Source organism: Macrotis lagotis, chromosome 1 (assembly GCF_037893015.1).
Source record: "Macrotis lagotis isolate mMagLag1 chromosome 1, bilby.v1.9.chrom.fasta, whole genome shotgun sequence".
Lineage (NCBI taxonomy): Eukaryota > Metazoa > Chordata > Mammalia > Peramelemorphia > Peramelidae > Macrotis > Macrotis lagotis.
In genome coordinates, this window is record NC_133658.1 from 139,482,128 (window position 1) to 139,626,306 (window position 144,179).

Consider the following 144,179-nt stretch of genomic DNA (forward strand, 5'->3'; position numbering starts at 1 on the left):
CGATGTCTGGTAGCTCTTTAGTCCCAGGAAACATCTTTGTCCCTTCTGAGATGCAAACTCTAGTCAACTAGAAGCATTATAGGAAATTTTAAGTCTATTTTTCGAACTGCCTTTCTTCTAGCTGACCTTTATCCTTAGCTCATTTGGGGTTAAATAATATCTTTTAACTCCTGTCATAGTCTTGTTGTTTATATACATCTCTTCAAAACATTCTTGGGACTCCACTTAGCAAAATTGTAATAGAACTGTGTGAAACAAAGTTTGTTTGTTTTTGTAAATCCCACAATGCTCCTGGTATTCATGCAAATCAATTTGGGGCAAGACCTAAAGGTCTAAGTAGAGCTGGTTACCTCTTCCTTAGTTCCTGTATTCCATATGCTTACTTTTGCCAACATATTTGTGTCAGCAGCATCAATTATCTTTTCAAATGTTATAAAAAATAAAAGCCTGGAGAGGAAAGAGGTCTTAGTGTATTACAAAGTCAATATGAGTCAATTTATGAAATACTGGCATTGTACATAAATTCTTCCTTTAATTGCTAATGCCTTCTCCCCTTTAATTGCCTATATTTACTTTGTATAATTAGTATTTACTTATAAATGTATTATTTTCTCCCTTCATAAGAATGTAAATTCTTTGAGGATAGATGATTCTTTTTGTCTTGGTATCTCCAGTGCCTAACAACTCCTACCCATAACTGGTGCCTAATAAATGCTTATTAAATGAATTGAATGAATGAATAGGATTTGACTATTAAAAACTAATTAAGCAAGAGATTACTAGTAAAAAAAAAAGCAATATTACAGGCTCTAATGCAGGAAAGCCAATGTAGTAATGTTACCATTGGACTGAATTCATGAATAAAAAGGAAAACAATTGCAGGAAGGATTAGAAAACAAAAGTCAAAAATTTGCTGCTTAAATGAAACATCTTGGGACAGCTAGGTGGTGCAGTGGATAGAGTGCCAGCCCTGGAGTCAGGAGGACCTGAGTTCAAAATCATCCTCAGTCACTTAATTACCTAGCTGTGTGGCTTTGGGCAAACCACTTAACCCCATTGCCTTGAAAAAAACTAAAAAAAAGTAAAAAGAAAGAAACATATCTCTTGCATACAGCAGGTGTTGTTTATTTTTTTTGGTCCTGAATCCCATTGACAATTCTATGGAATCTAGCTATTCTTCCTCAGAATGCTCCCACATTCATAACTGAAGGCAATTCCAAATTTCAGTTAGAAGTTAATGAAGATAGATATGAAATTTTTGTCATCCAAGTTCATTAACTCCACCACAGTTTAATAGACCCTGACATAGAAGATTGACATGCAGATCTAAAGTGAAAGACTGAAATAAAAATCTGCTGTATGTTGAAATTATGACTTTTCATAAGATAATAACAAGCAAAAATACTGTTAAGAAAGACACACAGAAAGCTATATTATTATTTTTTTTTTCTTTAGGTTTTTGCTAGGCAATGGGGTTAAGTAGCTTGCCCAAGGCCACACAGCTAGGTAATTATTAAGTGTCTGAGACCGGAATTGAACCCAGGTACTCCTGACTCCAGGGCCAGTGCTTTATCTACTGCACCACCTAGCCGCCCCAACCTATATTATTATTAAGGCACCATATATAATGAAAAACACTATTATTAAATATACATGCAAATGATACAGCAACCACGTTCATAAAGGAAAAGTTACCTGAAATGAAAAAAGACAGGTAATATGACACAAATTTAGATGGCTAGCATTATTCTGAAAGGACTTGGGAAAATCCAATAGGAAAGTAAACAAGATGGAAATCATAAATGAAAAATACTGGAAAACCTGAATTTGGTAGACTTTTGATATCTTCTGAAAGAGAGTGTTAGAGAATATGCATGTTGTTAGATTTCCATGAGCCCATCATAAAAAATGTATAAATACACAAATAATTCATAAACAAATGGAGAAAAAAGAATAAATTAAACATATCTTTTACAGGTCACAATATAATAAAAATTATATTCAGTAAATGAAAGTTTAAGATAAAATACAAAATTGAATAAAGATTAGCACAAAATTTTAAATAATGAATGGCACAGTATGAATTACATAATTATGATAATAAGACATGCCTAAATACATAAATGGATCTGTAACCCCATTAATTCTGGCACTCACTATAAAAAAAATCAATGTCTGCCCATCTGCGTATCACTTTTTCCCATCAGTCACAAAAGATATACCCAATGTGATTGAAATCCCTAGGTACCTTAACATATGTTGATTTAATTTAGAGATTCTGATTGAATTTTTCATTTAATTTTTCTTCTTCCTTACCTATTGTGAAAGATGTTGATTCATAAGTTGCAATTATTTTCAAGGAGTTCTCGAAAATTTTTATCTGAGCATTATAAACAGAAGGTGATCAAATATAGCATAAAATGATGTTTCCTGTATCCTTTGGATGCATAATTAAACAGACTTCTCTTTTATTCTCACTTCAAAGAAAACCTATGGGTCACCCTTCTATTTAATAGTAACTTTCTAAAGTCTTCTGATTTAATTTATAGAGATTCAAGATTAATATGATTCAATTCTTTCAGGGGTATGTTCATTTATTGATCATTAGAAAAGGAACTCACAATCAGAGAATCAGCAGTGAAGTTAATGATTATATATAAGATTTGTGTGTATGTTCTCTCTAAATAACATATATATATATATATATATATATATATATATATATATATATGTCATGGACATATATATAATAAAAAACCTGGTCTACCTTTGCAGAAAGTCACAACAGGGCCATTCCACTACTGCTAGCACCGCAAAAAAGGAAGGGCAAGCAGCATTCAGAATCATGGGAGGCTGGAAAATCTCTCCTACTGGAATAGTCATAATGAACTTAAAATTAAATGTCTGTCATCTCTCAGATATTTATAATCTAGGAGAACAATCTTTAGAGGTTCAGAAATAAAAGCGTTTCTTTACTCCTAAGAAGTACATTAGATATTAGCTTATATTTGACAGGTCATCCATGCCCTTACCACTAAAAATTAGTTACACAAAAGACCACCATGGATAGCAATAATGAGTAAACCCATTTATTCAAACAAAATAACAAACACAAATTGGAGAAGTTCTTCAGATTAAATATATTAAAGAAAACACACGAGTAAATGAACTCTTTAGATGGGAGCAAGATAAAATCTTAGCTTAAACCAGGAGAAGGAATGAGCTTACCCAAGGGAGGTCCAGTCTTAACAATCTCTAGAATTACAAGTCCTGAAAGATAAGAAGTATGATACAACCAGATCCCACACATGTCTATGGCTCCAAAGTTTGCCATTCAAAAATTCTGTCTGTCTGTTTCTCTCTCTGTCATACCATTTGAGAACCCAGGATCACTTCTACTCCAAAATCAGATATTGAAGCAGCAATTCATTGGGGAATAACAAAACATATAAAAACTTATGAAATGTAGCTAAAACATTCCCAAATGGAAAATTTGTGTTTCTGAGTTCTCATATTAGCAAAAGAGAAGACTGATAATTTGATCATGCAAATTAAAATATAGAAAAATAAGCAAATTAGTCTGACAATAAGTACAAAAGATGTTTTGAAAATTAAATATGAGCTAGACATAATTGAATTTTTAAAAATTGCACATATAAACAAAGATTTGAGTTTTTATATTAGCTTATTTTATTAAAAGTAAACACAAAATTAAATTAAGAATAGGAAAAAAAACTAAAAGGGGAAGATAATTAAAAGCATCAGAACTCCATACTAGTAGAGTTGTAGAGAAACCAATACACATTAATTGCTGGTGAAATTAAAAACTTGCAGAATCTTTTTAAAGAGAAATCTCCAAGACAATAAACAGTAAGAGTTATAAAAAGAATCTTAAGCTCAAAGAATTTTGGGGAATTTTGGGGAATATACCCCTAAGATGTCAAAACAACAACAACAATGACAATGGAACAATCTATAAGAAATCATTCAGTATAATGGAAAAAGAACTGAATTTGGACTCAGAATTTGACCTTGGGCAAATCATAACTTCTTTGGGGCCTCAGTTTTTAGCTGGATAGTGAGAAGACTAGACCTTCAAATGTCCTTTCTAACTCTAAATCTTTATGATCATTGATTCTATGACCTGTTCAAAGAGTTCCAGGGCAGCATGATGTATTATTGGAGCTAAAAAAAAGTCAAAGTAACCTAAATACCCAACAAAAGGGAAATTAAAAAATGATAATGGTACATTAATGTTATTGGGATGCCATGATACCATTAAGACCAACAGCTACTGGGCAGCTAGGTGGCACAGTAGATAGAGCACTGGCCCTGGAGTCAAGAGGACTTGAATTCAAATCCAACCTCAGTCACTTAATAATTATCTAGCTGTGTGACTTTGAGCAAGTCACTTAACCCCACTGCCTTGATAAAAAAAAACAAATCCAACAGATATCAGGAAAACAATGGCACCTATAAAGATAGTAATGTAACAATGCAAACAAAGAAGGGAAATGTGGAGGGAGGGGAAGGGGAAGAGGGTAATGTAGAATGAAGCAGTACTTTCCTAATAAACTATGGCCATAGGAAAGGAAATGTGAGTAAAAATGAAAAGAAATAAAGAAGATTAGTGAGGACTTAGAGTAACTGAAAAATTGTTATACTTTTGAATTGAAATTTATTAATTTACATATAAAACAATTGCTAGGAAAATTTAGTTGCTTGTATTCTTTGCACTATTGTTTTGTTTTTAGGTTTTTTTGCAAGGCAGATGGAGTTAAGCGGCTTGCCCAAGGCCACACAGCTAGGTTATTATTAAGTGTCTGAGGCCGAATTTGAACCCAGGTACTCCTGACTCCAGGGCCAGTGCTTAATCCATTTCACCACCTAGCCACCCCTGCACTATTGTTTTTAATAAAATGTTAAAATAAAAATTTTAAAAGAGAGCTAAAAAAATTTAAAAAAATAAAAAGTATCATTCACAACAAATGGAGAAGAAATCAAATGATTAGAAACAATCCAAATGATTTGGCAACAAAAATGAAAATGCAAACTGAAAAAATCTACAAAAACCTAAAATGCCAGAATTAACAAAATAGGAAATAGATAACATAATTTTGTCTCAGAAAAAAAAAAGAAACAAACTTTTAATACTACAAAATATCTCCAGAGGTAAATCTAGTGTTCTTTTCTCTTCATTATGCCTTCTCCACATAATAACAGTATATAAAAAAATTATTTGTGTCAATTCCTTATAATAATAGCTAACATTTATGTAGCTCTTTAACATTTAAAAAGAATCTTGCATGCATTTTATCATTAATTCTCACAATAATTATGGGGTGGGTACTATAGGTATTATCCTCATTCTACTGATGAGGAAACTGAGGCTTAGATAAAAAAATAAGAAGGTATTAATGTGATGATGAAATGCCAAGACAATTTGTGAAAAAGTTTGCTGATGAAATTAAAATGCTAGATAGATATTGTTTGAGCAGGGTGATCACCACCTGTATGACCCTTAAAAGATAAGTCTCCCAGTCTTAAACCAATATTTCAAAGCTGTTTGAAAATTCCAGGCATTTGAATCAGGAAACAACTTATGATAAATGGCTCCTGTCCTGGGATGTGCTGGTTAATGTTTAATAATTGACTTTTTTCCTCCATGAAAAAAATGTACATATGATAAATTTTTAACTTTAGTCTTCATTATTTTTCCATCATTTCCTTAAGTCTAGAAAATGAATAAATTAATAACTCACACCCTGACTTGCAGCATTTGCCAATTTCTGCTCTATATATGCTCACTTTCAAAAATTTGACAATTGTCTCTTGAAAGTGGCTTGAATTTTCTTCAGCATATCCTTGCCCTACCCCTTCACCAGAGAGTAGCAGGGGGGGAATAGGCAATTTTCTCTTCCTCTCTCATTGGCCATGGTGTCAGAAGAATTCACTCCATAGGAGATATAGCATCCAGCAGGAAAGAGTTCAAAGAAATGAACACTTTAAGATAAGTGGCAGAGACAAATACTCTGCAAAAAGACATTGACACAAAGGGTCAGCATTCAAAAAAAGAAGAAATGTCAATGAGTAAGACCTCTGGCAGAAGAGAAGAGAGCTAACTAGGATTCCAGTGAGTACAAGCTCTGGGAGTCAAGAGTAAAGTCATGGAGAGAAGCCCAAATAAATAACTTACCCAGAAGAGATGATGAAATTTGGATGGGGGTTGGGAGTCAGAAATAGCATGAGGACATCACAAGAAGGAAAAGAACATTAAGGTCCTACTGTACCAAAGAAGCAAATTGCTTTCACTTTATATATGTGCCTCACTTATCATTATTCTATAAATTGGTGCTTACTCTTCCCACAACCAATCTGGGTATTTATAGGAAACTATACCTCATATTTATGTTTGTAATTACTGTTCTTATGCCATCTTAGAAAATACCTTTACTCTGATCTAATTGTGTCAATCTATTGACTGACTATTAAAGGTAAGCCCATTGGTAGGGACACTTGATTTTAGTCATAAACTATGCAGTTTAAGGAATCCATGCAGTTCCTTTATACTTGAGTCTCACCCTCTTGGGGCCTTCCCTGTAGGCTACTTGTAATTGCAGGTTGAGTCTCCCTGGGTGATGAATCCCTGGGTCCTCTACTCACCCTCTGTTATACTGTTCTAGCTACACTTAGGTTGACTTCAGTGCAGCAAAACAACCAAACTAATTCATTACTAGTAGAGCTGTGAATTGGTCTAACCATTTTGGAAAACCAATTTTGAATTATGCAAGAAAAGTTACAACATTTTTCATACACTCTGACACAGTGATCCTTCTGCTGGACATATAGCTCATGGAGGTATTTAGAAATAAAAGACTTAACTGAGTGGAATATATTCAGAGCAGTACCATTTGTAATAACAAAAGGATAAAAACAAACCAAGCCTAAATAAATTATTTTTAATGTAATGTAATATTACTATTCAATTATAAGAAAAATTAATCTGAAGAATTCAAAGAAGCAGAAGACCTGGATGAAATGATACAGGATAAATAAAATAGGATGTAGGATCAAATGTATACAAATGATTGCAGCTACTAATATAGCCACATAAATGCAGATAACTTTAATAAAAATTTTCAAATAAATATTTGTACAATATTCTATTATTAGTCAAATTATTGTTTTATACTGTATTACTTAAGTGTTAATACACTGAGGGTTTTCCATTGTGAGTATGACATGTCAAACCAAAACAAATTAATTTAAAAAAGAGAGAAAGGAATACAGTAACTAACCAACATAACCCAGTAAGCCAGGGAAGACAAAGGTGGGAGCCATTAAGTGATGAATTATTTTAATATGAAAAACCATGAAGCAAAGAAAACTTTTTAGATGATTCTCAGTCCATCTGCTTTACAGTGGTGGGTGATAGCAAAAAAGATCAGAGAGGGCGAAGAATCATATTGCTGCCCACTAAATTTTAATTTAACTGTTAGTACTCTAAATATGAGATCATTATCCAGTAACCAATGAATTGACATACTATTGGAAACCATGAGCTGAACCACATCAAAATTTCCATTCCTCCTATAAATCAATCAAGAAAACAAAAGGAAATTCAAATTATATTGAAGTCAAGCCTAGGTTCTCCTGGGAGAGACAAACAAAGGAATGGGGAAGGGGAGGATTGACTTCATTGTGTACCCAAAGGCAAGAAAAAGTATTATTCCTTGGAACGTTTGGTTAACTCATCTTGCAGGGCTCATGATGAACATAAGCAAAAGACCACCATGAAGATATTACCACTGATTTCCAAAAATCTGTTTCAGAGGATGAAGGGATAGAAAAATTCTATGAAGATCTTGACAAGATTTTCTAAACTACACCCAGTATACATTTGGACATGTGACAATACCAATGAATGAAAAGGTGAGTGTAGAAGAGGATAACAAAAAGTTTGCTAGAAAATATGTCCCACTCATCCTGCCATAGTTTTAGTTCAGAGCATGAGACTTTAGAGTTGACCATGAACTTCTTTGACAGCCTGGTGATATTTGTCCTTCATGTTTCAAAAAAGACCATGACAACAGGGAGGTGATGCCATGACAAGAATGTGAATTGGATTTGAGTGAGGGGGTTCTGTGCTAGGTCACCAGCCTCACTTTCTTCTCCAGAGCCATCTGGAGTAACCATTGACCAGATACCTATCAGGACAGCTGGAGATGGTCCTGGAAGTGAGACAATCAGGGTTAAGAGACTTGCTGAAGGTCAGTAAGTAAGTCTGAAGTCAGAATTGAATTCAGGTTCTTCTGACTTCAAGGCTATTCTTTGAACCACCTAGCTGTCCTTTAGTCTGGTAAACTCTTCTTAGGATAGACTTTGAGCTCCTTGACAGCAGATTCTTTTTTGTTTTCCTCTGTATTCCCAGTGCTTAGTATGGTGGTATACATACTAAGGACTTAATAAGTGCTTATTTACCGACTTTGCTTCCCCAGAACTAAGCACAGTGCTAAGCCAACATGAAAAGAACTGGGAGTCTCTATTATGTCTCTATCCACAGCTTGATACAGTAGAGACTTCAGAGAATTTCCCCTTTGTGTGAGATCTGGGCCCCTCTCTCTTGGTCAAGCTAAGTTACCTTGCTTCCAATAAGGGAGCTACTTCACTCTGTATTGTCTGGTATGTAGTCTCCTATGTGTTCTTTCCCTAATTTCTGTTTTACTATAGATTTGGTTAAGAGTTTCTTTGCTATTAGCTATATGTATACCCGTCATGTTGAACTGGTATTTGGTGAAAACAGGGCAAACCTTGGATATAAAACATTCCCTGTTAAAAAATAGAGATCAGGAGTTAAACCTGAACTGAAAAGTTTTGGATACAATATTAATAATATTTAAGAGAGCAGACAGATATTATTCTAGCTTTGTACCTTCTCTCTCTAAGACGAGCAAAGGGACCAGGTTCTGAGCTCCACTTCCTGCTTCTCCTCCTGTCAGGAATCAAAGTCTTCCTTGGAGAAGGGTGGGAGATGCTGGAGATGTCTATTCTTGACTCCCTGTGAAATATGCTGTGCATATATAAGTAAATTTGTATATTTATAAATCTATACACACACACACACACACACACACACACACAGACAAATATGTATGCGTGTGTACTACATTCAAAGTGAAGGGGAGGGGGTGGCTAGGTGGCGTAGTGAATAAAGCCCTGGAGTCAGGAGTACCTGGGTTCAAATCCGGTCTCAGACACTTAATAATTACCTAGCTGTGTGGCCTTGGGCAAGCCACTTAACCCCATTTGCCTTGCAAAAACCTAAAAAAAAACAAAAAAAGTGAAGGGGAGATTTGGAAGAGTTGCAGCTGAGAAATGCTGAGTTTTGGAGGAAGCTAGGGATTCTAAGAGACTGAGGCAACAGCATAAAGCAGGCTTGAAGGAAACCTGTGCAAAGACAGAGAGATGAGAGATGAATCGTTGCACATACACAAGTCAACAAACATTACTCTGTGTTAACATGGCAGATACAAAGAAAGACAAAATTTATCTGGAACTATTAATATATAAAAGGGAAAATGCATAATAAATCTGGAAGACTGCTTGGACCTGGGAGGCCTTTAATTATAAAAGGGAAGAATCTGTATTTTACCCTAGAACCTCATGAGCTGGAGATGACAGAGTCAGACCCAGGGTTGAATTTAATGATCTAAGAACTCTCTTTCAACTCAAATCCTGAGATTCTGGTAGGGATATAATACACTGGGATCATAAAGTCACAAAAACAGCAAACAATGCACATTGATTCTCATAGAGGGAAAGAAGTTAGTGCTTATCAGTCATTCACACAATAGTATGAATTTGAGTTCCTTTTCAATCCTTCAGAAAGTGAATATGTTCATGCATGCATGGATGAGGTTAGCTTCAAAGCTCAGAATGAAAGTTAGGCCTAGAGGAAGGCATAGAATTAAAGAAGGGGGAATAAAGAAGAAAAGGGGCCTGGAGTTTTTGGCCAAGAAGAAGCTGGTTGTCATCATCCCCAGTTTCAGTTTGGGCAATATCTACCTTATCAGAGGGGAAGTGGAACCTTTTCATACTGATTAATCTGTGGCAATGCCCCTTGGATAAGAACAGAGACAGAAGCATTGAGTGATACCTGTAAGTTGCAGAAAAATTAGAGGAGATATGGCATCAAGGGCAAAAGGAAGAAACATTACTCCTGATGCTCAGCTCTCACAACTTGGAACTTACCAAAATGTTGTTAAATCATGCCTCAGATAACCTGAGACATAGAATATTCAGACTCTGATTAAGGACACATAAGGTACTCTAATAGCTAAGACAGAGATAGTTTCATCAAATAGCAGGAAACACGTGACAAGCTGGGTAACCTGCTTTTAATAGAAATCAATACCACTGGAGCATTCCTTACACAAGTTCTAAATTATTTGTGCCAACTCTATACAAATCCCTTCAAGAGAGCTCAACATTATGATTTTTAGAGGAAAATATTATGGTTAAAAGAGACCCTACACTTTTTGCAAAGGTGAGTGTATACTCCAAAAAGGAGAAGAGTTGGCACCTTGCCTGGTTTTTAAGAATGAACTACTCCTACTTCCATAGTTCTCAGAGCATAAGAAAATCTATGAAAATAACATGAGGCAAGTAGAGAGTCCTTTTCGTTTCAGTAAAAGAAGCAATGGTTTTGGTACTGATAGTAATCATTAAATCTCCATCAATTTCAGAGAAAGATGTTCTGCCCCATATCTTCCTCAAGCAATCTCTGTTGCAAAGCAAATTATTCTATGCATCAGATTTCTCTGATTTCCTGAACAGAACTTAACATGCTGAGAAGAATGACATTGTAGGAGTTAGAAGATATTTGTTAGAGTTTTTGGATTTATTCCTTACCAACAAAACATTACTTTTTCCCTAAATGTATGAGATTTCATAGGATACCAATAGCATAATAATAAAGGTATAGAATTTTTTACAATAGTGTAATGGGACCTTTCTTCACTACCACAATCATGTACATGTAGCTACAGAGTGCATGTAGTTATTTTCCACCTGCTTCTGGAACATTGGGGAAGCTCAGAGAGAGAGGGGTGGAGGGTGGGACTAACTTCATTATTACTGGGAATCTCTTGATTTGTTGACAAGCTGGAAGACAATGATTGTGGATTCCACACCGGATAAATTGACAGAATGTTTCCATCTCTCTTCTATGCAGCCTTCCAGGGGAAAAGATGTGATCTAAGCAAAGGATGGAGGACAACTTTACTCTACCTCCAACATAATAGGAACAGGAGTTGCTACCTGACTTGTACTCCTAGGTTCCTGGACAGTTTTTGCCTCTTCTGTTTGTTCTTTCCTTTAGCAATTAACCTTGTGAACACTGAATGATCTGGAGAAATTGTATCTTCTTCCACTGGCAAAATGGTTTTAGGGGTATTCCCCAGAGTAGCAGTGACTGATTCCCAGGGAAAGTCGCAGCATCACATAATTTGATCATTGCCAGGAAAGAGGCCACTGGAAAGAAAATTGGTCAGAGACGCAATGTGAAATGAATAATTAGTGGAATCGCCAAACTATGCTAGAGCTTGATGAAGCTTATATATGTACAGTTTTCCAAAAGACTGCAAGAGTAGTTACAAGTAACAAAACTACAAGATAGAGAAGTGACAATTCACTTGTCTGGGTCAGAGTTCTAGGAGAAACAGTCTAAGTTCTGAGATAGCAGTTGCTTATTTTGAATGTTATATTGTTATAAGCTATAGAAAAACTGATCAAATGGAGAATACAGTAAGCTTCGGTGATATGAATATGAGATGAAAAAAATTTAGATTAATCTCTAGGGAAATAGAGGGACCAGAACTATTCAGTGATTATTACCTGGTTATAGGGAAAAAAGGTAATAATCTGACTACTAACAAAAGAGGTAAGAACGGAATGGAGTAGGAAAGGACAGATTTCATAACTACATCAGTCAAGTTTGAAGCTAGGATACTATGTGAAAAGTGAGGAACAAACCAGGTAAGCTGAGGAATAGCTTGGAAACAGGAAAATTATCAGAGAAGTCATCTAGTAGGCAAGATATCATATCTAGAGAGGATTAAGTCGAGCACATCATGATCAACTCAGTCTAGCAGCAGCAGCAGCAGCAGCAGCATCTTTGAACATAGAAACTAGGTGCATTAAGGAACTTTTATTAAAAGTCCCTGATAGAGGAAAAAGTACAAAGAAGTTTACAAACCCAGAATTGGGAACTATTGAAAGACATGGGTTTTCCTCACGTACATGTTTCAATGTCAGATTTCTGCGTGCACCCATTCTCTCATCCAAATACCAAGGATATTGATGGGAGAGTATGACTCACGTTTATGTGTATGTTTTGAAATATTTTGTGTTCCTCCATTTGCTAGTATACAAGTATCCTAATATCATTCTTATTTCTATTTCCTTGCCTTATTGATAAATAAAATTGTTATATTTGGATTTTAAACGTGTCATCATTTAAAGTGATTGAAATGGGTTGGAGTAAGCAAGTCAGTTCAGAGTATGAGTAGGTGTCTTCATGACCCTTTGTGAGGTGTAGTACAGTGTGAGGGGTTTCCTCTTCCATGCAGTATGTAAGTAGGTTGCTAAATTCTGTTCTAATAGTTAATAGTAAATAAATGCTTATGTAATAAATAGCAATGTTTTTATCCTTCATTTTCAAAGAGGATCACAACTTCAGAGAGAGAAATATCCATGACAAGCATGTAAATTGGATTTGAGTGTGTGTGGGAGGATGCTGTGCTAAGTCACCAGCCTCACTTTCTCCCCTAGAGCTATCTGGGTCCAGTGGCCATGAATCAGGCTGACTGGAGATGACCCTAAAAGCGAAGTAATCAGGGTTAAGTGACTTGCCCAAGGTCACACAGCTAGTATGAATACAGAGTTTGAGGACAGATTGGAACTCCTCTCTTCCTGACTCCAAGGTCAATCATCTGTCCTCCACACCACCTAGCTGCCCGCATTTAAATTTTTTAAAATTTATTATGTACTTATTACATGTCAGAAGTTATGCTAAACACAATCTAACTAGGCCCTCAATCTTACAGTTTAACAAGAACCTCAGGTCTTTCCTCTAATCCATCCTCTACATAGCTGCCAATGGGATTTTCCTAAAGCCAAGATCTGATGATGTCATTTCCCTCCTGTTGGATGGCACAGTGGGTAAAGTCAAGAAGACCTCAGGTCAAGTCCAGTCTCAGACATTTACTAGCTATGTGACCCTGGGTAAATGATTTAACTTCTGTCTACCTCAGTTTCCTCAACTTTAAATGGTGATAATAATAATAATACCACTAAATCTGAGGACAGTTGTGAGGATCAAATCAGATATTATTTATAAAGTACTTAACACATAATAAACATCTTAAAAATGATTGTTTGCTTCCTTCCTTCCTAGTAAATTCCAGTAATTCTCTATTGATTCTAAGATCAAATATTAACTTTATCTTGTCTTTTTAAAAAAATTATAGTTTTATAAATCCTATAATGCATATAATCATTATATAGAAATACATATGTAGTTTATAAGTAAATATATATACATTTATAGAGAGTGTATGCTCAGGGTTTGGTATTTTGTGTGTTTCTTTTTTTAACTGATGGTATTCATGATCCAAAAAAATTTAATTGCTTTAAATAATAAACACATTCCTAGAAAGAGTTCTATGTCAATTAAATTTTTATAAATGGGATCTTGTTTTCAATTTGTTACACTGGTAAAACTAGGCATTTGAAGTAAACTGCTAGTGAGTTCTCTTGTAAATTAAATAATCACACCCCACCCTCTACCATCTACTGTCCCTCCATTTTGATTACAGGACAATAGAGGTCAGCTAGTCCAACCTCTTGATCTTACAGAGCAGGAAACTGAGACATAAAGAATTACTTGAGGTTACACTGATAGTAAATGAGAGAGGTGGGATCCATACTCTTCTATCCAGGGACTTTAGCCTCCTGGCCTTTACAAGAACAAACCACTTTATTTTCTCTGACCATCTTCCATGCCTGGAGTATGCTCTCCTTCTTCTGCTCTGTTTTCTGTCTTCCCTGGCTTCCTTTTAAACCCAATTAAAATACCACCTTCTATAGGAAATCTTCCCCAATCCCTTTTAATTCCAAGTCTTCCCTCTGTTAATATTTCCTATTTATTCTGTAGACAGCTTCCTTTGTATATATTTATTTGCATGCTGTCTCCCCCATTAGACTGTAAGTTCCTTAAGGGCAGCGTCTATCTATCCTTTGCCATTTTGGGGTCTGGAGTGCTTAGCACAGTATCTGACCCATAATACTTACTTATTAAGTTTTTATTGAATGAATGAATGAATGAATGAACTCAGATGCTCTCATTTTAAACCCATTGTTTTTTCTACTGTATCATTTGTTTTTAGACTTGGATTTTTAAAAACAGATTTCCTTAAAGTAAGACAGGTTCTTGTAGACCAGTCATAAAGGCAAAAAGACCAGCTCTGCGGATGATTTCAGATGTAAGGCCCCTGGGCCTAGAACATACTTACCAGTTTACAGCTGACACTTGCCAATCCTTTAACAAAGGACAAAGCCTTTCAATAGGCAATTAGAGACATGGCTTAAAAGACCTGCCTTGAGGAGGTGAAGTTGGGACTCAGTACTATCTTAGAATTCCATTGCCTTAAAGTTTGTGAAGTGATTTTCATCATTATTATTATAATTATTATTAACACTGTGAAGCAGGTAATGCTCACCATTTTCCAGATAGGGAAATTGAGGTTCAGATCAATGAAGTAATTTAGCCAATGTCACAAAACTAATATATGGTAAAACTGAATTTCAAACCCAGGACCACCGCCCTTCCACACCTCCAGCAGGCTCTCTTTCTACTTTACCCTAGTCATCCAACAATCAATTGGCAAGCACTTACTGTATACCAGGCTAAACCTACAAAGTCACATGTGAAGCATTCCCTGCCCTCGAGGAACTTAAATTCTCATGGGAGGGAGAACATGAAGACTTATCAGTATGTAAAAAGTTTAGATACAGAAAGCTGGAAGGGAGGGCCGATGGAATGAGGCAACAGAAAATTAAGGACTTTAGGGATGCATATTTCACAATTTTGCCTGGAGCTTGTCTTTTTTAAAATCATAGGGGTATGTTAACCAACTCACTCCCCCTTTCAGCAAGTCAGGGTTTCCCAACCCCTTTTGTAAACTGGGATCATTTATCCCAGCTGGCCTTAGGAAGAGAGCAGAAATCCCATCAGGAAATCTCTGTTTGGAGGGAATCTGTAACAACACTAGTTAAGGTATCAAGAATTACAAATTCCATTAACCCTAGAGAACACATAATGCAGGAATTATCACCTCCATTTTACAGGTGAGGATACTGATTTTTCAGGGTAGTTAGGAGGCACAACGGATAGAGTTCTTGGTCTGGAGACAGGAAGGTTCATCTTTCTGAGTTCAAAATCAGCCTCAGACATTTACTAACTGAGTGACCTTGGACAAGTCATTTTAACCCTGTTTGCCTCAGCTTCCTCATCTGTAAACTGAGTTGAGAAATGGCAAACTACTCAGTACCTTTGCCAAGAAAAATCTCAAATGGGGTTACGAAGAGGTGGACATGACTGAAATGACACAACAACAAAATTACTAAATCTTAAAGAAGTGAAAGGATTGCTCGATCACATGCTATATCTGCTATCAGAGATCTGACTCAATCAGGACTTCCTGAGTTTAGTATGGAATGCTGCAAGTTTGCCGCTCCTTCTCAAACACCTCAAGGAACTTTTCCTGCTGTAACCTCCTACCTCCAGAGAGCCAGTCATTGTCCACAAAAGCTAGGGCATCTAATCCCTTGCCCTGTTACAAGTGAGGGAATCCCTGAAGACTTTTTTCTGAAAAAAATCTATTTCTCCTGGCAACCTTAGTCTTCATTAGCCTGAGGAAGAAGGCTCCTGCAGGGATTGGGAGTCAATCCCTCTTCTCTATTCCTCCATTTGCAGTTGGTATTTATTTATTTTAAGAAACTCAATGAGCCTGTGCCTGCCATGACAACAGTCTTCTGGAGGCAGGGAAAGAGAAAATAAGGAAGAAACCTTTAGCGAAGGAGAGGACTCTGAGCTTGCAGTGAGTCAAGAGAAGACAAGGAGGGGGGGGGCACCCCCCAGGAGGAGCCAATGTGTGTCTTACTATAAAGTCAGTAAAAGAGGATAATGGAGAACAGGCAAGCTTGCCCCCCAGCAGTGCTATGCAAAGAGTAGGAGGTTTTCCAGAATATAGTTCGCGCTTTTTTGTATCAGACCAGAGAATTAGATTTTGAAGTTGGAGGGAATTGGGAGGAAGAGAAGGAAAGGAGACTAATCCAGATAGCACTTCTTTTCTCTCTTCTCCCTATGATTCCCACTTCAGAACGGAAAAGCACCCCATACTAAAAGGGAACCCAAACTATTTTAAAGGTTCTCCACCCACATACATATACACTAAAAGAGTCTCTAGTGTTTCCTAGTGAATTCTTGGGAGTGAGATTGGTGATAGGATAGTAGTAATCTTGGGGGCTTGCATACTTCAGTTATATGCATAGTGACCACATGTGGGCATATGGGCAGAGTGCCAGGGCCCAGCCAGGTATTACTGTGGCTATTCCTGATTGGCTGAGAATGTGCTGTGGATTTTTAAACAAACCAATAGCCAAGGCCAGAGAGGCCAGAAGCTGAGCAGGGCCAAGCTTGAGGCACTAGGATCTGGGAAGGAAAAACAAGATTCTGGAGAGGAAGCAAGAATATACTAGATGGAGTCTGTGAAAATGTGGTCAGTATTTGTGAGATGGTCTGTAACAAAATAGGATATCATTGTGAACTTTTGCAATGGAATTAGGGATCTGGGTGATGTATTATTTAACTTTATTCCTTCAACAGTTCAATGGATCCAGCATCCTTCAATGTGAGTATACTCCCTACTCACCATTATAATCTGTCTCTTTCTGAAAAATTCTCCAAAGAAAATGAGCTAGAGGCCCTTTCTAGATCATTAACAATGTCAGTACTGTATAAATGAGTAATTACCTGGGTATGGATGAGAAGATATCAGATACCTTACTTATTCCTACCTGACTAAAGAGAAGGTCTGAGCAAAGATTTATCAATCTATCAGAAAGCTAACCCTAGGGCTCAGGAAGTTGAGAAGCCTAAGACCAGTCAGGGAAGAGGTCAGGGAAGGAGATTAGCCAATTGCTGGTCTGGGACCAGGAAAAATTAGGCTCCTGGTTCTAGTTAAGAAATACCTGAGACCTAAGGCCAAGAGAACAGCTTTAGAAAACTGGTTGAACTAAGGTTTGTTTGTAGTTTTCCAGTTATGATTGAGGTACATTATTTTTTTTCTTTGCCATGATTTTCTTAAACCCTGTCTTGTTTATGTGTTCTACAGGAGATAACTCCCTCTCAATGTGGAAAAATCATCCTAGGTTTATGGCACTATATGCATCCATTATCTACTCAGAACCATAACTCACAAGCTGTCAGTGATTTATTAACTTTTACTACTTACCTAGAAGACACAATTAGTTCAAAGCAAAGACAATTTAATGAATAGTAAAAGCATAGTAAGAAAAATATAATATATATTCACTGGATATATATATATATATATATATATATATATATATATATAACATTGGATAAATCTGGGGCATATATAAAGGACATATGTCACCAATGCACACACATAAGAAATATGTAAACCACACATGTGGCAGGTTCTAAAGATTTCTTCTGTTAATATCATTATACGGTTCTCTCAAGGTTTGTTCCCAGATAGATCTTGTTCTTTTCCAAGTTCATACTTGGCTATGATATTGTACCCCTGCTTACACCCAGTCCTCCCTGCCCTGTCTGCTGTCTCAATGTCTCTCTTTCTGTCTGTCTCTATCTTCTTGACTTCTCTGTTCTCCATCAGGCACCTCATTCTATTGGATTCCTAGTCACAACTAAGTGTTCTCTGCTACAAAATTCTAGATTTCTTTTTTCCCAGGTGTACCTGCAAGCCATTTAAGCTCTAGAATGCTAAGGAACAAGGGACTAAAAAGCCTCTCTCTCTCTCTAAATATAAGATGACAGCTCTTAAGTGACAAAGCCACCATAACTAGGCACCAGAAGGAAGAATGACTCTGAGTTAAGTTGGTTTGGATTTTTTTTTAGGTCCCCTTGCTTGGAACTAACAGTCCTTGAGTCAGAAAACTTTCTGATTTAGGGTTAGACATTCCTAAACTCCACTCAAACCTGTCATAAAAAAATGACTTTATGCAATGGAGAATACCATCTGTATCCAAAGAAAGCATTGTCAAGTTTGAGCAAAGACCAAAGACTATTTAATTTTTTTTTAAAAAAACTGCTGTCTTATGATGTAATTTTGCTATCTTTACTTTTTCGTTAAGGATATTATTTCTTGCTCAATTCAGATCAATGGAAACAATGCAAAGATTATCAGATTGCCTTCTGTGGGGAGTGGGGGGAGGGAATTGAGATTAGGAAAAATTCTGTAAAATTCGAAAATAAATAAAAATGACTTTAAATCAGAACAAAAACTTAGTGAAGGAATAAAGGTTGCTTCACACTGACCCTGAAGTTAGATCTCAGACACTTGGGCAAGTCACTTAACCTTACCGCACCCCCCCCCCCCCCATAAAGGCATCAAGGCTATATTACTCTTCACTTTCTTGGCCTTGTTCTTGTCTTTATTACATACCTCTCTATCGATTACTAAGTGCCTCCACTTTTGGCTGTGCACTTGGGACAACTAGAAACCCCCCACAATTCTCTTATGTCCTAACTTATTCTTGTCTTTATAAATAGATTGCCTTGTATTGAACTCCGAGTGGCTCTGGGAGAGAAGGAGATGGTTGGTGAAAACAATCAGGTGGCGCTGGCTCTTGGGGAAGAGGGTCCAGGGTCAGAAGCAGGGAGGAAAGACAGACACCTACGTCCGAGCCGGTCGGAAGGCAGCCCTGCGCTCCCAGTTCGCTTGCACCGAGTACTGCGCTCCGTGCCCGAAGCCTTTCTGGTGGACCTTCAGGACACCTGGCCCGGGATGTCGGAAAGGACATCGCCTCCCCAGGTCCCAGCTGAGCCGGGTGCATTTCTGGGGATTCTTCTCTGCCATCTAGGGAGCTGGAGAGCCGGAGCCGTCCGGTCCGTCCAGTCTGTCTGCGCTGCTCTGGGGAAATCTCCACAAGGTCGAAGCTGGGGGGACGTGGAGGGAAGGGAGACCCAGGAAGGCCTCCCGAAGCCCCCGAGAGGGGTCGGCCGGGGCAGGGGGCCGCGGGAGGGCGGCGCCAGGGGTATCCGGGAGGCGCTAGGGCCTCGCGGACGGGTCGGCCGGGGCAGGGGAGGGAGCGAGCGAGGGAGGAAGGAGGGGGCTGGGGCTGGGGCAGGCGGCGGCGGCGGCGGCGGTGGGAGAGGCGCCGGGGCTGCCTCCATCCATGGCACGGGGCGGCGGCGGCGGCGGCGGCGGCGGCAGGAGCCCAGCCCTATCCGCTAGGTCCCGGGGGAGCGCGCAGCGGCCGAGCGCGGCCCAGGGCAGCCGCCCGGCGGGGAGAGCGGGGCGCGGCGGCCGCTCCGACAGCCGCGTCCGCCCCTGCGGGGCGCGCCGCCCGGGGCCCCGAGCTCGCCGGACATGCCCCGTGGGCGCCGCGGCGGGGACCCCCGCGCTCTCCTGCACCTAGGGCTCCCCGCCCGGCCCGCGGGCGCCCCCGGCCCCAGCTAAGCCCGCCGCCCCGAGCCTGGGTCCGCCCCCGCCTCTGCCCGTCCCCCGTGCCGGCGCGGTCCGTCCCCGCGAGGGACGATGGGCTGATGGGCGCCGGGGCCCGCAGGATGCCAGGGGCGGCCGCGGAGCTGCTGCTGCTGCTGCTGCCGCCGCTGCTGCTGGCCCTGGAGCCCGGGGGCGCCCGCGGCTGCCCCGTGCCGATCCGCAGCTGCAAGTGCGCGGGAGAGCGGCCCAAAGGGCTGAGCGGCGGCGCCCCCAGCCCGGCCCGGAGGAGAGTGGTGTGCAGCGGCGGGGACCTCCCGGAGCCGCCGGAGCCCGGCCTCCTGCCCAACGGCACCGTCATCCTGTGAGTACCGCCGCTTCGGCTTCCCCCGGCCCGGCCCGTCCCGTCGCGCCCCGGCCCGGCCCGTCCCATCCCGTCCCATCCCGACCAGTCCCGTCGCGTCCCGTCCGGTCCCACCGCGTCCCATCTCGTCCCGTCGGGTCCCGCCTCGTCCCGGCCAGTCCCTGCGCGGTTCTGACGGGGCGGACTGGCAGACTGAGAAGGACCGCATCGTGCCCGGGAGGGAGGTTGCTGAAGGTCCTGTTCTCCGGCGCCTGGGGGAGGGATTGGGAAGGAGAAAGGTGTTCCCTGGAACCGGGGACTTAGACGGAGAGCGGTAAGAGAGGTGCTGGGTGTGGGAGAGGGGGCCCAGGGACTTTGCCAGAACCACGATGAAAGTCTTGGGATGGGAGAGACGTGGTAGCTCACTACATCAGATAAAGTGCAAACATCCCCCGTCTCCTTTTTCTCTGTATCAGCATGGCAACTATGGACTGGGAAAGGGAGCATGGAGGAAGAGAGATTATGACCGATTTGGTTGATAATTCTATCCCTACACACATCCCAGAGACTCCTTCCCCCCCCCCCCCGCCCCCCAAGGGAGCTTTGGACCCGACTGACCAGAAGTTTGGATTCCCTACCTGGGTCATCCACTCTCTACTCCCAGCCTGCTGCTTCATCCTGGAAAAGGATTCTACCTGGTTTCAGCGAAATGGGGATGAAGAGAAAGAGGGTCAGAAAAAAAAATAGGGGGGGGAAAGCCCACCTCCCTTAAGCTTCATCTTTCCCTTCAAAGATCTGAATGTTCTTAGTTCAAATAAGTGTTTGAGTTTTCCCTATTTCCTCTTACCTCCCCCCAGACAATAAATCAACTTATACAGAACCTAAATACACACATACCCATCCAGACATCATTCATCCCACATTAAAGTCCTTAACTACACTTTTCTCCCATCCTCTTCTCTCCTCTGGGCATAGTAGCTTTGAGTATTTCTTTAGTAACTTCTGCATAGAAGATTGTGGGGAAAATCTTTCTTCTTTGAGTGGAACTCTAGTCTCCTTTTCAGAAGGCTGACTGATGGTTTTACAAAAAAGGATATGATAAAGTCCCTTAGTTGCTACCGACCTAACTCCCACTCCAATCACCTCAATTCCTTAAACATCATTCACTGAAAGTCCTTGAGCAAGAACCACAGAGATGTGGGTTCAGTGCTCCCAGAGACTTAACACAAAATCAACCTAGCCCTTTCCCTTCTCTTGTCTCCCCCAACAATCATCTACTCTCCCATCTTCCCTTTCCCAGAGTTGGGGGTTGCTTGTAACTGGCTCAGATTGTATTCAGAACAATACAGTAATATCTCTCTGGTTGGGTGAGTTTAGGGGATGGTTTGCCTCCTGACAGGACATAACTGGTGAGCCTGTGACAGTGTGTGTGTGTGTGTGTGTGTGTGTGTGTGTGTGTGTGTGTGTGTGTGTGGAGGATGGGGGGGTGCTGCTTTGCTCTGCCCTACTTCCTTACAGTTCAACAGCTAGTGGAGACTAGTAGTGGCCCTACTGTGGGCCCACTGTTCACAGTTACTAGTGACTCTGGATACCAGAGATTTGAGGTTTAAGACAGGCCAGGGTATTTCCTAGCCTGCTTATTTCTGGAGAAGAAAAATGCCTACCATCTGTGAGTATTCGGCCAGGATGCTCTTGAAGATGTATTTTGCCTCCTTTGAGGGGGAGAGGCAGGGCCTGGCATCCCTCTGTGCTGACTTATGTACCCCTATTATAAATGGATACATTTGAGTATGTTCCTCTGTGTGTCTTTATCTGAAGTGGTATACATGTGTCATACATATATTAGCTATCTTCCCATCTATGAGTCCCTGTTTGTGTGTGTTTGTTGCGGGGAATCCTAACAGACACAAGCCCTGGGGAAGTGGAGGGAAGAAATAACATGGGAAAGTCATTCCACTGTACATCCTAAAGTGATTTGGCTTCTAATGCTTTCCATCCATAGCTAATTCTCATTGACTCCATTTTGAGGGGAAAGGTGGGGAGGTGAGATAGTCCCTAGGGAAAATACTTATGGAATGACAGGGTGGAAATTTGCCTCTAACCTCACTTTCTCCACCCCAAACCTGGAATTGGTGAGTTTGACAACTAGTTGGGGGTTTTTTTTTGGGGGGGGTAGCAGGTGGTTTTTTGTTTTGTTTTGTGTTCCCTTCCCCCTCTTCATGGGTCCATAGCCCTTAGAGTTTCAGAGTCTTTCCAGATGGAGAAGAAATTACAGCAGCAGTAGCAGCACTGAGAAAGGACTGATCATTTCAGCAGAGGTGTCCATATAGGAGGTGAACTGTGGGAGTTTTTACCCACTCAACCTGAAATAGAGTACTATCCCCACCTCCTCAGGTAAAATATGATTCCTAGCTTCTTTTCCTCAGACCCAGAAGAAACAACACAAAAAGAACTGTGAACCAGCTGAACTTGAGCAGACTTCTATTACCAGGCAAAGAGGACCCCAGGTTCCCCTTCAGTTAATGTTAGGCACCCATTCTGTTCAGTGCTTCATCTCCTGTTTAGGCTCTTAATTTCTATATATCCTCAAACTCTGACATTTCATTCTAAGCCTGATGGGGAAGAAAATTATCTGATTTGAGATTCTGCTCCCTGCCCCCTTTCATTAAAGCTATCCTATTCCCTAAAATTTAACAAAGCTGCCATTTTAACGTGGTAGCAAAGCAAGAGAAGGGTTATTGAATTGTGTTCTCATAAATTTCCACCAAAGATTCCTTTAACACATTAAATCCTTCTCATCTTCACTTCTGGATCACTCAATCAGCTTGGTTTGAATTTTTTACCCCCTTAACATAAGTCTTCTTTTTTCTTTCTGCCTACCAGATGACTTTGTGGATTGTAGGCAGCATTCTATATTGAAGAGGCCTGGTTCTGCTTATGTGTCCACTCTTACAAAGGATGCTTTCCTGACCCTCCTCCCCCCCTCCCAACACACACAGAAGTTGTTTTTTCCCCTCTTCCAATTATTGTTTGTATACTGTACACTTACACCTTGTATCCCCTGGTAGGGTGTAAATTGCTTGAGGGAAGGAAATACTTGTCTTTAAGCCTATATCATCATAGTACCTTGCATATAGTAGGCATTTAACAAATGTTTGTTAGATTCAATGTCCTTAGATGGTATTCTCTGTCTCTCTCACTTAATTTTTTCTTAAAAATTTTTTTATTACTATCTTTTATTTTTATATCTCCTGACATCTCCCTGGATCTCACCCTCTCCCCTTCTCAGAGAGCCATCCCTTACAACCAAGATTTTTTAAAAAGAAAGAAAAGATTTAGTAAAACTAATGAATAAATTTTTAGAACTCTGCTATTGTGTGCAATATAGCATATTCATGCTTGTTGAGATCTGCAAAAAAAGGAAGAAAGAGTCATCTTGATTTTCTTCTGTGGGACCAAATTTGGTCTTTATGATTTTTACAACTTCATTTTAAATGTCTTGTTCTCTCCATTTCTATTATTGTAGTTGTGTCTATGGATTTCCTGGCTCTGCTCCTTCACTTTGCATCAGTTCATATAGGTCTTTCCACATTTCTCTGTATTCATAATGATCATTGCTCCTTATAGCATAGTAATATTCTATTATATTCATATACCAATTTTTTTAAATTAAAGATTTTATTTATTTTGAGTTTTATAATTTTCCCCCGATCTTACTTCCTTCCCCCTACCCCCCCACAGAAAGTAATTTGTCAGTCTCTACATTGTTTCCATGCTGCATATTGATCCAAATTGAGTGTGATGAGAGAGAAATCATATCCTTAAGGAAGAAACATAAAGTATAAAAGATAACAAGATCAGACAATAAGATATCAGTTTTTTTTTTCTAAATTAAAGGAAATAGTCCTTGAACTTTGTTCAAACTCCATGGTTCTTTATCTGGATACAGATGGTATTCTCCATTGCAGATAGCCCAAATTGTCCCTGATTGTTACACTGATGGAGTGATCAAGTCCATCAAGGTTGATGATCACCCCCATGTTGCTGTTAGGGTGTACAGTGTTCTTCTGGTTCTGCTCATCTCCCTCAGCATCAGTTCATGCAAATCCCTCCAGGCTTCTCTGAATTTCCATCCCTTCTGGTTTCTAATAGAACAATAGTGTTCCATGACAAACATATACCACAGTTTGCCAAGCCATTACCCATTTGAAGGACATTTACTTGATTTCCAATTCTTTGCCACCACAAACAGGGCTACTATGAATATTTTTGTACAAGTGATTTTTCATCATCTCTTCAGGGTATAGACCCAGTGGTGGTATTGCTGAATCAAAGGGCAGGCACATCTTTGTTGCCCTTCCGTTGAAGTTTCAAATAGCTCTCCAGGAGGGTTGGATAAGTTCACAGCTCCACCAACAATGTAATAGTGTCCCAGATTTCCCACAACCCTTCCAACAATGATCATTATCCTTTCTGGTCATATTGGCTAGTCTGAGAGGTGTGAGGTAGTACCTCAGAGAAGCTTTAATTTGCATTTCTCTAATACGTAATCATTTAGAGCAATTTTTCATATGATTATGGATTGCTTTGATCTCATCTGTAAATTGCCTTTGCATATCCTTTGACCATTTGTGAACTGGGCAATGACTTTTTTTTTTAAATATGACTCAGTTCTCTGTATATTGTAGAAATGAGTCCTTTGTCAGAAACATTAGTTGTAAAGATTGTTTCCCAGTTTGCTACATTTCTTTTAATCTTGGTTACAGTCATTTTATCTGTGCAAAAGCTTTTTAATTTAATGTAATCGAAATCATCTAGTTTGTTTTTAGTGATGTTCTACATCTCTTCCTTAGTCATAAACTGCTTCCCTTTCCATAGATCTGACAGTATACCAAAAAATTTAAACTATATTTCTATTATTGGGCATCTAATTTGTTTCAAGTTCTTTGTACTTCCCAGATTTCTAACATACTTCAAAGTTGTTCCTGGAAATTAATATGATCCTTGAGTTTCCTCTTCTCCAGGCTCAGACTCTGAGAGTAGACAACTTGTCTCTATTCCATTCCTCAAAGTCATTTATTGTGTAGGACTAATTGTTTAGGATATTGAACTAGCAGCATGAAATTCCTCCCCTGGAGGAATTTACAGTGGAATTAATACTGAATTCTGACATTATTGAAAAACTGCTCTGTACCACCAGGAAATGAACATCTTTTCCACTTTCATAAGACCTATGAAACCAATCTTGAAGAAAATTGCTTTTTTTTTAACACACCAAGTTGATGAATCAGAAAATACTAGAGTCAGCAATGGCCATAGTCCTCTTATTCAGTCTTCTGCACCCCACATCCCAAGAGATCAGAGCAGGAAATTTGCCCATCCTCCTTCCTTAGTAACTTCCACTAAATTTAATGAAAATAGGAACATCCCTCATAATATAATGGTCATCCAATCTATGCTCAAACAATTCTAGTGACAGGAAGCTCATTCATTACCTTGTAAAGGCAACCTATTCCTTATTGTACAGTTTTAACTATTAGAATGTTTTTTCTTTATTTGAGCCCTTGAAGTTTTCCTCTCTGTAATCCCTATCCACCAGACCTAGCTCTGACTTCTGGGACTAATCATTCATTCATTTCTTCATCAAGCATCTCCTAGGTTCTAGGAACTGCACTACAAAAGTAAAAAACCAAACTATCTCTACTCTCAGAGAGCTTGTATTTTTTTTTGTTAGCAGTAGAACAACAAAAACATAGAGAAGAAATAAATATGAAGTAATTTTGGCAAGTAGGGGAGGCAACAGCAGCTGGGGGGGGCGCTGCAGGGGAGGACAGGGATCACAACTGTCCTGGTGCAAGTCCTGGTGGGACCTTTATATATTTGTAGTCTCATGTGCTCCGCATTTTCCTCTTCTCTATATCTCAGGCTCTCAAAGAAGATAATTAGTTTCTATTCCATTCATCAAAGTCATATATTGTGTAGGACTAATTGTTTAGGACAGGGTTGTCCAACCTTAGGTTATTAGGGCTACATTAAAATAAAATATATTTAGTGGCTATATGCAGAATAAAAAATACAGCCCACTTTCAGCAGATGTAGCACTACTTGAGAGCTCTGGGGCCAAGGGTCTTAAATATAAAAGGTTGCCTCATAACTTTCTAGAAAGTGGGAGAATGTCTGTCATCAATATGACAGACCAAGGTGGAAAGCTCAAAAGCAAACAGAAAACAACAAAGTGACAGCACAACAATATAAAGGTAGGTGAATACTGATTAGTCTGCATAGTAAAGACAGAATGCATCCCACAGATGGATTGAAAATTTCATTCGATATGTTCTGTAATACCACTTAAAAACACCAAGAAAATTAATATCAATGAGATCATTTATTCATTCTGGAATTAAAAAATCTAATATGTACTCCATGCAAATTATTACTTTATTTTTTCCCTTGTGAAAACTAAAACCCAGAGAGGGACTGTATAAAATCGCACTGTGGACCACATGGCCCTTGGATCATATTTTGGATAGCCCTGGTTTAGGACATTGAACTAGTAACCTGAAGTCCCTCCCATGGAGGAACTGACAGTGGGATTAATACTGAATTCCAACCTTATTGAAAAGCTGCTCTGAATATAAAGTTCCTATTTGTTATTTTACTGAAATGGCACTCATCTTCCCCCTACTTAGCTCTGTAGTTTCAGCTTATCCTTTTCTTTATATACATGTTTCCTCTGTCTTCCTCCCTTCCTCATCTACTTCATTCCCAACCCCCTCCAATGTCATTTCGGATGATGGAGGCTAGAATGTCATGAGGTCAAAAAGATGGTGGGGTGTGGAAGGGAAAGTGTAGGGGCCAGATGAACCAGGAAGGAAACCCTGTATTTTGCTGTTCAGCACTAACACAATGACACCATAGTGAATAAGGATACTCTTATTCAAAGTTACAGAATTCTAGGCTTCTTCCCACAGAGAATGACCATTAAACACTGCAATAGAAAGACCTTGAGAATAGAAGGGAAGACCAGACAGATATCAAGGAAGCCCCTGCTTCTCTCATTTCTTTGGTTCCTACAAATATTGTCACAATCTTCTAATTTCCTTCTTTCCACATCAGGAGAACTCTTTTGGAAAGGGATTAAGCAACCCTAGAAGAAAAATGATTAGGCCCAAGTTGGGGTAGATGGGAAACTTCTACTTCTAGGATTTTTCCAAATAGAAGAAGAATTAACCACCCCACCCCTACCTCTTCACTCCTGCTGGTGGAACAGTATCCTTTCTCCCAAGGAAAAGCCTCATGGTGTAGTAGCCTATGGGTCAGTAGATCTGGGTTTGAGTGTGACATTAGGCAAGTTATTTCAATTGACTCTTTATAAAATGAATTAAACCTGAACCATGTGATTTCTAAGGTCTCTCCTGTCTTGAAATCCTTGCTGGACCTGGAAAAGTCCAAGACCTTGCCTTGCATACTGTAAATATTAGAGAACGGGGTGGCTAGGTGGTGCAGTAGGGGCAGCTAGGTGGCACAGTGGATAAAGCACTGGCCTTGGAGTCAGGAGTACCTGGGTTCAAATCTGGTCTCAGACACTTAATAATTACCTAGCTGTGTGGCCTTGGGCAAGCCACTTAACCCCATCTGCCTTGCAAAAACCTAAAAAAATAAAAATAAATAAATAAATATTAGGGAAGAGGAGGGGGAAAGAAAGATTTGATTAATAAAAATTCTATTCAATAAACATTTTAAATTAGATTTTTATTGATGTCCTTTGTCTTAACATTTTCCAGATTTTCCTATGTACCTCTCCTTCTCCCCTTCCCTCTTTTAAAACAAAGAATTTTTTAAAAAGGAGATTAGAGAATAAAATGAAATAGAACTAATCAACAATGCACTGAAAAACCATATAGACATCCCACGCCTATGTACCCCAACTTCTACCAAGGGGTGACAGGGAGGTTACAAATACTAAAGTATTTACTAAGCTAGTAATTCTTGTCCATATTTTCTCATATATCCTCCACAGAGGAAGCTCCCAATTCATTGACCTCAACATTTATTAAGTGGCTGCTGTGAGCTCGCAGACCCTTCCCAGATGCCAGAGGCCAATGGTGCTTCATTAGCATCCCAGAGGGTAACAGAACTGTATGATTGGGGCTGTCCCTCGTTTCTAAGACCTACTCCATGACCAACCAACCTCTTATTCTGGGCGTGCATGTTGTTGGACGTGACTTTTTTTTTTTTAACTGGGGTACTCCTTCTCAATCAGAAACCATTCCTGGTAACAGGCTGTTTTCTCATCTTCTCCTTGACCTCTGGGTTGTTGTTAATATCAGTTGTACAGAGAGCATAGTGCTCCATTATTTGTAAGCATCATAGCATCCCGGGAAACAAAGAAGTGGGAGGAGAAAAGTCTGTTATTATTGTTGAAGGCATTGTACCCCCCACACACTTTGTCTCTCTCATGTGCACATCCATTCATATACATGCGTCAGAGTAACTTTATCTCCTTATTGGCAAGACTTAATGTCTCTTTGACTAAAGAAAGTTCTCCATATATAATACATGGATGCTATTCATATACATGCATATTAGTAACCATATCTCCTTATTGGCAGGACTTAATGTCCTTCTGACTGAGGAACATTTCCCATGTATAATATATGCATGTAATTCATATACATACTTGTGAGTGTGTGTGTGTGTGTATGTATGTGTGTGTTAGAAACACTATTTCTTTTTTCACAAGACAATATTCTTCTGCACAAGACTTAATATTCTTTGGGATCCAAGAGACCTACCCTGGATTTCCTTAGGAAAGAAAGACTCTGATTGCTCCCAGCCACCATCTTTTGGGGATATTTATTCAGCTTACCAACTGATATTTGGTGAAGCCCATGGATCAGTTAGATGTGGGGTATAAGGAAACTAGGGGAGGAGTTCTATTGCACCTTACCCAAGGGGTTTGGGGTAGGGGGGGTTTTGTGAGTGATACAAGGCAAATTGTGGAATGGTACCAGTTCACTACATCACTACTCCTCTGGCCTTTGGGAAGTTGACCTCAGCCCACAGACCTTCCTCCTGCTTCTGAACCTTTGTCCTGGGAACAGGGCCCTGTATCAGTGGGGATAGTCTAGAACCCCTGATGTTAGAATCCAATAAAAAGACTTGGGGAAGGGTATGCCAGTATCTCACTTTCCGCAGCCTTGTCGGTCTAAAAGGATGAAGACTGGAGGGGTGGGGCTACGTGCTTACTTCCCCCACCCCCCCTTCCCTTCCACCCTCTTTTTCCCATATGGTTCTCATAACGTCTGGGCTCAGAGACAGCAGCCAGAGGAAGTGGCTGTGTACAGAGAGCTTTTGTGAGAGAGGGGGGGAGGGGAAGGAGGTGGAAGAGAGACAGAGACAGAGACTAAGAGACAGAAGGAAGGGAAGGAGAGAGACAGAGAGAGACAAGGAGGCGGGGGAGAGAGAGAGAGAGAGAGAGAGAGAGAGAGAGAGAGAGAGAGAGAGAGAGAGCGAGCCAAGGCTTTCCAATCCACTCCTATCCCCCAGCTATTCCCAGATACTTGAGTCCCATCATGTAACTTCCCTTCAAAGCCCCTAAAAGCTCCAGGTATAGGATAAGTGGTTAGTGATGGGGGAGAGAGAGAAAATTAAACTCCTCCCTATCTGGACCTGGATGTCCAAGATAGGAGCAGTCATCTCAGGTTTTAATCCTTAGGAGCTAAATTTATTCTTTGGAAGTTTAGGAAAACCTTTTCCCCTAGGATGCCCCTTATGAGTAGAGTGGGGCGGTGGGGGGGGGGGATTGGAATGGAAACAAGCAGTCTTTTGTGTATCCATATTCACAAGGCGAGGACAAGTCTGAGAACCAGATTCCTGGGTTCACTCACAGGAAGTAGAATGGAGATCAGAAAATTCTTCAATTAATGAGATCTATAAAGATGATAATAATAATAGCTAGCATTTATGTAGTGCTTTGAGGTTTACAAAACACTGCAGATTTTGTCTTATTTGATCCTCATAAGTCCTGTGAAAGAGGTGCTCCATTTTATAGATAGGGAAACTGAGAAGTTAAGTGACTTGTCCCCAGCTAGTAAATATCTGAGAAAAGATTTAAACACAAATCTTCCTGATTCCATGTCTATCCACTCCTCCAACACTTTGACTTAATATATAGGAGTCAGGGAATACCAGATTCCAAAATCTTGCACTGATAAATTCTAACTATATAACCATGGACAAGTCATTCATTTTCATGTTATCGCAGGCAAGAGAAAAGGATAAATCTTTATTGGTAGAAAAAATTCTCTACTAGACCTCTCTATACCATTGAAATTACAAGGAAAGGGGCAGCTAGGTGGCACAGTAGATAGAGCACCGGCCCTAGAGTCAGGAATACCTGAGTTCAAATCCGACCTCAGACATTTAATAATTACCTAGCTGTGTGACCTTGGGCAAGTCACTTAACCCCACTGCCTTAGATAAAAAAAATTTTAAAAAATTACAAGGAAAGAGAAGGAAAGGGGAAGAAGGGAAAGGAAAAGAAAAGAAAGGAAAGAGGAGGGAAGAAGAGGGGAGGGGAGGAAAGAGGAGGGAAGAGAACAGGAGGGGAAGGAAAGGAAAAATTCTACACCACCACCCCCAAAGAATTAATTTGGTTTAAATTATATAGACTGTCTACATGTCTATATAGACTCTACATGGATAGGATTATCTGGATAAATTATCAAATAATAATAAACCCTCCTACAATTCTTACCAACTTTTGATTCTTACAGAAATTTTGGTTCCTTGACTTTTGAGGTAGGTAGGGCAGGGTTCAATTAGCTTTATTTTGAAGAAGAAACCTAAAGTCCCAAAGTCATCTAGATAATTGGTGACCAAGGAAAGATGGAAAAAAACAAGTTTTCTGAAAGCTCATTCAGCCTCCTCCACTATACCTCATGACTTTTCTCTATTTCTTGTGGTTCTGTGTAGACACACCTACTGATGGATCTTAAGCCAGTGCTTTCTTTTCTTGTTTTTTTCCCCTTCATTTCTCAGGAATTATTGGGGAAAGATATGAAAAGGTATGGGGGACAGTGTTCTCTCAAAGGTATGTGTTATATCCAATTATTCCAAGAACTTTGATACCATCATTTTATATCCCATTTTGGGAGGGTAAATGTCTTAGTTTATTTCCTGTGGATGTCATTGTGGGTCAGAGGTAGAGAGGGTGTCTTCAGGATTCCCCCCCCAACACTTTTTAAGAGGAAAGCAAGCAATCATCTTGAGATTTATATATTCAATACTTCCATGAAACATAGACCAAAAATTCTTTTCCTTGAGGTCAGTTGAGACACAAAGAAGGGAGAGGAGTTTCCTGAGGTTACATAACCTGAGATCAGAATTCTCCTGTCCCCTAAAGGGAAGGATCTTAATTGAATTTCACTTGGGCTGTCCAACAGTGACAGAGGGGAGAAAGGAAGAGAGGACTGGCCAGAGAAAGGTGTAGGAAGGGATAGAAGTGGCACAGGGGGGCCTCAGAATAGGAGAACAGGAGAGAAGATCTAGCAAACTGTTCAGAGTGGGCTGCACAGTGAAGCTGTTTATTTTCATTCTCCAAGACTAGCTGCCTAGTTCTATTTCCAGCTCTGACACTGAGGGGCCAATCAATGACCCCCCTCTTCCTTTCCTTCACTTCCCTCCTCTCCCCTCCCCTTCCTTCCCTCCTGCCCCCCACCCCTGCAAAGATTCAAAAATATTCTTATACTCTCAGGATTTGGTGGGGGGTGGGGAATATATTAGAATCCCCCATGCCTCGTAGCTACTGACTTGCCAGGACCAGCTGTTTCCCTCAGCTCTTTTCCTCCGTTTCTATCATGGGGGTGAAACTTCCAGACTCCTTCCTCCCCCTGTGGAGGGGTGGGGAGTCAAAGGAGATGGATAGGGGCAGGTGAGGGAGAGAAGGGGGATGGAGGGAGTAATGGTGAGAGCCACAAAGGGTTTTCTTGCCTGAATTGAAGAGGCTAGCAGTCTGGCAGCTGGGAAATGGAGCCTGATGTACAAATCTGCCCATGGATCAGAGAGAGGCCTTTACAATCAATAGTGGTGATCATATGAGTAGACTTTCCAGGACTGTCCTGATTTCAGGAAGTACTTTTAAGAGATTCTTTGAAAAGAATACCCATAGTCAGCTTTTTTTTTTTTTTGGTTTCTTCTGAAAATGTGATCAGCATTATTAGATCCCAGAGCCCAATAAAGGATGCCACACGCATGTAAAAATTGGGAAGAAAATGAAATATTGTTTTGAATGCCTTCCTCCCTCCAATTTGGACTTGTCCCTCCTAAAGTTGTCACATGATTCCAATCCTGGCTCATCTACTATGTGACCCTGAGCAAGTCACTTTTTTGGTCTTAGTGCTTTCATCTATAATAAAATAATAACAATCTAATTCATATTCTGGGAATTAGGGTTTACATCCTGATGAGGATAGTGTCTTTCTTATCTCAGTTCACTTATGTATTGATCTGTAATACTTGGATTACCTACCTTATGGAGTAGTTGCAAGGAAAATACTCTTTAAAAGGAATTATTATTTTCTCATTTTTACAGATGAGGCAATCTAGTGTATGTAGAGCATAGAACTTAGCATCATGAGGATCTGAATTGAAATCCTTCTGGAACTTCAGAGCTGGGTGTCTCTGAGCACTTCACTAATTTTTCAGCCTCAGTTTTGTTATTTGCAAAGTAGGGATAAGAATACCATCACTAGACCATACCTCCTAGGATTATTGGAAAACTCAAATGAGATAATAAATGTAAAGCCATTTTCCAATTTTAAAGAACAAAAAAAAAGTCAAATGAAGTCACTGAAATTGAAATTCTACCTGAAATTCTCACCATTACGGTAACTTTTCTGGGTTTTTCAACAAAGGGGAAAAGGAAGGAGTTCAGCCCTTATATATGAGGAAATTGTGACCTGGAGAGGGGAAGTAATTTGCTCTAGAGCACACAGATTAAAGAATCAATCTTTTTTATTCTCAATGTAGTTATCTTCTGTTATGCTACTGAATTGCTAAGAAAAGGTCTTGATAGGGAATTGAAAGAGTGTAAATACTATAGACTTGAGTTAGAAGATGGGAATGTAATGTTTAGTTAAAGGAACAAATTAAATCCAGCCTATTTTGTTAGTATAGTTCTAATGGAGGTCTTCTAGGCAGAAGGATTCCTTTCACCACTGCTCCACTTTAGAGTGTAACTCAGTGGAGTAGCTCTAATAATAGTCTATTATATTAATTTTGTTAACTGGAAGATTATCATCTATTCAGGTTCCTTGAGGGGTATATATTTTTATCTCTTTGTAGAGGCAGTAGGAAGCATGTAGTAAGGGCTAAACAAATACCTGTGAAATTGAATCAGCATTGAAAGAGTTCTTTCCAATCAACTCATTCAGTAGTTACCAACAATTTTGAGTGTGAAGACCTTTTTAAGACAACCAAAAAAGTGTTGAAGGCTCACATTTCTAAATATTGGGGGGCAAGGTAAGGTAGAGTAGAGTGATTTCCACAGAAAAGGTCAAAGAACATACTGGGACCACATGTCCTTTATTGAGGCCACAACTCATGTCCAGCTTCATAGGAAAAGATCCAATTTACCAACTCTTCTCTATACGACCCTTTTCAAATATGCTTTGTGTTTCTCTTTCTGCTCCAGCCTTGAGCTAGGGGCAGTGATCTTTCTGGTGAATAAAATCTGAAAAACAGATTACTTCTGCAGAGACCAGGTGCTGGTAAGCCTCCATCTCATGGCAAAGGAAGCCGATGTCCAGTCCTGGGTCTTGGTCCTCTCTGACTAGACATCGGCTTCCCAGGATACCACCACTCCAAAGGATCATGATTACTTTCAACTCCATGGGGGTGTTTTCATCTTGTACTCCTAAGTTCCCCGATACCTGAATCCCTGACCAAAGCACTGAGGCTCCCAGGCTTTACTGGTCTATGAAATCAGCTTAGCTTCTTGAGTTTAGTGGTCTACCACACCAGATTCCCTAAATACCCATTCCATTCCTGTGCTGCTGCTTCACTCATCTCCAGGAAACCATTCCCAGCATCTATTTCCCTATTTTTCCTCACATTCAGTACCACCAGAGTTTGTTTTCTCATCTTTATTTGCAAGGGAAAAGCATATATATATATATAATATATAGATATAGATATAGATGATATAGATATAGATATAGATATAGATATATATTCAGAATTAGTATACCAGAATGAAGTAATTAGAAGCCTGGTAATTGACTGTATATCTGTTGTCCCAGCTTAGTCAGCTTAGCCAAATTTGAAGAGGTCCATTACTAGGTTGACAGCAGGCAGATACATTTCTCAGACTTAAGGCTATCTACTAAGTCACAGAAGGGAGCAACCTCCATTGTTAGAGAATCTTATTTACACAGATGGAATCCAACTGTAAAAGTATATACAAAATCTACTAGGTAGTCTACATTAAATGGTCCTAAAGTACTTTAAATATCCTAGAATTAAAATTCCTTACAATTGAGGAGGCAGCTAGGTGGTTCAGCATAGTCAGTAGAATACAGGCTCACTGGACCTGGAGTCAAATCCAAGCTTGGACACTTATTAACTGTGTGATCTTGGGTAAGTCACTTAACTCTGTTTGCCTCTGTTCTCTCATCTGTAAAATGAATTGGAGAAGGAAATGGAAAATGACTTCAGATCTTTCCCAACCCCAAATGGGATCAAATAGAATTGGACTTGACTGAACAAATAAACAGCAACACCCCTGAGGAGGGTAGGATGTCCATCTTCATTTCCCTTCTGCTACAAATAGTTTCACATTCAAGCTTTGACCCCAGAAGAGAATGGCATCTTCTCTTCAAAACATACCCAAATCCAGACTGAAATGTACCTCTCTGGCTGTCTGGACTGAGCTAATTGGTCTGTTCTTCCTAACACAGACTTCCTGTCATTCAGTCAGAAAGCTTCCTGACTATTTGGTAGATGATTGGTCCTCATTTTGAATTGTGAATTTATTAGTTGTTGAGATAACCTCATCTCCCATCACCAACAGGAGAAACATATAAATATAAATAGGCAAATGAGACAGTTCCCATCACCCCCAATGACCGGGTAATTCAACCTGAAATACCAGTTATTCTCAAAGTTCAAAAAAAAAAAAAAGACACTTCTATTGTTTATAGACAGTATAAGGGGGAAAAGGTGAGGGGATCAGGGGAAAGATGAAGGATACTGAAAGGCCACAGCTGGAGACATTACCACTGAAGGAGGGAACAGGCTAAATCTGGGCCTGAGCTGAAGTCACCTGGAGTACAGCCAATAGAGAAGAAAATGCACCATCTGGTATCTTCCTGTTTTAACTGGTTATTCTTATTAATAAGGCACTAAGTTCAATTGTTTCTGTCTGCTGAAGTAGGAAAATATTATCAGTACCCTTTAAATTTTGGTACCCCAGAGCAATGTCCTAGTCAACCCTCCTTAGTTATGGCTCTGGGTCCTTGACACCAATTCATCCCCTTCTTTTTCCCAACCTTCCCCATCCACCCCACTCTCAAATATACATATTTTTCTTAGTGGAGAAAATAAAGCAGAGTCCTCTCTTCAGGGAAAGAGGAAGGCAAAAAAGGAGGGGGGGGTGACACACAGGAGGTGCTTAATGACTGCTTGTAGAATTGAAAAATAAAAGTTGAAATTCCACAAAAAACCCAAAGATTATTAGATTTAGAGGTAGAAGCATAGGGTTATTTTTCTGGTTTCATTGATTATTGCCTTGTGATTTTAGGCACATTATCTCTCTCTCTGAGCTACAATTTCCTCATCTGAACTCTGGGGAATAAAGGTATTATAAAGTGAGAGAGAGAATGGATCTCAGACCAAGGAAGGCCTGTGTTTCTAATCTATTTCTAATACATACTGATTCTAAGTAAGTCATTTAACCTCACAAATGTTCTGGGAAACTCTCTAAGAGTAAATTGCAGAGAAGGTGGCAACTCTCAATGGTAGGTAGAGTGAGTATACTCATCTGCGAGTTCTACATACCAATGAAACTAAAGATTTATCTCTCTATCCCTAAGATGAGGGAATTATTTTATACAATTTATCTACCTTCCACAGTTGCTATGAGGACTCCCCTTGCCAAGGTCTTACCCACTCACCATGCCCTTTCTCAAGAGAAGACTTCAAGAGATGGTCAATATCTCTCCTCACCCCGCCATTTTTAGCTTCATGGCTTATCCTCCCTGTGGGAGAGAACAGCTAGAGGGGACCACTTTTGCTGCCAGGCAGTGAAGCTTACTAGGGAAAGATGTTCTTTCCTAGAAGTCAGAACAATCCTTTCACTAATGGAGATAGTGGTGGGGAGTGATGGGGAAATAACTCCTTTGTGATTGGTAAGAACCATCACCAACAAAGGAGTTAGGCTTTGCCTTCCAACTTCCCTTTTCTTGACTCTGCCACACTCCTGCCCCTTCTCTCTGGAACCCAATCCTGCCTAGCCACCCATTCATTGAATTCATAATTATTTGTTGATCTACCACTTTGTTCAATAGTGTAGCTCTAGGTGCTGTGGGAAATACAAGCCACATGATTCAGATTCTGACCCTCTGAGAGTTTTACTGTTTAGTTGGGGGGGGGGGAGAACTACATGTCTCAAAATTTAATTCCATGCAATAAATAATGCAATGAAATAACTCATATTATTTGATCATTTGGAGTTTGGCAAAGAATTTTCCCCATAGCTCTATGAGAAGGTAGGGTAATCATTATTATTTCCATCAGTAGCTCAGTGGATAGAGGGCTGGTTCTGGAGTCAGGAAGATTCTTCAGACTCATACTAGCTATTTGATCCTAGGCAAGTCACTTAACTCTATTTGCCTTGATTTCCTTCTTGGTAAATGAGCTGGAGAAGGAAATGACAAACCACTCTAATATCTTTGCCAAAAAAAAAACCAAAACCCAGTTGGGGTCATGAAGAACTGGATATGACCAAAACAGATGAACAACAATAACAACAGACCAGAAAACCAATTTAGGGAAGTTAAGTGATTTTCTTTGGGTCACCCAAGTAGTAAGTAGATTAGGTTGGAGCCCAGGTCTCCTCATTTCAAATGCATCTTTCCTGCCTCCAACATGCTATCTTTGAAAGGTGTCAATGTGTCTGGCCTCTCATGATAGGCTTGCCTCCCTGCCCACTAACAATCTCATACCCATACTTAGGCATTCCCATTATTTCATCTCTGGTAGCTCCTCTCTCCACTCACATAGATTGTAAGAATAATAATAGTAATAATAAACACTGCCAGGTGCTTGCATTTTATAATTATTATCTTGTATCCTCACAATAACCCTATGGATATCACTATCCACATTTTACAGATGTCCAGGGTCTCACAACTAGTTAGTATCTGCGATCACATTTAAACTCAAGTCTTCTTGATTACCAGGCCCCATACTCTATCCATAGTACAATTTAGCTGCTCTTGAGATGGTCTTAATGAATTATGGCCAAATATTTTCATCAGATGGAGATCAACCCTGTGGTGATAAACTTCTTCTACCTTAGCTAGGCTGACTGTCTGACACAGAAATATAATCCATTGTCAGGTCTATACTTGAAGCCTTCTGACCTCCATAGAGCTGGTAGTCAGTTGATACAACCTTTGAGAACCCAGGATCCATTGTCAGGTCTATACTTGAAGCCCTTCTGACCTCCATAGAGCTGGTAATCAGTTGATATAACCTTTAAGAACCCAGGATCATCAAGAGGAGCTGATGATGTTTGTCCTTCATCCTCAAAGAAGGCCATGGCATCAGGGAGGTGATGCCATGACAAGTACATGAATTAGATTTGAATGAAGGGGTGCTATGCTAATTCACCAGTCTCATTTTCTTCTCTAGAGCCATCTGGATCCAGTGGCCAGATATGAATTAGAAAGACCAGAGATGGCCCTGGATGAAAGGCAGTCAGGGTTAAGTGACTTGCCCAAGGTCATACAGCTAGTGCATATCAAGTGTCTGAGGCTGGATTCAAACTCTCAGTGCTCTATCCACTGTACCATCTAGCTACCCTAAGAGATTACCATAGTACAGGAGAATGTCTATGAAGATATTAAATTAAACATATTATTTATCATCTCTTTTTTTAAAATTATCATCTCTTATCACCTTTCTCTCATGTAAATCTTTTCAGAGATTAGTAGAAGACAGCAGAGTCTGACCCTGGAACCCATATTCTTAAAATAGATATGATCTTCTTATGGCTAGGGAAATAAAGTACCTAAACCTGGACAGGTCCATTTGAAGAGGGAAGGGAAGCTGTTAATGGGAAATATAGAAAAAGGTGCTGGTTGTATTCAGGTGGTCAATAATTATATGTATTCATGCACATAGAGAGGTATGCTAAGTTGATGAAAATCCAATCTTATCAGCCTGGGCCCTCCTGCATCTATTCAGATCAAAAAATCCATTATACTTTTTCATCCTGAGCCTATGTATCCATAAATTCTCCATGGAAGATGGGCTTCATGTTCAAAAATGGGTCACATTTTTGTTAATTGTAGATCCAAGGATTTAGAACAAGAAGGAACCTGAGGGACTAAATCTACTTTAAATCAAAAATAAAAACATTGTTTAGGGTTGGCCATCTGTTACTTTTCATTTTCATTACACGACTATCCTACTCATTTTTGGTTATTTATATTTTTTAAAAGTTACATAAATATTGGTTTAAAAGAGATGAGCTTTTGTAATAGTGGGAAATTTGGTATTATTGAAAGTATTGTGTAATTTTCCGACTGTAATCTATCCTCAATCTAAATCAAAACACTCCTCCAATTCAGCTCATTCCCTCTTAGCAGCATTTATACAATCTTCTTGCCAGAGAGAAATGATGACAAGGAGTAATCCCACTTTTGGAGTCTCAGATACACACCACAGAGGGGGATTCTAGAAGTCTCTAAGCAGTATCACTACACAAAACAGCAAAAAAAGTTAAGGGAAAAATAAGTTTATGGAGCACTTGGCATGAGGTCTAGACAAATCCAAGAAATTGTGTAAATGAAATGGGAAAGAGGACAACAGATGGGGGATAACAAAACAGCTTTCAGCTAAGTACTACAGTGACTAGAGTGCTGGATCTGGAGTCAGGAACAGCTGAGTTCAAATCCTGCCTCTGACCCTTAGAATCTGTGTGACCCTGAGCAAGTCATTTAACTTAATTCCTGTTTTTCTTTCTGTTCTTTGTTGGTGCCTGTGTTGGCTTCGTGGGGAGAGGGCGGGAGCTGAGTTGTGGCTGTAACTCTGTTACTAAACAAGGTTTGCCTCAGTTACTCCATTTTAAAAGGAGAAATAATAATAGCAATTACCTCCCAGAATTGGTGTGAGGATAAAATGAGATAATTATTTATAATATGCTTTGCAAACATCAAAACATAATTTAAATGCTAGTTTATTTATTATTATTATTATCATTAATACAATATTGAACTCTGCCTACCTCTATACTTTACCATTATGCAGAGATGAAGTAATGAACTATAGGATGAATTTTTGAGTAAGTGAATCTAACCAAAAACAGGCAGAACACATAACCCCTGAATGAAGAGTAATGCTCTGTTACCCCAAAACTCCCCTCTTACCCATCTTTACCCTTCAACACTCCCACAACAAAACTCCCATTCTCAATATGTCCTGGTATCAGACAGGAATCAAGAATGAAAGTATCTAAGCAAAGTCATTACATAAAAGTGCGAATGAAGTCACCTTCCCTGATGGATTTGTATCTTAAAAGAGGATACTAGTTAACTACTCTGCCAGAGGTAAAATTCAAGCACTGTGTCTGGCGGATAGAGTTACTTTTGAGTGATTTATCCTCTCCGTCCTCAGGAATGGACATAAACACAGAGAGCAAAAACACAATCTCAACAGGGGATGGACTGAGAGACATCATTTATAATGGGAAAAACTCTGATATGGAAGCTAAAGACCTGGATGCAAGTCCTAAGTGGTTTTGCAATTTCAAGTGAAGACTTCTCAAAGCAATTGCTGCTTTTGAATCTCATGAGAAAGCACCCTTTCTTATCTCCCCTTTGCTTCAACTAGTTCAAAATCTATCATGTGCAGCTGCAGAATATAGTGCTAGAAACCCTTTTCTGCCAGATCCCTTATTACTTACTCTACAAGTAGCTCCCACTGCCACTGAGGTTGGAATTGCCCACAGGTTCATTGGTGACTGTTGAACCCCAAATACCAACATTTCCATTCCTCAACCCCTGTATCCTATCCATCTAGATACACTGAGTTGTTCATTTCTCTTAAGTAGGTAAGGTCTTGGTTTCTGGATCTCACACAAAAAGCCTATGATCCGAGACTTGGTACTGAAGACAAAGCTTTAGAGTTTCTTGTTGTTTAGTTGTTTCAGTCATGTATGACTCTCTATGTCCCTATGACCACATTTTGGAGGGTTTTGAGAAAAGACACTAAAGTGGTTTGCCCTTTTGTTCTCCAATTTATTTTACAGATGAGGAACTGAGGTAAACAGGAGGAAGTGACTTGCCCAGGGTCACAAGTTAGTGTGTGAAACTAGATTTGAACTCAGGTCTTCCTGACTCTAGAGCTGGCACTCTATCCACTGTGCTACCTAGTTGTCCTTCAGAGTCCCATAAATTCTGATACTGAAGAGAACCCAAGAAAACAGGGAAGGGCTAAGAAGGACATAGATGATACTAATCTTGTAGCACTGGTTCATCTCTGCCAAACCTATTTGATATTAAAATCTTAGGCAGCTCATCACATATCTACCTAGGGAGAGAGGGAGGAGGAGGTGAGTATGGGAAGAAGAGAAAGAAACAGACGTTGATTAAGTATCTACCATATTCCAGCCACTGTCCTGACCCTTTTTATGGATATTATCACATTAAATTTGATCATCTGAGCCTTCAGCAGCAACACATCTAATGTAGAGGTACATATATACAAAATACTGAGGGGGATACAAGTCACTTAACCCTGTCTTTCATCCAGGGCCATTTCTAGTCTTTCTAATTCATATCTGGCCACTGGATCCAGATGGCTCTAGAGAAGAAAATGAGACTGGTGACTTAGCACACAAATAGGAAAGTATGACAATCCTTGCTCGCAGGGAGAGTTCACATTCTCTTTTCTTTTTTGGAGACAACTGGAGTTAAGAGATTTGTCCAGGGTGGTCACACAGCTAGTTAAGTGCCTAAGGCAGGATTTGAACTCAGGTTCTCCTCATTTCAGGGCCAGTGCTCTATCCACTGCACTACCTAGTTTTGGAGAGGGATTCTACCAAGTTTCTCTTCTGGTTAAAAAAAAACAGCAACAAACCTCCAGTCCCTTGATGCTTAGATCTCTAATCTCATTAGTGTTAACTAAGTTTATTCCCTCTTCCCCTTTAATTGAAGCAAAAAGCTAGACCAGGACTCCAGCCTTTTGTGATGGATTCTGCCCACATGCTCTCCCCTTGATTCTTGGATTCAGTGCTCAGGACTCCAATACTTGGCTTCCCTCTAGCTGGGAAGGATTTGGGTTTGGTATGGTAGGAGGTGTGGGGGTGAAGAAGGGGTTTGGTGGAAGAGAACTCTTAAAATGTTTGTTCTGGAAAAGCCAGGACACTTGCAGAGAAGAACCAAAGTGGTTGGGAAGGGAAACCCACCTGGCCCCTTGAGTCCTTGGTGCGGTTGGAAAAGCCTGTTTTGCCAGGCTGAGGTGGTGTCTAGAGGGATGTGAGACCTGGGCAAAGGCTGGCTCAGTGTTTAGGAAGAGTGAAATAAGGTCTGGGCTCATGGCTCCTTCCCTCCCTCTTACTCTGTTGACTTTATGCATTTGCTACTCTCTGCCCCCCCCAGCCCCATGAGGCATCCCTGTAGACAAAAGCATTCATTTGATTTTCCTGTCATAGAAAAAGCAATGAAATACGTAGCCCTTTTTCTTGTCCAAACTTTAGTTTCCTCCTTTATAAAATGAAGAGGGGACCTAAGGTCCCTTCTGGCCCTAATATTCTATGAGTCTTTGAGACAATCATGTGCATCAGTACTGGTTTAAGTATAAGTAGGTTTCCTACCCATTCCAATAATAGCAATCTCTGTAAAGAAAGAATCTCTCAGGGCAGCTAGGTGGTTCAGTGGATAGAGCACTGCCTGTGGAGTCAGGAGGATCTGAATCCAAATGTGACCTCAGACACTTAATACTTGCTTAGCTGTGTGACCTTGGGCAAATCACTTAACCCCATTGCCTTAAATAATTTTTTAAAAAATGAATCTCTCATCCATCAGCTGCTTGGAACTAACTCTGAGTGCTAAGTGTCTGAGCTCACATTTGAACTCAGGTCCTTCTGACTCCAGGGCCAGTGCTCTACTGTGCCACCTAGCTACCCCTACATATGACAATCTGTTCACAAAACCAGGGAATTGAAACTAACTTTCATGGGCTTTTAGGAGAAAACCCAGCTTCTTGGAAATATCCAGGTCACTAAAGCAAAGATGGTGGATCCCAGGGTTTGAATCATGTAAATAGAGAAGGCTTTGTGGCACAACAGAATGATTAGTTGACTTCAGATACCAGCTTGGACATTTTGTAGACTTGGGGAAATCACTTAACATCCCTGGATCTCAATTTCCTTCTTTAGAAAATGAGGAAGTTGACCAAGGATGCTCTAAATCTATATTTACTTAAATTCTATTTTTATAGATAGAATCAGGGGCTGGCCAGAATTTTTTCAATGTAAAAGTCTTTGTAACTTAGAAATCAGGGAATGCTACTAGTCAGGGTTGCTTTTATTATTTTCTTGATTTCTAGACTTATGAAAGAGATGGAAAAAAATGTTAAAAATGCAGATTAAACATTATTTTTTTCTCATGGAGAGTCAGTTGTTAAATGTTTTCCAGCATACCCCTAGATAGAGCCTTACTGACATACATGTATTGGTAATGTAAATGAGTAGAGAATAATAATCTCTACCCATTGATGAGGCAGCTAGGTGGTACAGTAGATAAAGTAGCAGCCCTGGAGCCCTGAATTCAAAATAGGCCTCAATAGGCCAAAAATAGACCCTGGGCAAGTCCCTTAACCCCAGCTGTCTCCAAAAAATAAGAGATAATAACATACTCATTGACAGTAATGGTAGAGGGTAAAGAGAAAGTCATTTGTCACCTTTGACCTTTGCTTTGGAGAATAAGCTAGGATAATTCTTTTTTTTGCAGATATAAAAAACATATTCTGGCTGGGAACTTTACTTTTCCAATCTTTCAAGGGTTCCAGGTGGGTTAAGAAAACTAGAAATGTGGTCAGCAGCTGACTTGTCCACACAGAGGGCTATCCTACAGAGATCAGTCAGTTTTGTTAGGGATGGAGCAGCAAGGACAAATCCCCCTTTCTGAATTGGGTGGTCCATTACTCCCAATTCCAGTAGACTATATTTGATTTAGTCACGCATCCCTTTCCACCCTTAATTCTCACTATCACAGATTCATAACTGCTCCAGATTTTAAGAACTCACAATTTCCACACCCCCCCATAGATAGAGAATTGAGGAAAAAAGAAATAGGATGAATCTAGCATAAAATGGGACCTCCTAGCAGGCCTACTTGGGGTCCTCCTGCCCAAAGTATGCAGTGTAGATTCCTAGAATTCTAGATGCTAAGATGAATATAAATAGAATCCAGCTGCTAAACTAGAAAGGAGTTCAGAAACTATCTAGCCTGCTCTTTTCATTTAATAAAGGAGGAAACTGAGGTCCAAAGAAATGACTTGCTCAGGGTCATATGCCCAATAAGTGATTGTCTCCTGATTTGAAATCTGAGGCTCTGGTCACCTCCCTACAATTCCCTCCAAGGATAGGAATGCAATGTGCTAGGCTCCACCAGGTCCTCTATTGCTCCCTCTCTCCAACCTCCTGACCCTATTGATTTGCTTTACTCTATTAACCACAGTATTGTGGCAAATGAAATGACTGGGAGGATCCTTTTGAAATGAACACATACACACTCACCCTGTTAGGATATTAGCATTTCTTATTCCCTTTGACATCAGAAAAGGGGGTAAAGGGACAGGTAGTTATCTCTTCTCCCTAATAATCCAGTTCTCCCTCTTTATGTCTCAAATTTAGCTGCCCAGTGCTGACAGTTGGCTGAGATGGATAGTAGTTTTTATACCTGTTATCTTCCACTTCCTAACAGAGCCCAGTTCCAGTGAATTGATAGAAAACTAGGATTATTCTGCTAGAAGAGATCTTAAAATAGGGGTTATTATAAGAACTTATTTTTAAAAAGTATTTTGGTAGAATTGACTTCCTTTGTGAATTGGCCAGTCACACACTAATAAGTATTTGAGACAAAATTTGAATTCAGGTTCTAATTCTATGGGTAGGTGCTCTACCTACTGAGTTGCCGAGCTGCCTTATGCATTTTATCACAGTGCAATTAAAAACATTCTTCTCGAAAGGAATCCATAGGCTTCACCAGATAGCCAAAGGGATATATGTTACAGTATATGTCTTAAGAACTCCTAGCTTAAAAGATTATACCATCTAATTCCCTTCATTTTACAAATAGACAAAATGAGGCCCAGGAAGGTTTAAAATGTAATGGAGTCAGGGCAGCTAGATTGTGCAGTGGCCAGAGCACTGGCTCTGGAGTCAGGAGGACCTAGTTCAAATCTGGCCACAGGCACTTAATAATTACCTAGCTGTGTGATCTTGGCAAATCATTTAACCCCATTGCCTTGCAAAAACTAAAAAAAAAAAAATTAATGGAGTCATGAATAAATCACTTATTTTTTTTTTGCAAGGCAAATGGGGTTAAGTGGCTTGCCCAAGGCCACACAGCTAGGTAATTATTAAGTGTCTGAGACTGGATTTGAACCCAGATACTCCTGACTCCAGGGCTGGTGCTTTATCTACTGCACCACCTAGCCACCCCTGATAAATCACTTATAACCTGTGTAATGTTGGTCAAGCCACATAACATTTCCTGGCCTCAATTTCCCCATCTGTAAAACATCTGGGTTTTACTAAATAATCTATGAGGTCCCTTCTAGATTTAAATTTATGATCTCTGAGGTCAAAATTTTATCCAGGTCTATCCTATCCCAATCTGTTCCTATAAGGCAATCCCTTGGGAGACTCAGGCTCCCAACCTTTCCCTCCTCTGACCTATCTCTCCTCAGGTCACAGGAAAGGATAACTGCCCAGGGTTTAGGATAGATACCAAGAGGTTCATTAAAGATCTTTAATGAGCAATTAGATGGGAGTGACTGAACTTCTTGACTGGATCCCTGACTGTGCTTCTCATGAACCTATTGCCTTTCCACTTGAACCTTTTGAGGGTCTGGTTGAAAAGGGGCAGTGGAAAGGATGAGAAAGGGAGTACCATCTAAATAAGAGTTCCCTCCTCCTTGACTGAGGAAAAAAGCAAACCAAAGAAATATGGGAAAGATTCAACTTAGACTAGAGCTGTTCCTAAAGCCTTCAGTTTATTAGCTGACCCCTTGGAGACCAATTTTTACCCTTAACTGAAGTTGTCTTGGGCTGGGGTGAAGGGTAGGTACAAATACAAAGCTAAAACTTCCACATCTTTTGAGTAAGGAAGCCAAACTATGGCAGAGGATAGCTTGGTGGGAACAGTTTTGGGATGGCCCTGAACAACCAACCCTTCCCCTTCCATTCCACAGGGCCAGAGTCCAAAGGAACCCAGTCCCCACTCTCAATACCTTGCTTCCTTCTCTCAGTGTGGAAGGCGCTTTAGGAAGTCTTCACTAAAGAGGATCTATTAGCAGATCCTTACCCACTGGGATCTATGGGAGGGACCTTCACTTGGATTTTACTATTGATTCCCTCCACCAAGTACACTAGGAAATTGTGTATCCAGGTGTTCGGAGGTTTGTCCGGTTTTGCTTTAGGTAACAGCAATTTTCTTCCCATTTTTTTTTTAACCCATCACAGGCTTCTAAGCAATAACAAGCTCACTGGACTCCAGAACGGCTCTTTCTCTGGACTTCACATGCTGGAGAAACTGTAAGTATCTGAGACAAACTCAGTTTCATCTCCCTTCAGATCTCCATTCAAGTAGGGGTTAGTGACCCAGTGGCCATAATGTGGATTATAGAGGAAGGGTGGCTGACTCTTTGAAATATTAAGATATGATATAAGATATGAGATTCATTTAAGTTACAACTAAAGTCTTACCTTCTAAACTTCAAGAAAACCTTCCACAGTTCCTCTTAATTCTAATACCTTTCCTCTGTTAATTTCTATTTCTCCCATATAATTGCTTTTATATACTTGTTTGCATGTTGTCTTTCCCATTAGATTATAAACTCCTTGAGGATAGGGATTGTCTTTTGCCTCTTGTATTCCAGTGCTTAGCCCAATGGCTAACTCATAGAAGGCATTTAATAAATCTTTATTGATTGATTAATTCTTAATTGCTGGCCATTAGCCAACCTGGAGTATCTTCTGGGCATTCTTTGGAGCCCAGAATCAGATCCCACTTGGGGCCCCTTGTGCAGTGATCTGATATTGCGATATCCACAGCTGCAAGTAGGATATTTTCATTTGGGACAAAAAAAAAAAACCAGCCTGTGATGGTGGAAGGCCTGTGGCACTGCAGAGGACTAGTCAACTTCTGGTGCAATTATGGTGGGAGAAGGGATAGCCCATCTGTTATCCCTACAAGGGTCGGTGAGGTTCATCAACTGAGGGACCTTTGGGAGAGGTGCCACAGTGACAGGACCCTGGAAAGTGGTCAGAGTGGACTGTGAGATCTAACTCAGTTACTCCCATGATTACAGGAAGAAAATCTGCTTCTTCCATGAAAGTGCCCGAAGGCAAAACCCTATTAATATCATCCCTTCTGTCCTTATCATCATGTGATGGTGACCCTAGGTTATTGAGGGCTGTTCCAGGAAAGTGCAGACTTATGCAGGGCTTGCCAAGCTGTGCAGGTTTTATACAATATAGTCTCTTTCTTCTGAGGATCCGTGAAGTACAGAAGAGGTTCATCTCCCTGGCTATCTAGAAATTTGTCAATCAAGCTACAATGTTATTTATTAAGCACCTACAAGGTTCCTGGAGATTCAAACAAAAAAGAGTGAAATAATCTCTACTTTCTAGAAACTTACACTCTATTGGGGGAGACAAAAAGCATATACATAAATAAATATGATCAATATAATAATAATAAAAAATACAAAGTAGCTAAAGACAAGAGCAGCTAGATGGCAAAGAGGATAGAACATCAGGGCTGGAGTTAGGAAGACTCATCTTTCTGAGTTCAAATCCAGCCTTACTAGCTGTGTGACCCTGGGCAAGTCATTTAACCCTCTTTGCCTCAGTTTTCTCACTTGTAAAATGAACTGGAGAAGGAAATGGTAAACCATGTCAATATCTTCTCCAAGAAAACCCTAAATGAGGTTTAGTTGAATACGCCTGAAAACAACTGAACAAAGGTGAAAGACAAGGTAGCTAAGGAGGCATGGCACTATCATTTGGGGGAATTGGGAAAGGCTTGCTGTAGAAGGTAGTGTTTAAGTTGTCCTTTTTTAAGGCAATGGGGTTAAATGACTTGCCCAAGGCCACATAGCTAGGCAATTTATTAAGTATGAGAGGTCCAATTTGAACTCAGGTCCTCCTGACTCCAGGGCCAGTGCTCTATCCACTGTGCCACCCAGCTGCCCCCTAAGTTGAGTCTTGAAGGAAGAGAAGTTTTCTAAAGGATATTTTTTGCCCAGTACTTCCTACAAAGGACTAAATAGAGTTGTCATTTTCATGTAGAAGGAGAACGATCCCACAGGAATGAAAATCATAATTCCTTAAAAGTATTAAAGACATTTCTTAAGTCAAATGGTCTAAAGGGTGTAGGGCAGGAAGATAGGAAAAGATTTATTTATTGCTGGAAACTTATTAAGGAAAAAGCCAAGAGAATAAAGCCTAGGCCCTCTCTTTATGCTTTCATATACAACCTGACTGCCACTTACCTTTTCGGTCTTATTTCAAATTCTTCCCCTCTAAGAATTATCTGTTCCAACCTACTTGGACTTCCAGCTGTTCCCTGATCTCAGCATTCCATCTCTTGCCTTTGTACATTTGCACAAGCTGTCCCGACCCTCTAACCCCCAGTCCTATGCTTGGAATTCATACTCCCTTTTCATTTCCACCTATCAGAAACTTCAAGTTTCATCTTAGGTACCACCCTCATCTCCCACCAAGTTCCCCAATTAATGTTGTCTTCTGTCTCAAATAGCCCTTGTAATACTTTATTTCATATCCTTTTTAAAATATCATTTTCTGGGCGGCTAGGTGGCGTAGTGGATAAAGCACCGGCCTTGGAGTCGGGAGTACCTGGGTTCAAATCTGGTCTCAGACAGTTAATAATTACCTAGCTGTGTGGTACATGTGGTACATGACACACCCTGGTAAGAAGGTAAGTTCCTTGAGAATAGGACATTTTAGTCTTCATAACCCCCCGTCACTTAGACAGAAAACAGAAGGCACTCAATAAGTAGATGTTTATGGAGTTGAATTAATGCTTTTATGAAAGCATCTAGAATGTTATAGAGAGAGTAAAGGAGTCAGGAGGACCTGAGTTCAAATCAAGCCTCAAACATTTAATAATTACCTAGTTGTGTGACTTTGGGCAAGTCACTTAACCCCATTGCCTTGCCAAAAAAACCAAAACAACAATAACAGAAAAAGACTTGACTTCAAGAAACCTAGTCATGTAACCCAGATCCTTCACCTCCCTGGGCCTTAGCTTTTCAACTGAAAAATGAAGGTTTGGGAATAAAATAAATTCATCAGATATTTACTGAGATGTAAAACTGATCTTAAGGTAGGTAGGTGGTGCAGTGGGCTTAAAATCAGGAAGACATATTCATGAGTTCAAATCTGGATTCATATGCTTACTAATGACCTTGGGCATGTCCTCTAACCTTGTTTGACTCAATTTCTTCATCTATAAGATGGACCAAATAAAAGAATGACAAACCATTCCAGAATATTTACCAAGAAAACCCCATATGGGGTCATGAAAAGACAGACACAGCCGAGATATGACTGGCCAAGAACAAAATAAGATAATCTTTAAGGTCTTTATGGGAGTAGCTTCTAATTGAGATGCCTTAACTTTATTGAAACAAACACCAGGCAATAACAATCTCTTTCAGCTCAAAATTTCTCATTTCCCTTCATTTTTCAAAACCCCATCACTCCCCCACAGAACATCAAATGGATCCTTCCCCAAAATGTGCCTTTTGGGTCCTGGTAGGTTGAGGGGAAACTGATCAGATCCTGTTGGGATATTTGAAATCTGGGATATGAGGATTGTTGCATAAGGGAGAGAGAGAGGAAGGGACTGGGAAATAAAAAATGTCTGAAATCTGATTGGGCACCATTAGGGAAAGGCCATGTTTTCAGATCGGAAGATAATGAGAATATGTGCATGTCTGAATATGTATGTGAGTCACCAAACAGTGATTGTGTTTATGTGTGGATTATAGGAGGGGGAATGTATACAGTTAGCATCTATTCATTGTATCTCTGTAGTACAAATGTGTGTAGATAGTATGTGTGCATGAACTCGTACATGGTCTGCGACTTGCACTATGATAAACCTAAAATAATTTGACAGAGAAAATGAGAAGATACAAAAGTAGAGATTTTTAAAACTAACTCTGTTTGCCAAAAGCTGACCAAGTGGCTTTAATCTCTCTACGCAAGCAGTTAGGAATCTAGGTCGCTGCTGCCTAACTTCGGAAGAGCCTTGATGCTTGAAACCTGGACTCTTCTTCTCAGATTGCTGCTTTATTAATGACCTAGTAGCTCATTAATGAGTTCATTAATTGTTACATTAATGAGCTATTCACCCTAGGAGAGATCTTAGAGATGAACACTAGTCCAATCTCCTCATTTTACAGATGAGGAAACTGAGGCTCAGAGTAACTTGATTGAGGACACAAAGCTAGAAAGTGTCAAAGCTAGTGATAGTCCCACTGTAGTATGCTACTCCTCACTGATATCTTCCTCTGTCCATCCATCTACCACAGGTCAAATTCTAGTTCTTTATTCTGATTTTTTATTCTGCTACCTCTACCCCTGAACTCCCTTAATTAGCCTATTTGTTGTACAAGTCCTGGTCTGTGCAGGAAAGGGAGGATAACACATCTGTAAGAGTGTGGGAGACAAGGTGAATGTGTGAAGGCAAAAGAAATGTCTGGGATGATCTCCAGAGGTCTGTGCTCTGAAAGTAGAGGAGAAAATACCCCCATGGTCTTAAGAATACTTCTTTTACAGGGCTTTGTTAGCCAAAGCTTTGATTTTGGATGGGAACTACAGAGCCTGGAAAAATATGAAAAGGGGAGGGGCGTTTAGTTGATTCCTGGCCAGGAAGTCTCATCTGGGGAGCCCTGGGTCAGAGCTCAAACATTCAAGAGGAGGAGCTATTCAGATCCAGCCTCCAGCACCCACCACCCAGAAGAGTTCAGCCTGATTATGAGCAAAAAAGACTGCTCCCTCCTCTCTTTTCCTGGAATGTGTGACCTATTTGCATCCACCTACCCAGTCTAGTCTCCCCTAGTCTAGTCTCAGGCAGTTTTCACATGAAATTAAAACTGTTGTTAGATGGAAAATTCTTTTTTCTGTTCCTTTATATCCACCCACACACTAGCCCTAATGGTGATTCTTCTTACCAGAAGTATAGAGGAGAATAATAAGAGCATACGTAGCAAGAAAGGACCTTAGAGCATCTGCTCCAACCCTTTCATTTTACAGAGAATAAAACTGAGACTTAGCGATGGGAAATAAAATATCCAATGTGACACAAGTAATAAAATAGAAAAACCAGGGGCAAATTTCAAGTGCTTAGGCTCCAAATCCAGGATTATTTTCACTACATCATGCTCCGAGGATTAGATGATTTATATAGCTTGCTGAACTTGGAGTTAGGAAGACCTGGGTTCAAAATTCTGCCTCTGATACCAACTATATCACTTTGAGTCAGTCTTTTCTCTCTGGGCTTCAGTGTTGGATCTGGAAAATGAAAAAGTTGAATAAAATGTTTTCTAAGGTCCCTTCCAGCTCTAACTCTATGGACATTGAATGAAGTCAACTCAGAAATCTTTCCCTATCCATTGAGGGGTTCCAAGGACCTCAGCTAGGAGAAGCTACTTCTTAGGGTAGAAGTTAGGGAAGGAAAGAAGGGTAATGCTTAGGAGCACACATAGACACGTGTGTCTGGCCTGGAGGAAAAGGGCTTGGGGAAGGTAACTCTGTGGGCCCCATAATGATTTGTAGCTGCCTAATGAGATTAATGAGCCCTGAGGGCTGGTATGCGGCTGGTGCTGGGGCACTCATTAGAAACAGAATCAGGACTGAAGGAAGTAGGAGAGAGAGTGTGTGCCTTACAGCCCAGGTGGTTTCTATTAGCCCATGGGTGGGGGCAGGGATATGAGGATGCTTCTGCTGCATTTCCCGCCCCTCTCCTTCCTCCACCCCCATATTAACTAGGGAGGAATTTGGGAGAGAAACTGCCACCAAACCTCTTGTGAAGAAACTAAAGGGGCCACTTTTTTGATCAGAAGGGAAAGCTGAGGCAGTTGAGAAAAGGCAAGATATCTTCTAAGATTATAAGGACTGGAGAGGGCCTCTGGCCATGAAGAGGAGCTAGGACACTAAGTTTTCACGGCTGCCAGCTAGAGATTCCCTCCCCTTCTCGATTTGTTCCCAGACACACATAACGTGGGTGCCTAAGGGGGTGTTCTTTCAAGTTGTCAGCCAGGCTCTACGTTCTAATTAACCCTGGAAGTCCTGTGGAGCCCCAAGGGAAGCTGTTCTGTGGCCTCAGACCCTGTAATTTGGTTTCCAAACTCACAGGCAGGGAGGTCTGTGGGGGCTCCAGAGAGCCAGCTCTGGGCCACTCCACCCAGCCCCTTCATAAGCTTCTGAGCTGACAAGCAGAGGATAGAATGTCAGAGAGATGGTTCCTGGGACACCCCCTTCCTCTGTGGCTTAAAGCTGCCTTTGTAAAGGTACATGATGTGTGGTGTCACAGTTTGTAAGTGAGGGTGTCTGTACCTCTTAAGACTCCCTAAGACTTTGATTGACACATTCCACTTCTCTAGGCCACAGAAAAGGCTGTGTGTGTGTGTGTGTGTGTGTGTGTGTGTGTGTGTGTGTAAAGGGGGAGGGGATGAGGGAAGGAGTAGAGGAAAAGAGGACTAGTGTGTAAAGGGGGAGGGGATGAGGGAAGGAGTAGAGGAAAAGAGGACTATCTAAAAAGAGAGTAGGGATGGGGAGAGCTTGGGGCAGAAAATCAAGAGACTTGGGTTCTAGGCCTGATTATACCATTAAATATTTATAAGACTTCCACTCCACAGACCTCAGTTTCCTCATCTATAAGTTGAGGGGATTAGTCTAGATGAGGAGTTCTTTTTTTTGGTGCCAAGGACCTGTTTGGTGAAATCTATGGACTTTGCAGAATAATGTTTTTAAATGCATAAAATGAAAGACATAAGATGACAAAAGAAAACAGTCCATAGAATGAAAGACATAAAATGATGAAGGAAAGCAACCATATTAAAATAAAGATGTAATTTTTTCTCATGGAAGTTCAGACATCCTGAACTTTATCCATGGGTCTCTGGTTCAGAATCCCTTGATTAGATCATCTCTGACAGAGTCTGTTACAACTGACATTTTATGAGTCTATGAGAGAGATTATCTCTGCTCATTAGAGAAGTAGTAGTAAAATGTCCTTTACCTAAATGGGGAGAGTCCAGATGATCACTAAGCTGTGTCCAGGTGGGATCTAGACAATTATCTAGTAGTAAAATGTCCTTTACCTAAATGGGGAGAGTCCAGATGATCACTAAGCTGTGTCCAGGTGAGATCTAGACAATTATCTGGGTGCTAGCAGCAACTCTGCCAAGGACCACAGGTTCAGCCTATTTCCAACCCCCCACTTCCCCTGCCTTAACTCCCTGACTTCGACTTGTCAGATGTCAGAAAGAGGCTGTCCCTACTGCCACTCCCTGGGACCTGAGGCTTCCCAGCCCAGGCCCCTGGGCTCCAAGAGGCCCCAAAATGTCTAAAGGCTGCCTGCAGGAAACCAAAGGCAGGAAGAGGCACTGGGGACTGAGGAGAGGGGCAGCCCAGGCGCAACTCAGGCCCCCATCTGCAAAGCATCAGTTGGGCAGGCAGGGTGGGGGCTGGGGGAGGAAATGGGAATAAACACTGGCTAGCTGAGAGGGAAGGGGTGGGGGTGGAGGGGGAAGGGGCTGCGGCCTCAGCCCCAGCCCCTTGGCAGCCCATGAAGGGAAGTGACACAATGAGGAATGTGTTTCCCTCTGCCAGTCCTCTCCCCCACCCCCCTACAGAGGGGTGGGAGGCCAGGCCCTTCCAAAGTCTGAGACTGTACAACTGGCCCAAGGGGCAAAGCCTGGGCCCCAGGGAATGCTGAAGTGGAGGAGGGTGGGAGATAGACCAGGGTGCTCTTTGGGAAGAAAGATGGTGACTTTGACTCCAAGGGTAGTGTTTGAGCAAGGACAGATCCTGGGCAAGTCTGTATGTGAGTGATCTGGCCCAGCACTGAGTGGACATCCCCAGGCCTGTCCCTTCTTCTGAGAGCTTCTTCCCTTGACTCCTTCCCTTTTGGGGACAGTGGGAATTGGATCTGGCTTCTTCCTATCCTCACCCTCCCTCCCATCTGCTTCAGGGTTAGTGATGAGGTTAGAGGGAAAGGGCTGGGTCCCCCAGGAGGAGGAGGGGCACGGGGTGGTGGTCGGAGATGTGAGTGCCCTGCTGATGGGAAGGGCTGGGTGGGGTATTTTATTGCTCTCTCCAGCTATTTCTGTTCAGTGACTGTGCAACTCTGCAAAACAAGCCTCTGATAGGAACAGGGCCTCCCCCCTACTGACCCCAGCTTCCTCCCCATTTCCCCCCCCCCCCCCACAATAGGAGAGAGTGGATTTCATTAACCCCTGCTTGGATATGAGATTCCCTGGAGACTTTGAAAGGGCAGTACCCAGAACCCACTTGGAGTGTGACAGAAGGTGATTAGGTAGGCAGTTTTCATTGTGACTGTTGTGCCTCATGCAGTGGCAACCTGGACACACACCAGCCCTGTGTCTGACTCCCAGTTAGCAGGATGCTGTGTATCTACCTTCCTCTCTTGTTGCACTGACAAAGATAGCCAAAGCAACAAGCATGTATTAAACGCTATGTGTCAGTCATTGGTGATACAAAGAAAAACAGACAGGGGCCTTACCCTGGGGGAGTTCACTGTCATAGTAGAGAGACAACATCCAAACAATGTTCAAACAAGATATATTTAAAATGAATTGGGGATAATTTCATTAAAGAGGATCAGGAAAGATTTCTTGCTGATGGTGGAATTTTGTCTGAGGTCTGAAGAAAACCATGAGGCAGAGATGATGTGGGAGAGAGTTATAGATATGGGGGGACAAGTAGTGAAAAGGCCCACAGTTAGAAGTTGGAAGGTCTTGTGAGAACAGCAAGGAGGCCAGTGGAGCTGATTTATAGAGTAGATAAAGTATAAGAAGATTGGAAAGGTAGGAAGAGGCAGGTTATAAAGTCTTTAAAAGCCAAATAGAAGATTTTTTTTTTATATTAGTAATAGGGAAACACTGAAATTTACTGAAAGGGAGAGAGAGAGAGAGAGAGAGAGAGAGAGAGAGAGAGAGAGAGATTTTTGTGTGTGTGTGTGTGTGTGTGTGTGTGTGTGATAATCAGACCTGTCCTTTAAGATCAATTTGACAGCTGAGAGGAAGGTGAACTCTGGTCTAGGGAGCAATTTGAAACAGGGAAACCTACCAGTAGAGTATATAGTCCTGGCATGAGGTGATGAGGACCTGCCCTAGGGCAATAGCAAAGTCAGAGGAGAGAAGGAGGTATATAAAAGAGATGTCACTAAGACAGAAGCAACCAGGTATAAAATCTCATACTTGGCTTCAAAAAATCAAGGCCACTAGTACCAAATGGAGCAGTTGTACAAGATAGCAATTTGTCTTTAAAGATTTTAAAATTAGCATTTAGCTGGTCTGCTTTGTTTCAGCTCCACAAAAAATAAAAATAAAAAAAACATCATGCCCCTGCAGAGGTACCCTCTGGCACACACTTTTCAACTTCCTTTGATGTGTGTGGTCTTCCCCCTTTAGGTTGTAAACTCCTTTAGGGAAAGGATTTTTTTATTATTATTTTTATCCCCAACACATAGTGCAGTGCCTGAAATGTCCTTAATAAATATTTACTGACTAATGACTATTGGATTGTGACACAAAATAAGTTAAGAAAAATCTTGGCATGCCCTTTGTCTGAAAACTCATTGGCTCCCATGGATGTAATGATCATATCTACAGAGATCACTCACAGATCTATATTTCTAACTAGTCTACCTCTGAACCTGCAGTCCTGATTACTTATTGGACCTTTCAAACTGGATGCCTCACAGATATCTCAAACTCAGCATGTCCAGAACTGAACCCATTATCTTTGCTCCCAGACTCCCCTATTTCAAGCTTCCCCATTTCTATCAAAGGTACCACCATTATTCTAGTCTTCAGGATTCATAACTTTAGCATGCATTATCCTTAAATCTTCCTAACCCCACAAACCAAACAATTGCCAAATTCTGTCATTTCTATCTCACATCAGACTCATTCTTTCTTTTCTTTTTTTTTTTAAGGTTTTTGCAAGGCAAATGGGGTTAAGTGGTTTGCCCAAGGCCACACAGCTAGGTAATTATTAAATGTCTGAGACCTGATTTGAACCCAGGTACTCCTGACTCCAGGGCCGGTGCTTAATCCACTGCAACACCTAGCCACCCCCCAGACTCATTCTTTCTTCTCACATTGTTAAAACTTTAGTCCCTCACCACTTTTCTAGGTGAACAGGAACAATCGATTATAGTCTCTTAATTAGTTTCTCTGCCTCCTCTCTCAACACTCCTTTATCTCATTGTCTTGTGCAAATCTTGTTATCTTAAGAGATTGAATCAGCCTTGATATTTCCATCTCTTCAGTCTCCTCTGCCCCTGTTTGACTGGAAGGCAGAGCCAAAGACCTCCAAAACCTCCTTCTAAGGAAAGATCACAGTTGTCTTCTCCCTATTTCCCTCCCTATTCAGATTTCTTTGAGCCTTTGCATCAAATCCCTGTATGAAGATAGGAACTATTGTCTCTTCTATTTTCATCCCCTATACTTAGCATAGTGCATGATGTTTAATAGGAGTTTAATGTTTGCTGATATCTGACACCAATGCTAAAGTGGTTTTCCTTAAACACAGATCTGATCATGTTGCCTCCCTACTCAAAGAACTTCAATGGTTTCTTATTCTCTCTAGATTATTTAACTTTGAAAGATCTTCATAATTTGACCCTAGATTCTTTACTGATTAATTTGAATTTTACCTCCCCTCCCACACATACCATTCAGCCAAACTGACCTTCCCCCTCCCTGAAATACTCTCTTCACTTCCATCTCAAAGAATCCCTCTCTTTCTGCAATATGCATCTCAAACACCACATGCTACATGAAACCTTTGCAGATCTCTCAAAATGCTAGTGTCCTCTGATCCAAACCACCTTGTAACTAGCATTTTTATACTTATTTTCTTCATATTTATTCTCCTTGTATTTGTCTTCCCAGTTGAATGCAAGTTTCTTGTGAGTAGGGATTACCATACAGTGTCTGGAGCATAGTAAGTGTTTAATAAATATTTGTTAATTGATATATTGTGGAGGGGATATCTTGTTCAGATACAATTGGGACTAATTGTTCTCTCTGGTCCCTTCCAATTTGGAAATGCTGCCATTTTGTGTGTGTTGATACATTCATGTTGTTTGGTTGGTGTTTGTTGTCCTTCATTCTCAGAGGACCAAAACAACATCACTATGTTGGAGACTCTTACCATGTGTCTGACTGTGACTAATCAGACCAATACAAGTTTGGAATGCTCTACCATGGTTGAGGCACAAATATTCTATGTAAGGCTTTGTTCACAACAACCCTTTGAGTCAGAGAGTTCTATCATCCTGTCTTTACAGGTAAGGAAACTGAGCCTCAAAAAACTTAAATGACCAGCCCAAGATAAGCCACCGGGATGGTCAAACGTGAACTTGAACCTTGATCTCCTGATTGTTGGAGTGGAGTTTATCCTACCATAATACATGATCTTTAGGTGCTTAATAAATGTTTGTTGGCTTGTAGTTGATACGACTGTCCTCCTAGTCTTTAAGTTTTGTGAAACGTGGAGTTGTGATGCTGGGCAAATCACTTAACCTCTCAGAGAAGAGCCTTAATTTTCTCATCTATATAGTAGGGGAAATCATACTTATATCACCTACTTTGAAAGATTGTATTCAGAAAGCATTTTATAAATGATAAAGAACCAAATAGTTGTGAATTGTCTTTATTCTTCACAGTGCCTAGCAATGTTTCCTCTGAATGTAGTAAGTTATCAACAAATACTTAACAAATGAATGAATTATTTTTTCTAGGGGAAGGAAGGGAGGGCATAGGGAGGAAAAGGGAAGAGTGATGGAGAAAATAGAAATAAAACCAACTGGGTGATAAAAGGAGAGTAGGGACACTGATCTTGTCTCCAAAGAGGATATGAATAGTGCCTGAAGTAGCAGTCGCCGGCAACAGGTGGAGTAAGGAGGATATGTAGCAGAGTGAGCTCAGAACAGCTGGTATCTCTTACCCCCACCCCCTCCTCCCTTTCCTCCCTCCAGAATGTGCCAGGATGGGGGGAGGGGGAGAGGGAGGAAAGGAGGGGGAAAGGGAGGGGAAACTGGAGAATGCACAGTCACATCTGCCCATCCCTCTTGCCAGGATAGTGGTTGTGTACTGCTTTCTACTCTGAAAGAGAAAAGTTTTTTGGCCCTGATAGTGCCAGACAGGTTCTTGCAGGTGAGGGAGCTGTCCTTTCAGCACTGTGCCCATACTTAGTTGCACGGGTCTCTATCTGCCTCCTGGAAAGAGGAAGAGGCTTACAGAAAAAGGAGGCTTATTCACAGTGGAGTTGTTTGACAGTTCTGGTCACCATGCCCAAGAGCCAGGATCTGGATGCCCCCAAGGTGCCATTCTCTTTCCTTCCATGACTCATTTTTAGTGTTCCTAGAGGCTGAGAACTTTAAGACTGAATGAGACTTCTGTCCCTGGTGCCTCATATAAGCTCAGAAAATCTCTTAGCAGATGCTAGATCCAATTCTCTGCCTTGGTCTGTGACATTTCTGAGTAAGTTCCCTGGACTGAATACAACCTGGAGGTTGCAAAATAATTTGTTCTTTTCTCTCACCCAATATTTATATTTATGTAACCTGTGATTTTTAAAAGGAAAACAAGAATGCTGAAAGTTCTTGGATATGTCAGGAATAAACTAGAAAGAGCAAACTTTGTGAGCCTAGGCAGAGCTCTGAATCCTCTCATCTGTAAAAATGAAAGGATTAGACTTCTCAATCCCTTTCAACTCTGATAATCTTTATTTCTACTTAATTTAAAATTGCATTAAGTGACCTCTGAAGTCTTGACTAGAAGAGACTGTCATGAAGAGAATATGAGAATTAAAGTCAGGCAGGCAGTAAATATTCGATAAGCACCTACTATATCCCAGAGCATTGTGCTCTGTGGGATAAAAAGAAAGGTAGTCTTTGTTCTGAAAGAGCTTACAATGGAGAGCCTAAGGTCACAGTCAAAGTCAGAAGACCTAGGTTTGAAACCAGGTTCTGCCACAAACTAGTTCTATTATCACGAACCAATCACTCACCTTTCTATTCTTCTTATATCTTAAACTTCACTCAGCTCTCACTCCATGTACTTTTAACCTCCTTTCTCTTCTTTGAACAAAACATTCCATCAATGACTCTAGACATTTCCATTGAGGCTTTTCTCATACTTGGTTTTCTTAGATTATTAAGTGATGTGTTATTCCAAGATCTCAAGGATAGGCTGAAACCTTTCAGTGTTTCTAGAGTGGTCAGATTCAGAACAAAATCTGTTTGCCACCGAACTACTCCTCCACCCTCAATTTGAGGTTTGCATGTTCCTGACCTGGGTTTGGGTCAACAATTTGCAAGAGCAAAATCACTTCTGGACTCCACACCTATCAACAACAGGAAAACTCTGTTAGTCAGAGTAACAGAATTGTAGGTTCCTCTTTAGTGGGAGATCCCTGCCTGGTTCATCCTCTTCAGCCTGGGCTAGATACTAGAAGTGAGATCCTGAGCTGAGGTTGAGGTCTGAGCCACACTGCTGCAACTACTGCCTTTTGAGCTTTCTCCTTTCTCTGTAAGCTGCCCAAGACCTCCCTACCCAGGAACACTGAGAAGGTTCTCTTCTCACTCTAACTTGAATCTGTGACCAAATATTAGGTATTGTTAACAAAGCTGCCAGATCTCATTTGACCCAGTCCATGGCCTGGTGATACCCTGAAATCTGGAGTCTCCTCTTTCCCTAATGCACAGCCTCTCCCCAAGAATCAAAATTTTTCACATGCCATATGCTCCCAATCTGATCTTTACTCCTTGAGTCCAAGGAATTCCTGTAAATCTTCTAATGCTGTGTTGGGTTGGACAAATGTATTATTGTAATTTTTTCTAGATTTCCCCAACAGAATTCTCTCTAGTGCATTTTCTAGATTTATTTGGAGGAACTTGTGGGAGAGAGTTCACCACACTGCTTCCTAATGCTTCTCCATCTTGCTTCCACCTCCCTGTCTACTATTCCTAGAATGCTGTTTATCCTCATCTTTGCCTACTGGCTTTCCGGGCTTCCTTCAAGTTCCAACTAAAATCTCACCTTCTACAGGAAGACTTTCTTAATCCCTTAATTCTAGTAACTTCTCTCTGTTGATTAATTATGACTTATTCTGTACATATTTTATTTATACTCAATTATTTACTTATTATCTCCCCCATTAGACTGTGAACACCTTGAAAGCAGGAACTGTCTTTTACCTTTCTCTTAACACACTTAACACAGAACCTTGCACATGACAGATGCTTAATAAATATTTGACTAACTAATCTTACCTCTTTTCCTCATCTGTAAAATGAGGTGGTTTTAACTAGTCCCTGAGGCCCCTTCTCTGCCCCCACTAATTGGCTTTGTGTCCAAGAGCCAGGTGCCTCTTAGTGCCTCTTTTTCCTTATCTGTCAAAGGAGGATAATAAATCAAGACATTTAACATCCCAGGGCTCTCAATTTCTCCCTTCAATGGAGAAGAATCTCATTAGCTGACTAACAACTCACTATGTAAAAGACCTGTCCCTGACCGTATTCACTTTTTGGCTTCTCCTCTCCAAAATTATGTTTTGTAGCTTTTTTATTTACTATCAAAGGAAGCAAAGGGAGACTGCCATGTGGGGGAATGGAAAGAAGGTTTGGGACTGGAAAGGGGCAGCAAGGAAAAAGAAGTGCACATAATGCACAAGGGAGTCTGACATTTTTAGGGGAAGAGGGTATAATATCCTACCTTGGGGAGGCCTGTTAGTAAGCAGTAAGGTTATAATGCCTCCTCCCTCCACCTGCTTCTTCCAGGGACCTGAAGAACAATCTCATCAGTACAGTACATCCTGGTGCCTTCCTAGGATTGGGAGAATTGAAGCGCTTGTAAGTACCAATGACTTTTTTTCCTTCACGTCCCTGACCTCCTCATTCCAAACATTCAATACTCTTAACGATTACAAAGTACATAAAAGGATCTCAAGCCCAGATCTAGCACTCAGTCTCTATCTTTAGCCCTTTTTTACTTAGCCCTCTCTTTGCTTCTGGACAGCACTCTGGACTTTGAGTCAAGTGGTTCTGAGTTCAAATACTGCCTTTGACACTTATCAACTATGGACAAGGCACTAACTTGACCCTCGGTTTTCCCATCCATACAAAAGGATAATACTACTTACCTCAGAAGGTATCTGTGACACTCAAAAAAGATACCACATATAAAGTAATTTGTAAGAGCTTAAAGCATCATATTTTTTGGAATTATTACTTTCCTTTGCCCCCTCCCAACCCACCTACAAGTTAACAAAAATCTTCCTAAGGCTGTGTCAATTTCTCTAGAGATCTCTCCAATAACCGAATTGGCTGTCTTTCTTCTGGAGCTTTTCAGGGCCTTTCCAACCTCCTCCGACTGTGAGTATGAAAAGGCTAGAGAAGTGAGGGGGTGTGGGGGAGAGAAGAACTGAGGGCAAAATGGATGACAACAATAGAAAAGACCCAATGCAAGATATTGTGGGGGCTTCGAAAAAGCAAGAGTTGAATCTCTTGGTTCTAGACCCCTTCTAAATTCCTAACTTGAAGGCAAAAGTTCTTTAACCTGAGGTTACTGAAAGTTTTTTTTAATAATGTGATAACTGTGTTTCAGTGTTTCCTTTTAATCCTATGCATTTTATTTTATACATGTAAAAACATTCCAAAAAGTCCAAAACTTTCACCAGATTGTCAAAGGGGTCCATGGCATAAAAAAGTATAAGAACTCCTTGACCTATCAAGGTGTCACAATCCATTCTTGCTATTCTCCCCTCATAGAAACATGTCTGGGAACATCTTCTCTAGCCTACCAGCTGGGGTGTTTGATGAGCTTCCAGCCTTGAAAGTTGTGTGAGTATCTTCTCCCAGTTCACTTAATTTCCAAGAGAAATTCCTCCTTCCCTACTTTATCCACAAAGTGAGGATATGTCGACTTTACTAAACTAGCACAAAAGTGAGCATTGGGACCATCCAAGTCAGTAGATAGGGTAGACAGGCACCTTTGTGGGATGACTTAGGGAGCATTGATCAGGCTTATTCCCAAAGTATCCCCATCTCTGCTTGCCATGCTGTCTAAAACATGTTATCATTAGTGATTTATTTCTTCAAGTCTCAAAGGATTCCTTATTAAACTGCAAATTCCTCTGAGATAGTGATGGTACCTGAAACCATTATCATCCCACACCATAAGGAATTAATTAAGAAGTAACTGAAAGCAAAGACTCTTTGAAATGGCCAAGACTGGGGTGGCTAGGTGGTGCAGTGAATAAAGCACCAGCCCTGGAGTCAGGAGTACCTGGGTTCAAATCTGATCTCAGACACTTAATAATCACCTAGCTGTATGGCCTTGGGCAAGCTACTTAACCCCATTTGCCTTGCAAAAACCTAAAAAAAATGGTCAAGACAATGTTTTTGCAGTGAGTTTGGCAAGTAATTTTCCAGAGCAAGAAATATGAACTAAAAGGAATGTTGAGAATACCCCACTGATATGCTCTCCCTATGCATAGAGAATGAATTAATGATTTCATTGATGTAGTAAGTTCTTCATTAAAGAAACTTTCTTTCCCAATGCATATATTTACCTCCTCTGCAATTTGTACTCCTATAGAGATTAAGCAATTTGCTCAAATGTTACACAGCTAGTATAATTCTGAGGTAGGGTTTGAACCCTAAGTCTTCCTGACTCCAAGATCACTTACTATATACTATACTAAGATGCCTCTCAGAAATTCTACTTACTTTGCAGTTTTCTTGTGTTGACCCTGATGATCACATAAATCTTTCCTATAGATTTTGATTCTTGGTCTTTTCCAGCTCTATATCATTTGGGGGAGGTGCTCAGATATGCATCATTCCTCCTTTTCCTGATAGCCAGAGGTCTTCCTACCCACCTATCCCCATGAACCCATGACTTGTTGGGTCATCATTGACCATAGTCTCAAATTTCCTTTTCCCTACCCTTCTACCATGATTTCCCTCTTCATTCCTTACCAATTTTAGGGACTTTGGCACAGAATTCCTGACCTGTGACTGCCATCTACACTGGGTATTGCCTTGGGCTCGTAATCACTCTGTGCAACTATCTGAGCGGACATTTTGTGCCTATCCTAGCTCCCTCCATGCCCAGGCCCTTCGAGGTCTCCAGGATAATCAGCTCCACTGTGGTAAGAAACTTCAAGCTTTTCTGAATTGCCAGAGAAATCTGCCCTCCAGTCTTGCTCCAAACTCCTAAGATACCTGAGGTTCAATTTCATAAAACTCCTTAAAAATAGAAGAATTTCTTCCCCCTCCTATGATACTCATGGGTCATCCAACCTAGAATGGAAATTTCAAGGGGAAGGACAGCCCCTAAACAATCCCACTTTTTCATTAATAACCCATTATGGATCAGTCATTATTAATTTATTTATGTCTCTTTTAAAGTTTTTTGGAGAAAACTCATTATCTGAGTGATAATCAAGTATAGATAGGACTACTTCTTTACATTAATCACAAAACCACCTTTTCTGAAATTCCCTTATTTCAAAAATTGCGGACTTTGGTGACCATGTTTCTAGTCCACCCACTCTGTACATTTTATATTTTTATAGACATATATCATAATCTTTCTTGATCCTTTCCTAGACTGAAAAATCTTTTATCCAACTTAAAACACCAAGCACTCCCTTTACTGAATATCAGAGATAGACCTAAGATCTGGTGTAGAGCTAGAGATGGAAGGGATCTCATTAGTCCAAGCCACTCATTTTACAATTGAGAAAACTGAGGCCCAGGGAGATTAATTGATTTCCCCAAGGTCACACATAGTAAATGTCAGAGGTAGAATTTGAACTTTGATCCTTGACTTTAGAATCAGTGCTCTTTCCACCATGCTATACTTTGCTCTGAATGTCTTTGGCTGGCTCCCTACTCCTACTTTCCCCAAGCCCTGTCCCCGCTTTTACAAATATTTTTATATCGAAGTCAGGAAGACTAGAATTCAGACCCAACTTTAGACATTTACTAGCTGTATGACCCTGAGCAAGTTTCTTAGCCTCTCTTTTCCTGCCTCTGTTTCCTCCACTGTAAAATAAAAATGGTAATAGTATCAATGTCTCAGACTTGTTATCAGAAGCAAATGAGGGGGCAGCTAGGTGGCGCAGTAGATAAAGCACGGGCCCTGGAGTCAGGAGTACCTGGGTTCAAATCCGGTCTCAGACACTTAATAATTACCTAGCTGTGTGGCCTTGGGCAAGCCACTTAACCCCATTTGCCTTGCAAAAAACCTAAAAAAAAAAAAGCAAATGAGACAATATTTGCAAGGTGTTCAGCATTGATCTGGAAGATTATAAGTGTGATCATCATTATCATTATTTTGTCTCCCAAATTAGAATGTAAGCTCCTTAAGGGCAGGATGCAGTTTTTTCTTTTTTTATATCTGTAGCACTTTGCATAGTGCCTGCTTGCAGACTGCCCAGCACTCTTCATGAGTCTTTTTCCACAACTGGTGGCATTATTTTTTTTTAACCTCATTTTGGCTCCCCTTCCCTGCTCAGTAGGTTATGGGACACAGGTAGAAGGAGTTCAGCCCATGTCTCTACCGACTCCTTTTTGCCCTCCAGTCCCATCCTCTGTCCATAGGCTCACTGTGATTCTGCTCCCCCACAACAGCGGGTGCTCTGGAGCTGCACACTCACCACCTGATCCCCTCGCTGCGCCAGGTGGTGTTCCAAGGTGATCGGCTTCCCTTCCAGTGTACCGCCAGTTACTTGGGCAGCAGTACCCGCATCCACTGGTACCATAACCGAGTACCCGTGGAGGGTGATGAGGAAGCAGGTGTCATCCTAGAGGAGAGCCTGATCCATGACTGCACCTTCATCACCAGGTACAAACATTGCCTCCCTTCCCAGGGTGAGCTTGTGAAAGGGCAAGTGCTCACCTGAAGAGGTCAGAGTGTGGGAAGTCGGGGGTGGGGGGAAGGACCATGCCAAGAAGACCAGATGGGTCTTAGGCCCCTAGATAGGGAAGGTTCTGGGAGGGTACATGATTTGGGGAATGAGGTCATGTCAAGTCATGAAGTTGTAAATGAAGAAGAGCCATGGAATATTTCTTCTCACTGGAAAGCATGACCATAGATTCTTGTGCCCCCTCAGCGAGCTAATTCTCTCCCACATTCATGTGTGGGCATCGGGTGAATGGGAGTGCTCTGTCTCTACTGCCCAAGGCAATGCCAGCAAGAAGGTGGAGATTGTAGTGCTGGAGACCTCAGCCTCCTACTGTCCAGCCGAGAGAGTCGCCAACAACCGGGGAGACTTCAGGTTTGAGGGCTGGGCTGAAGGGGGTTACCCCCCAAATATGCAATACCTCCAGTATGTTCAGCATGGTCCTTTCTTCCTCATTTTCTATCAGATACTCCAAGAGGGAATTTGAGTATGGTATCTTACCTCCAAACTACCTCTACTTTGTTTCTATCTTCCCCCTGGTATTCTTCTGGAGAAATGTCTTCCTTTTCATCAGTCCCACGATCAGTGTTTACTCAGCACTCTGTTTGTATCATGTATCCATGTTACAATGGATAAAGTATTAGGTTTTAACTCAAAGAACCATAGTTTGAATCCTGACTTTAATTGCTATCAGTTACATAATACTGGGTTAGTGACTTCTCCCTGGGTCTTAGTTTTCTTCCCTATAAAATTAAGGGGTAAGGATAGGTGAATTCTAAGTTTTCTTTTAGCTCAAGATCCTATGATTTTGAAGGAAAAACTAGAAGATTGTTCTCGGCCTATGTACAAATGAAATTCAAAATGTAATCTCATACTAAAGAACTCAAATAATCATACTGACAGGTTTGGAAGACCCTTAGGGTCATGAAATCTAACCCATGCCTGAAAACATCCCCAATACAGCATACCCATCAAGAACCAGTGTTTTCAGGAAGATCTACATCCCAACCCCTTCCCCAATGGGCAGTCTATTCTACTTTTAACTAACTCAATTTTTAAGGAAGTTTTTCTTTGAATAAAACTTAGAATTTTCACTTCATAACTTCTACCAACTGTTCCCAATACTACTTTTTGAAGACAAACAGAACACACTTAATCCCTCTTGCACATGACATACTTTCAGATCCTTGAAAACATCTAGCATGTCTTCCTTTAGTGTTCTGTTCTCCATGCCAAACACTCCCCTTTGACCATTCCTCATATGGAATGACCTTTACCATCTGGTTGCCTTCTGCCATACACAGTTAATGTCTAGGGATACCAAAAAAAAAAAAAAGCAAAAGACAGTCTGTCCCCTCAGAAGCTTACTTACATTGGCTTATGAGGATCAAATTAATTTTTCTTTTGGCCACCATCTCACATGGTGAGCTCATATTGAAACTGTAGTCCCCTAAAACTTCCAGCTCTTTTGTTACTTAAGCAAGTCTTAGTTATTTTGTATCTGAGAAGTCAGTTATTTGAACCCAAGTGTGAGAATATATTTGCCCCTATTACATTCTATTTTCATTTAATAACAATCTGGTCAAAATATGCTTGGATTTTTTTTTCTGTACATATGGTCAGGTCAAACTTTTGAGTGGTTATGGATCACATGGGGAGTCAGGAGGGGACTGATGCAATCAAAATAATGTCATATAAAAATAGAGGTATCTGAAGGGTCTCAGCATTTATTGAACATTCCCTCCTTCAAATTTGACTCTGCAGTAGATCTCCAAAATAGTTTCAAACACCTTTGGCATGCAGGCATCCCCTTGTTTTATGATTTTAATAATCAGGAACTGTTGACTCAGTGGTGCAATGGAAAGAGCACTGGCCTTGGACTCAGAGGACAGGAGTTCAAATTTAGCCTGACACTTGCCACTTATTAGCTCTGTGATCTTGGGCAAATCACTTAACCCTGATTGCCCCATATTCAGGGCCATCTCCAATCATCCTGATTTATTTCTGGCCACTGGACCCAGATGACTCTGGAGGAGAATGTGAGGCTGGTGACTTAGCCCAGCAGCACCTCACTCAAATCCAATTCATGTGCTCATCATAGCATCACCTCCATGATGTCTCTGTCTTCTTCGAAAATGAAAGACAAACATTAACCTGTTAAATCTTTCAAGGAATCTTGGATAGAAAACCCATGAAGCTTGTCCAGTGGTGCATTTATATTATGTCTTTGTATCTATCTCTGGGGCAACTAGACAGTGCAATGGATTAAGTACTGGATCTGGAGTCAAGAAGATTCAGCTTCCTGTATTCAAATCTATGCATATTAGCTGTGTGACCCTGGACAAATCACTTTATCCTATTAACCTCAGTTTCCTCACCTGTAAAATGAGTTGGAGAAGGCATTAGCAAACCACCCCAGTATCTTTGCCAAGAAACTCCCAACTGGGTCACAAAGAGTCAGACACAACTGAAAATAACTGAACAACATTATCTACCTATGCATCTATTTGTCATCTCTCCATCTTTCATCTCTCATTCACCTATCTATTAGACAAACACTGCAAATGGAAAATTATCTGGGCCCTGAATGAACAAAAGGAGAAGAGGCTGATTTATCTTTATGGAATTTTAATGACCTCAAGTTTCTCCCTAAAACAAAGACCCATCTTTTCAATCCTAATATTCTTCCCATGCTAGAGCAATACAGTGTTGTATAGTGGATGAAGGGCTGATCTTTACCAGTCCTGAAGTCAAGGACCTTAGTTCAAATCAAGCCTCATATACTTATTAGCTGTTTGACCCTGGATAAGTCATTTAACCTCAATTATCTCTTTAAAATAATTTTTTTTAAAAAAGTTGATCTTAGAGTCAGGAAGAACTATATTCAAGTCTTACCTCTCACATACTGTTGTATCATCCTGACCAAGTCACTTCACCTTTTAGTTTCAGTTTTCTCATCTGGCCAGTGCAAGAATTAGGTTTCCTTGTTTACATATTTGTTACAAGGGTTTTATTTTTCATTCTTTTTAGAGAGTGGGGAGAGGGAAAGGAAAAAATATATAGTTTTATTCATTGGAAAAATAATTATAAAACTATATATATATATATATATATATATATATATATATATATATATAAAGTTCTTTGTAAACCTTAAAGCATGGCACAAAATGCTATTATTACGATATTCACATGACCTTAGTCAGTGCTCTAAAATGATCAGTTGTAGAATAGTTTTGATCTGCATTGAAAGGGGAGGAGTTTCTTTCCATTTCCAATGAAATCATAGGACAAAACAAAGCACAACAAAAGCAAACTTCTTCCTATGATGTCATATAGCTCTGAGGCATAGAATGTTGAAGTCTCCAAAAAACTGAAATTGAGATTCAATTAGTGAAAAATGGAAAGGTATATGATGGGCATAAGCAAACTTTAACATATCATGAACAAGGAATTAGGAAGGAAAAAACCATCAAGATGAAAAAACAACGAAGAAATATACAAGATTAAAAAAAAATATGAGCCAGTTCTTGTGGTAAGATTGAGAGAGAATGATCTAGACTGCTAAATGCATCATTGAAAACCTTGAAGGAAGGATACAGACATCCAGTAAGTACCTTCTATTTGTCAGGCAAATTATCTCATTTGATCCTACAACAACATTGGGAAATAGGTAGCCACTGCTTATATCCTCATTTTACAGCTAAGAAAATTAAGGCAGGAAGAGGTTAAGTGACTTGCCCAGGGTAACATAGTTGAGTCTAAAGCTGCATTTAAACTCAGGTCTTTTTGACTCCAAGACCAACACTAACTATGGCACCATCTACCTGCTTTTGAAATGTGAAGGAAGGCCCCTGGTACATTGTATGGACTATGAAAGCACATAGACAAGATGGGCGGGAATGGTTGAGACTGGCTTGTTGTAAGGAATACCCCCAATGATAAGACCACAGTTCTCTGGAGTCTTAGCAGATTCTGTCCATGGTTCTAGCATGTCAACATCTTTTTCAATTCTCACTATCATCCATTGTGTTAATCATCACTGTTACCCTCTGTGTCATTGCAAATCTGATAAGGATGCCCATTTATGTCTTTAAGTCATTTTCTTTTTGGTCTAGAATCTGTGGTTCCATTAATATTAGAAATTCCTAAGAAGGCAATTCATTCTTAATAATGCTGATCTCCTGGAGCATAAAGAGGTTGGGACTTATGAAGGGACTTATAAGTTGGGCCTTATCACTCACACAGCTGATGTATGGACAAAGATGGAACTTGAACCAATTTTTCCTAACTCCACTTTTATTTGTTCTTTTTTCTAGTTTTTTAGTTGTCTACATTCATTGATCTGCTCTTTCACTATTTTACTGATCTAAGAGTTTAGAGAATAAATTTTCCCCAAGTAGTGTTTTGGCTGCATTCCATAAATTTTAGTATGTTGTTTCATTGTCGTCATTCTCTTTAATGAAATTAGTGATTGTTTCTATGATTTATTCTTTGATCCTCTCATGCTTCAGAATTAGATTATTAAATTTCCAATTCATTTTCTTTCCACTGCCATTTATTGAATATAAGTTTATTTCATTATGATCTGAAAAGGATGCCTTTAATATTTCTGACTTGCATGGCACCTATACCAAATACAGATATGTCTTTTCTATCCTCATTTAGTTTTCTCCAAAGGTCTGTCATTTCTAACTTGTCTAAAATTTTATTCACCCCCTTCTTTCTTTATTTTGTGGTTAGATTTATCTAGTTCTGAGAGTGGAAAGTTAAGGTCCCCCAATAATATAGTTTTGCTATCTTTTTTCTTCCTGAAAGTCAGTAAATTCTCCTATGAGAGTTTGGATGCTCTACCACTTGGTGCATCTATGTTTAGTATTGAGATTACTTCATTGTCTATGGTACCTTTTAGCAAGCTGTAGCTTTCTTCTTAATCTCTCCTAACTCCACTTTCAATCCACTAGATTGGACTGCTTAAATCGTTGAAAAACATCTCTCTCACATAACTATTAAATCATTCTGAGCAAGTCACTTCACCTCTTAGTTTCAGTTTCCTCATCTAGCCAGTGCAGGAATTAAGGCTTCCTTGATTACATATTTGTTACAAGGATTTTGGTTTTCTTCCTTTTTAGGGAATGGGGAGAAGGAAGGGGAAAAGATGTCATTTTATTAATTGAAAAAAATAATGGGCAGTCCAACCTCCATTATTTTACTTAAAAGAAAATGGGTTTAATGAGATGAAATCTTCCCTAAGGTCACAGAGCTATTAATAACAAGAATAGGATTTAAACTCAGATCCTTTGATGACAACTAAAGAACTAGAAGAAAAATTCCAAAGAGTCCTGTGCAGGGGGTGGGGGGGGAAGAAATGTATTTTTCTCTTTCATTTTGTGCCTACTCCCCATCTTTGTTCCTGCATAAGCAGAAGAGCACTAAGGCTAAGAAACAGGGAGGAGTGGGGAGAGGGAGGTTAACTAAAACATAGTGGGTCAGACTATGATCCCTGAACCCCCAACCTTCCCTTGCTCCTAGATGGCCTCGAACACTAGGAGGGATCACAGCATATCAGTCCTGCCTTCAGTACCCTTTCACCTCAGTGCCACTCAGTGGGGGCACTCCAGGGACCAGGGCCTCCCGACGTTGTGACCGAACAGGGAGATGGGAACCAGGGGACTATTCCCACTGCCTCTACACCAATGATATCACCCGAGTGCTTTACACCTTTGTCCTGGTAAGGCTATGAAATGGGGAAAGAAGGGATTGGGATGAAAAGGACCACTATTCCCCCTCCCCCACTGATACCACAGGCAGGGGTGGAGAACACTCCCCATGTGAAAAGTCTTGAGATAGCGTACCCTTCCAGAGAGAGAAGGATGCTATGACATGGTTGAGAAATTCTGGAGAGGCAAGAGTAGAATCTGAAGGAAAGCTTGGATGAATGGCTAGGGAACTAACAGGAGGAAAGGAAACAGGACCTCTTGGTAGCTCCCCACTCTTGGGCTACTGGCTCTTCCCAGTTCTGTAAGTGTATGAGAATAGAGTATGGGAAGTTTAGAGACAGAGCTAGTCCTACTCCCTTTTCCTCTCTCATACTGCTTCTGATTCATGGTCTGATCACATGGGGAGAGAGAGCCTCAGTCTTCAGTGGCAGCAGCTGGTGGAAGGGGCCTTGGTCCCCTAAAGCCTTTCTCATGACCCATCAATGACACTAGCTAGAGAGAGCACTGGATCAGAAAAAGTAATTCTCTATCTTCATTATTTAGGTTCAGGGTGGGGTGAGGTGGGGGCCAGGAGATCTGGGCCTTCCTTCTCCCACTCGAATGCTTCTTTCAGATGCCCATAAATGCTTCCAATGCATTGACCCTGGCCCACCAGCTGCGTGTCTACACAGCCGAAGCTGCAGGCTTCACAGATATGATGGATGTGGTCTACGTGGCACAAATGATCCAGAAATTTCTGGGCTATGTTGACCAGATTAAGGAGGTGAGATTTCTTTAAGGATTCACCCTATGTCAGCTATTTAGACCCCCTGACTTCCCAGGCCCCCCAATTCTCTAACTTTTCATGGATTTTCACTGTCATCATCCAATATCTGGGGCCTTTTCTCTCCAATAGTTGGTGGAGGTGATGGTTGACATGGCCAGTAATCTGATGCTTGTCGATGAACATCTACTATGGCTGGCCCAGCGAGAGGACAAGGCCTGCAGTGGCATCATTGGAGCCCTGGAACGTATTGGAGGAGTCGCCCTCAGCCCCCATGCCCAGCACATCTCTGTGGTAACAAAGGGGCAGAAGAACATGCTAGAACCTTAAGCATCAATTCAATTGCTCAGAAATTTAAGACATAGAGATTGTTCTCATTCCATGGCTGAAGAGAGGCAATCAAAATGCAAAATGTACTCACCAAACACTCGTGTGTCAGTTCTGTGTTGGAGGGCTGTGGAGGAGGTGGGAATGTAGATATATAAAACAATGTGTTAAAGCCTCAGACTTCAAAGAGTTTATAATATAGTCAGGGGAGATGAGGGAATTCAGAGGAAAGATAGACCAGTATTGGTTGAAGTCTCAAGGAAAACCTCTTAAAGAGGATGAATGGAATCAATGGAGGGAGTAGGCTCCATGCCTTGAAGGAATTGGAAATAAGAGGGATGATGGGGAGAATCCTACTCCCAATTAAAGAGATGAGGGTGTAACTAGTAACCCCCTGGGAAATACTCCTCCATTAGTCATTCCATTTGGGACTGCTGGAGCAGAGGGAACAAGTACAATTCTCTGTAACTTGAATTCATGGTATATGAAGGGAGGTGAGGGTTCTTAGTTTATGGAGTGATTGGATCTTTATCCCTAGAATTCAAGGAATGTGGTATTGGAAGCATACCTCATCAAACCCCACAGTTACGTGGGCCTCAGCTGTACAGCCTACCAGAAGCGGGAGTCAGTGGTCTCAGGGCAACGTCCAGGACCTCCTGGACTAGATCCTCAACCTGAGCACGAGACCCTGGCTGATCAACAACTCCGTTTCCGCTGTACCACTGGGCGACCCAATATCTCCCTGTCCACTTTCCACATCAAGGTAGGAAAAACTGTCTGGGGGAAGAGGTAGAGGTGGGGGTAGAGGGGAGTATTGCTGAGATAAAGGATCTTGAGGAGAAGTAAGGCCCAGAAAAGGGGGGGGGTAGGAATGGGCAAATGAGGAGAGTCAAAATTGGAGCTGAGGTTTAAACATCTGTTTTATGGAGGGGAAAGGGGAGGAAGACCAGAGGGATTATGAGGCTAATGAAGTCAAAAACTCAAAGGGTCAAGAAACCTTGGTGTCTCTGAGGAACCCCTATGTTCCCCCCAGAACAGCGTGGCCCTGGCTTCCATCCAGCTGCCCCCCAGCCTGTTTGCATCCCCTCCAGCGGCACTGGCCCCCCCAATTCCCCCAGACTGCACCCTGCAATTGCTCGTCTTCCGCAATGGCCGCCTTTTCCGTAGTCATGGCAACACCTCCCGCCCTGGAACAACGGGGCCCAGCAAGAGGCGTGGGGTGGCCACTCCTGTCATCTTTGCCGGAACCAGTAAGAGACCACAATCTTTCCCCAAGATCCTAGAGGAGGGCAAGATCTTTGTGGCCTGTGGGGGGGGGGGGAGAAGATGGAAGGAGAGGGGTAGGGTAAGTCTCAGAGATAAAGTGAATCAATTGAGCTTTGAAGGACAGATTAAGAGATGAAGAGGAGTGGGTAAAGCCTTCGAGCTATTCCAGGTGAGCTGAGAAGTGCATGACCAAGGTTCCAGGGATGAGAAATGTACCCTGGGGAAGGAGGAACAAGATCATTCATGAGATTGTTGGTGGATGTCCTGCTCCCTCAGTCTTCCTCTAGCATCTATGAGTTCCCTGGTGCTTGAAACAGAGGTAAATGGAACCAACCAAGGTTTTCCAAAGTGGGGAGAGGAAGAGAAGGTTCCATACAGGATTAGATATTAAGCTCCAGAAGGGCTGTGGGATTCTTAACTGCATGAGAAAATGTCCCTTCCCCAAAATACACACAACCACAATTCCACATTCACCATACCTCCTGCATTCCCATCCACCACACACACACACACACACACACACACACACACACACACACACACACAAACACACAAAACTATATTGTTGTATACATTATCTAATTGGAAAAACAGGACAAACACATTAGATGTAAAGCAAGATAATAATTAAACAACAGTAAATAACAGTTAATTAAGAAAAATGATCTGGTCTAACTGTATGACCCTAGGCAAGTCACTTAACTTTGCTTCAGTTTCTTCATCTATAAAATGAGCTGAAGAAAGGGCAGCTAGGTGGCATAGTAGATAGACCACCAGCCCTGGAATCAGGAGGATTTGAGTTCAAATTTGGCCTCAGACACTTAAAAATTGCCTAGCACCCTGACCTTGGACAAGTCACTTAACCCCATTGCCTTAAATAAAAAAAAATTTTAAATGAGCTGAAGGAAATGATCAACCACTCCAGTATTTTTGCCAAGAAAACCCCAAATGGGGTTACAAAGAATCAGACACAACTGAAGCAATTAGGAATAGTACCAGAGCTGCAGAAGACTTTGTCTACATCAAATCTGTAGATAATACAAAGACAAACAATAGCTAATATAGATGATGGCAGAGTCAGGATCCAAAGTGATCTCAACAAATTTTGCTCATTCATTACCTCTGAATTATTACAATAATCTTTGAAATGAGTCAGGTAAAAAAATTAATAGATATGAACTTTGCATCTATAAGTATAAGATGGGGGGAGGTAACCAGACCATAGTTAATGGTGAACTACAACAATATAACATGATGACCAAAGAAGAAAATGCAAAAACAGAAGCAATATCTAGAAAGAGGAAGGTATCTTACCCTAGTTGGAGTACATCTGAAATATTGTGTTCAGTCCCAGGTGCTACTTTTTAGGTAGAGCCAAAGAGCACCCAGAGAACAGTGATCAGATAATGAGAAGCCTCAAAACTGACCTATGAAAGGACAGATAGCAGGAACTAAGAACATATACCCCGGAGAGGAGAAGGTTGGACTGGGAAGAGGACATGGGAAATACTAGCAGAAGGGGCTAGCATCTGAAGAGTTGTCATGTGGAAGGGGCTTTAAATGTGTTTTGCTTAACCTGAGAGAACAGTCCCAGGAATAATGGGTGGAAGTTACAGAGATGCAAATTTTGCTTCAGTATTAGCAAAACTCCCTAACAATGAGAGCTGTTAGAAAAGTGGAATGATGTGCCTCAGGAGGTACAGGAGCCCTTCACCTTTAAGCCAACCTTGTTGGGGATGTGGTACCATCTGTTTCTGCTTAAGTGCAAGTTAGAATAAATAACCTCTGAGTCTCCTTTCAACTCTGATATTCTAATTCTGTGGGATCCTTATAGGATAGAGTGATTGGAAAGCTTCCCTACTGGCTACCATCAATATTTCTCTTTCCCCTTGGAGGCTAAATTGGTTGAAAAAGTTATCTACTCTGGGTGTCTACTTCCCCTCCCCAATTCACTTCTAAACTCTTTGCAGTTTGTTTTTGACCCCATCATTCATATACAACTGCCTTCTCCAAATCTAAAGACTTATTCTCATTCTTCATCCTTCCTGAGTTCTCTGCAGACCTGTCTCCTGGACATTTTCATGACACTATTCTTCTAGTTCACTTCCCACTTCTTGCTTCTTTGCTAACACATTCACTAACTGTAGATGTCCCCTAAGACTCTATCCTGAGCCCTTTCCTTTTCTCCCTCTATTATTCTCTCCCTTATTGACCTCTTTAGCTCTAATGCATTCAATTATCATCTCTATGTAGACTTTTCCCCTCCAGATCTATAGAACTACTCTTTTGATCTCCAAACTCTTAAACTTAATGCTTAAACTTAAATCTCTTAAACTGGATGCTCCAATTCAAACATTCAAAATAGAACTCATTATCATTCCCCCCAAATCCTCTTTTTCACAACTCCTCCATTACATTTTAAAAATAGTTGATTATTGATATTTTTGGTTTTTACCCTATGGGGCCCTTCCTCATCATCTCAGCCTTTCTCCCTTTTCTGTCTTCCTATGGCATAATTATCTAATTATCTGAAGCTCTTATTTGACTCTTGTCATTTGCTGCCCTGTGTTGCTATTAATCTTTTTTATGTATGTGCTATATGTGGAATGAATATAAGTGAATGCAAGAGAATACATTCTAAGAAAATAGCAATGAATGTAATAGAGATAAAGAATATTATTAATAAAAATGAACAAAAATCTTCATTTAAATTGAGGAATTTTTAAAAGTCCTTCCCTAGTAAATATTAGCAATTATATGTATATAGGCACATTTAAAAATATAAATGTATATGCACACATAGTATTTTATACAATAATGGTGTACATTAATAAAGTACATTAAAGTCCTTCCATGCCCCATCAAGTCATAGAAGGTGTCTTGAAAGCCCTGCCAGCCCACAAGTTCTAGGTCCCAAGCTTGCAAAATTGTCAAGAGTTTGTGTACAGGTTCAGGGATGTAGCCTGTCCTGAGGGCCAGCTTAGCTAAATGAAGGTCAAGAGGCTCATCACACAAGGGAATGAAGTTTATCACAGCAATTCATAAAGAGGGGATATAGTCTGTACTATGAAGTGAGTTATTCAGGCTCACTGCAAAAAAAAGGTCAACTATGTGTAATTAGTTTTCAATCTATGCCTATACATCTCTATATTTTGCTTTCAAAGAGACTACTTTTAGGGGTGTGGCCTAAATTTGGATCAATGATTTCTGTAGGTTAAAGGCACATCTCCCTAACTAGACTCTAAGTCTCTCCAAGGGAAGGGCTGTGTCTTGCGTTTCTTTACATTTTCCCCATTTCCTAGCACAGAGCTCCACTCATAGCAGGTACTCAGTGACTGTGTGTGTACAAGAGGGTGTCCTCCCCAGTTCATCTTTATTTCTCTTCTCTGTCTGTCTCTTCCTAGGTGGCTGTGGTGTTGGGAATCTCACAGAGCCAGTGGCTGTCTCTCTAAGGCATTGGACTGAAGGGGTGGATCCTGTGGCTGCCTCATGGAGCATGGAAGGACCAGGAGGACCAGGAGGCTGGAGTTCAGAGGGCTGCCAACTCCACTCCAGCCAGGCCAATGTCAGCTCCCTATACTGCCAGCACCTTGGCAACATTGCAGTGCTCATGGTACATCTATATGTCTCTGTGTGAGAGGCAGTCTGATAGACTGATAGACTGAAAGAAAGACAGCAAGATAGGGGAAGGAGAAAGGAAGGAACTGAATAAATGTGAGGCTCATTTCTTCAGTCTCCCTCACAAGGCTGCATCATTCATGGTGTAAAACCCATGCCCAAAGAAGATGAATCAGTAATGATCCAGATAGATATTTTTTTCAAATCCTTGCTTTCATTTTCTCAAAGTCAAGCAAAATTGTCCCACTCCCTTTCTCCTCTCCCTGAGCAAAAGTCAGATGTAAGAGATGTAATATGTATTTGCAATGTCTGGGGAAAAGGAATGGTGAAGCAATTCACTTTCTCTCTGTGAACCTCAGTTTCATCTTCTATTAAATGATGAGATTGGACAGGGTCAGAAAAGACTGAGTTCAAATCTAGCCACAGATCCAACCATGATTCTGGGCAAGTCATTTAATGTGTCTACCTCAGTTTCCTCAATTGTAAAATGTGATCATAATAGCACCCATCTCCCAAGTTTGTTATGAGACCAGTTAACTCAGGAAAGACATAGGGGCAACTAGGTGGTACAGTGATTAGAGCACCAGCCCTAGAGTCAGAAGGACTTGAATTCAAATCCGGCCTCAGACACTTAATAATTACCTGGCTGTGTGACTTTAGGCAAGTCACTTAACCCCATTGCCTTGCAAAAATCAAAAAAAAAAAAAAGAGAAAGAAGGGGGGAAAGGAAAAAAATATTTAGGATTTGAACTAGATTATATGAGTGGAGAGTGATCCTGAGTTTACAAGTGTGAGTAACTGAGCTGACAGTGGTATTTTTTTTTTTTAGGTTTGGTTTTGTTTTTTTTGCAAGGCAATTGAGGTTAAGTGGCTTGCCCAAGGCCACACAGCTAGGTAATTATTAAGTGTCTGAGACCAGATTTGAACCCAGGTACTCCTGACTCCAGGGCTGGTGCTTTATCCACTACACCACCTAGCAGCCCCTGACAGTGGTATCTTAACAGAAACAGAGAAGTTTGAAGGAGAGGAAGATTTAAGAGGGAAGACAAATAAATTCTGTTTTTGTTGCAATGATGATCAATCTTGATCATCTCATCATTCATGTGTGACTCTTTGTGATCTCATTTGAGATTTTCTTGGCAAGGATATTGGAGTGATTTGTCATTCCCTTCTCTAGCTCATTTTACAGATGAGGAATCTGAGGAACATTGTTAGGTGACTTGGCCAGGGTCATGCAGTTAGGATATATCCAAGGCTGGATTTGAACTCAGATCTTTCAGACTTCAGGCCTGGTATTCTCTCTACTCTGCCACATTACTACCCAAGTTCTATTTGTGATGTGTCAAATTTGAGATGCCTGGGGAACATCCCAGAGGAAATATTCAGGCAGTAGTTGATGAGAATGGAGTTTTAAGAGAAAAAATTAACATGTGCATATTTCTGAAAAAATGATTGTTTTTTGTCCTTATTTTGGCCCAAACAGTGAAACACACAATGCAGAGTTTCTGGTTTAATTTAGGGTCAGTGCAGGTAGTGGATCTGGTATACATTGCCTGGAACTTTTTCTCTGAAGTCCAGGAGAAGGGGTGGGCTGATAGAAAACTGTAAAGCAGGCTCCTAGATCAACTGTGGCTGAAAAGTTCACTTATTAAAGATAAACTTAGCCTCTCCTAAGGAAGGCATGTTCCTAAGGAGTGGATAAGAGGACAAGTGCAATGGAGGGTTTTTACACACACACACACACACACACACACACACACACACACACACACACACACACCCCTTTCTTTAGATCCCTAGCACTTCTAAGGGCTGTATGCTAGCAGAGAGAAGACACTTAAAAATGGGTATTGATTGATGAACACTGTAGATGGGTCTATCCTTTCTGCTCAGAACCTTGGACTTTTTCCCTATCTCTCCTCTAGGAGCTGAGCACTTTCCCCCGGGAAGCAGGAGGCCCAGGAGCAGTTTTGCATCCTGTTGTCTATCCCTGCACTGCCCTGCTGCTGCTTTGCCTCTTCTCTACCATTATCACCTACATCCTCAACCACAGGTGAGAGTCCTTGGAGGGAAATGGAAAAACAGGAAAAGGAGTTACCCTATGAGTTTAAGAGGGAGATGTCCTTAGTTCTGGAGAATTAACTTTTCCAATTCCATCATTTTTGTGGTGAGGGCATCATTTTGAGGGTTAAGGATAAAGTTTTCCCATTCCTTTCCTGCCCAGAGTGGGTGGGCTATGGGAGATCCCTGGCTGAGTCTTGGTGCCAGCAGTATGACTTGTATCTATGGCAGCTCCATCCACGTCTCGAGAAAAGGCTGGCATATGCTGCTGAACCTATGCTTCCACATGGCTATGACTTCGGCCGTCTTTGCAGGCGGCATCACCCTCACCAACTACCTAATTGTCTGTCAGGCGGTAAGACAGCGACTGAAGAACAGAGTGCTCAGGGTGGGGAAGAAAAGATTGGGGAGAGGTGACCTCAGAGAGGAACATAACCATCTATGCAATGTTGGAGTCTACCAGGGGAGGGGCCTATACTCTTGGGACTGACCAATGCTCTGCCAGCTTTATGGAGAGAAGGAATAAAATTCTAGGTGAAGGGCAAGGGCAGATGGGAAGTAATGGTACCAAGGGCAAGTGGAATGGGGAAGCAGGGCAAAGAAAGATGTCAAAGGGAAGTAAAAGGTGAGGATGACCCAGTGAGAAGAAAACTTAGGAAGGAGAAGATGCCATGAGAACCATGGGAAATATGGGGTGAAAGAGGGAGGGATCCTGTAGGAATCTCCATGGGGAATTATTAAATAGATGTAGCTAAGCTATCACCTCAGAGATCCTGGAGGAGGAAAAAGACAAATTGCTGTGGGAAGATGAAAAATCATAAGGAATGAGTCAGAGAAATCAAGGGAAAAATGAAAGGAATTTTCCCAGGCAGCAGCTGCGCTTCTGGGACGGTTCTGCTAGCAATAGCCCAGGCTTTCTTCCCAGCTGCCATGTCCCCTCTCCTCCCTAACTGTAGGTAGGCATCACCCTGCACTATTCATCGCTCTCCACGCTGCTCTGGATGGGTGTGAAGGCTCGAGTTCTCTACAAGGAGCTGACCTGGAGGGCGCCCCCACCTCAGGAAGGGGAGCCAGCCCCGCCCACTCCCCGGCCAATGCTCCGGTAAAAGATGCCCCTAAGTGTTTATCCCCCGAATAGTCTCCGGAGCTTGTGTGAAGCAAGGCATGAGAAGAGATCTGGATGAGGGCAATATTGCAGTCAGTCGACAGAGGACAGGGCCATGCAACACACGTAAACCAGATTTTTCTGATCACGCCGTTAGAGGCGTGATGACCTGGGGGAGGAATGTGGAGCGACAGCTCCGCCTCGGTTTGTGAGGGTCTCTGGCCCTCCCGGTGGGAGCGGGCGCCGGCGGCCAGGCTTCACCTCCCACCGCCCTTCTCTTCTCGCAGGTTCTACCTGATCGCCGGAGGCATCCCGCTCATCATCTGCGGCATCACCGCCGCCGTCAACATCCACAACTACCGCGACCATCACCCCTAGTGAGTATGCGCCCAGAGACCCCGGAGGGGAGGGCCGGCCCGCCACGGGGCGCCTCTGCTCCCCGACCCGATGCTGGCCCCTCGGGGGCCGGGCGCCTCCACCCGCCTGACCCGCGGCCCGTCTTCCCGCAGCTGCTGGCTGGTGTGGCGGCCCAGCCTGGGCGCCTTCTACGTGCCGGTGGCCCTGATCCTGCTCATCACCTGGATCTACTTTGTGTGCGCCGGGCTGAGCCTCAGGGCGCCCCCGGGCCGGGGCCCCAAGGCGGGCCGCGGCGGGGCCTCGCCGGAGCCGGGGGAGGACGGGCGCTGCCCCGCCGGGCCTCCGGGCGCCCCGCCCAGCGACTCGGGCTCGCTCTGGTCGGCCGCCGCCCGGGGCCCGGCCGCCGCGGACGGCGCCTATTCGCCGGGGGCCCAGCTAGGGGCGCTGGTGACCACGCACTTCTTGTACCTGGCGCTGTGGGCCTGCGGTGCCCTGGCCGTGTCCCAGCGGCGCCTGCCCAGCCTGCTGTGCGGCGGCCTCTACGGGCTGGTGGCCGTGGCGCTGGGCCTCTTCGTCTTCGCCCACCACTGCGCCAGGAGGCGGGACGTGCGGGCCTCCTGGCGGGCCTGCCGCCCCGCGCCGCCCGGGCCCCCGCGGGCGCCCTCGCCCCCGGCCGCCGAGGACGGCTCCCCGGGCCCGGCCGAGGGCCGCGCCTCCCTGCGGCCGGGCCGCGGCGCGCACGCGGCGCCCTGCAAGCTGACCAACCTGCAGCTGGCGCAGAGCCAGGCCCGCGAGCCGGGCCCCGGGGCCCTCGGGGAGGCGCCCGACGCCCCGGGCCCGCGGGGCCCCGCGCCGCCCCGCGCCGGCAGCGCGCCGCACGGCCGCCGGGGCCACCGGGGCCGGGCCAAGGGCCAGCGCGCGGCGGCGGACGCGGGGGGCAGGCCGCGCCCCAGGGCGCCCCGGGGGGGCGCGGAGCCGCCGTCCAGCGAGAGCGGCAGCCCGCGCCCCAGCCCGTCCGAGAGCCGGGCCGGCAGCGGCCGCCGCAGCCCCGGCGCGGAGCCCGAGCCCGCGCTCAGCCCCTCGGAGGGCAGCGACACGAGCGGCGCCCCCGGGCCCGAGGCCGCCCGCGCCGGCCGCCGCCGCTGCGCCAGCCGGGACAGCCTGCGGGGCGGCGGGGGCCCGGCCGAGGAGCCCAAGCGCCGCTCCTACCCGCTGCACGGCGCCGGCCAGAACGGCGCCCTCAAGGCCGGGAAGCACGAGGCCGGCGCGGGCGAGCCGGGCGCCGGAGGCTGCATGAAGACGGGCCTCTGGAAGAGCGAGACCACGGTGTAGCGGCGGCGGCGGCCCCCGGCCCCCCAGCCGCTCCGCGCCCTCCGGGCCCGGCCACCCCCGGCAGCACAGGCCGGGCCCGGGCCACGAAGGACGGGGCTAGGCTGGGCCTCCTGGCGGCCCGGCTTACTAAGGAGGCCCGAGACCCCGGGCAGGTGCCGGCGTGACCACCCCGACCCATCGGAACAAAAGTGGGGCCAAACGTCAGCCATCCCGGCCCGAGAAGCTGCTGGTGCGGTGACTCGGAGGAAGGACGGAGGAGGACCGGGGCTGAGACGGGCCGGGGCCGGGCCCCTGCAGCAGTCGCCGGGAGTTCACAGCACTGGAGACGCCTTTTGAAGCCTAATTCTCACTCTCTGGCTCGGGTCCCAGAGGGGAATTTCCTTTTTCCTTGAAAAAGAGCCTAAGACAGGAGCTCCAGGGATCCCCGAGTATCAGGCCTCAGCTCCATGGCGCTCAGATGCCCCTCAGAGATCAAACCAGCTTCCTGTTCTCAAGGGACCCTAGGGCAAGGCAGGGGCTGAAGCCTCATAGTGGAGACTGCCCCCCACCACCACCCAAGCTGCACAGCTCCGTCCTTTGCCTTCATTCTTCTCCCCCCAGGCCCTGAGCTTTCTCCTAAACTGACCATCAGTCCTAGCAGAGCTTTTAGAGGGAGGGAGAGGGCGAGACTAGACGACCCTGGTCCAGCTTCTCTGCTCTTGTCCTTGTACGGTCTCCCAAGGTCCAGAGAGGGCATTTGGGAGAGGGAGATCCCATTCTTTAGGGGTGGGCTCTGTTATTTACGCTTGCTGCACAGAGACTATATTAGAGAAAGAAAGAAAAAAAGCTTTGTATTATTCTTCCACATATGCTGGCTGCTGTTTACATACCTTGCCAATGCCTTAGCACTGGAGAGCTTTTGCAATATGCTGGGGAAAGGGGACTTGAGGGGAGGGAATGAAAAGTGCCAAAGAAAACGTGTTTTTTAAAAACTCGAGTTTTATACAATAGAATGTTTTCTAGCAGATGCCTCTTGTTTTAATATATTAAAGATTTGCAAAGTCCCTTGAACTTAGTTCTAGTTCACCCTCAATCTTTTTGTGTCTTGGCATAAGGGGAAATGTTAAATCCCTGTTTTACCCCCAAATCCTTGGATTTCATCTGTAATAACCTAGGACATTTAATCATTTAGCAAAACACATGAGCTTTAGCTCGTGGACAAGATGAAACAGTACATTCTGAAGGAAAGAATGGGAGAATCTTCGACCCTTAACTCACAGCCAGATCTTCTAGTCACCCTGCTGCAAGTACAGAGGAAGGGAAGCAGCCTATTGCTGCATTCTGTCATTCATTCCCGCTCTTTGAGGGTCATGGTGTCCATCACACCAAACAGTCTTTTCTGCTTACGTCACATTGTGGTAAATGACACACATGCACATCTCCTCCTCCCTGGACATGCACAGTCCCCATTGTAGGACTGTCAAATCACAGCACGTCAGAGATAGAGTGGGGTCTTGAGAGCATTTATTCCGACACTCCATTTGATGCTGCTTGCCCAAGTAGGCGTCAACTTGAGCCACAGTCTTCTAAATCCACTGCATCACTCTAGAGGGGAACATCCCAAGTTCCACCAGAGAGACACCAGGGCCACATGCAAAGTCCTCCAGTTAAGAAATTGGTCAGGAAGGGGCAGGGGCACCTGGGGTGGCTTGACTCACAGCCTGTGCTCTCTGGAAGTCTTTGATTTCTCGAGGTGTTCGCAAATACTGCTCAATCTCACTGTCAGAAATATCCTCATCTCCAGTAATACTACAATCAGCAGGAGGGGGACAGGGCCGCTTTGGAGGCCTCAGCATGCAGGGAGGGAGCAGAGGCTGTGGGGAACTAGCTGGCCTTTTCTTTTCATGGCTTTTTAAAGTTTCACTCCCTGCCTCCTCCCCTTCCTCTCGTTTCTGGTCATCTTCCTCCTCTTCAGCTTCATCTCGAAAAGCCTGGCGCAGGAGAATACACCGATGCTGGAGCAAGTCTCCAATATGCTTCACTACTGTCTGCTTATCTAAGTTCAATATCCGTAGCCAGGCCAGCTGCCCAGCCATTCGAAGAAGTATGGACAGCAATTCCTGAACTCGGAGGTATGCTGGATGGGGCAGGTCAACACCTGCCAACTTGCAGAATTGGGACAGGGAGCAGGTTAAGCGCCCTCCGGGCCGCAGGGATCTCCAGGCCAGGTAAGCAGCAGCTGTTATCACTGGCACAGGGTGCCTTCCTGTCACCAGCCATGACTCACTTGACAGCTCTACCAGCTGCAAGGTCCGGGATACCATCTTTTCTTTGTCCTCCACAAACTTGCCCGACATAGAGGGGGAGGCCTGGAAAAGTTTGAAGCTGTAACAACCAAAAAGAAAGGCCTTCTTCAATACCTAATATAATTTAGACAGTAGTGAATACTGCCAATCCACATCAATACTAGGTACAAAGTATACCCATAAAAGTGGCATGATAACAAATATAGACAAAACCTTGTCTAGTAGACTTTGGTCAAGTTATAAAAAAGGCAAAAGGTGTTAAGATTTAGCTCTAGGAAAAATGCCTCATGTTCCCTTTCTCCCAATCCCTCTTTGCAGCCCCCATACCTGCTACAGTAAGTCTTCACTAGGTCTGCCAAGCTCAAGGCAGGAACGTCCAGTCCTAGGACCTTCACTATCTGTAGATATGTGCCAGAGAACAGTTCTAAGTTGGCATACAACAAGGTGCAGACAGTGCCCATAGTCAGGGGCCAGTTATGTTGTCGGCAGGTGACTAACACACAGCAGCCCACCAACACCTCTTTCTTTTGAAGTCTGGCAGCATGGAGGCCAGGGTGCTGGAATGCTCTTTGGTAGTATGACACCGCTGTGTCCTCAAAGGTAGGTGGCAACTGCAGAACTCGGCAGAGATCTCGAACCCGACGAAGCCCTGAAGAAATCCACAGTGCTTTGTTAACACTAGTTCTAAAGGCTGGGTATCAGGAAAGCTTATGCACAGTCTCTACAAAGTCCAAAAACTCTAAAACCCAGTTATCAATTCATATCACTTTCTTCCCAGACACTAAAGGCTGGGGAAAGGTTTAGTTGGGATCATTTTGAAGGTGGAAGGAAACAGCTCACTGAGCACATCTCCCTTGCAACTCAGAGGCCAGTAATAAGCTTTTTTTTTCCCCCAGAAGTAAGTCAGATTCAGTTCGGAACTCAAGAGATCACCTCAAACTCACCCTGAATTGGCCCCAAACCTCCAACACAGCATGGTTAATCAAATACTTTATGAGTTCTCCATGATGGTGAACAAAACTCATTCTTATTTTTCATTTTTACTCCCTTAATTACTGTGTTTTTCAGATATCCCAAGTGGAACCAACCAAAATGAAACTTTTACCTTAGACCTGATCTGTGGTAAAGGGTTGGGCCTTACCTCTTTGCTGGCTACGGCTGACCCGTTCATTCTCCCCTGTACTCCTTGAATATGTCACTTCTGTAAGACAAGGATCAACAATAGGTGATTTAGTTACTCAGGAACAACCCAGACAGGCCAGAGAAAGTTCAATTCAGTTCAATTTAATAAAGATTTATGGCAAGCACCCAATGGAAGGGGTATAACCCTAAGCCACCACCTTCCCACCTAAGGATCCCATTAAAAAAAGTATGGAGAAGGTTCCACTCCTGGAGTATATTATTTCTACTAGACACGGTTCTGTAATAGGTAGTTTAGTCACTGGTAATTGGCGCCATCCAGAAAGGCCAGGGCAAAGTCAATTCAGTTCATCCTTTTTAAATTTTTTTTTGCAAGGCAATGGGATTAAGTGGCTTGCCCAAGGCCACACAGCTGGGTCATCATTAAGTGTCTGAGGCCGGATTTGAACTCAGGCAGTGCTGACTCCAGGGCCTGTGCCAGATTCAGTTTATCTTAAAAAGTATCTACAGCATGCACTACTTGAAGTCACCAACTTTTCACCTAAATCACCTAATTCTTCACAATTTAACAGTATTCCCTACATGCATCTAAGGGCAGGGGTATAAACTTGAAGCCACCACTTCCCCACCTAAAGAACCTATTTTTCAAAAATACTGACAGGGCGGCTAGGTGACTCAGTGGATAGAGCACCGGCCCTGCAGTCAGGAGGACCCGAGTTCAAATCCGGCCTCAGACACTTAATGATGACCCAGCTGTGTGGCCTTGGGCAAGCCACTTAACTAACCCCAAACTAACCCCCCCCAAAAATACTGATTAGTCCCCGGATGGAGGAGGTGCGAGAAGCCGGACGCGGACCGGCCTTCCTAGGAAGCGCCCCGGGCTTGTGAATGGGGAGGAGCGAGGGTCCCGGGCCGAGGCACCTCGGAGCTGGCCCTCGTCGGCGAAGGTGGTGGTGAGCAGGCCCTCGGACACCACGCAGCCGCAGTCGGCGCACACTAACTGGTTCTGAGCGTAGTGCGAGTCCTCCACGAGGTCCGCGCAGCCGCAGTGCGGGCAGCGGCCCCGGGCGCCCGCCGACATCACGGGTGCAGCCCGTGCCTCGCGCCGCGGGAGCCGGGCCGAGCTCTGGGCGTCGGCGTTAAGCCTCCTCGCGCCGCCTCCGCCGCCTTCCGGGCTTCCGCAATCGGCTGGGGGACGCTTTTGGGTGTCGCATCTTCCTGCTCCCGATCGTGGCCGCGCCTCCTGCCCCGCCCGGCCCGGCGCGTACGTCACATCCGCCCCGCGCGTCACTTCCGCCCCGCAGGCCGGGCCTCCCGCTCCCCCCCCCCCGACGGAACCGCGAGCTCGAAGGGTTTTCCCGTATTCTCCTATTTCCATAAAATTTAGGAAAGGCCTTGTGTATACCTACAAACGCTCGAATGCTCCCAAACCCCTCATTTCAGTGATACGCGGGCTGGCACTGAAGGGGTGACAAACAAGAACAGCTTCTTTTTGTGAAACAAAATGTTGATTTTGAACTGGGGTTGGGCATCCTACTGAAATTCCTGGGGCAAAGTTAGTTTGAGAAATTGCAACTTTGGCAACTAACCGCCCATGGTAACGTTCACAAAAAGGATAACGATTACGGATTATTTTATAGAGAGTTTTTAAACTTACAAAGTTATAACCGACATGGATAGAGCGCTTGATGTTTAGAAATCATTTTGCATGCGAAATCGGACCTCATTGGATGGACACAATCCTCTGAGACAGGCACTACAGTTACTTTTATCACCATTTTGCAAATGAGAGAAGTTAGATTAAGTGACTTGCCAATAGAGACACTGGAAGCAAGTGTTGGAGGATGGATTTGAATCCAGGGTCACCTTGACTCCAAGTCCATTAGAGTGTAAGCTCTTTGAGGGCAGCAGATTTGTGTGTGTGTGCTTAGTTTCTGCTACAAGTAGAAGCTTTAGAAGTGTTATATTAACTATTGACTAAATATATAATATTGATGCTTTTAATCAAAAGTCAACAAAAGAGAGAAGATATCAGAGTGGAGAGGGTCCAGGAATGGGTGTCAGAAAGAACTTGGCCAGTCTCTTAACTTTTGGGGGCTTGAATTTTCACATCTGTAAAATGAGAGGACTGGGTTTATTGGTCTCCAAGGGTCCCTTCCCCTTCTAAATCTATGAACCTGTAATCTGTAAGAGGGAAGAGGGATTATTTGTTGGTACCGTTTTAAACCAATGGAATAACAAATCCCACATAAAGTCAACAAATTAGATGCTTTTCTGGGAAATGAAATGAGAATGACTTGAAGGAGGAGGTCAAAAATATCATCAGAGGGCAAAGATAGATTACAATGGATGAAATAACCACAATAGATACAGCTATCTATTGAATACCACTGGATACTGAAAGTCCTTTCTTACTCTGTAATTACATGAATCAGGATAGACTTGGTAGCTTTATCAAAGCAAAGATCCTGAGCTGTGGTCTACCCTTCTTGACAAGAAATTTGAAATCAGGTTTCCCAGTGAGGATATTGAATAAATGAAAAGATATTTATTAATCATTTACTATGAGAAACGCACAGTACTTAGCTCTAGGAATACAAAGATAAAATTAGGAACAGTCCCTTCTCTCAAGGAGTCCACAGTTTCACAGGGGAGGCAATAAATATAAGTCCTAGTTGCAAGTCAAATGGAAAAGATTAGTCATTGGGGGCAAGAACAAAGCATATGGTAATGCATCTTTTTTTAATGTCATTTCCCTTGAAAAAATTAAAAGTTTTTGATGTTGAATCATTTGACATTGCCAAGGGCTGTGTTGCTAAGAACTATCTTTTCTGGGTCTGTAGTAGTAGTAGTAGTAGTAGTAGTAGTAGTAGTAGTAGTAGTAGTAGTAGTATTTGTAGCAGCAGCATCAGTAGTAGTAGTAAAAGTAGTATGTGATGGTTTAGTGAAAGTAATTGCCAGGTTGAATTTCCAAAGTAATTTCCCAGAGTAATGGCTTCAGGGGTTGGGATGGAAACAGAACCCTAGAGATACTGCCATTCCCAGGCTTGTTGGGCTTTCCTCATTTGTGTTCACTGATTGCTTCTAATAGTATTGAGGAAGGTGGACCCATTATGCATAGTGATTACAACTTTCACTGATGGTTATGGGAGCTGGGTTGTTAGTGGGATTGACCAGTATTTGTCACTGTGGGTCCTGCCCAGTAACCAAAGAATCAAACAGGAGTTGACTGGGGTTTTAGATAGCTCCTGGCAACTAGAGTACCTTATTTTAAGGAGATAGGTGGATCACTGCTGAAGTAAGGTTTTACATTCCTACCTAAGAAGGATCAGTGCTGGTGACTCTGAGACAAACCAAGGACAAAAGGAAAGGGGGGGGGTGTCCTAACATTTAGAAAACAAGTGAGCTTCAAAAGAGTGTGGGATAAACTCAATGGAACTAATTTGCCACCTTGCATCATTAGGTATCATCCTGTAAATTTTAATCCCACCTATACAAACTTCACTACACAGTGAAAACTATGCTAAAACAATGCTGAAACTATGAATTCAAGAGAATTTCCATGTTCTTTTTACCAAGAATATATTTGTCCTACCTGTATTTCAAGACCCAGTCCAAATTTCCAGACCTGCCCCTACACTACTTTTACCATTCTTGTGCCTTTATCTTTGTTCATTTCAATACTATGTGTAATGTTAGTCAAGTAGAATTTATTGAGAACCTACTTTTCATCAGGTTCTATGTTAAGTACTGGGGACAAAGAGAAACTTGAAGCATGCAAAATATCTTCCCTTAAATAACATTAAATTTATTGTTTATCCTTCTCTCTCAAAGAAGACTGTATCATTAAGGTGGTGATGCTGTGACATGTAAGTGAATTGGATTTTAGTGAAGGGGTACTGTGTGAGGTCACCAGTCTCACTTTCTCCTCTAGAGTCATCTGGATCAAGTGGCCAGATATGGAGCAATAAGACCAGAGATGGCCCAGGCTGCAACATTAGATATATATATGTTGTGTGTGAATGGACAGAAAATATGTATTTATATGTGTATGTGTATATGGTACTGGGGGGAAGTCAGATTACATAGATAAGTATACAATACAAGCTAGAGGGAATGATGAGGGCAAAATGATTTTAGAACAATTTGAGAAAGTAGGGAATATTTTTCAAGTTTTATTGATTTTTTAAAAATCACTATGATCATTTCCTGATTATTCCTGCCATCTTCTCATCCCCAAACCCCATTAAACCCTTGTAACAAGAAAAATAATGAAGCAAAACCTACCTACAAAGGAGCTACATCTTGCAGCTTTGCAGCAATCTGCAACCATCTCTCTGGCAAAGAAGGAAATGTGTTTAATAATCTTCCATCCTAGCTTAAGATGGAGCAATGCAATTAATAAGAGTTTAACTACCATTGAGGGTAGTTATCATTTATGTTATTATAGTTCTATCTTTTACTAGAAGCCTTTTCTGATCACCCTTAATGGTAGTACCTTCACTCTGTTGATTATCTCCAGTTTATAGATATTATTGACTAGTCATTGTGATCATTGTTCTTCAGTTTGTAATTTCTTCATTTTTTTTTATCATTTCCCCACTACTGCAACAGTAAGGATAATCTCATCCTGGAAATTGATTCTTCTTAGATAACCCAATCCTCTTCAACACTCTCAGTTCCTCTCCCCTCTGATTGGGACTCTGGAGGAAGGAACAATGAATTCCTTCCAAAGTCTTCCTTTATATTGCATATCTTTTATATTATAAATGTATTATCTTTCCCTATTATAAAAAGCCCCTACAGGATAGGGACTACTGTATTTTTTTTTTTTTATGTTTTTACAAGGCAAATGGGGTTAAGTGGCTTGCCCAAGGCCTAGGTAATTTCCCTAGGTAATTATTAAGTGTCTGAGACTGGATTTGAACCCAGGGCTGGTGCTTTATTTACTGTGCCACCTAGCCGCCCCCACTGTATTTTTCTTACTTGTATCTTCAGCATTTCATAGGCACTTAATAAAAGTTTATTGACTATTGACCATCAGTTCAAATAGGTTTTCCCATGTTTCTCAAAATTTCTCATATTAACTATTTCTTATGGCATATAATTTCATTTTATACACACACACACACACACACACACACACACATATATACATGTCATAAATTGTTCAACTCTCAATCAATGGCATCCAACTTCTTTACATCTTTTTGTTCAAATGAAATCCTACTATGAGTGTTTTGGCATGTTTTCTGTCATTGGCTTAAATGGGATATATGACCAAGAGTGGAGTCATTCAGCCAGACGGTATGAATTCCTAAAACCAAACCCATCCCCACACACACATACATAAAGCCCTCCTTTGTAACAAAAAGAAACCAGCAAAACAAATAATTCTTCAGTTTTTCCAAAGCAGTTGGACCTTCATATTCTCCACCAATGTGTTAGCATGCCTGTCTTTTCATTGGCCTTCTGACATTGACCATTTTGATCATTTTAGATAGGACCATAAATTTAAGGATATAAGGTCCTTAGAGATCAACTAATCCAACCTTCACATTTTACAGATGAGGAAACCAGGACACAAAGATTAATTGAGTTGATCACAGCTATTGCTCAGCAAAGCCAGGATTCAAACCCAAGTGCTCTGACCCTAAAAGAACATTTCTTGAGTATAAGGTAAAATAATTGTTTTAATTTGCATTTCTCATTATTTGTAGTCATTTTTTCCTATTCAGATGTTGATCACTTATACTTACTCTTTTGTAAACTGTTTATTAGTATCTATGAGATTACAGATTTGGACTTTTGTCAGAAATGTGGAAGTGAACATGTCCACTACAGAGATGATGATAACAGTAATAATAAATGTTAACACATTTGACATTCACAACCTGAAATAGGTGCTTTTATTATCCTCACTTTACAGATGAGGAAACTGAGGCTGAAAGAGCTGTTGCCAGAGAAGTATGCTCTAAAACCTTGCTAGAGAATGATACAGAGAACTCCCGATTGATCTGCAGTGACTGTGGGTCTGCTTCAAAGATGATCAGCAATTGAGTGTCAGGGGGTTCTTGTTGAAGGAAACTACCTTCATATTCCTCTACCATTGTAACCTAAAAGAGTATGTACACTCTTTTTATATTCTTTTGCCTTGGGATTCTTTTTCAATGATTTCCATCCCTTAATTTCCATGAAGACAGTACAGTGGATAGATGATGATTCATTTTCAAAAAAGATAGTGATAGTCAGGAGAACCTGAATTCAGATTTGACCTCTGACACTTGACATTTACTAGCTTCATGACCTTTGGCAAGTCACTTAACCCTGACTGCCTCACATCCAGGGCCATCTCCAGGCTTCCTGATCCATATCTGGCCATTGGACCTAGATAAATGACTCCAGAGGAGAAATGCTGGTGACTTAGCACAGCACCCCCTCACTCAAATCTAATTCACATGCTTGACATGGTATCACGTCCATGAGGTCATGATCTTCCTCAAGAACAAAGAATAAATGTCATCACCATGACCATCATGAAACCAGGGGAAGATTCCCCTTCTTTCAGAAACAGCAATGACAACTTGTAGCAAGGGCATGTACTTGTTAAATGGAATTACTGTCAACTCTTTTTGCTCAAATATTTTTCTGTTACAAGGGTGGGTTCAAGAGCTTGGAACCAGACCTAAAACAATAAAAATAAAGGCATCAACACAACTTGGATGGATAGATGGCCTTCTACTCTTTGTTTCATTTGAATTTTAATATATTTTATCTCCTACTCAACTTAATGTAAGTTCCTTGAAGGCAAGGATGGTTGTTAATTTTTGCCTTGAATTTTCAGTGTGTATACAATAGGAACTTAATAAGTGCTTGTTGAATTATCTTATTATGTAATCTTGCTATCTCTTATATTTTGTTTTTTCCTTAAGGATTTGATTTCTCTCTCAACACATTCCATTTTGATAATATATAGCATGGGAACAATGTAAAGACTATCAGACTACCTTCTGAATGGAGAGGGGAAAGGGAAGGGAGGGTGGGGGAAAAACTGTAAAATTCAAAAATAAATTTTAAAAAATATGCAAAAAAAAGGTGTTTGTTGAAATACTTAATTCATTCCTCCAAATAGCACTTTGCACCATTTGGTATTTGTGTGTAATATTAATACTGTAAGCTGTATGAAAACAGGCATGTATGTTATTGATCTGTATCTCTTCCAGAGCAGAACACAGTGTTCTGCGTAGAATACAGGCTTAATGTTTATTAAATTATAAGAAAGGTTACAGGAGAGATAGGTAGAGCCAAGATGGTGGAGTAAAAGCAGGGACTCCCACAAGCTCTCCCCCAGACTACTACAAATACCTTTTAATAATGACTCTAACCAAATTCTAGAATGGCAGATCCCACAAAAAAGACTGAGTGAAACAACTTTCCAGCCCAAGACAACTTGGAAGATCTGAGGGAAGGATCTGTTGCACCAGGGTTAGAAAGGACCAGTAGTGCAGTCCGTGTCTCTGGATTAAACCGGCCCCAGTCATCCTGGAATAGACAGCAAGGTGCCTGGGTCAGTGGCAGTGGTGGTGGTGGTTTCTAGATCTCTCAGTGCAGGGATTGGCAAGGAAAATTTGAAAGGTCAGCAGGAAAACTGACTGCTGCACCAAGGTTAAGAGTGGAACCCAGTCCCACACAGGTCTCAACAGATGTGGCCCCTGTAGACCAGGAACAGAACTCAGAAGCACCCCCTGACATGCACACAGTTGTTTCCAGCTGCTTCCATAGCTGGTAAGGAGGTCAGAGGAGACTGCAGAGGTCTCTTTGCTATCCCTGAGGCAGGACTCTGTTGCTTCACCCATACTCAGATCCAGGTCAAAGTCTGGGTCCTCAGTCCCAGTAAGTACAACAAAGTTTACTGTCACAGGGAGCAAGAGTTCTCACAGCTCTAGGGCAAAGGGGAGAGCTTGTGGTCACCCACAGACCAGAGCAAGGCCAGCAGAGTAGTCAGAGCCTCTCAAAAGACCTTGAAGAAATTGAAAACTTGCAGGTCCCTGGGAGGTATCTTTGAAAATATCTGCAAAACCCTCAAAAACTTGGGACAGTTTGTCCTCCACCCTGGAAGCTGAACTCTACCTTAATAAAGAGGTAAAATCAAATCAGAAGCTGGGTAAATGAGCAAGCTACAGAAGAAAAAAAAATCCTACTACAGAGAGTTACTATGGTCATATGGAAGACCAAAATATAGATAATAAAGTCAAAGCTTCTGCATCCACAGCCTCCAAAAAAAATATGAATTTGTCTCAGGCCATGGAAGAACTCAAAAAAGACTGAAATGATAGTAAAAGAAGTAGAGGAAAAATTGGGAAGAGAGCAATGTAGGAGACTCATGAAAACTGAGTCAGCAACTTGGTGAAGGAGATATAAAGAAATTATGAAGAAAATAACATCTTAAAAACCAAACTGGGCCAAATGGAAAAAGTAGTCCAGAAAGCTAAAGAGAAGAATTCCATAAAAAAGTAGAATTGGTCAAATAGAAAAGATACAAAAACTTACTGAAGAAAATTATTCCTTAAGATACAGAATAGAGCAAAGGGAAGCTGATGACTGTGACAAAGCAAGAAACAAAAAAAAAATCAAAAGAATGAAAAACTAGAAGAAAATATGAAATATCTCATCAGAAAATCAACTGACCTGGAAAACAGATCCAGGAAACTGGACTACTTGAATGCTAGGACCAATGTTTCAAGAAATTATGAAGGAAAGCTGCCCTTAAAGTCTGAGATTTCTTCTAACCCTCTAAGCAGAAGGTTAAATAGAAATTGAAAGAATCTACTGATCACCTCCTGAAAGAGATCCCAAAATGAAAACTGCCAAATTTCAGAACTCCCAAGTCAAGAAGAAAACATTGTGCTAAAAATAACCAGTTCAAATATTGTGGAGCCACAGTCAGGATAACACAAGATTTAGCAGCTTCTACATTAAGGGATCATAGGATTTGGCATATGCTATTTGGAAGGCAAAAGATCTTGGATTACAACCAAGAATCAACTACCCGGGAAAACTGAACATACTCTTTCAAGAGAAAAGATGGACATTCCAAGAAGTAGGGGACTTTCAGACTTTCCTGATGAAACAACCGGAGCTGAACAGAAAATTTGATCTTCAAATATAAGACTCAAGTGAAGTATAAAAAAGGTAAACAGGAAAGGCCCAACCATGACTGAGATGAAATGTTTTGGAAAACTTTGAACAGGATCCTCTCAATTAAAAACTTACATGAATTGATGCAATGGGAAATGTACTTTATATAAAGTAACAGCAGTATTGTAATAAGATGATCATCTGTGAATGACTTACTTTTTCCTCAGCAATGCTGTGACCCAAGAGAACTCTGAAGGACTGATAAAGAATATTATCCATCACAAAGATAAGGGCTGATGACATTTGAATACAGACTGAAGGATACTTTTTTTTCTACTTTATTTTTCTTGAAGTTTCTTTCATGGGGGGGAGTTAAGTTTATTTTTACAGCATGTTTTTCATGCCTATACATTTTTTTTTTAGCCTTTTCAAGGCAATGGGGTTAAGTGGCTTGCCCAAGGCCACACAGCTAGGTAATTATTAAGTGTCTGAGGTCGCATTTGAACCCAGGTACTCCTGACTCCAAGACTGGTACTCTATTCACTGCACCACCTAGCTGCCCCATGCCTATACATTTTTTAATCTTTCTGATGTAACTTACTTTCTCAATGAGGGGGAGTGTGGTGGGAAGAAGGAAGAGAATTTGGAATTGAAGATTCTGGAAGTGAATGTTGAATCTTGTTTTTGCATGTAATGGGGGGGCGATAGGGGCGAGTGGGGGGAGGGAAGATAAAATAAAATAAAGATTAAAAAGAAAGGTTATGGGACCTGAGGATAACAGAATTTACCTGTTGAACTTTTTTGCAGATAACTTAACTTTTCTTTTTCATCTAACTTCCTTCTGGCACTTAGTGTTCTCCTTGCTTGCAAGAGTCAGCTAGATGGAGCAGCAGATAGGACTCTGGGCCTAGAATCAGGAAGACCTGAATTCAAATCCTACCTCAAACATTTGCTAGGTGCGTGAGCCTGGGCAACTCACTTAACTTCTACTTGCCTTGTTTCCTCAACTGGAAAATGGGGATAATAACAGTGCCTCCCTCTCAGGTTTGTTATAAAGAATCACATGACAAAATATTTGTGCAGTATAGGCACTCTAAAAATGCTTATTCCTTTCCCCATTCCCTTACAAGACAAATTTGTGCCAAGGAACAGAAGAGAGTTGTGTTTCTGGAATCCTAGAAAAGAGAAAAGCATGTCCCAGATTATATTTGTATAGACATATACATTCATATATATAGGCAGCATTTATAGTAGGTAGAGGATTGTGCTTGTAGTCAGGAAGATCTGAGTTAAAATTCTGTTTCTATTTAATAAATATTTGAAGAGTTTAACAAAAAAAATTTTTTTTTAATTGACAGTGTGACCTAGGCAAGTTAATATGCCTCAGTAAATTTCATAGGATGTATCTGGCTAGTCATATAAAATGTCTGCATTGGTGAAAAGAGGATCTGAGTTAATGAAGGCATTTTTCCATCCTGAGAACTCACAGATCTTTCCTATACAATCACACATATTCAGCTTTCCATGCCTTTGCACTTCAAAGAACTAGAAGATATAACCCCATGCCACCCAATATGAACTAGGTCTGAAGGGGCAGAACTGAGGTCAGTAGATGGCGCCCTTGACTAAGGCTTTTAGATTTCAAATTATTGACAATTTAAACTGACTTCGTGGTCCTGTAGGAGGTGAGTAAGGGGAAAATAGTATGAGCAAAAGGAAGGAAATGAATTTGGCTGGCCAAAATAGATCGTATTACAGTAGGTGGTCTGTTTTCTTCCAGTGCCCCAATGTGGCATGGAACTAACCTTGAAGGCTACACTAACAATACTCAGGTCCTGGGAGATCTTATTAAAATACAAAGTCAGGGTGATATTACTGCAGTCTTTTGAAAAACATCTTGTCAAAATGTTGAAAGGCTCAGCAGTAGCACACTGACTACCTGGAGGTTATTTGTTGTTTTCTTTCATTTGGGATGACACCATCTTTTGGAGGAGTGGCAATGCAAGATGAAGAAATCTCAGACTTTAAAGTAGAAATGAAGCCAGGCAAATAAAAAGAGAGCTTCAACTGCCAAATTGTCATAGCCTAAGGCCAGGATTCTAGGGAAGGAAAGATTATAGAGGATAGTGTTAAGTGCTGAAAGGGGCAATGAGAAGCCTTCATCAAATCTTAGAAGCGCCCAAGAAAAGAGGGCTTCTCCAAAGTCACTTTCTTTTGGTCTGGGTCTCAATTTCCCCATCTGAATAAAAGAAGAGTTGAATTAGATGATCTTTAAAGTCCCTAAATTCTAGGACCTACTTTTATAAGGTAAAGGGTGATGCAGTTAGGTGGAGCAGTGAGTGGATAGAGCACTAACCCTAGAGTCCAGGGGACCTGAGTCCTAATCAAGCCTCAGAGATTTACTAGCTATGTAACCCAGAGCAAGTCACTTAACCCTAATAGTCTCAAAAAGGAAAAGAAAAAGAATAAAGGTGACGCTCTTCATCCATGTTCTTATCTCCTACATAAATCGCAGGTATAAACAAGACTGCTGGTGGATAGAAGGGGCAAAAGGTGAACTCAGGGGCTGATCTCCCCGCTCCCAGGTATGCAGGCTGGACTCTGTGATACATGTCAGCTCTGCTTCTTGTTCTGGAATTCACTTTTATCTGGCCATCTGATGGCCACCTTGAAAGTGGTCATTCTTGGCCTCTTTGACTCAGTTCTCTGTTATCTAATCTTAATGACTGAATGATTGCCTTAGTCAAATTGTTAACTGCTTTAAAATACCAAGGTCTCCTACAGCATCCAGGGCCATCTTCAACTGTCTTGATCTATGTCTGTCCACTGGACCCAGATGGCTCTGGAGAGAAAGTGAAGCTGGTGACTTTGTACAGCATCACCCCAACTGCCCCACTTAAATCTAGTTCACTTACTAATGATGGCATCACCTCCCTGAAGGACAAACATCAACAAAATAGGACTTAAATGTTCATAAAGTCCTCTCTTTAACCTTACAAGCTGGATATTGGTTTTCTAATAAATAGATAAAATGTAAAGGTAAATATAGAAAATATGATTAATAATAAAATGGGGCAGCTAGGTGGCGTAGTGGATAAAGCACCAGCCCTGGAGTCAGGAGTACCTGGGTTCAAATCAGGTCTCAGACACTTAATAATTACCTAGCTGTGTGGCCTGGGCAAAGCCACTAAACCCCATTTGCCTTGCAAAAACCTAAAAACAAACAAACAAACAAATAAATGAAAAAATGAATGAAAAAAAATAAATAAATAAATAAATGATGAGATGATTTGGCAAGTAAGTATCTGAATTGGGGCTCAAACCCATGTATTCTGACTCCTAGTCCAGTACTTTATCCACAGTATACAACACAAATCAATTCTCCAATCTCCTTTCCACCTCAAGGACTCTTTGCTAGAAAATCTTTAAATGGCTCTCCAAAAATGTGGTGCAACTCACCTTAAAATTTAACCAGCATCATTAACATTTTCTCATCACTTTCTTAAATCTAGACAATCAACATCACAATAAATCAAGCTGTGATATATAGTTTACTAGTTTCCAAAGTGTAAATGCTCACATTGAACATCTGACATTTGGCTTACTATGCTGGTAAGAGCTAGCTCCAGCACATTCCAAAACAGGGTGAAGCTAGTAAGATAGTCAAGATTCAGAACAAACTAAATTCTGGCCCAATTCTCTTTTTCCATCTTATCTCCCAATCCCAAAAATGCCATTTTTTTTGTACACACAAACTATTCCCTATCTACAGGTTGAGGATAATCATTGAGTTAGCCTAATGTAATGTCAAGAATGCTGGACTTGAAATCAAGAGACTTCAGGTCTCAAGAGCCTTGGACTTGAGAGTTCAAATTCCATTTTGGACAAATTAACTAGTTGTAGGATAATAGCAAGAAATTTCAATCTCTAGAATTTGCATATTGAAAACTGCCCACCCTTCTGGACTCAAGAGGGAAAGAGGACTCTCTTACTGGTTATCGATCAGGAAGAATTTTGATTTGGAATCTTTAAAATCTGTTTCCCATTCTTTTCTGATGTCTGCACTGGTGAGTCACTCCTAGAAGAGGTGGGTGAAGGGCAGTTTACCAATCCCCCTTCCAGGCAGCAAATGGAGAAGTTTTGAATGCCATGGATAAATTCACTTACCTTGGCACAGGGAGGTACACACTGACAGTGAGGTTGACACCCACATTGCCAGAGCTCACTCAGTATTTGGGAGACTCCAAAATAAAATGTAGGAGAGAAGAGATATTCGACTGACTGCCAAACTGGGTCTACAGATGATGAGGTTTGTCCTTCATTCTCAAAGAAGACTATGACACATCAGGGAGGTGATGCCATGAGAAGCACATGAACTGAAGTCACCAGTCTTACTCTTTCAGAGTCACTTGGGTCCAGTGGCTAAATATGAATTAGGATGACTGGAGATGGTCCTGGATGTGAAGCAATCAGTGCCCAAGATCACACAGTTGGTAAGTATCAAGTGTCTGAGGTCAAATTAGAACTCACATTCTCTTGATCCCCAAACCAGTGCTCTATCCACTGTACCACCCAGCTGCCCTATCTGACCTCGTTGTTGTATGCCTGTGAAACCTAGACAGTCTACCAGTGCCATGCCAAGAAAATAAATCACTTCCATTTAAATTGTCTTGGGAAGAATCTGTAAATCACCTGGAAGAAGACACTGAGGTCCCTTTCTCAAGCTAAACTGGCAGCATTCCAATGTTACTACAGAGAGTGCAACTCCTGGGCTGGTCATGATGTTTGAGTGCCAAGCATATACTTGCCAAAAAAAAACAATTTTGTAGAGAACTCAGAGGGCAAATGCTCACAGGTGGGTCAGAAGCAATACAAGAACACCCTGAAGGTCTCTCTTAAGAACTTTGGAATTGATTGTGCAGCATGGGAGACACTGGCACAGGACCATGAGCATGACTTCATCAGAGACAGTGCTATGCCCTATGAGCAAAGCAGAATTGAAGCAGCTCAAAAGAAACATGAGATGCACAAATTTAAAAAAACCATTCCAGGTGCCCTCATGGACTATTTGTGCCCCACCTGTGGTAGATTCACTACTCACAGAGGTCTGATCAACCACAGGATACACTAACTCTTCTCTAACATAGTAATGTTATTTGATCTTCAACAATGAAGGACAAGAACATCTGGTAGTCTGAGCACATTATTGCGAGGTCTCCTCTACTCCTGGAGAATTCTAGGCTTTCCCTATCAGAAGTGCTATGACATAAAACTGTACAGAATAGAATCATTGCTTTATACACAAACTTCTTTTTCTGTTCTTTGTATAGGAAATTGCTCTTGCGTGTTGATGGTTGGCAGCTAGGGGGTGCAATGGATAAGAGCACCAGCCCTGGAGTCAGGGTTCAAATCTGGCCTTGGACACATGAATACTTATTAGCTGTGTGACCTTGAACAAGTCACTTAACCCTGACTGCCTCAAAGCCAGGCCCATCTCCAGTCATCCTGATTCATATCTAACCTAGAGGGCTCAGGAAGATAAAGTGACTTAGCACAGCACCCCTTCATTCAAATCCAGTTCACCTGTTTGTTAAGGTATCACCTCCCTGATGTCTTCTTCGAGAATGAAGGGCAAACATCATCAAGATGTTTGCCAAGTTCATAATGTCAAAAAACCCATTTGAAAGAAACACTAATACAAACGTTCTTCCTGTAGTAGAGAAAATATTGGACAAAGAAATATGTTCTATAATCTCTTTCCTCTGTACTGATCATCCCATTGCTCCAAAACCACCGACCACCTATATTCCCCTACCCTCACCCCAAAGTCCAAGCTGTGGAAATGAGGTCAAGTATCTTGCCCCACCCCAGGAAGGACTCACTAAATCCCTGCCCCTAGGTACAAAAGGCCAATAGCTGAAAGGATTAAGTCTTTGCAGCCTACATCAACTCTTCTTCCTGCCCCTTTATTTAAAAGCTCATCCTCCCACTAGAGTTGGTCTCCTATGCGAAGCCAGCCCAATCTTGGAAACTGTGATTCCCCAAATAAACTCTCATTCTTCACTGACTTATTGCTTATCCCTTGATAACAGTGGCTGCCGTTGCTAATCCCCTATTTTCTCTCCCCCTTAGTTTCTGGGTCAAGAGATGATCCCTTTTAAGTGAATTCTTTCATGTTTGCTTGAACCTCTGAAGCCAGCCATATCTGCAACATTTTTTTGGCATTAGCATGGAGTAGACATTGGCTCTGACTTCAGAAAACCTTACCTTCTCAGGAAAGCTATTTCTTATTTTGTTTGTAAGCCTCCCTCTGCCTAGGTTCGAGTCCCAGCTGAGTTCATACTCTGAGTTCCAGTAGAATAGTCCTGGGGTAGTTACTGGAACTTAAGGGTTTTTTCCTTCTCACTCAGACCTAGGATAGTGGGGGGATGGGGGGAGGGGAGGGGAGGTGTGTGGCAGACCTCATACTAATCTCACTGATCCTGATAGAGGTGTTATGTTATGGTCTTCGCCATGGGTGGTATTACATTCAAATTCTAGCACTTTAGCTTACTAGTTAGTTGTATGATCTGAGTCCCAATTTCCTCATCCTCAAAGGATCAAACCCCTATGGTCCCTCCCAATTCTGAATCCCACCATCATATAACACCAAATCCAGTCTGTGCCTTTAGTAATTATGGCAGTTGCTTAAGAGCCAGATGGGAGAAAAGAAGTGGTTCCTCAGTTCTAAGCTCACCAAGGCTGATTAGAAAGTACAAGTAGAAGAGTCCAACAGATGGGTCCCTTCCTTCCTACACAGCTGATCATCCCTACAAGTGGAAAACTACTTAGTGAGTGAAGAAAAGGAGTCTTTTAGCACAGGTGTACTACTGACACAGGTCTTAGAACAGAATCGTTTATTTAGTGTTCTCAGAGATTTGAGGTTTATTTCTTTAAAACAAAGTTAAAGAAATCCAAAGGTCCCAAAGGAACAATGCAGGAAATATCAAACACAAACATTATAAAATCCAAGGACACCAGGTGATCCTTTAATATTTTGTTTTCATCTCATAAACAATCTCTATAGCAGACTAGGAGAAACCAGGCCCAAAGTGAAGTTTGGTACTGAGTCCTCCATGATCTAAATTAACTTCTCAGCTTAGTGGCAGGAATCCTTCAACCCTGGAGAATGAGCTAGATCCTGTATAACTTTAATATGCATTATCCTAGTGGCTAAGAAGCATCCTTCCTTCACAATTCCGGAATTTTTGTGTAGTCCCCACTATTGGGGTTTTCTCTCTCTCTCCCTCTCCCCCTCTCTCTTTCTGTCTTTCATATTCTCTCATTCTCTCTTTGTGTCATTCTCTTTCACCATTAACCTAGGAAGATTTATTTTTCTTTTCTTCCCTTCTATTTGGTCCTGAGAGGGCATCAAAATAAAACAGTCCACAGAAGGGGAAATCCCAGGTACCACATGGCATAATAAATTCTCTGGGTAGGGGTCTGACAGTTTAGGAATCTGACTGTCTAAATGATTTTGGTGTTTACAGAAGGCACTGATTCTTTTCTTGAGGCAGTCAGGGATTGTCAAAAATAGCAGCTCCTGCCGCTGAGATATGTAGAACATATCTCTGTCCAGATATCAATTAGACTGCTTGAAGGAAAGTCTCCATTCTTCTTCTGGTTAATTTAAAAGCCCCTGAGATCTGCCCAGATTGAGCTGCAATCAGTTTTTATAAACTTGCCAAACTCTGCTAATGGCTCAAAAAAGTTAAGGCTTTTCCAGTATGTAAATTAAATTAGAGGAGATACTCAGGAGACCTACTAGGATGATCTCCAAACTACTATTTAGTAAGATATTGCTACAGAATGAGCTTTTCCCTAGCAGTGTTGGGGAATTAGCACTTGAATCAAATATGCCTTAGTTCTCCATCTCAATCCCCAAGTAGCATTTGGGCCGTTTCCCTCATCTGAAGTTGTCTCACTCAAATACTAATTGCTATTACATACCTGAGATCCTAGAAAGATCATCAAACCAATCATCTATCAGGAGGATTACTAAATGTCTCCATATCAGCCTCTTCTAAAAAATTAGAAACCTTACAAAACAAATTTGCCTCCCAAGTTTTCCAGCACATTTGGGTCATCACAGTAAAAAATAAGTTTTATATAAAGTAAGAAAAAATAAGAAACAAATATATACATATATTTTTTCATAGTTCAAGAAGAAACAGATTTTTATGTGTGTGTGTGTGTATATATATAAATATATTTTGCATCACTACAAAGTATAAGTTACCTGAAAAGAAGCTTCCAGTGGTCTCTGATGATGTTATAGAACATTAAATAAAAGTTTTAGGCAAACCCAATCATACTTTAAAAAAGTTATTTAGCTATATGGAACTATAGTACTACCCTTCAGATTAAAGTGCTGTGATATTACAAATACTGCAGCAAAAGCAATCCTAAAAAAAAGGAGAGATTTCCTTTTTATTCACCAATCCAAGCAGTATGGACTCTGAACTTTGAAATAGGAGCAACTTTACACTATTCCCAATTGAACAACATTTACTACCATCAGTGAATATTCTCAATCTCTACTTCAACACACAAAAATGTTGCCACAGAAGAAGACATTAGAGCTGCAATGCGCAGTACAGAAATGTCCCATGGTATCAATAATCACAATAGTACAAATGGCCTAGTTTTGTGCTTGGGTTATAAGAACTACAAATACAGAAATAAATGCCTTCTTCTTGCCTTTCCCAATTCCTACCAGGAATTCCTGTTGTACTTTCTCCCTCTTTATTCTCTTGGCTGGAACCAATAGAGAGGAACAGCAGCAAACTGAAGCAAATGGGCAGATTATGTTGCATCAACCATCTGGGTCATTTCTAATTTCTCCTGGCTTTGTAAAATTATTACTAAATAGGGTAAGGCTGCAACTTCCTCAACCATGTAGAAATGAGCCAAATTTCACTACAAGAAATACTTTTTTCTCTAGAGCCCCTCAGACTGATCTCTATTTCCCATTCCCTAGGGTCTGCATGGCATGCTCCACCATAAACTTTGTTCTTTTAAGATAAGACTACTGAGGAAATTGGGAGTATTGGGTGCAGCCACTGTGGGAATTAGCTGAAGAAGTCCACAGAAAACATCCTTACAGAAAATACTCTTAGGATGCAATGTGGTGCTATGGAAAGAATGTTGGATTTTGAATTAAAACCCAGACACTAATCCTGGTTCTTAATAGTTATGTGACTTGAGGATTAGGAGTAACTTTCTATAATTCTATAATCTTCCTTCCAAGCTGGCATCAAGATACCTATTATTATTGCAGAGTCTCCCTGACCACAAACAAAAAGGTCAAGGATAGCTGGGATGCTTACAATCTTTCCCCATTGTATTTCCTAATTTCATAGCCTGCAGTGAAAAGATCATATGGGCCTATTCAAAGTACAGTATGAGTCCAGGAGTTTGTGTTCAGAAAAAAAAAAACAACATACTTCATTTAGCAGATCCCCAGGCACTTTTAAAAAGTAGTCCCTAAATGTACCTGCTTAGGTTAAATAAACAACCAGAGTCAAATCCAAGAAGCAGTATCAAAAATGTTAAAGTATCAAAATGTATCATCTAAGGTCAGGAAACGTATACCTAAGTTAATAAAAGTCAAGAAAATGAGTCCACTCTGTCATAAAGACTCACAAATTGAAACTAGGGTGAAAGGGAGGAGAGAAATTCAAACATCCAAGTTAGAAAACCCTAGAGCTAAAAATGCACGAATGGTTTCTGTGTTTCTGAATCTCTGGCTCCTAGATTAGATCTTATAACTATGCCCCTAGTATGAAGAAAATATTTATGACGCACTTAAAGGGAGAGTGCCTTGAATAAAATTCTGGGAATGTACATTAAGAGATGCACTGTCATAATTAACCAGCCTTCAGTCAGTGGAAGGGACTCTCTTGCCAGCACACTTGTGAAGGAGTTAGTTGGTGATTCAGATTCAGCTGTTACTTGCCAGTTGTCATACTGAAAGTCCATAACCTCAAAAGGAGGTGCATACAAACTCACAAAACATCATTTCATTCCTTTATTGCCATGACTCACATCTTCCCTGCTTTATTCTTTAATTGTGCCGGAGAGCGGAGGATGTTGGGGGTTTCTTCCATGACTTTGACAAGCAAGTTGTCTATGTAGTCCTCCAGCTCACGAACCTGAAACTCCTTCTTATTTATGGTTTCCTTCTGTTTCAGGACCAGCTGGATCAGCTCATCATGGGTTAGTTGAGTATAAGCAAATTCAGGATCAGATGGTTTGTATTTCTTTAAAATTGAAAAGAAAAAAAAGACAAGTAAACTTTTATGAAACGCTGTGTTAAATTCTGGGGGTTTATAAAGAAGGGCAAAAAAAACCAGGGTCCCCACTCTCAAGGAGCTCACACTCCAAAGAATCATGTACACATGAGATATGATGGTCAGAGTCGAGCTTTAAGATTACTGAGCAACTGAGTGGGGGCTGGATAGGAATGGGGAGAAACAATGCAAAGGAATAAACCAAAAGACTATTACAGTAGCCCAGACATGAGGCACCAGCACAGCAATAGTGGAGAGAAGTGGATGTACACTAGAAGCATTGTAAAGGTGAAAACCACAAAAGTAGACAACAGATAGAGCATTATCTGGGGTTTATAAGCAAGAGTTGAGCATGATACTTAAGGCCTGAGTGGTAATAAAGCAGTTGGTAAAGAGAGCACCTCAGAGAAAAGATAATGAATTCTGTTTTAGATAAGCTGAGTTTGAGATGTCCATGAGACAGTTTGAATTATTCAACAAGAAGATGATGACGTGAGAACGGAGGAAAGGAAAGAGACTGGAACTGGATAAAGATTTGAGAATCATTCATATAGAGATGATAAATCTATGGGAGTTGATGAGATCACCAAGAGAAATAAGACTTCAGAGGGAGAAGAGAGAAGACTGCCCAGGTCAGAACCTTGGAAGGACCCACATTAGTAGGCAATAAAAGAGTATAAAGGAGAAGAGGCCAAGCAACAGTGTCAAAGATTGCTAAGAGGTAAAAGCAGGTGAGGATTGAGAAGAGGTCATTAGATTTGTTGTTGAAAAGATTACTTTCTAGCAAGAGCTAGAAAGAGAAATCCCATTTAAAGTACCTTCAGACAATATAAAATACTTGGGAGTCTTCCTGCCAAGGCAGACTCAGAAACTCTATGAAAACAAGTACAAAACACTTCTCACAGAAATAAAATCAGATTTAAATAACTGGGCAAATATCAACTACTCATGGATAGGCTGAGCTAATATAATAAAAATGACAATTCTACACAAATTAAAGTACTTATTTGGTGCCTTACCAATCAAACTTCCAAAAAATTACTTTAAAGAACTAGAAAAAATTGTAAGTAACTTCATATGGAGAAACAAAAAATCCAGAATATCCAGGGATTTAATGAAAAAAAAAATGCAAAAGAAGATGGCTTAGCCTTACCAGATCTAAAATTATATTATAAAGCATCAGTCATCAAAACTGGTATTGGCTAAGAACAAGTGGTCAATCAGTGGAACAGACTAGGTGAAAATGATTAAAGTAATCTGCTGTTTGATAAACCCAAAGAGTCCAGCTTCTGGGATAAAAACTCTCTCTTCAATAAAAACTGTTGGGAAAATTGGTAGTTAGTATGGCAGAAACTTGGATTCAACCAACATCTCACATCCTATACCAGGATAAGATCAGAATGGGTACAGGACTTAGATATAAAAGACAATATTATAAGCAAACTAGGAGATCAAAGAATAGTTTGCCTGTCAGATCTATGGAAAGGAAGCAGTTTATGACCAAGGAAGAGATGGAGAACATGATTAAATACAAACTAGATAATTTTGATTATGTTAAATTAAAAGTTTTTGCACAAACAAAACCACTGTAACCAAGATCAAAAGAAGTGTAGAAATTTGGTAAACAATTTTTACAACTAGTATTACTGTCAAAGGACTCATTTCTAAAATATACAGAGAATTGAATCAAATTTATTAAAAAAAAACCCAAGTCATTCCCCCATTGACAAATAATCAAAGAATATGCAGAGGCAATTTACAGATAAGGAAATCAAAAGTTATCCATAGTCATATGAAAAACTGCTCTAATTCATTACTGATTAGAGAAATGCAAATTAATGAATCTCTGAGGTACCACCTCACACCTATCAGGTTGGCCAATATGACCAGAAAGGGCAATAATCAATGTTGGAAGGGATGTGGGAAATCTAATGCATTGTTGATGAGACTGTGAACTGAGCCAACCTTTCTAAAGAGCAATCTGGAATTATGCCAAAAGGGCAATAAAAATGTGCATACCCTTTGATCTAGTAATACCACTACTGGGTCCATTCCCTAAAAGATCATGAAAAAGGGTAAAAACATCACATGTACAAAAATATTCATAGCAGTTTTGTGGTGGCAAAGAATTGGAAATTGAGTGAATGTCCATGAATTGGGGAATGGCTGAACAAATTGTGGTATACGTACTTTGTGGAACACTATTGTTCTATTAGAAACCAGGAGGGATGGGAATTCAGGGAAGCCTGGAAAGACCTGTATGAACTCATGCCAAGCAAGATAAGCAGAACCTGAAGAACATTTTACATCCTAACAGCACCATGGGGGCAATGATCAACCTTGATGGACTTGCTCATTTCATCAGTGCAATAAATCAAAGACAATTTTAGGGTATCTGCAATGGAGAATATGATCTGTATCCAAAGAAAGAAAGAACTGAGGAGTTTAAAGAAAGAGCAAAGTCTATCACCTTGAATTTATAAAAATACAGTTACCTTATGTATTATGTAAATTTGCTACATCTTATATTTTATTTTCCCCTTAAGGATATGATTTTTCTCTCAACACATTCAATTTTGATCAATGTATAGCATGAAAACAAAGTAAAGACTATCAGACTGTCTTCTGTGGGGTGTGGGGAGGGAAGCAAAGTTGGGGGGGAAATTGTAAAACTCAAAAAAATTTTTTTAAAAACATTAAAAAAAGAAAATCATTGTTGACTTTGGAGATGTTTTGGTCTGAATAATGAGGTGGAAACCATATTGCTAAAGGTTTAGAAGTACTAGAAGAAGTACAATCGCTTAGTAGAAACTTTTTTTTCAAAGTCTTTCAAACTTTTAAAACTCTTTCAAAGAGTTTAGCTTTGGGGAGAATGACAGCTAAGAGGGATATTCAGATCAAATGAAGGGTGTTTTTTTGTTTTGTTTTGTTTGTTAAAGGATGGGGAATATATGGTTACATTTGTAGGCATGAGGAAAGTACCCAATATTTAGAGAGGCTGAATATTAAGAGGGTGGGGTTGACAGAGGGGACAATTTGCTGGAAATATGGAATATGGAAATATGAAATATGGAAAAGAATCATGGATATTATGTGGAAGGGTTTGCCTGGGGCAAGGAGAAGGGTTACCCCTTCATTTGAGACAGGTATCAAAGGAGAGACAGAAAGACATCTGAGTAATATTAGACAAGGAGAGGAAGGAGCTTCTCATCAAATGGTCTCAATTTTTTTGGTGAAACATGAGGCAAGTAAGAGGTCTTCAGATAGGTGAGGGAGAAGAAGAGGTTCCATAAGAAAGGGGGGGAGCAAGATTGGGGGGGAAATTGTAAAATTCAAAATAAATAAAATCTTTCTAAAAGGAAAAAGAAAAAAGAAAGGTCAGAGGAGGAATGTAAAGCTTTAAAAGCAACACAAGGAAAATAATTAGTAACTTAGGGCCCTTGGAAGACTTGTCAATTCAATCACACATCCCAGTCCTTAAAAGATGACAATGACAGCTCCACTGTAAGGTTGATCTGTGGAAAGTGACATCTCATGCTATCAATCATAACAAGGAAAAATGTGAAATTTTTCAAAATTATTAATATACAATTGGAAGAAACAGCAATCTGCTACATCAGAAAGAACATTGCTGTTGAGTCAGAAGCTTTAGGTTTGAATCCAAGCTCTGCTACTTACTACCTTGGTGACTTGGGGCAAATCATTTACATCCCCATAGATCTCAATTTCCTCATCTGTAAAATGAGGGAATTGGGACAGATAATCTCTCCCTCCTATTATGGTAACCCTATGATCCTCTAACTTATATGAAGAGATAGAAAGTCTTAAATTATAGCTCACTTTCCAAATCTGTTACTGGGAGTTGATTACAAGCACCAGTAAAACATTAAAGGAGTGGCATTACAAGCTCTAAACTCCATGCAAAGACCCCAATTTAAGTCATTTGGGAATACTTATTTCAAGTATATAGGGAATCAAAGCCAAACATCTCTAGATCAAAATCCAAACCATCAAACATTTATTGAGCACCCTCAGGGTGTCGCAGCACTCTCTGTACCAGGTCTTCATGTTCTCTCTCATAATGAAAGGGCAGAGTATCTATAAAGAGATCCTATGCTTCACGGGCACTGATGATTTACTTAGAGTGCTTAGAGTTGAGCTGTATTCTCCACAAGGCTCTTAGACTCATACAGAAGTTCAGAGAAGCAATATGATGCCCCAAAGCTCCAGTTCCTCAGTAGAGGGACTAGAAGTACAAATTTAGAAAAATCCCAAGAATTGTGCTAACAGAAGTTCCTCCCACCCCCACCCCAAACTTCCTGTACCAGAGTCTGGGATCTTTTCATTACCTTTCAGCACCCACTGCCACAATGTCTCCTATCCCTTCCCCAGCAGGAGAGTGTGAACCCAAGACACTTTGATGCTAAAGCCAGGGAATGCTCTTTCCACCACATTGTGCTCTCTTGTGGTGCAGTAGAAAGGGTTAACAAAGTTTAAGTTACCAATGAGAGAGACAAGTACAGTTTTTGAATCCCATTCTATTCTTGCTTTTTTAACTAACATTATCTTGTGAGATAAGGAAAGGGTTTACATTTAGGCTCCATGAGAAGAAGCAATAAGCTTCCATTTACAGAAGACGGTTTTCTTTCTCTAAGAAGATGACAACCTTTGATGCTGGATCACTCATCCAGTGGGCTCTGAGATACAACTAAGCATCAGAAAGGCATGGTACTAGAAGTTATGTGGAATACAAGACAACAGAGAGTCCCCAATCTTAAAAGAGGTTTACAATGAGAGTGGAGACTATTGTAGTTCAGTCATTTCAGTTGTGTCCAACTTGTTGAGAGTCCACTTGAGGTTTCTTGGCAAAGATAGTGGAGGATTCTGCCATATCCAGCTCATTTTAACCAAGGAAAATAGGGATAAGTGACTTTTCCATATAAGATACACAGACAGTATAGATATACACTTAACAGAGAGTCTGAGGCAGGTCTTTCTGAGTCCAGGCCCAGTGCTCTATACATTCATTGTACCATCTAGATGACTCATAAAAAAGAAGGTTCAAAATCTTGAAGTACCTATATTTGATCTTTTTTTTGGGGGGGGGGTTGCAAGACAATGGGGTTAAGTGACTTTCCCAAGGTCACACAGCTAGGAATTATTAAGTGTCTGAGGTCAAATTTGAACTCAGATCCTCCTGACTCCGGGGCTGGTGCTCTATCCACTGCTGCCCCTGAAGTACCTATATTTAAACAGTAGAGAGGCAAGAAACCCGACAAAGAGATGGAAGAAACAGATGAAGGAGGAAATACAAGATAATATAGAAACCAAGGAAAGAATAGTTGGTCAAAAGATTGGCTACAGTCCTAACAAAGATGAGATCAGAGAAAAGGTGACTGGATTTAGCAGTCAGGCAAGGTTTACAAAAAAAATGGAAATAAAGCCAGATTTGGTAGTGAGACTGTAGGAAGAGGTTATCTTTGAACGAAGAAAAGAGTTCCTCTTTATTAGACTGGGAAAAATAATACATTAATGTTTATACAGTACTTTACATATATTACCTTATTTTGATCTTCATTATGAACTTAGGAGGCAAATACGACAGGTATTATTAGGCCCAATTTATAGATAACTGAGAAGCAGAGGGGTCAAGTAATTTGTTCACAAACTCATAGCTAGCAAGAAGTGGAGGTGAGATTTCAAGAATCCACATTTCCCTAAGTCTAGCTGCAGTACTCTAGCTATTACACCACCCGCCTCCAGAAGACAGGAGGAGCAGAGTGGGTGTGATGACAGTAGGAAGTTCCAGTCAGATGTATGTCCTCGAGTTTCTCAGTAAAATAGGAAATGAAGTCATTGGCAGTTGAGAGTCAGGGAGGCATCAGGGGTTTTCCATATCACCCCAAAAAGAATTAAGCAATTATAGTCAATTAAGAGATCCTGGAAGTGACTGATGTGGCAAAACAGTATGTACCAATATTTTTAAAATTGCTTCTTTGCTTAAAATTATTTCTTAGAATTTCTACCCTCAGAACTGGAATAAAAAAAATAAATTCTCATTTTACTGCTTAACACAGAATTCAAAGAAAGTTAAATGATATTTGGGGGTGTTAAGTTGAAGTTTTTTCCCCAGGTACTGCTTCCCAATGAAGCCCTGGGGCTTCACCCCCAATAGAATTCTCTTTTGCAACAAAGAATTGCAGTGATGTAAAACAAATTAGGGCACTGGCCATGTTTAACAATACAAGGCCTTATTAGCAAATAGAGCCCACAATGTGCTTCCCCAAACAGACCCTTTTCTGCAAGCAGCCAGGATAAGGGAGAGAGCAACACATCACACAAACCCTGCAGGGGCTGAAGCTCAAGAGCTTTGGAATTCATTTAATTTTACTACTTTCAAATTGAAGTTTTAAGTCACTTGTGTACCAAGTGCATTTTCAGTCTGGTTAGGGCTCCCAATACGCAATTATAAAGAGCTGGGGCATTAACACATTAGCAGAGAGAAAAGAAGCACTGTACTGACCCTGCTGTTTCTTGTTTAGTTGAGAAGGTCTTAATAACTCCAGCTATGCAATTCCTTTGCTTAACCTCCCTCTTGCTATGGCAACATTCCAAAGAGAGGCATTAACATAAATATTGTCTTAGAATTGAAGTACAAAGCACTTATTATAAATGTGGCCCAGTTACTGCATGACTCCAGGAAGCATAACACTATATTAATTTGGAATATGAAGACTATAGTGTAATACAATAAATATTTTTAAGACAAAAAAAGGTCAGAGGTTAGAAAAGACACTAGCAGCATCCCCTTTGGTGATACATGTTCAAGGGCAAACTAGGGGGGTGGGGGAAGGAGGAGAGAGGACACGTAATTATTAATAGTATTCTACCCATCAAAGCACATTACTCTGATAAAGTATACATCTCTAACTGACAGAGAACTGGGTGCTCCATTCTGGAATCCAACTGCATTCCATTCCAAAGCTAAGCCAACGAGGGGAATGGAAGTTGGAGAATTCTGAGTTTTTATTATTGAACCCTTCCTTCACACTGTCCTAGTCTCTTCCCTAGTTTACTAGTTGCTGCCATCACAGCTTAGAGACTAAGAAGTGCCTCTATTCTGTTGAATGTCTACCACAGATTTTCAAGCAGGAACTAGCTTAGTCATAATTTAAGCCAAGAATAGTTTAAAAAAAAGCTTATTTTATTTTTCTCCTAGAAGGCAAAGTTTTTTTAATTGTTTAGAGTTATTGAATTCTGGAGGGTTTGGGGGAGGGTGGGGGTGTGGGGATACGGAAACTCACAGGATTTAGAGCTGGAAGGAGGGCTAATCCAATGGCTCATTTTACATATCACAGGTCTCAGGGCTGAAAGGGATCTTAAGGGTCATCAACCCCCTTCTTTTACTGAGGGCACTAAGATCTAGGTGTAATGGCTTGCCCAAAGTGACAGAGAGAGTAAGCAGCACAACTGGCATTTCAGCTGATCCTTTGACTCCCAAACCACTGCTCCTTCCAACTAACTATGAGGACAATCCCATATGAGGAAACTGAGCCAAGGACAGAAAATAATTGTCTCAAGTCACATCATTACTAAACAGAAGATCAAGTATTTAAATCCAAACGTTCTGACCCCAAATCCAGGGATCTTTTCCCCACAAAAGTCAGTAGACAGACATGTGATGGTTAATTTCTAGTTCATGTTAATTAGCACACACATCAGTGTTGAGTAAATGTTAACAGAGGATGATGATTTGCGGAACAATGATTACCAGCTATGGTAAGACTAGAAGGAAATGGAAGGCAAGGCAATGGGGTAAGAAGGTGCTAACTCATTTTTAATTACACATCTTTATAATTAAGCCTCCTTACCAACGACTCATTATGCCCAGAGTAAGGAAGTTACATGAGGACAAGAATTATGTCTGTCTAGAGTTTGTATATTCCCCTAGAGTCTTGCATGGTAAAAGCTTTACTGTTTTGCTGAAAGAATGAACAAGCTTTTGGAAAACCTTTAAAATAGCTCCTGGTAACAAAGCTTTTTGCCTTGGCACCTAATATCAAACATTTCCCAATAGATAATTTGTAACACCCGCTACCTTTCCTCCTTTACAATCATCAGAATGTCTGTCTTAGGTGATCCACTTGGACTCAGAAAACCTTCAAGTCTTCAAGGAGATTTCAAATCATCTTGCTGCCATTTACTAGCCTGATGCTGGACCTGTACTGCTCTAACTTTCAACCTTAAAAAAAAAAAGGAAATGTTTAAACCTAAGGAAAATATTTTGTAAGCTTCAAAAAAATGAACTGTGCTTGCTTTAGGGAATCCAGATCCTTTGTGAACAACTAGTCTCTTTCACATTCTTATGATAGTGAAGCAATGAGCATGCTCATTTTCTATTACAAGATACTGCAGAAGAGGTCAGAATCTAGAAGAACTATCAAATGCAGATGTACAACTGACTGGCTGTTTTCAAACATCAAAGAATTTTGTTTTGTTTTCCTGTACTATTGAATTGCAAGAAGAACTGGACCCCAACATGTTAACCTTGGAAGAGTTAAAGGATACAACATACCAATCATAACACCTATGAGCACACTGAACTCAATCTGCCAGATAGTGGAGCTACAAAAACAAAAATAAAAGATGCCTGCTCTCAAAGAGCTTATCATTCCACTGGAGGATGGGAGCTTTAAAAGTGAGAAAATGGGCCAAAGTTCACAAAGGCTGACTTAAAAGTAGTATATCTATGCTAAAAATGAGAAACTACTGCAAAGTGAGCAGCTAACATGCTAATATGGAACTCTCAGGGGAAACATACCTTTATAATGGCCTCATTAAGCAAGTTCTCACTGATGATGGTAGCAGTACCCAAACTGGTTGGAAGGGTCTTTGTTGCTGTTGTATTCATTGGCTTCACAGGATGAGTTCTGAAAGAGGAGGGAAGGGGTAGGAAAAGTGGGTCTATATATTTAGACTATTCAGACAAGTAAGAGAAGTCATAAAACAACGATCTCTTCTTCTCTCCAAGCCCAAAATGTTCCAATCTTAGAGATCCTAATGAAGCAAAACAAGTCAAAACTTATCATTTAGAAGCACAGTCAAGTACTACCCAACCCAGGTGTTTTGACCTTTCCAAAAACACTGATCACTAAGTACATTAATGCACACCAGGATCCGACAAACTATCTTTTCTCAATAGAGCCATTTCTACAAACAAGTAAAGGCTATGAAATTGCCTGTACCTGTGTTTCATCTGGCTAATACTTAAAAACAACACTGGAGCAAGGGCCAGAAAAATAAGAAAAAAGTAAATTAAAAATGTTTTAACCCCAGCTTTACAAATAGGGACCTACAAATATGACAAGACCCCCCCCCCCCCCCAAAAAAAGGCCTTCTACCAGCTCATTTATCTACCAATTAGTAGGTAAAACTCTATCTCCAATAGAAGGGCCAATCTTTTTAAAGGTTGCAATTTGCAGGGCTTTTAGGACTTGAAAACAAGTCTTTGGTGTGACAGAAAAAAATCAAGTATCCCACACTTATGTAGATGATCCAGTCTCTCACCTGTGCTTGGCAGACACAGTGGTTCCACCAGTTGGCTGAGCTGGGAATGGATGTGGCTCTGAGGGCGAAACCCACGCCCGGAGAAGCTGCTTCCTCTTGTCAGAATTTTCAACTTTAGCAGCCGAGCAGTCTGCTGATGTTTTTTGGGGAGATTCTGCTCTATTTGTGTGATAAGTGTCAAAGTGTAGAGAGTCAGGAAAAGAGTGTGTTATATTAAAGGTCTCAGAAAGGGAGTGACCCAAAACAGGAGAACCCTGAGAAGATGACCTTTGACTCCTATTTTCCTCAGTATGGTTAACCTCCTCCCTCCATACCTGTTTCTCCAAACTCTCAGAGATTGAGATGTTTTTATCTAAACCTAAGCCTTCTCCCTGGAGCAGTTTGCAAACATCCACTGCTGTGGTCTGCTCTGAAGACAATATGGAGGAGTTAACAACAGCTTTAGGTTTTTCCACTTGGAGGACATTTTTTTCCTCTTGAAAGAATGTAGATGCATGGCCCACTGATGGACTTTGGTTTTCCTCTTCAGAAGAAGAGGTTAATGAGCAGGAAAATGGTGTTTCAGTTTTCAGATGATTCTTTATAGTTGGAGTCTTTCTGACATCTTCCAATTGTTCTACTCTCTCATCATCTGATGTTACTTCTGGAATGGAGGGAAGTGTCAGGCTCAGATCCCCCATAACTGGAGATTTGAGATCTGAAACCGAGTCAAGACTTCTGAAGGGATCAGAGAGCAGGCCTTCATGATCACTGGCTTTGCTCTGATAATTCTCACTATAATTTTCATATCGCTCAATAATGAATGGAGTGACTTTTTCTGATCTGGATTCCCTCACCAGTTCTTCTGAAGGATGCTTCCCATGAGACTCAGATATCAATACACTACCAACAAGTGGATCAGAGGGAAAGATGTCAGTCAGGGAAGCTGGTTCATCATGATTCAGTTCAAAAGTAGTCCTCACTCCTGTTTTTAGTGGCAAAGAAAGACTGTTTGGTTCAGCTGTCTTTATTTTCTTTTTAATTTCCTCTGGTTCTCTGTCAGATAATGTATTGTTCACTACATCTTTAGTCTTTAACTCTAGAGGTTTGTTTTTCTCCTCTTCTGTAAAATAAATGGGCTTTTCTACTTCCTCTTCTGAGAAAAGCTCTTCAGAGAAGGACACACGCTTCTTGATCTTCTTGTGGCCCTCTCTATCATGCAGGCCAATTAAGTTGCTTTTTCCAACTATAGAGTCAAATGATGTGCCCAAATCTTTCATTTTATGGGACAACTCAGCTCCTTCATTAGTAGCAACTACTCCATTATCACTGACTTGGTTTTCTAAAGATGGCGCACATAAAGATGTAAATTCTTTACTTCCTTCCATCCAAGGTTTTCCAGTCTCACTTCTGTCTTGAATGAGAGTAACATTTTGTTGGGGATCTCTAGATATAGGGAGATAATTTGATTTGTTGATTTTAGGAAATATTGAGACCTTTTCTTCTTTTGTGAGGTGCTTATCATTTGTATTTTCCAGTATATCTGATGAGGATCTAGAGGATTCCATGTTTGCCTTATTCTTTCCTACTTCTTTCTCCCCAATCTCTTCTATAGAGACTCCATTTCCTTTATGCAATGAAGAATGCTTATCAAGTGATTCCAGGGAATCAGAGGAAGCATTTGAAACTAGAATTGAACCCTCTTTTTGAGATTTCACAGCAAGAAGGAAAGAAAGTTCTTTAGAATTGGCCTGGTTCTCCTGAGAAAAAGGCCAGTTTTCAATTGGAGTAGAAGTAGAAACAGGAGCTATGGTGGAAGGTGAGAAAGAAGAAAGATCAGAAAAGCTTTCTGAGGGTTCTGTCTTTGATTCTTGTCCCAGTTTAGAATGTAAGGAATCAGGACTAGAACCAGAAGTAGGAGCAGAAAAGAAAAGAGAAGAATCACAAAGAGAAGGAGGAAGCTTGGCTTTGGATTGAGCCTCTGGAGACACTCCCAGTCTGTGAAAAGGACAAAATAAAATCTGCAGGTCAGTTGCAGATGTGATGTCACATCCACACACCCCTACACTCACACATACCTACCTACCTACCGACACACACACACACACACACACACACACACACACACACACACACGATGTTCAAAAGAGGAATTTTTATACTTTTGGTAACATGATTATAAATCAAAAGAATCTCAACATCCTAAGAGAACTGACGCCAATGCTTGAAACACAAAAGGAATATTTTGTTATCAAGCATGTCTACCATACTTGGGCATGTCAGTTATGATGTGGGACAGAGAGTAAGAAATGTCTTTAGAATTTCATTTAGAAGATAAATCCACTTGATCTTATAACTATAAAAAGACACTTAAAAATCCTCAAAGCATTAAAGCTGGTAGATGATAAAGCAGGGGATAGATTTTGAAAAGAAGTATGCTGGGTGTATTGTGTGTGTGTGTGTGTGTGTGTGTGTGTGTGTGTGTGTGTGTGTGTGTTTGTGTTTGTGTGTGTGTGTCAAAAGTGAGCAGAGTCTCCCCAAAAAAAAGTAATGCATAGCCCAAAATACAGAAATACTGTTGCTGTGAATGTGAGTCATGCCAAGCAGAAATGTCCCAAGGTTAGTTAATCTTCTTGGAACAAAACACCAAGCAAGTTAGCCCAAGGCATATTCCAGAGTAAACTAGACTTTCCCAAGTCTTCTTTTTATATACAAGTGCAAGGAAGAAATAGTGTTAGTCTTCAAGAAAAAATGCCCAATTTGCAAGAGAACACAATTAGCATAGGTTTATGCACACAATAGTGGTAACACAAGTTAACTGATTGAAGTTTATGATTGATCCCATATTCTTTTATCTTCTTTTTGAGGTAAGTCAACCCAAATCTGGAACAAACACCTTTTGTATTCCTACAATTGCCAAATTTTGACAAATGACTGAAAATACAGGTTAACTTTGTATACTTCCAGTGTCCCTAAAAAAGAAATGGTTTTAAAAAATCCTGGGGATAAAAGGTAAAAGGACTAGGGTCCCTCCAGGGATGAGATGCTACAAAGAAAGAACTCTGTAAAGACAGTCCCATTCTTATTGATCTTTTTATTTATATCTCTGTCTATAGATTGTTCCTTAATTTCCCTTCTCTGATTTCTCATTATTTTTCAATATAGGAAATTTTTAATATTTCAAAAAATAGGGTTTAAACTTCACTTGGATGGTTTTAACTGCTAATTAAAGGTTCACAGGGCACAAAACAACTCCTGGCCTAGAGCTGGCATTCATTTAAGTTTGTAGGCTGTGCAAATTTACTAGCAAGTCCAGTTAAAGGAGAGTCAACAGTGCTTTCTTGCCATGCCAGTTACCTTCATTTTAGATCTTGTGCAACCATAATCATGAGAATGGGGATCAAAAACTAGGTGCAACTGAAGATTCCTTTATAGCAAGGTATAAAGGAAATGAATGAAGAGACTTAATTAAGACTCACCTGGGTTTAACAGCTTTGGTTTGGGGCCCCCGTGCAGAAAGGGCAGGTGGCCTAGATGTGGGTTCAGATTCTGCTCCAGACTGCAGCATCCTGTGCACTTCCTCAGTGGGACTTGGAGATTTGACCTGTCCAGAGATAGAGGCAGACAAGTCTTCTTCAGGCTTCTCATCAAGGGCTTTTACTGGAATTTCAACAAGTCCTGTCTCTTTTTCCTTTGCTGTGGCTTCCATAGGGGTGATTTCCTTTTCCTTCACCAATACACTAGGAATGCTGCTTTCCGATTCACTGTTTTTCAGAGCATCCTTTTTTCCTGTGACCAAAGATAGCAAAGAAGATTTCTTGTTCTCCTGCTTCCTGTTCTCCTTACTTTCTTTCTCACTTTCTGTACTCATAGGGGCCACATTCACATCTCCAGTAACAACTGGTTTGTAGGATGGCAGAGTCAGAGATTTTAAAGAATCTTTTGGAAGAGACCCGGATAGTCGTTGGTCTGGAGACATCCGCCCTGTCTCCCCAGATTCCTTAAAAGGTCTGGAAGATAGATTTTCTGTAGATGAAAACAAATGCTTCTTCCTAAATCCTTGAGGAGATGGGGAGGAAGATGGGGAGCTGTCCTTTGTCATGGTCTCATTTTTGAGCTCTGGCTGCTCTAGATAAATGTGATTTCCATTGATACATACATTAGATCGGGAGAGTTGGTCATTCTTAGACCGAAGGCCACCAAAAAAGGATAATCCTTCTTTCTTAGGAAGGGTAAAGTTCATCTGACTTAGCTGCTTGATATCTGCACTTGCAGTTCTCCTGTGAGACATGCCTATAGGAAGAAGAGCAAACAGTTTTGATGTCACAAATACACAAATCTTAACCAAGTAAAGAAGGTGGATGAATAACAAGTTATATCAATGGGCAATAGCAGAAAGACCCTCCACTAGGACAGGAGTAACCATCTAAGTCTAGGATTCAAAAATATGAATGCAAGAAGAGTGAACTGAACTTTTTATCCTTCTAAAGTTGAAGTTCTTAACCTAGAGTCCCATGAACTTGTGTCTCTGTAATATATATATATATATATATATATACACACACACACACACACACACATATATCATACACACACTTATATAGGTGTATGTGTTTTGAATGCTATATTTCTACAATTGCTTTCCTCAGTAATTCTATAAATGTTATTTTCTACATTCTAAGCCCAAAGTCATTTTCTAAATCAATGTGTGACTTTCAGGGATCATAGTCCTTTCTATCTGAGTGTGAGGCCACTGCTCTCTGTACTGTAAACTTTTTAAAAATTCTATTCTATGTTCCAAGTGATTATTTATATCTTTTGTGTGTGTGTGTGTGTGTGTGTGTGTGTGTGTGTGTGTGTGTATCCCCCTTAATTCTAGTACCTTTCTTCTGTTAATTATCTCCAATTTATCCTATCTTTTGCCTTTCTTTGCATCCTCAGTGAAGGCTTATTAATGCTTGGCAGAGGGGTACATAATAAATGTTTATTGTCTGAATGACTAAAAAAACAACCATTTGGGTACTTCACACCATTTCTCAGAACCATCTACTTGATCTCCCAATATTTACATGAAAGTTTTATGTCAGTAGAGTGTAAGCTCTGCTGGGACCTAACAAGCTAAAAAGGTAGCCTAGAAGAGATTGTGCTATTGACCAAGGAACTGCCTACTACCTCAGAGCAAGGAAGTTCATCCAAAGAGGACTAGGTATCAGGGAACCAATGAAAACCCTGGTCATAGCAGCTTGTAAAGAAAAGTCTGAGAACTATATATAGGTGCCAAGAATTCATGCTACTACACTCAACTATGAAGCCAGACATTCACTAAGGAAACCTATAAATAAAAACAGAAGGCTTCCTCAACAACACTATCCCTATAGAAATGCATGAAAAAAGAAGATCCTTCTTTGCTTAGAAGATTCACCAGTATCCTTTCTAAAGAACAAGGGTAGTTTCATTTTATACTTGCTCCATTGTAAACTAAACACTCTCTCTGTACTGAGAGAGATATGGAAGAAGCACCATGAGAAGGGAAATGAGACTCACTGCTGGAGGGTGAAGAGGATTCATCTTCCACATCATCTTCCCATTGGGACTGGAAGTCTCCTGGGTGGAGTGTCAATTTCTCTGGCTTAGTTGTAGGAAGGACAGACATAGACTGGGAAAGGGATGTTTTCTGTAAGCTAGACCTAGAAAACAAGTTTTTGATCTTTGATTTCTTCTTCTTGTCTTTTGTAGGGGAGTCGTCATCATCACTATCTATGGTGTGCATCGTACTGGAGACAATGGCTGAGGCAGTGTCAGAAGGTTCTTCATGCCGTTTCCCTTTGATTTTGTCTTTCAATTTCCCAAATGGATTACGGGACTTATCCTTCACGGACAGGTCAAACATGCTGGCAGTCATATTGTTTCTCATAAACTGGATGTCTACTTCAATAGCTCCTCGCTCTTTCTCCTTCTTCCCTGGCTTTGATTTCAGAATATACCACCTGCAATAAAGGAGTCAAGGAGCCTATGAGAATCATAATTCATATCTATACAAACTCTAGATGGTTTGCAAAAAGCACTTTAGTGTTTCCAAAAGTAAGCAACATGCATCCTTTTCCTCCTTCCTATCACCCATCTCTTTTACAGACGTATCAGCATCCTACTCCTACCCCTAAATTACCTGAAAATACAGGATTTTTGTTTTGAGAAGAAGCCCACTGGACAAAGAACATGTTTAATTCTGTTATCACCAACTATCCTGCCAGCACTCTGTAAATATTTGTTCTTAAAATTCAAAAGAAAATAGTAACCAGTCTAACCAGTCTATTCTCATGTTCTGTGATGTAGCTAGAATAAGGGAAGAGCACAAGAGGTCAAACAAAAGGTGCTTGATAAATGATATGTCATAACCTCTACGTAAATTGCAATGGAAAATAAAGAGGTTGGAGGAAAGAACAGTCCCTGCTAGGAAGCTCTGGAATGTTTTGAATCAGAGTTTAAAAAAAGGTTTAAAAAAAAGGCCAAGTGATTTAGAAAAAGAACAACAACAGAAGGTATTCATTACATTTCATTTCGAGCTTGATGTTGGCTCAGTAAATCTGAAGAGTGTGACCACATTTCAAATGTTATCTAATTTTAAAAGTATTTCACCTGGTATTTTATGGAAAACCACTTGAAGACATACTTATATTTTATCCAACAAACAGCAGTAAAAGACAAACAATCCTACTTCTATGACTACAGAGTGAACTCAACAGAGAAGAAACTTTTCCTAAGCTTCTATCTAGGTAGGAGCCTTCAATTAGACTAGATCAGTGTATTCCATCTCCACTATTGGATAAACTAAGGTCATGTCAGACTGATAATGCAGCCAGTGGCATCAGAGGAAATTTGTTTAATTAAACACTAAAAAATAGCCAGTGACCCTGAAGATACTTCCTCAAATTGTCTTCCAGAATATTTTCCATTGGTCATTTTTGGCAACCTGGCACTCAAAATGATAGAGATGAGAGCATACAATAAAACTACTTTAAGGTAATTTTAAGGGAAACTCTCATGGTGGAATGGAAGGACCCCTGGCCTAAGAGTCAATAAAACAGGATTAATTAGGGCTCTGCCCCAACCTCCTTGGTATGAAATAATGGGCACTTTAGATTTTAGCATCCATAAATGGAGTTGGGTTAAATGATCTTCAGATCATAAACTGTAGAATAATCCGATTCTTTATGTCCAAGTTTCTTTTTTTTAATGCTAATGCTCAAAATCACTATAACTCACCTGTCAAATCTTTTAGCTTAAGAGGAGTCAGATTTTAAGCATTTCATGATGGATAAAAAAATGTAGACCCAGATTTTTTTATGGTATTATCTGAAAGAGAGAGAGGGTATCCTAGTCTAACAATTTGGAGACAAAAGTCAATTCACTTTTCTCAGTCTCAGTGGAAAGACCAAGATTGAATGAACTCTAAGGTCTTTTAAAGGGCTAATTTCTATAACTCTATAATTAAGTTCAATTAAATGAAATCTTTCTGTGGTTCTTTTTAAAATGGGTGGGCTAAAAATGGGGACACTTAAGAAATCTTGTGGTTTTACACCACAACCTTCATTTTCATTATGCTATCGTCTTCAGGATGCTATGTAATTAGCAAAAAGTGCCCAACTAGAATCAAAAGATCTGGAGTTCAAGTAATGGATCTATCAATTAGGAGGGTGACTAGGCAAGTCAATCTCTCAGAAGCTCAGTTTCCTCACCTATAAAAGGGAGGGGATAGAAAAGTCTGTTCTGCCTGCCTCAGAGAAGGTGAATATGGGTGAGATGATGTATTTAGAAGAGCCTTGATAACATTTTTTTCCATCCAACTGTCTAAATTCAACAGCAAAGAGCTCCTTGCATAGACCCTTTGTCCACAGTTAGCATCAGTATGCAGGGAGGTTTAACTTTGAATCTTCAGGTGTGTTCCCTCTGTAGATGAGAGGTCAGACTGAGTCAGAGTAGGATGTGAGCCCAGGTCCTCTTAACTCCAAGAGGGTTCTTCCACCCACTGTACAATGCATACTTTAAAGCTACTAGAATGTCACCATGAGGATGATAATTTTTCACTAAAGGTTTCACACTTTATATCAGATTCAACCCTTGTAGGTCCTATCTTCTTCACACATTTCTCCAATATCTTGCCAGGGAGTCTGTACCTCTTTCAGTTAAGAATTGATGAGGTTATTTAAACTCTTCTTTCCAAAGCATCATATGCCTAATGGTAGTTTTGGTGATGGAGGATTAGTGGTTTGGATTTTGTTTTTATTTTTAAATAGCAACTTCAAGCTTCCCAGAAAGGGGAAGCTGCCTGTGAATGAAGAAAGCATTCCAATGACTACACAGGCCTGTCAAAATAACTTCTCCCTTAGCACCCTACTTTCTGCTGGAGAAAAACCTAGACAGTCTGAGGCTGAAGGGGCAATACTGCCTTCCTCCAAAGGAGTCTCTTAACTTGTATCTGCTAAACCTGTTTTTGAAGTACCATGGCTATTCTACAGTCATCTCTCCTATACATAGGGTCTTTTAAAATGTGACGGTGAGGCAGAGTTTCTTAGGCATTCCAAGAATGCCACTCATCAGCTAGGAGGGTCAGTCTTTCCTACCAGAGGTAACAATGCTAGTAATGTTGGTTTACATCTCACAAGTCACTTGGGAATCTTCCCTGGGGGGAAATTACTTAATGCCAGATGGGGCAGATCCTTGGTATGACTCCTTAGTGCCAAAATGAAGCTTGTTTCGGAAACCTCAACACTGTTCTCTAAGTGTGAAGAGAAACTCAGCAATTGTTTTTGTTTAACCTATTTTCACAGACTTCTGTGCCAGCTAAAGATAAAACATAAAGCTGCCAAAAGCACCTAAGAAGGTAGTCAGTTTGAGGATGTGAAAAACTGATACCCTTAACCAAGCAGGAAAATTAATCCTGCAAGAGCCAGGGTCCTTCAAACAGACTATGCGTGCTGATTTTCCTTCAAGACAGGAAAAAAGAAGAGGAAGAGGAAATTTTTAATTTTTAAAATATAGATATTATCCTCATCATTAACCTTTATTAGGCATAATAAAATTGACTGAATAAAACATGAGCATGGAACAAGAGCTGATACACCACTCTGCCATGAAGACTAAACAAACGTCACAAGCCATAGGCATAATTTTCTAAAGGTCAGCAAGCAGCAATACTAGCTAAGTCTCAAACTGAACAACCGCGGAAATCAGAACAATCTTTGATAAGACTTCAATTGCACTGAATAAATTCTATTCAATCTCAAGTGATTTTTAAAAAATATTGACTAAACAACTTCTCCCTTTCCTCCTCTGTGAATAATAAAACCTCTGCATACACTAAACAGCTTGTGGTAAGAGTATGGGTGTGTGCTAGTGCTCCAATCTATTCAGGTAAATTCAGAAAGCTTTCATTATCTCAGAAAACAGGGTTGGGTCCATTTCTGAGGTCCAAAGGACAAGGAACTACAGGTCTTTTACTTTCTTCCTTTCTTGATTAAAAATCATTCATCTTAGAAAAATCTTCAACTTCAAAATTAACTAGCTCCTTACCACACTAAGCAAAGACATTAGGTCTGCTAGATTTTAGGTCCATAAAGATTAAAAGGTAGGGGGGAAAAAAATCAACCCATATCAGACCAAATGTCTTAGGCCAGAAAATCTCAGAAACAAAAACAATCTTTATCAAAGACCTAAAAATAACTGAATAATTATTCAATCTCTCTTATAAATAATAAAACCTCTCCTTAAAATAAAAAAAAAACTAAGTTTGATTGTTTTTTAAAAAAGATTTTGGGGCGGCTAAGTGGCGTAGTGGATAAAGCACTGGCTGTGTGGCCTTGGGCAAGCCACTTAACCCCATTTGGCTTGCAAAAACCTTAAAAACCTTAAAAAAAAGATTTTAAGGATATTTATCAGAATATCATATGTCTAGCATTAAGTCCAAGATTTCAAGTTTATATTTGGGGGGCAGCTAGGTGGCACAGTGGATAGAGCACTGACCCTGAAATCAGGAAGATCTTAGTTCAAATTTGACCTCAGACACTTGATAGTGTTCACTACCTATGCAACCTTGGACAAGTTACTTAATTCTATCACTCCACTTAAAAAATCTATACAGAAAAAGAAGTCTTTAAATATATATAGAAGATTCCTTTGACTAATGAAAGAATCTTTGAAAGCCTGGAAAGTGGGGAAATAACTAAACTTAAAACTAATTCTTTCAATTAATTAATCTAAAATGCCAGCTTAAAAAAAAAATCTAACTCATACCCCTTTAAATTATCCTGCTGAAGAACAAAGACAAATGGGTATAAAAAGGAAGTGGCAGCAAAGTGGCACTCCTTGGGTCTCTAAAACCTTTCCAACTCTAAATCTATGATAAGAAACTGGTAACTGAGTAAATTAAGTATCTACTCTGAGTCCAGTTGTATATTAGTCAAGTTTGGAGCCATATCCAAAGACTTCAAACCACACTGAAACCTCATACTTTTTCTTTGGCAATGAGTCATTTTTCTTTAGGAGATAGAGCTTCTCAAAATTTCCAACAGATAACAGATATCGCTCTGTGAAGTCTATCTAAATGTCAAAATAAAGACAAACAAAGGTAATTTGGTTTCAGCTATTGGGAAATACAAATTCCCAGAAATCATTTCTATAAAGAACTGGATAGTATGCCTCAAATTCATTAGAGTTCAGATGAAACATTTAGAGATTTGGGAAAATAGCAGTTAGTATCTAGGTTTCAAACACCAAGAGTCAGAGAGACATTTAAAATAATTACTTCCATTTTCTGACAATGAAGAAAGGTAAAAATTTTGTGAAATGAAAGCATCTTGTGTTCGTACTTCTAAAATATACACTTCTACTTCTTTACTTCTAAAATATATACACACACTTTATGTTGCTCATCCTCCCCCCCCAACAAGAACTGACCCAATCCAACAGAGGAGTTATAGGACCACACAAAATCAGATACAGTTCAATAGGTGAGTAACTTCCTGAAATAAAGGAAAAAGCAACCCCTCAGGTTTTACTTAGAATGTTTAGGGATTTTCCTTGTTCCTTCACAAGGTATATTCACATCTCCATTTTGTTTTCAATTATGTTACTTGACCTCCTTAGTAATCTGCCTCACAAAAGCCTATCAGCTGTGATGGTAAGGGGAAAAAAAAAATTGAAGAAAGCAGTCTATTAAGAATTTCATTTTTGGGGCAGCTAGGTGGCACAGTGGATGGAGCACTGGCCCTGGAGTCAGGGGTACCTGAATTCAAATCTGGCCTCAGACACTTAGCAATTACCTAGCTGTGTAGCCTTGGGCAAGCCACTTAACTCCATTTGCCTTGCAAAAACCTAAAAAAAATAAATTTTTTTTCAGGAAAAAATGAGATAAAACATAAAGATAGAAGCATTATATAATTAAAAGGTTTGGAAAGTAACCTCAGAAGATCTGTAAGAGCTGATACAGATTGAAATAAGCAGAACCAGACAAACAATCTACTTAATAATAACATTGTAAAGAAAAATAACATTGAATGATTTAAAAATTCTGATGAATGAAATAACTAGCCATGATTCCAAAGGAATAAAAATGAAACATGCTATCCATACTTCCTAATGTTGTAGTGATGGACATAGGTATAGAATAAGATTTACACATTTTTAGAAAGGGTCTGTCGATTTCTTTTCCTTGGTTCTTATTATTGTTTACAAGGATGTCTTTGTTTTGATTTTTCTATTGGAAGGGAGGGTTGGGTTGGAAAGGAGAGAAAGGTAGTGATAGGGCCAAAAAATTCATTTCAGGAAAAAACACGGACAAAAGCAGCAAAGCTTTGAAAGTAATATGTTAAATTTACTATTTTTTCTAAAGCACACTGTACATAATAGGGATTCATAACTTTCAAATATAATCTTACTTTTCACTCCTGATGATGTTTTGTCCTTCATTCTTGAAGACTGTGACATCAGGGAGGTGATGGCATTACAAGCAAGTGAATTGGATTTATGTGAGAAGGTGCTATACAAAACCACTGCCTGCCTTTCTCTTCCAGAGTCATCTGAATCCAATGGCCAATAGAGATGACCCTGAATGAGATGCAATGAAGTTTAAGTGATTTGCCCAAAGGTCACAACTAGTATGTGTTAAGTGGCTTAGGCTGGATTTGGACTCTCATCCTCCAGACTCCAAGGTCAGTGCTCTATCCACTGTGCCACCTAGTTGCCCTTTTCATTCTTATTTTGTATATGAAAATATTCTTATTGGGGAGTGTTAAATTCAGGACTGACAGACTCTGAAAAAAATTCATTTCATTTGGACAAAATGATGAAACACTGCATCACTGCTTTAACTTTAAGAAATAAAAAGAATTCAAAAGTGCATTCTCCCCTCAATAACTTCCCATCTACTCTGTATATATTTTATATATTCCTAGTTATTTACAAATCATCTCTTCCAACCCTCCTCAGAATGTACACTCCTCAAGTGCAAGGGTTGTTTTTGCCTTTCACCGTTATCTCTGGTGTTTTATTAGTGCTGCACTTAATAGGAACTTACTTGGTAGATGCTTTTTTGACAGACTCCAAGAAAAAACAGGTGGAAATTTTTGCAACCTATAAAGTGTGATTAAAAACCTATAAAAAGGTATGTAGTTTAACAAGTTTTGTTACTGGCTATCATTACCTGTGACCTGGAATGCAGATCGCTCTAACCAATCCAAATCTCTCTCTCATTCAATCATCTGTTCCCCAAGTTCTATCACCACTGCCACCACCCTAGTATTATAGGCCTTCATTACCACCCACTTGAACTCTTGCAATAGTTTCCTTACTATGTTTTTCTAACTATGTGCTCTCCCTCTTTATGCCACCAGATTAATCTTATGAACAGAGGATCTGAAGATGGTACTTCCTTTGCTCAAAAAAATCTTCCCCACTTCTCCTGAATCAAGTTCAAACTCTTTTGCTTGGCATTCAAGGCCCTCCACAACCTAGCAGAACCCTTACTTTCCTAGTCTTATTTCATGTAGACTATATTCCAACAATCGAACTCTGCCCCCAAATATACCTACCACAATCCCACCTTCAAGCCTTATTATTAACCCATAACATTCCTATCTTTGGAATGTGCTTCATCCTTCTCTTAATCAAGTAAATGTCTCTGGATCCTTTAAAGTCCAACTCAAATGCCCCCTGATCCAACAAGTTTTCCCCATGGTTGTGTCAGTCACTTTCACCTAGACCATCAACCTAAACTCAGCCAGCATTTTATATATAAACAGGATTATGTTTGGTCAACTGATTTGAACCCATGATCTTATTGTTGAGTATAAGTTCCTTTTAGAGCCTGTCAACTACTTGTAACGTCATTATTGAATAAAGAAGGAATCTAAGTTTCTGACATTAATCTTAAAAACCACACCACTTGCAGAGCCACATTCTATTTATAACTACCAAATCCAGTTCTCTGATTGGCGGAGATAAAGGTAAAACATAGAAAACTAAGAGTTAGATAAGGAAATGTTCAAATGTTTTGGAATGATCATAGCAAATCTATACAGCTTCCCTGAAAGAAAATTTAAAATGACGAGACAAGCGCATCCTGCATGTCATCTTATAATCATGGTATCAATACACTCTGATCTTTCAGCCCTTCATACCTAGAAACTATTCCTTCCTCATATCATTCTCTCTGAATCCTAACTTTCTTTTCTTTTTAAGTGGGTATTATAACATTTATTAAAATGCTATGTGTTAATAGAGACAGCAAAGAGCCAAAGAATTAAAATGCAAGTTATGTAAAATCCCAACTAAAACCTGACTGTGCTTAATGTATTTACTCAGTAGCTAACTAAAAGACAACACTCTCACTCTAATAAAGTACTGCAAACAACTGGAATTTTCAGTTATCAAAATTGTGGGTTCTGCATTTTGTATCCTTTTCTCAATCAGAAAAAAAATTCTTTTTGAATGCTATAACATATAAAATTGGAAAAATACATTATAAACTTGTAACAATGTAACTACATTATCTTACGTGTTTCTCATAGGCAATAGGTTGGTTATGGTATATACATAGCATGAAACTACTAAGATAATAAAGAAAAGACAAAATATGTGCCAGCTTCTAAGGTAGCTTACAAGTGACACTCCCATCTACCCACTCAAAAAATTACATAATACTGTCAGAAAGTCTTAAAACTACACATTTTAATAAGAAATAAATTCAATAAGGAATGCTAATACTGAGAACCAAGGCATTCAGAGATTTCAAAAGTCCTATTTTTTAAATGATTCAAAGTTTTGTCAACTAAGTTTTCAAAAGTTTGTTTACTCATAAATGTCACACATGTATTTCATATACTTAATTTCTTCCCAATAAAAGACCTTTGATAAATATCTAAAATGTCCAGGTTGAGATGAAACTGGAACAAATACTGGTATCACTTTAGCAAACCTCTCCTCAAATGTTTTGAGTATCTCGAGTTTATTCAACCAACCAAAATAAAAATCAAAATGGCACAGCATATTGAATCCCTAACTTTCAAAGCCTCAATTAATATGCCACCTCCTACCAGAAGCCTTCCCACAACACTTTGACTAATTCTCCTATCTGTTAACATATTTTATTCCCCCAGTCCAACACAGGCTCCTTGAGAGCACTATTTTTCATTGTCTTTCCACTCCTAGAATTTAACATAGGGTCTTAGAAAATTCAGAGGTGCCTGATGAAATGAACTGTAACCCCATTCTGTGGCTATCTCCTTCACTTGTTCCCAAGGTAACTATCTGTCCTTTAACTGGTAAAAAGTGGTTAAATTCAACCAATCAAAAAAATGGATCAAAGATGGTGCCCCTCTAGTCCAGTCAATCAACTAATAATCAATTAGGGTGACTTCTATGTGCCAGGGACCCTGATAAACTCTGGTAATTCAAATGAAATGAATGCTATAATAAGGAGTTTATATTCTAATGGGAGAGATAAGGATCTATAAATACATATAACAAAGAAAATAAATGCAAATAAGTATAAGAGTTAACTATGAGAGTTTGAGATAAAGGCTCTAGAAGTTGAAAATGAAGCCAGGGGCATCTTATTTCATCTGTAGGTTCCCTCACCTCCTATCTTAATGTTTTATGATCTAATTTTGTCTGCTAAGGAATACATTTCTCCTTTCTATCACAGTCTCAGGAAAGTAACATCATCAAGTGGATAAAGATCAGCCTTCAGATTCCAGAAGTTCTACACTCAGTGCCTACCCCTAACAAAAGACAGCTTGTGTGAGCTGGGCCTTAAGTAACCCTAGTGTCCCAGGCAATTTTTTATTTAAAACAAGGGTTCTTAATTTGGAAGCTGTGAACTTTTTTTTAATATTTTGTTAACTTCACTTATATATAATTGATTTCCTTTTAATCCTATATATTTTAAATATATAAAAACTTTCTGAGAAGGAGTCTTTCTTTGCTTCAATTGATTACCACAAAGGTCTGTGCATAACAAAAAAGGATAATAACTCCTGCTTTAAAACTACAAATTGCAGAACAATTTGCACAACAGCAAGACAGAGGAAATTTCTTCATTGGGAATTCCCTAAAGTGAATAAATCATCCCCACCTCAATCCTCCATCCACTCCTATCCCCCAATCCCAAAAAACTGTCCCTATGGACCCAGTTTTCCTCTAAGGTCATTTATTTTAAAACTGTTTTCACAGAATTAATTTTGTTTAGGAAGGTGCAATCTTTTCCTAAAACTAACCCCAATCTAGTCTCTTCTGAACCATATCACATAGTAAATGCATAATAAAAAAAAGATAATAAATAAATTCTTTTGGATGTTTCCAATACAGAAATTTGTTTTGCTTGACAACACATGTTTGTAATATAGTCTTTTTTTCTTTAATTCTCATTAGAAGTATCAGATCAGGGGGCGGCTAGGTGGCACAGTAGATAAAGCACCTGCCCTGGAGTCAGGCGTATCTGGGTTCAAATCTGGTCTCAGACACTTAATAATTACCTAGCTGTGTGGCCCTGGGCAAGCCACTTAACCCCATTTGCCTTGCAAAAACCTAAAAAAAAAAGTATCACATCATAAGCTATTGGGGTGAGGGAAGGATGGGAGGGAGAAAACTACAAAAATAAATGTTGAAAATTATCCTTACATATAATTGGAAATTTTAATTAACTTGTTTTTAATTCTCAGGAGGAAAAAAAAAAATCAAGATTTTAGCAGATTTTTTAAATTTAATTTTAATTTTTAAAAAGAAAGCAACAAATGTCAGTCAGTAAGCATTTGCCAAGCAATATGTTAAGCACATGAGGATATATAATATTAATTTTTTAATTTGCCACTGTCATTTAGTTCTGAAGACACTACAAGCTCCTTACCATTTTTGCATTTTTTTGAAGATGTAAAACAAAATAAATGGTACCCTAAGAAACTGACCAAAGAACAAGAATTTTCCTCTTTTTTCTTTTAATAAAAGAGAAAGAGGGAAAGAATGCAAATAGTTGTTAATTTCAAAAAGTAAAATAAAGCAAAAGCTAATTTTAAAAGTATCTGAGGCTTTGCAGGTGCTTGGGAAAGAACAGGGAGACAAAGCAGTATGGTCAGAGAAGAGGGAAAGGAAACTGCACAAAGACTCAAGGCAGCCCAGCTGAAGCTTTACAAAGAGCCCATTAAAGGTCCAGCAGCTGGTTACGTGAAGATCAGCCCACAGAAGATGGAGCAAGCACTGGGCTGGGCTGCTCAAGGAGGTAATGAGTAATCCCTGAGGAAGGGTTTAAACTATTAAACAGAGAAGTCAGTGTGCACTTCTGCTTGTGAAACTCCTAAATACTGAACCAAAATGTGACTGCCCTGAAAAATGCTATTTTAAAAGTGAATGGTTTCTCAAAATGTCTCGTGTTCAATTTCCGCATTCCAGGAGGGAGAGAAGACAGGACAGTGAAATGGTGTGTTATATGCTTTAGAAGACTTTCAGGAAAAAAAAAAAGATGAGTTTCAGGATATTTTCTTTCACCAAGATAACAAAGTCATCACCTCCAGCCTCATCAAGAGCATCAAAGCAAACCCAGACCCGTTTGGTAATATCTTTTTTCTTGAAGCAGAGGGAGTCTCAGTATGAAATGAGTCAACCGAGGACCATTCAAGGGGGATACTACCTTCAGGTGGGCTGTCAAGGAACAGGTCATCTTTTCTGAAATGAAGAATAAACACTGCCATGAAGGTGCCTCCAAAAAAAAAAACCAAAAAACAAAACTACCAGTGCTCAGCAGCATTTGCTCATGATTCTCTACAAATACTGGGTGTGCTGTTTATTTAATATAGGGAGAGAGGTGAGACCAGAGGCTTCTGAAAATACTTGGATTACAGCTCTTTCCAAGACTCATAGTTTAACAGAAGCCTTAGCACACAAGTCAGGCTGGAATCTATCATACCTGTGTGTAAAATTAATTCTCCTCCCAAGTTAAAACTAAAAAGAAACTTCAAACTTAAGATTTTCCTGAAGGCAAACACAATAACACTCCCATTAAATTTGACTAGTACTTATTTTTCAAAGAACTTTTCCATACATTTGACTCTTACAACAAAGGTAAGTAGAACAGGGTCTGAGCCCCACTGTGGGAGGGACATTCTGGCATCAGGTTGGGGGGGGGGGGGGAGAAGGACTCAAATACATAACCTGGGGTCCTGGGTGGGAGCAATGAATACCAACACTGTCCTGGTCAGTCCCAGAAACAGAAACTCGACCTCAGTCTGATGAATGAGCGCATGGTCAATGAGTAATCATAAAATTAAACTGCTACACACACACACACACACACACACAAAACAAAAACAGAAGACCTGGCTCTTATCACTTACCATCTAAGTGGCCTCTTCATTTCCCAATCTTTAAAATGAGAACAAGTTGCCAGCTTAAGGGTACTGTTCTTAAAATCCCAAAATGTCAGAGAAACAGGAGATAGAGGATCTGCCTATGAGTTTGGAAACCCTAGGTTCAAGTCCTGCCTGTAACAGTACTGGCTATGTGAGTCTGAGCAAGGATTATTTAATTTAATTTAATCCTTTTATATTTTAGGTTCAGTTGGGTGGGGTGAGGTGGGGGAATATAGCATTGAATAAGAAATTGGGAGGAAAGATATATGTGAACTGACAAATTTCCGTGCAAATTAATATAATTAATATAATAATATTCTAAGATGAAATCTTTGGTAACATTGGGAACAAGAATAATATTAGCTTTTGTTATTCAAGTTCTTCCAAACTTCATGATAACAAAGAGAGGTTCAGACAGTCTTGTGAGGAAGATTTTCCTTATTCTCCTAGGGAAATATAGCATGTTTTTAAAGAATTTCAAAAGAATTATTCAAAAAAATAAAGTGGTTGCACCTCAAGAAATATTTTCCTACAATCTTTACAACTAATGATTCTGACAAAGGACTCATTTCTAAAATATACAGAGAACTGTGTCATATTTAAAAAAAAAGCCATTCCCCACAATTGGCAAATGGTCAAAGTATATGCAAAGGCAATTTATAGATGAGATCAAAGCAATCCATAGCCATATGAAAAATTGCTCTAAATCATTAATTACTAGAGAAATGCAAATTAAAGCTTCTCTGAGATACCACCTCACACCTCTCAGACTGGCCAATATGACCAGAAAGGATAATGATCATTGTTGGAAGGGTTGTGGGAAATCTGGGACACTATTACACTGTTGGTGGAGGTGTGAACTCATCCAACCTTTCTAGAGAGAAATTTGGAACTACACCCAAAGGGCAACAAAAATGAGCATACCCTTTGATCCAGCAATAATACCACTACTGGGTCTATGCTCTGAAGAGATGATGAAAAAAGGGTAAAAATATCACTTATACAAAAATATTCATAGCAGCCCTGTTTGTGGTGGCAAAGAATTGGAAATCAAGTAAATGTCCTTCAATTAGAGAATGGCTTAGCAAACTGTGGTATATGTATGTCATGGAACACTATTGTTCTATTAGAAACCAGGAGGGATGGGAATTCAGGGAAGCCTGAAGGGATTTGCATGCTGGGTGAGATGAGTAGAACCAGAAAAATACTGTACAACCTAACAGCAACATGGGGGTGATGATCAGCCCTGATGGACTTGATCATTCCAAAATATTGCTGTTACTGTGTACAGTGTTTTTCTGGTTCTTCTCACTTCATTCAACATCAGTTCCTGTTAAGTCTTTCCAGGTTTATCTGAAATCATCATGCTCACCATTTCTTATAGAACCACAGTATTCCTTTATATTCATATACCACATCTTATTCAGTCATTATCCAATTGATGGGTGTCCCTTGAGTTTCCAGTTCTTTGCCACACAAAAAAAAGAGCTGCCATAAATATTTTTTACATATGGGTCCTTTCTCTTTTTTATGATCTCTTTGGAAGTTTATCCCCCCCCCCCAAGAATTCAAGGATGCCTCCATCATCTGTCTCTGTAAAAGTAAAGGGAATAAATTGACTTGTAACAATCACAATGGTATTACTCTTTTAGTCATTACTGGTAAGAACTCTTGCCAGAGTTCTCAATAGGCTGATTCTTCATCTGGAAGTTGGTCACCTTCCTGAGGGCCAGTGTGGCTTCAGAAACGGTAGAGGAAGAGTCAATATGGTGTTTGCTGCCTGGCAACTCCAGGAAAAATGCCAGGAACAGAATAGAGGTCTATATACAACATTTATAGATCTGAACAAAGCCTTTGATATCATCAGTCATGAGGGAATATGGAAAATCATGTCAAAATTTGGTTGCCTCGAGAAGTTCATCAGTATTGGGCATCAATTTCATGACAGCGTGTGTACCTAGGTTCTGGATAGTGGATGATGCTCTTGACATTTCCCACTCACTAATGGAGTTAAACAAGGATATGTCCTTGCTCTCATACTTTTTAGCATGTTGTTTTCAGTCATATTATCAAATTCTTTCAACTAGGATGAACATGGCTTCAAGGTCAGTTATCGCAGTGATGGCAAATTTTTTAACTTGAAAAGGTTATGAGCCAATACCAAAGTAGAGGGAGTGTTGGTGCATAATCTTGTTTTCAGATGATGGTGCATGCAATGCATCCTCTGAAGCTGAGACGCAACAAAGAATGAATTGATTCTCTGCTGCTTGTGCTAATTTTGGTCTAATAATTAACACCAAGAAAGCACAGGTGCTCCATCAGCCAGCACCATACCATCCATATGTGGAACCATTGAGTATTGCAAATGGAGAAGTTTTGAGTACTGTGGACAAGTTTACTTACCTTGGCAGTCAGTGTCCTTTTCAAGGAGGTACACATTGCCAATGAGGCTGATGCTCATGTTGCCAGAGCTAGCTCAGTATTTGGGATGCTCCGAAAGAAAGTATGGGAGAGAAGAGGTATTAGACTGACTAACAAACTGAAGGTCCACAGAGCTGTTGTGTTGACCTAATTGCTATATGCCTGTGAAATCTGGACAAGTCTACCAGGGCCATGTCAGGAAATTGAATTACTTCCATTCAAATTGTCTTAAGAAGATTCTGAAGATCACCTGGCAGGAGAAGATACCAGACACTGAAGTCCTTGCTTGAGCTAAACTGCCAAACATTCCAACATTACTATAGAGAGTGCAACTACAATGGTCTGGACACTTGTTAGAATGTCAGATGTACACTTGCCAAAACATCTATTTTATGGAGAACTCATACAGGGCAAATACTTACAAAGGGATCAGAAGTAGTAATACCAAGACTCCCTGAAGGTCTCATTGAAGAAATTTTTAATTGACTGTACAGCTTGGGAGGCACTGGCACAGGACCACCCAGCATGATGTGCCCTCATCAGTGAGGGTGCTGCACTCTATGAGGAAGGCAGAATTTAAGCAGCTCAAAGGAAACATGACATAAGTAAGTTGAGTACCCTCCCCAGGTGTTCACATGGACCATTTGTGCCCAACCTGTGGTAGAGCATTCCAAGCTTATCGTGGTCTGATCAGCCACACTGTAATTTTTCTCAAATAGAAAGATGTCATTTTGGTCTTTTTTGATAAGGAAGGACAAGAACCAATCAATCAACTGCGTTCATCAAGGAAAGTACACTCAGTTCTAGAAATTCGTGAGTTTTGTGATCATGGCAAGGTCAGAAGAGAACCAGAAATACTCCGAGGGTTGAGGTAGATCAGATTGTCCTCTGGAGGTAGAAAGGTTAAGGATTATTAGAGAATAAATATGTTACATTTCACTGGATACAGGAAGACTTATTCAGAACTCTGAAACCAGTTTGGAGATGCAAGAACAAAGGAATGCTACCAATATAGAACAGTAGTAGAAAGAGGGGGTAGACAGATTCAGAGTTCAAGGACCTGTTTTGAATCATAGCTTTTTTCATACCTGTGTGACCTTGGGCATATATATCATTTCCCTTCTTTGGAGACCTCAGTGTCTTCACTTCTAAAATGAGGACTAGATGACCTTTCCAACTCTGAATCTAGATGATCTTATGATCCCAAGTTTGGGGTAATAACAGACTTAGCAGACACACTGTTTTTAATATATCTGCAAAGATCCTGTTAGAAGTTTAATAATTACAAAGAAAGATCACATATACAAAAACCCTTTTTCCTTTAATTAAAGTTCATTATAATTTCACCAATCTTTGCAACTGATTTGGACATAAAGCTAAAGGAAACTGAATTGAAATGAAACCTGTAAACAGAGACATTCAAATCATTAAGCCAGTAAAATAGTCTTTTGTAATTTGGCCAAAACATTCATCAAATGAATTGCTACTTGTTTCCAAAATTTTATTTTTATCAACCACATGATACTTGTTTCTATATTACTAATGCAGTGTTCAATGCTGTCACTTAAATGAACTGCAGCAGGAATCTGACCAGTGCGGAAACACCAGTATACCATTTATTACAAAACAAAGAAATGACTTGTACCATTACACTAAACACTTTTTAAAAATGGTTTCGGATGGTATCCACCTACTGATTCATCCCAAGAACAGACTCAAAGGTGTAACTATGACAAAGTTTTCTTTGGTGATAGGGAGCTCCCTTTATTACTCCTGTGGCTATTTTGGGGAAAAAAAAAAGCTGGAACCTGGATCACTTTCAATACCAGGTTTTCATTATGTCATTCTTTACCCCTTTGTAAAGTGAGAAAAGGGAGTGGAGGAGGAAGCAGTAGCAATTCTCTTAATGGGGATTGGATGCCCTAACAATGAATCAATTCATTATAAACTTTAGTTACATTAAAAACAAAAGGAAATTTCTTTCATTTTCACCAAAGCAACTGCTCTCAGATACACTTGACCTTCTTAGTCATTTCACTTCACTGTGGTCTCTAGGTCAGGGCTGTTTGTCATATACCTACTCAGAACTCTTACCCTGAGCACACAGAAAGCAATCTGCTTTCTTCAACTTGTTACACAATGGAAGGGGAGGCTCTCTGGAAGAGTGAGAAGAGTAAGTTTTCCAGTAAGGTTCAGAGCTATCAGAGATCTAGAGAGAAAAAAGGTAGGCAGAGAAAAAGGAACCTAATTTTAAAACAATAACATTAACTCTGATTTGCTAGCATGTTATAAAAAGTAATTACATATGAACAAAGCCTATTAAGCATGAACTGATTGTTAACATTTCTAATCAGATTCTTAGGGTTAACTAATTCTGTGCCTTCAGGCATAATTAACTTGAAAAGATAACTACCAAAAAAATTTTTTTAAAGCTCCCTAGAGGCAACTCCAGTTTCCCAGAGTGAAAGGTGAGGGAGGAGGAGGAGCAGGGTGGGAGGCAGGAGAGGAAATGCTGAATTCATAGACTGATGACTAGGCCTGCAAATCTATTACCATCTGTGTGACCCTGTGGACAAGTTACTTCCCTCAAGGGACCTATTTCCACAACTGTAAAATTAAAGGGATTTGGAAAATAAAAGGTTCATTAACTGAGGATTGGCTAAACAAATGGTGATATTAGAATGAAATGGGATATTACTGCTAAGAAGTAATAAATATGATGAATACAGAGAAGCAGAAGACTTGATAAATTAAAAACTGTGTGCATAACAAGAAAATACAAATAATGATGAAAATCCAAGCGGAAACAAACTAAACAATGAGATAAAATGATAATGACCAAGCTTGAACCCAGAGAAGAAATAGGAAGGCAACTCCCTTCCCAACTTTGCAACATAGAGGGTTTATGGGAGTGGTACATTATATATAAAATGTCAGAAATTATTTGTTATAATGGATGACTTCCTGGGAGGGAAAGGGAGTAAAATACAAAGCAAAAGCTTATCAATAATATTTTTTTAATGAGATAGTTGGACTAGATGACCTCTAAAATACATTGGAATTCTAAATCTATGATACTCACTCTGGAAAATAGTCAAAAAATAAATTTAAATTTTAAAAATTATTCTAAAAACGCTATGCCAGAGACAGATTAAAAATTTCAGATTGGGCGGCTAGGTGTCCTAGTGGATAAAGCACCGGCCTTGGAGTCAGGAGTACCTGGGTTCAAATCCAGTCTCAGACACTTAATAATTACCTAGCTGTGTGGCCTTGGGCAAGCCACTTAACCCCATTTGCCTTGCCAAAATCTAAAAAAATAAATAAATAAATTTCAGATTTACCAAAGATTTCATGGGGGGGGACAGGACTAAACAAGCCCTAAATTTCCTTCTGACTCTAAATTCTATCAAACTATGACATTTCCTAATATCTAGCCCCAAAGATTAAGGTCTAAGTCTCTTCAGTTACAAGTTCATTTCCATTTTATCCTTAGTAGAAATAAAAAAAAATCTTCATCATTCACAAGATTCCTTTATAAATTTTGGTAAAAATGACCCTTGTGGATTTCACTTGTTCTCAGAGATAGGAGCTAACACTCAAAATAATTTACTTTGTGCTACAATCTTATGTACTTTTCAGCTATTTTACATCAGACAATTATGTGATGCAAAAATTAAACACATGCCTATGTGATAGTAAAAATAACCAAATTTCATAGGTTAGTCTCCAGGACAGTATATTCTAGTATCTGATTGATGTTTGTCCTTTGTTCTTTTAGACCATGACATCAGGGAAGGGATGCCATGACAGCCAAGTGAATAGGATTTGAGTGAGGGGGGGTGCTGTAACCTCACTCTCTCCTCCCCCAAGGGAGGACATGAATCAGGACTACTTTGAAGATTTATACTTATTTATAAGTCCAGTAAGAACCCCAATCTTTATTGGCTCTATTTGCAGGTCAGATGCTCTCTAATATTCTGGCCCCAAAATGAAGTTGGTCTGTCATTAAATTGAAGTCTTTTTCAATATTAAATGTCAACTTATAAATGTATATGTGTACATGTCAACTTCACTTTGTATTTTAAATGTCCGACAGCTACCATATCTATTAGGTGCTTGATCAAGACCCTATTATAAACAAAGAAAATAAAAGATAAATATCAGTGAGTTTTACTTCCTAGGATGCTAAAAAACCATGACTGAAAAAAGCTTTTTGGAACATTAGCACATTCAGAAAAGTGACAATGAGTTTGCAATATCTGAACCTGAATTTATTTTTCTTCCCCTTTTTTCTAGAAATTTACAAGTACCAAAATGCTATTCCAGCAAGGCACAGCATTTAGACCTCTACTAGGTCCCAAAACCAATATGAATTGTGCACAGATTCAGCAGTAGCAATAACAGCTGGCATTTATTTACATAGCATGTTATCTCATTTAAGCAACTGAGAAAATGTGAATGCTGATTAACAGAGAACCAGTGTAAGTGCTCAGTTCATGAAAATGAACTACTACAAATGAAAACATCATTAAAGGGCAAGGAAAGAGGTACAGAGAGTGCCCATCCTGAAGACATCTAGAAGTCTTTTCAAGCAATGAAGTTTCTTTATAAAATGAATCCTTTCTGAAAGAATGCTAAATAAGCTTATTCAGTAACAACTTACTGATCTGACTTTTAAACTTATTTTCCTAGACTTTTAAGACAAAAAAATTAATAGGAATCAGTCTGAATAATAAGTCTTTTCTGTCTGAATAGTTTAGCTTAGTTTCCTAAACCAACCCATTTTTATCCTCTTCAACTTCTGTTTCTGCAGTGTTCTTAGTGAATGCTGCTTATTAGATCAAATCTGTGTTGTTAGTACTGCAAAGCTTTTCTGAAGGATGAATTCCAAAAAATTAACATGCACTAAGTGGTGTGCTGTCACAAACACTTGGGAAGTTCCAGTCATGTGCCTGTTTGACCTAACAGATCAGAAATTGGCATCAATTTATATAGGAGCATTATCATCCTTTAATCCAATCTGGTACATTAGGCTGTCACAAAATCAAGTCAAATAACCAAGAGGGTCAAGAAAATTGGGAAGTTAGCAAAACAAACCTTGACTAAAAAACTGGCAAAAAGTATTTCTCTTTATTAAAGGTCCTCATTCCCCTTTTGAAACACAAATAGCTACTGTACCTCACTGATCTATACAATAGTTCCATTAATCCAAGGACCTAATAGTGTCTTGCAAACATCAATTAAGCCTGACAACATCCCAATTTATAAATAGGGAAACTTGGGCGTCCAGAGACTGAGTTGCCTAAAGCCCCAAAGTGAGTCAGAGCCAAAGCTGGAACCAGACCAGGAAGCTAAGATTCCAGGCCCCTGATCAAGCCAGTGAGAGAAGCACCTTATCTTTCAAATGGATAAAAAATTCATGTCAGTAACATACAGTCAGTATAAGGCTATTATTCCCTTATCCTGGGGAAGAAAATAGACCAAAGAGAAGGTCAAAATGTGATCCTAAATTGAAAAGTTTTATCAAATGATAGAACTGTTTCTCTACCTTTCCTTCAAAGAAAGACAGAGTTCATCTACTTTACAAATGCTGGTTCCATAAGATACTCCCTCAAAAATACTCAGTGATAAAAAAGTTAAAAAAGAAATTCTTTAATTTTTTTTTATTTTTCAAAGTTAAAAAAGAAGGGGTGGGGGGAGCCTGGGAGAGATCAGAGGGAAACAGCAGTCTCTGGAAAGTCTTTAACAAGGATCTGAGTCCACCTGAGCAGGTCTTTTGGCCAGCAGTCTGTTCCCTTTGTTGAACTGTGGGAGGAAGTAGAGTAGCCCAAAGTAGTATCCCCATAATTACCTGCACTTTGTGGCATTTTCTGCTGGGTGGGGCTATGTATTTGAGAGAACTTTCTTATCAGAATAGTAAAAACAGGTACATAGGACTCCAAGAACAAAGCAACCTTCTGTAGTTTCAAGTAAGACTGAACTGAAAATACCAGTTACCACAGGGACCTGGCAGCCAGGATTAACTGTGACCATGTTATAAAAGCTTTCTGCTTATTGTCTTGAGTTCAGTGAGGTCTATGAAACTAGTTAGTATGGGTGAATGGAGGCAGACGGGGTTGTGCCCATCAGAAATACAAGATCATCCGAGGCCCAATTTAAGAATTAATCCTTTTAGCTGACACCTACTCATCTAAGGCGTTATCTTAAGTTGATGCAACTAAAGATGGGAGAGTCTTTGCTAACTATCTGATCCAACCCTCTCATTTTAAATCCTTCTGAATTCAAATCTGGTCTCAAACACTAGCTGGGGAAATCCTTAACCTGTCTGCTTCAGTTTCAATATGAGCTGGAAAAGAAAGCATCAAACCACTCCAATCTCTTTGCTAAGAATATCCCAACTGGCAAACACAATCAGACACAACTGAAAATGGCTCAACAACAAAAATGACTTGTCCAACGAATGGGAAGCCCTCTAATTCAGAGCTATGCTCTTTTGATTTCCTTCTTCAGATCAGTGATATCAAATACAAATAGAAATGGAAGCCACTATATCATACCTAAGAATCCCTTTGGGCCACATACTGAACTTAAAATGTATCATTCTTTACTTCAAAATATCTCCCCCAAATAGTTTGAGCCTGCTCCAAAATCATCTTTGGGTAAGTCTTGCCTAAGAGGGAAAACAGTAATCAATTCTATCCCTATCATTTTAATACTAGTTTTAGAGACATCTAATTTGGGAGTAAGAAAAAGCCCAAAGAAAGAAAAGTGCTGTAAATGACCCAAGCCCCATGAATCAAGAAAAGCTCCAGAACCAGTGCATCTAATATAGCAGAAATTTAACATCTCTTTATTCTAATAGATACCAAACCAGTTCTAACTTTTCTTCTGCATCTCCTTGTTGTCTTCTCTTGCTCCCCACAATACTTCAGGTCACCCTATGTCTCTCCCAAGCCTTCAGTTTTCTACCCATTTGATCTTTGGGTCATTTCTAGTTTCTGGATTCCGGATCCCTCATAAGCCCTCCTCCAAGAAACGACAAATTCTGATTCACTTCTGCCTTAGCTCCAAGTTCCTGGTTTCAGGAGACACAATTGCTAATCGAACGCCGACTGACCTAGATACATAGCTACCGCTTTATGAATAAGAGGAACGAACCCTAAGTCACCCTGCTGCTGATGCAGAGATTTCACCTCGGAACCACTTTACACATTACTCGGTCACCGAGTCGTCTCGGGCTTTGTTTTCTGGATCACAAAAGTAAAAATGCAGCTTGTTCCGTGACTGTTTTCGCAAATGCTCCCCCCCGGTGCTGCCGGGCTAGAAGCGCTTTATTCACTAAACCGGCTCCATTCTGCTCCCAGTCCTGCAACTTCCCCAGGTGGCCTCGGCGCGGCGCCTTCGCTCCCGCGTCTCTCTGTCTTTCTCCCCGGCCCCGGCCCCGGCCCCGGCCCCGGCCCCGGCCCCGGCCCCGGCCCCGGCCCCGGCCCCGGCCCCGGCCCCGGCCCCGGCCTCCCCTCCCCCGCGGGCCCGCGCGCGCACGCACTGGGTTTTCCGCCGGCCCTGGTCCCGATGCAGCTCCCGAAGGTCCACTTCGGCGCGGCCCAGGAACTTGTCGAGGCCGAGCAGGGCGCGGTGCAGCACGGTCAGCTGCAAGGTGGCGGCGTTCCCGGGCCCGGGGGGCAGCCCCAGCGGCGGCAGCTCGAAGGTGGCCTCCTCGCGCCACACCGGCGCGCCCAGGCAGCGCTCCGACACCGAGGTCGCGTACTTCTCCTTGCCCACCTGGATCAGCGCGTACGCGTCGCTGGTGCCGCCGGGGCCCTTGGCGCGCAGCCCCCGGGCCTGCAGCACCGTCACCTGCACGTGCGTCGGGGACCACTCGACCCCCAGCCCCCGGCCCCTGGCCGACAGGGACATGGTGCCGCCGCCGCCTCCGGGAGTCTGGCTCCGGGCTCGCGGCCCGCGGGGCCCTTTAAAGCTTCCGGCCCCGCCCCCGAGCCGGCCCCGCCCCCCACCTGTCCGCGCGCCCGGCGCGGCCCCTCCGGGAGCTGGTCCCGGAGCCGAGCGACCCCGCCCCCTCCTCGGCGAAGGGGCCGCCGGGCCCACCTGGAGCCGGCGCCGTCCGGGCTGCCCGGGCGCCCAGCCCCAGCCGAGCCCTCCCCTGCGGGGCTGGTGCTCCTTCGGGGCGCGCCTGCCCGCCGGACCGACTCTCCTGCCCCGCTATCCTAACCCCGAAAGGATGGATTGAGGGCCAGAGCTGGGCCGGCGGGGGCTCGGGTGGAGGCGGGCCGATGGGCGGGAAATGCAGGGTCCGAAAGTGCCCCGGGACCATGTGAAGGGGCAGGCCCCCACGCCCACCGTCGCGCGACTGCCCCCCTGAGCCCACTCTGGTTGAGAACCCACCCCTCCCCACAGACCCGGCTGGAGCCGGACCTGAACCCACCGCTGGACGGGCTGGCCAGGAGCATGATCTAGAACCACAAGGGAGTGGGAAAGGACACCAGGTCCTTGGAGCCCGTGCCCCGGATCTCTCCAGGAAAACGGGAGTGTGCTTGGTGGTTTAAAAAGCCAGAGAATGGTCTGGAAGGTTGTCTTTATGAGATTACAGCCGTCAGCTGGCTCGGGGAGTCAGTCATAGAAGCATAAGGTTTCAGGTTCAAAGGGACTTGAGAACACAGAACGGAAGAGCTGGAAGGGGCCTGAGAACACAAGCTTACAACTGAAAGGGATGTTTGAAATAATCTAGACTCATTTTTTATAAACCAGGAGTAATTAATTGGGAAACAGTGCTATATTGGGGAGGGGGGGAGAAACTGACTCTGTAGTCAGGCCCTGGATTCAAGTCTCATTCCTGATACCGCCTTGAGCTCACCTTGAACCAGTCATCTAAATTCTCCAGACTTCAGTGGAAGAGAAGCTAATATTTAAGGGGTTAAGGCTGCCTACCTCACAGTTCAAATAATAAGCTTCATAAGCAAGCATTTGATTAAACAACTGACATATCCCAGGGAACTACCATAGTCAATCTTTATCAGAAGCAGTTTCATTCTACCAGGCTTGATTGACTACTTCCACTCCTCCATCTGATTTTTTTTTTGCAAGGCAAATGGGGTTAAGTGGCTTGCCCAAGGCCACACAGCTAGGTAATTATTAAGTGTCTGAGACCGGATTTGAACTCAGGTCCTCCTGACTCCAGGGCCGGTGCTTTATCCACTGTGCCACCTAGCCACCCCCTTCCATCTGATTTTTACAACGCAGACAAGATTACAAATTTGTCCCCTTTGTATGTGACTGAATACCGAAGCTTACAGATTTGACAAACAAACTGTTCTCTTTAGTATGATGGAACTATAAGCACATCCATCAATGCATATCAAAATCAGTCCAGATCTTATCTAATTCTTGTCTGTGGAAGATCTACTTAATATTCTGGAGGCCTTTCCCAAAGCTTTATTTTTCCTTTTTTTAAAAAAAAATTTCATTACTACTCCATGCAACATTTAGGGTTGTCCATCTATGATCATTTGTCCCAATCACATTTCTCCTGTTATTTATGGATAAATAATAGACCATACCAGCATATTGCTACTGATGGATTATATAACAAAAGATATCAAATATATATTTGAAAAAGTATAATCAATATTTAGAGTTGGAAGGTATCTTAAAGGTTATCAAGTCCCAACTCCTTCATTTTACTGAGAAAACCAAAGCCTAGAATGAAACTTTGAACTTACTTAGATTTTGTGACTCTTTATATAAATTAAATTTAATAAAAGAGTAACAAAATACCCCACTTGTCTATGTCTTATTCTTTTTTAAAATTTTATTTTTTTAAGAAGTTAAGTGACTTGCCCCAGGTCACACAGCTAGGGAATACTAAAATGACTGAGGTCATATTTGAACTCAGGTCCTCCTGACTCCAAGGCTGGTGTTTTATCCACTGTGTCACTTAGTTGCCCTTATGTCTAATTCTTTATGTTCTTTTAAATAAGTAAATTCTGTAAATGCACAGCAGTCTACTTGTACCCACCAATTTTT

General features: G+C 40.8%; 3 protein-coding genes and 1 pseudogene across 5 annotated transcripts; 2 read left to right on the forward strand and 2 right to left on the reverse strand.

Moving 5' to 3' along the window:
• Positions 1–9,936: 9,936 nt before the first annotated feature.
• On the forward strand, positions 9,937–10,502 carry LOC141516664 (DNA replication complex GINS protein PSF2 pseudogene; annotated as a pseudogene).
• A 9,278-nt stretch (positions 10,503–19,780) lies between these two features.
• ADGRA2 (adhesion G protein-coupled receptor A2) lies at positions 19,781–85,189 on the forward strand. Of its 2 annotated transcripts, XM_074208781.1 has the most exons (19): positions 19,781–20,136; positions 46,094–46,165; positions 60,702–60,773; positions 61,224–61,295; positions 61,692–61,763; positions 62,913–63,076; positions 64,563–64,776; positions 65,045–65,209; positions 70,367–70,565; positions 71,168–71,317; positions 71,450–71,611; positions 72,183–72,407; positions 72,678–72,894; positions 76,315–76,523; positions 78,454–78,581; positions 78,821–78,944; positions 79,546–79,691; positions 79,982–80,071; positions 80,204–85,189. In XM_074208781.1, the coding sequence occupies exons 1-19, from the start codon at positions 19,877–19,879 to the stop codon at positions 81,381–81,383; spliced, it is 3,921 nt and encodes a 1,306-aa protein (XP_074064882.1). In that variant the 5' UTR covers positions 19,781–19,876; the 3' UTR covers positions 81,384–85,189. The 2 variants fall into 2 exon arrangements, with proteins under 2 accessions (XP_074064882.1, XP_074064889.1); XM_074208788.1 differs by lacking the exon at positions 19,781–20,136 and having other exon boundaries at positions 46,151–46,165; positions 61,226–61,295.
• On the reverse strand, positions 81,501–86,052 carry BRF2 (BRF2 general transcription factor IIIB subunit). Its single transcript, XM_074208801.1, has 4 exons — positions 85,730–86,052; positions 84,810–84,869; positions 83,996–84,317; positions 81,501–83,747 (listed from the first exon to the last, which is right to left on the reverse strand). Exons 1-4 carry the CDS (start codon positions 85,887–85,889, stop codon positions 83,042–83,044), a joined length of 1,248 nt encoding a protein of 415 aa, XP_074064902.1. The 5' UTR covers positions 85,890–86,052; the 3' UTR covers positions 81,501–83,041.
• Positions 86,053–103,412: 17,360 nt separating this feature from the next.
• RAB11FIP1 (RAB11 family interacting protein 1) lies at positions 103,413–142,082 on the reverse strand. Of its 2 annotated transcripts, XM_074208807.1 has the most exons (6): positions 141,685–142,082; positions 119,368–119,810; positions 117,303–118,116; positions 113,845–115,821; positions 113,099–113,207; positions 103,413–104,247 (listed from the first exon to the last, which is right to left on the reverse strand). In XM_074208807.1, the coding sequence occupies exons 1-6, from the start codon at positions 142,053–142,055 to the stop codon at positions 104,029–104,031; spliced, it is 3,933 nt and encodes a 1,310-aa protein (XP_074064908.1). In that variant the 5' UTR covers positions 142,056–142,082; the 3' UTR covers positions 103,413–104,028. The 2 variants fall into 2 exon arrangements, with proteins under 2 accessions (XP_074064908.1, XP_074064909.1); XM_074208808.1 differs by lacking the exon at positions 113,845–115,821.
• Between the last annotated feature and the right edge of the window lie 2,097 nt (positions 142,083–144,179).

What these genes read in the sequence shown, in the direction of transcription:
- RAB11FIP1 (XM_074208807.1), bottom strand. Translation starts at nt 142,055, where the DNA reads ATGTCCCTGTCGGCCAGGGGCCGGGGGCTGGGGGTCGAGTGGTCCCCG. An exon ending in ACTGTGTCTGCCAAGCACAG is followed by an intron (nt 113,208 to 113,844) that starts GTGAGAGACTGG and finishes CTCCTCTTTCAG; the next exon opens with AACTCATCCTGTGAAGCCAA. An exon ending in TTAATGAGGCCATTATAAAG is followed by an intron (nt 104,248 to 113,098) that starts GTATGTTTCCCC and finishes TCAATTTTAAAG; the next exon opens with AAATACAAACCATCTGATCC.
- BRF2 (XM_074208801.1), bottom strand. Translation starts at nt 85,889, where the DNA reads ATGTCGGCGGGCGCCCGGGGCCGCTGCCCGCACTGCGGCTGCGCGGAC. An exon ending in CGACGAGGGCCAGCTCCGAG is followed by an intron (nt 84,870 to 85,729) that starts GTGCCTCGGCCC and finishes CTTGTCTTACAG; the next exon opens with AAGTGACATATTCAAGGAGT. An exon ending in CAGCCGTAGCCAGCAAAGAG is followed by an intron (nt 84,318 to 84,809) that starts GTAAGGCCCAAC and finishes GGATTTCTTCAG; the next exon opens with GGCTTCGTCGGGTTCGAGAT.
- ADGRA2 (XM_074208781.1), top strand. Translation starts at nt 19,877, where the DNA reads ATGGGCGCCGGGGCCCGCAGGATGCCAGGGGCGGCCGCGGAGCTGCTG. An exon ending in CTTCCAGCCTTGAAAGTTGT is followed by an intron (nt 61,764 to 62,912) that starts GTGAGTATCTTC and finishes TACCAATTTTAG; the next exon opens with GGACTTTGGCACAGAATTCC. An exon ending in ATGTTGACCAGATTAAGGAG is followed by an intron (nt 71,318 to 71,449) that starts GTGAGATTTCTT and finishes TCTCTCCAATAG; the next exon opens with TTGGTGGAGGTGATGGTTGA.